The sequence below is a fragment of the Silene latifolia genome, chromosome X (assembly GCF_048544455.1).
Source record: "Silene latifolia isolate original U9 population chromosome X, ASM4854445v1, whole genome shotgun sequence".
NCBI lineage: Eukaryota > Viridiplantae > Streptophyta > Magnoliopsida > Caryophyllales > Caryophyllaceae > Silene > Silene latifolia.
The window spans coordinates 4,652,144-4,790,228 of NC_133537.1; the positions used below are offsets into that span (position 1 = coordinate 4,652,144).

The 138,085-nt window shown below is 34.5% G+C and overlaps 8 protein-coding genes and 1 long non-coding RNA gene across 12 annotated transcripts; 4 read left to right on the forward strand and 5 right to left on the reverse strand.

The window, feature by feature from the left end:
* Positions 1–20,571: 20,571 nt before the first annotated feature.
* On the reverse strand, positions 20,572–23,155 carry LOC141622371 (uncharacterized). The gene is made up of 2 exons (XM_074438410.1): positions 22,496–23,155; positions 20,572–22,272 (listed from the first exon to the last, which is right to left on the reverse strand). Exons 1-2 carry the CDS (start codon positions 22,724–22,726, stop codon positions 20,617–20,619), a joined length of 1,887 nt encoding a protein of 628 aa, XP_074294511.1. The 5' UTR covers positions 22,727–23,155; the 3' UTR covers positions 20,572–20,616.
* A 19,638-nt stretch (positions 23,156–42,793) lies between these two features.
* LOC141623262 (chaperone protein dnaJ 11, chloroplastic) lies at positions 42,794–43,285 on the reverse strand. The gene has a single exon (XM_074439350.1). The coding sequence runs from the start codon at positions 43,283–43,285 to the stop codon at positions 42,794–42,796; it is 492 nt and encodes a 163-aa protein (XP_074295451.1).
* Positions 43,286–47,075: 3,790 nt separating this feature from the next.
* LOC141622376 (calcium-dependent protein kinase 18-like) lies at positions 47,076–52,537 on the reverse strand. 2 transcript variants are annotated; one of them, XM_074438415.1, is made up of 11 exons: positions 51,780–52,537; positions 50,490–50,620; positions 50,221–50,262; positions 49,974–50,085; positions 49,805–49,883; positions 49,205–49,374; positions 48,909–49,035; positions 48,635–48,750; positions 48,366–48,536; positions 47,823–47,996; positions 47,076–47,693 (listed from the first exon to the last, which is right to left on the reverse strand). In XM_074438415.1, the coding sequence occupies exons 1-11, from the start codon at positions 52,218–52,220 to the stop codon at positions 47,529–47,531; spliced, it is 1,728 nt and encodes a 575-aa protein (XP_074294516.1). In that variant the 5' UTR covers positions 52,221–52,537; the 3' UTR covers positions 47,076–47,528. The 2 variants fall into 2 exon arrangements, with proteins under 2 accessions (XP_074294516.1, XP_074294517.1); XM_074438416.1 differs by having other exon boundaries at positions 50,490–51,145; positions 51,352–52,410.
* Positions 52,538–73,070: 20,533 nt separating this feature from the next.
* LOC141622378 (naringenin,2-oxoglutarate 3-dioxygenase) lies at positions 73,071–76,671 on the reverse strand. Its single transcript, XM_074438417.1, has 3 exons — positions 76,188–76,671; positions 74,764–75,192; positions 73,071–73,562 (listed from the first exon to the last, which is right to left on the reverse strand). Exons 1-3 carry the CDS (start codon positions 76,548–76,550, stop codon positions 73,257–73,259), a joined length of 1,098 nt encoding a protein of 365 aa, XP_074294518.1. The 5' UTR covers positions 76,551–76,671; the 3' UTR covers positions 73,071–73,256.
* An 8,065-nt stretch (positions 76,672–84,736) lies between these two features.
* On the forward strand, positions 84,737–86,288 carry LOC141621158 (WEB family protein At2g17940-like). The gene is made up of 2 exons (XM_074437847.1): positions 84,737–84,944; positions 85,373–86,288. The coding sequence occupies exons 1-2, from the start codon at positions 84,801–84,803 to the stop codon at positions 85,934–85,936; spliced, it is 708 nt and encodes a 235-aa protein (XP_074293948.1). The 5' UTR covers positions 84,737–84,800; the 3' UTR covers positions 85,937–86,288.
* Positions 86,289–87,839: 1,551 nt separating this feature from the next.
* LOC141622417 (uncharacterized) lies at positions 87,840–101,571 on the reverse strand. Of its 2 annotated transcripts, XR_012532962.1 has the most exons (6): positions 101,459–101,571; positions 101,231–101,379; positions 97,286–97,485; positions 91,182–91,281; positions 88,368–88,535; positions 87,840–88,269 (listed from the first exon to the last, which is right to left on the reverse strand). It is a non-coding gene; the product is annotated as an uncharacterized LOC141622417 (long non-coding RNA). The 2 variants fall into 2 exon arrangements; XR_012532961.1 differs by having other exon boundaries at positions 87,840–88,535.
* Positions 92,362–94,909, forward strand: LOC141622416 (protein WUSCHEL). The gene is made up of 3 exons (XM_074438449.1): positions 92,362–93,053; positions 93,154–93,251; positions 94,247–94,909. The coding sequence occupies exons 1-3, from the start codon at positions 92,663–92,665 to the stop codon at positions 94,604–94,606; spliced, it is 849 nt and encodes a 282-aa protein (XP_074294550.1). The 5' UTR covers positions 92,362–92,662; the 3' UTR covers positions 94,607–94,909.
* An 8,408-nt stretch (positions 101,572–109,979) lies between the features above and the next one.
* Positions 109,980–114,424, forward strand: LOC141622379 (uncharacterized). The gene is made up of 3 exons (XM_074438418.1): positions 109,980–110,263; positions 112,147–113,022; positions 113,906–114,424. Exons 2-3 carry the CDS (start codon positions 112,181–112,183, stop codon positions 114,078–114,080), a joined length of 1,017 nt encoding a protein of 338 aa, XP_074294519.1. The 5' UTR covers positions 109,980–110,263; positions 112,147–112,180; the 3' UTR covers positions 114,081–114,424.
* A 518-nt stretch (positions 114,425–114,942) lies between these two features.
* LOC141622418 (protein SMALL AUXIN UP-REGULATED RNA 12-like) lies at positions 114,943–119,826 on the forward strand. 2 transcript variants are annotated; one of them, XM_074438450.1, is made up of 6 exons: positions 114,943–115,014; positions 115,781–115,846; positions 115,943–116,061; positions 116,823–116,976; positions 117,691–117,802; positions 119,136–119,826. In XM_074438450.1, the coding sequence occupies exons 5-6, from the start codon at positions 117,698–117,700 to the stop codon at positions 119,484–119,486; spliced, it is 456 nt and encodes a 151-aa protein (XP_074294551.1). In that variant the 5' UTR covers positions 114,943–115,014; positions 115,781–115,846; positions 115,943–116,061; positions 116,823–116,976; positions 117,691–117,697; the 3' UTR covers positions 119,487–119,826. The 2 variants fall into 2 exon arrangements, with proteins under 2 accessions (XP_074294551.1, XP_074294552.1); XM_074438451.1 differs by lacking the exon at positions 114,943–115,014 and having other exon boundaries at positions 115,406–115,846; positions 116,904–116,976.
* Positions 119,827–138,085: the final 18,259 nt, after the last annotated feature.

Here is a 138,085-nt window from a genome sequence, read left to right on the forward strand (position 1 = left end):
ACCAAGTCGCCGGGGAGCCCAAAGTGGGCGTGGTAGACCTAAGTCCTTCCCGCACTCATGGGAGGACAAATGGTCCCCGCAACACGAACGAGGCTTACCCCGAGGAACCAGAGAGGAGTCCGACTCGGCGAGTTGGAGAAGAAGTCCGAGGCAAAAGAAGCCGCCGCAGAAGAAGCCGATCAGAAATTTTTGCATTACTTTACGCAGAATATACGCTCAGACGTACACTGAGCCCATACCACGGCATAGACTACGCTGGGGCAAATTGATGGGGCATATTCTGCACCGCCGACCAAGTCAACATATTGAGCAAGGTCAAAGATATCCACAAAGAAGTCAACGACTTAGATAGCCTAGCCGATGCAGACCCATCGGCGGTCACTGGTCTCGGCATGACAACCTCGCCAAATGGACACATACCCGCGTACTCACATCCAAGACCCCTCGGCGGTGGGTCAACAAGGCCCGCCGGCCTACCATAGGCCCCTCGGCCGAGGGGTAGATCAGTCTTTCCACCTGCTAGCCACTTGGCCACTTGGCCACTACGTGACAAAAGGTGAAAGCCTATAAATACTCCTCAACCTTCATTGAGGAAAGGATCCCAACATATACACAACTAAACCTAAATACACTATTCATCTGGTAATATCTTCCTTATCTCTCTACAATATACATTCAGCCAAGTAACGACTTATCCTTTAAGTTTACTGACTTGAGCGTCGGAGTGAGTACGCTTGGCACAAAGCCAAGCCCTCAGTTCGTTCATTGTTGCAGGAGAGGCCGTGAGGAACGATTGAGACCAAAGGAGAATCCAACTCAAGACATCATTCAACAAGCCACGGGTGGTAACTATACTTGCTCTGGAATTACACCCGGAACACTTAGTATAAAACATTACTAATATTAAGTTTTATTCTATACTAAAATTTCAAATGGAGTTAAAATAAGTTAAATATAATTAGATAATTGTTAAATTCTCTAATGTCCTTAGCTAAAAAACCGCGTGTGCGCGGGATTTATACTAGTACTTGATTAATTATATACCTTTTCACTTTTTTTTTTTCATCTTGGTCATTTATTTACCTATTTTAATTTCGGTATCTCATTCATTTCTTTACATTTTTATATTGGAAAAACCACTGACTGTCAAATATTTTGATCACCTAATTGTATTATGATCTACTTGTCGTCCAATAATAACAACTATAAACGTATTAGTAAATATTCTATATATATTTAGTTTATTATATTCCTTGTATATCTCGTAATTAGTTTATTTTGTGATATCGTTTCCTTGTATTCAGGATACTGTAACTATATAATTGAGATCAATACAATACCCTAATTAGGGATTGCATTACCTTTAAAACGATCTGTTCCCCTGTTTTTGTTAATTGTGTTAAAAATAAGTAAACAAATAACCGAGAAGATTAAAATCAAATTTCTTCAAACCATTGAGACTACCCTACTTATCAAATTTCTTGTTCTACCTATCAATAAGGACATGAGATATGCCCTATTGTCCCAAAAGAAATGGTAATACCCCAATTAAAATAAAATGTTGGTCGTAGAGGGTGCTAGGCTGATGTGTTATATGATGTGTAAAGTTAGAATAGATAAGATCTTTGTGTTCAATATACTCCCTCCATTCAACTCCACATGGCTCTTTTCTTTTATCACGTTTGCCAACGCGTGTTTTACGCGGTAAATATCGTTAGCTACGTATTTGCAAAAATTATAAAAGTTAGATATTTTTAATGTACTCGTAAAGATGAATCAAACAAGATCTCACACGAATATATGTTCACTTACGTATTGAGAGAAAATTGATAGTGAACGCTCACTTGTGAATAGTGCGTAAAATAGAAAAGGGGAGTTGAATGGAGGGAGTACTTGCTTTTTACTTTTCTAGTACTAACCACATTCTCTTGTTTTGACATTTTTATGTATTTCTTCATTACCTATATGTTCATTCTTGTCCCCTTTATTAAAGATATGCGTCATTCCCACATATTACACTAAAGTTGAAAAAGTTTGGTAGGGGAATGCAAGGTAAGAAATAAATATACTGTATATATATAATGATATTTGTTCGATTTTTACAAATTTGTATTTGATCAGTTCAGTTGATTTTAATGTCTTAATGTAGACGTTATTATATTATTTATAATAACATGAAACAACTAATTAATTAAGAAATGTACTCCCTTTGTATGTCCATTGTCCAATCATCTGTGGAAATCTGATTAAAATATCCTTAATAAATAAAATGTAAACAAATAATTGAGGTGAAAAAGTATCATTTAAATATATACCACATAGCAATGATGGATTATGAGAGTATATGAAGCAGTAACGGAGTCAAGAATTTAACTAAACTGGAGTACGTAAATAATTAAACCGTAAAGTACACTTGTAAAAATTTCAAAAATTTTAACTAAAAATATGAAGATTATTTCTATTATGCAGTCAGGGTGGACGTCCTTACCCTCTCCTAACTCCGTCGCTGATATAAACAGTAGTTTGTTTCTTAATCATCTTGATTTCGAATGCACAAAGATGATTGAATTGAATTGAATTGTTGATCAAAGTGAGGAAGAGAAAGGGAGACAAGAGAAAAACACAAGGAAAAGTAGAGGTCAAAATGACAACGAATGACATGGATGAAGTAGCTAGTGATGAGGTCAATGGCTTTAATTTGTACTCTATTTGTATGTACCTTATCAAGATTATGTATGCTATCTATTAGAGATATTATTATTAGGAAAATATATTATTAAGTATTAGAGAATATTATATTATAGGTAGAATATTATTATGTAAGACGGTATAATAAACTGAATGAGGTGATTATTATTGATAAACCGATTACATTATATAGTAGAGTAACTTAAGGAATAATCCAAGAATATTCCTAATAATATTCTACCTATAATATAATATTCTCTAATACTTAATAATATATTTTCCTAATAATAATATCTCTAATACTATCCATGTGCGTTTTGCATTTTCAATCGCTTTTTATACGACTACGTATTTTCTATGTAGGTTTAGCCAGAATATGCAATTGGTCTAAGCATGCATGCATGTGCATGGATTTTCGCATTGTGTATGTTCTACCTCTACATTTATTTAACGTCGCATTGTGAAAAATGACCGGAATATAATAAAAACATTCTAGTAAGACTATTTTGACTCGAGTTTGTATAAATATGTAACGAAAGTATTTCTTATACTATCGGATGAGGACATATATACTCCTTCCTAATCGGTAATTATTGCGTGACGTGATGTCACACTATGAAATAGTTTTATTGTATAAAAAGATAATTTATTTACTAACAATAAATGAATTTTTTTTAACAAAAATGGACCGACTTATTCTATAATTCGTGATACATTATGATCATTTTCTAATTTATCAAAAAAGCTGCCGATGTCTACATAATAGAGTAAATTAGAAGCTAATAAGATAAGATGAGACCGAAACATGATGCATAAATAAATTCTCTTTTATTACTAATAAGATAATAAAACTTCTCAATAGTTTTCCTTTAAAAAAAATCTGGCTAAATAAAGAAACAAGACTCTATTTTTATTAAATTATTATCTTTCAATTAAGATAACCTTTAAATATTATAATTTTTTTTAATTAAATTATAATCTTTTAATTAAAATAAAATAAAACTGGTATAAATCTAAAAATTCGTATATGAAAAACCGATAAATTGATATATTAGTTTCGTATAAAAAACTTACCACGTATATAATTCGTATAAAAAAATTATGAACGGATATTATTAATTTCGTGACAAAAAAAATCTTTAAAATTAATTGAGAAAATTTATAAACTGAAATCATTAATTTTGTGGTAAAAAATTTCATTAATATATATATTTCATTACTTTACTCGATTCCTTTTGATTAGTATTCCATTTCGACTTTTTATCTTCACATTAAAATATAAAAAATTAATAATATATCAATTATAAATCTATAAATAATACACCCCCCACTTCAAGCGCACCTCTGTATCGACTGAATCACTCTAAGGGTCTAGTCGTCTTTAATGTCTGCTTCTTTCTTTTATTGTTATTATTCACCATCCACAGCGAGAATCCCTGAATCTATATTCTATATGATGAAAGATGGCTTATTTCGATGAATTATGGCCAAGGAAGTACGCTTCAACAGAGCACTTACGGAATCTGTGATTCCTAAATCTCACCTCACTGGGTTGCTAGGCTAATTGCCACTATCTGCTCAGAATAATCTGAGGCTTGATCTGAGGTACTTCCTGCTTTAGCCTTTCTCGCTCGTTAGGGATAGGACGAAGAATAAGATTGACCCATGATTTATTCAATTAAATCTCATGATATTGGTCTCAATTTGACAACTTAAAAGAGGAGGGATGAAGAAAGTCCATGCTTAAGTTCACTCTGGTCAGACTAGACTCTCCACAACCTCCCATTTCTCAAGCATCAAAGAGCAACCTTAAGACCAATAGCCATAGCTTATTGATGAAATGCTCTTCCCTTAAGATCTGATTAAGGAGGTTCTTCGCTAGAGACTAAGTGGAACATTAACACTCGCAGTTGATGTTGCAGTTGAAATTGAAGCTGCCGGTGTTGATGGTGAGAAAACGGGTCCTCACAAAAGCAGTCAACCACGTAGAAGGAATTTTTCCTGGTTTGAAAAGGGAATCAGTGTTACCCCGGGAAAAGGGGAGTTTCTAAGTGAACCCAAAAAGAGTGAAACCACGTAAGGCAGAGTTTGGTTTTTTGGGGGTGATAGTGGAAAAGTTGACAGATAAGTCACCCTTACTGCCACTCTACAGAACCGTACATGAGATTTTCACCTCATACGGCTCCTCGCTCAATTCTTTCGAAGCAATTGGAGATTCCTTCCATAATTCTTTAAGTCCCATAGGTTTGATCCTGTAGAATATGACCCACTTTCTCATTGAGCGAAGGGTACGAAATAAATCTGATTTATTTTCGATCAAAAGTACTATGTAAAATCCTCGGTTTTCCTGTCAATCTCTGAGGTTTCAAGTAAATAGGAATAAGAGACTGGCATTTCAATTAATTCAATGCAGATAACCCAGACAGAAGAGATTCCTCATACATAAGAATGGGCGCGAGTGCAATGTCTTTCTTCTCTCTTATGTTTGGAACCAGGTAAACCTGTGGGACCGAAGCCCGCTCCTTAGATCTGCATCTGCTAGGGCTGTTGGCGAATAAACTTAACCTGCTTTTTTATTAGAGGACGACTTGTTGGCAAAGCGGGATCGTTAGAAGCGTCAATTGCTATGCCCCTTCTAAATAAGAAATATCTTAAGCTTATTAAATTTAAAAGCTCGTACTAACCGATCGAAACTTTAATACAACCTTTTTTGATCCGGCTGGGGGAGGAGACCCCATATTATATCAGCATCTTTTTTGGTTTTTCGGTCATCCAGAGGTCTATATTCTCATTCTGCCTGGATTCGGTATAGGACTCCTTCTTTCTTTTTAAACCCTTTTTACACCGAGAGGGTGGTAGGTGGCACGCAGGCGCATCGAGCATAGTCTTGTAAGGCGGACCTAAGAAAAATTCAAACTTACAAGACTATGTTTCCGAGTGCGCATCGGAATCATGTCGCCGGAAGACTTTGTCTTGCAAAAGCTGGAGCGAGTGGAGGAGCTTTTTGAAGCAGAAGTTGACGCATTTCCAGAGGAAGTTGAAGCTTTAGCATTAGCAAAAGAGAATAAAATTCCCGTGGGAAAGGATCTTCTTTATGGGAAAAAGGGCCAATCCCGGTACGGCTTGTCAACTGCTCCTATCGGAAATCGGATTGACAGCTCGTAACAACCTGCAGCCCTTGATCCTCTACATTATAAATTAAAAAATCTATAAATACTGCACATACATGCGCCGGATCCATACTCATAAGAGTAATAATAAAAGCATGGCCACCAGATGGTAAAAGTTTTTGACGTAGGTTGACATATATGTGGACGTAGAAATTCACTAATACTCGTAATAAAGACGTACTGCTAATCTGTCTGCTATATATCCAAAGCAACAGTTATCTGTTATTTGTTGAATAAAAAGTGATTAGTCCACTAACTAATGCAGGATAAGGTTAACATTTCCTCTTAAGGTCAATCTTACCTTTAGAAAATTACGCATTTGCATGTTCCTCCCTTCTTTATTACGTGTTGCTTTGTTGTAAAAGTGAACATTTTAATTTTAATAAAAGTATAGTTCATTTACCTTATAAATTAAAGTCACAAAATATTATTACGCATTTGCATGTTCCTCCCGATTTATAGAATACCAGCACCCTTAAATGTCCCGGTTAGTCCTTAAATTATGTGTAGCCGCTTTATCTGACCCGGGGGTCCCTCCGTGAGATTTCCGGTGAATTTGTTTCGGGACCCTAGAGTTACGAAAAGCGTGTATTCTACACTTCGATTTTCCCCATTTTTAGAGGTCGTACTGCACCATGTTTCTTTCTCTATCGCTTTTTCTACCACATATCTGAGGTCTCTTGAATAATTACCCTATTTGATTTTAACCACAAAAAAGAGGTATCAATTCATTTTTCACAATTATCCGAGTTTCGGCTAATGATGGTTTACAGAATACCAGCTGCCTCAAATGTCCCGGGTTGGTCCTCAAATTTTGTGTGTCCTCTTTATGTGACCCGAGTGACCTTCCATGAGCTTTCCGGTCAATTTTGTTCCGGAACCCTAGAATCACGAAAACCCGTGTATAGTACACTTCAATTTGAGCTATTCCAGAGGTCGTACCGGACCATGTTTTTTGTTCTCCCTACTTTTCTACCACGTATCCGAGGTCTCTTGAGAAGTTACCATATTCGATTTTAACCGCAAAAAACAAGTATCAATCCATTTTTCACAATTAACCGAGTTTCGGCTAATGCTGGTTTTTAGAATATCGGCTACTAGTAATGTCTCCGGTTGGTTCTCAAATTTTATATGTCCGCTTTATATGACCCGAGAACCTTCCATGAGATTTCCGGTGAATTTTTTTTCGGGATTCTAGAATCACGAAAACCATGTATTATACACTTCGATTTTACCCATTTTCCAATGGTCTATCGGACCATATTTGTTTATTTTCCGGTTTTTCTAACACATATACGAGATCGCTTGAGGAGTTACCCTATTTGATTTAACCCCAAAAAACAAATATCAATTCTTTTTTCACAATTATCCGAGTTTCGGGTAATGCTGGTTTATAAAATCCCAGCAGCCTCAAATGTCCCGGGTTGGTCCTCAAATTATGTGTGTCCGCTTTATCTGACCCGAGGGAACTTCCCTGTGATTTCCGGTCAATTTTGTTCCGGGACCCTGTAATCACGAAAACCCGTGTATAATACACTTCAATTTGAGCCGTTCCAGAGGTCGTACCGGACCACGTTTTTTTTTCTCCAGGCTTTTCTACCACGTATCCGAGGTCTCTTGAAGAGTTACCCTATTCGATTTTAACTCCAGAAAACAAGTATAAATCCATTTTTCACAATTATCCGAGTTTCGGCTAATGCTGGTTTATAGAATACGAGCTGCTAGAAATGTCCCAGTTGGTCCTCAAATTTTGTGTGGCCACTTTATCTGACCCGAGAACCTTCCGTGAGATTTTCGTTGAACTTTGTTCCGGGGCTCTCGAATCTCGAAAACCGTGTATTATACACTTCAATTTGAGCCGTTTAAGAGGTTGTACCAGACTATGTTTCTTTTTCTCCATGTTTTTCTACCACGAATCCAAGGTCTCTTAAGGAGTTACCCTATTCGATTTTAACCCTAAAAAACAAGCATCAATCCATTTTTCACAATTATTCGAGTTTGGGTTAATGCTGGTTTATAGAATACCAGCAGCCTCAAATGTCCTCGGTTGGTCCTCAAATTCTGTGTGGCCGCTTTATCTGACCCGAGAGTCCTTTCGTGAGATTTCCGGTGAATTTTGTTCCGGGACCCTAGAATCACGATAACCGTATATTATACACTTCGATTTTTGCCATTTTTAGAGGTCGTACCGGACCATGTTTCTTTCTCTCTCAGTTTTTCCACCACATATCCGAGGTCTCTTGAATAATTACCCTATTCGATTTTAACCCCAAAAAAGAGGTATCAATTCATTTTTCACAATTATTCGAGCTTGGGCTGATACTGGTTTATAGAATACCAGCAGGCTCAAATGTCCCCAGTTGGTTTTCAAATTTTGTGTGGCCCTTTTATCTGATCCGAGGGACCTTCAGTGAGATTTCCGGTAAATTTTGTACCGGGACCGTAGAATCCCAAAACCATGTATTACACACTTCGATTTTAGCCATTCCAGAGGTCGTATCTACCACGTATCCGAGTTCCCTTGACTAGTTATTCTATTCGATTTTAATCCCAAAAAAACAAGTATCAACCCCTTTTCACAATTATCCGAGTTTACTAGCAGCCTCAAATATCCCCGGTTCGTCCTCAAATTTTGTGTGGCCTCTTAATCTGACACGAGGGACCTTCCGTGAAATTTCCGGTGAATTTTGTTCTGGGATCCTAGTAACCCGAAAACTTTGTATTATACACTTCAATTTTAGGCATTTTAGAGGTCGTAACGGACTATGTTTCTTTGTCTCCTGGTTTTCAACCACGTATCCGAGGTCTCTTGAGTAGTTACCCTATTCGATTTTAACCCCAGAAAATAAGTATCAATCCCTTTTTTTTCATAATTATTCGAGTTTGGGCTGATGATGGTTTATAGAATATCAACATCCTCAAATGTCCCCGGTTGGTCCTCAACTTTGCGTGGCCGCTTTATCTTACCCGAGGTACTTTTCGTTAGATTTCAAGTGAATTTTGTTCCGGACCCTTCTGTCCCGAAAAAAGTGTAACTTCAATTAAAACCATTCCAGAGGTCGTACCGGATTATGTTTCTTTCTCTCCCGGTTTTTATACCACGTATCCGAGGTCTCTTGAGTAATTATCCTATTCGATTTTAACTCAAAAAATAAGTATCAAATGTTTTTCACAATTATCCGAGTTTACCAGCAGCCTCAAATGTCCCTGGTTGCTCCTCAAATTTTATGTAGCCGCTTTATCTGACCCGAGGGACCTTCCGTGAGATTTCCGGTGAATTTCGTTTCGGGACCATGGAATCTCCAAAACCGTGTATTATACACTTCAATTTTAGTCATTTCAGAGGTCGTACCGGATTATGTTTTTTTTTTCTCTCGGTTTTTATACCACGTATCCGAGGTCTCTTGTAACGCCCCGAAAAGCAAGCAGGCGTATCAAAATAACTCTTTTTATAAATAATAGACAGCAGCGGAATTACAAGGGAGTCACCGCCGTATTTTTCCCCCTTCGGAGAATACAAGGCTAACAATAATAATAAACTATTAAAGCTTAAAACTATTTACAACTTATACTTATTATCCTTTATAATGTCAAATCCTCACACTTGACCTTCCCTGATACCTGTACCTGAAAAAGAGTGAAAGTAACATAATCAGCCAACCACAGGCTGAGTATGACTCCAGTTCCCTCCACCGTCCTTATGTCATATTCTTTGTTCAAAGAATTATCTTTATTACCATATGACCCAATACAATAACTTACCAGAATACAGTATTCCCTGCCACTGACCAACACGGTATCCCACAAACATTTTATGACTACCATACCAACAGGATATATATATTCCTATCACATTAATGTCGGTCTACCATTACTGAATTTGAGAAACATTATGGAGATCCGCACTCACACCGGGTCTAAGACCCACCTCCATGTACACAGGAACAGAATAATTTCACTCGGGCCAACGCCCCCTTAGTTCTCATGGGACAATGCCCCTTTCTTTATATATATGGAGTACTCCCGGAGCCAACGCCCCCTTCTGTGTACACAGGTTACGACATAATACGACATAATGTCACCTCAAACCAATAATCGTATCTCGAATGCTACAATTGGCCAATGATGCATTATAACGACAGCAACCTTATCAGAGTCATATATTCATAAGACGGTAACTAATATAACATGTGAGCAGTATAACAATCATAAGATAAAATTAACAATAAAACTAATATAACCAATTATTTCTAATCTCTTATTTCAAGGTAAACAATTACTTATATCGACGAAGGGTTCCGAAATACCTTAATTCAGTACATGAGATCTTATTAGCTCACTAATACGTATTACCCAAATTTTTCAAGCTGAAATTTACCCTCCTATACAAGTCTTCTAAATAAAGTGCACAAATTCTCATTGAAGACATGATATATCCGTCACAAGTTGAAGACGGATACCATTTTACCTCACAAAGTACCCACTTTTTCTCTCTCTGCAACACTATTCATGTGGTCCCCTTTCTCCACTAACCCATTTTGTTACCATTTTATCTCACAAAATATCCGTCACAAATGGTAACCCGTCACAAGGGAGACCAATTGAATAAAGTGAATGAAACGTAGTATACTAGCCTTCATGAAAACATGAGTCACCACTAAGGCCTCGGTGGAGTTAGTGTAGATTTTTTTTTTTTTTTTTTATAATTATCTAATAGAGTAGTAAAAATCGTAACAAGTCCGACTCATATACTCTTAGACAAATTACTAAAATGGAGCCGTCTTCGTGTATACAGAAAAATATACTACATATCTTAAAATTAGTTTTATTCGGGGTATTACATCTCTTGACGATTTACCCTAATTGGTTTTAACTCAAAAAAAAAAATATCAATCCTTTTTTTCATAATTATTCGAGTTTGGGCCGATGCTGGTTTATAGAATACCAGCAGCCTCAAATGTCCCTATTTGGACCTCAAATTTGTGTGGCCGCTTTATCTTACCCGAGGTACTTTTCGTTAGATTTCAAGTAAATTTTGTTCCGGACCCTTTAGTCCAGAAAACCGTGTATTACACTTCAATTTGAGTCATTCCAGAGGTTGTACCGGATTATATTTCTTTCTCTCCCGGTTCTTATACCACGTATCCGAGGTCTTTTGAGCAGTTATCCTATTCGGTTTTAACCCCAAAAAAAAGTACCAATCCCTTTTTCACGATTATCTGAGATTGGGTTGATGCTGATTTATAGAATACCGGCAGCCTCAAATGTCCCGGTCGGTCCTCAAATTTTGTGTGGCCGCTTTGGACTTTTCGGGAGTTTTACGGTGAATTTTGTTCCGGGATCCTAGAATCTCGAAAACCGTGTATTATATACACTTCAATTTTAGCCATTCTAGAGGTCGTACCGACTATGTTTCTTTTTCTCCCGATTTTTCTACCACGTATCCGAGTTCCCTTTAGAAGTTACCCTATTCGGGTTTTACCCCGAAAAAAAAGTATAAATACCTCTTTCACAATTATTTGAGTTTGGGCTAATGCTGGTTTATAGAATAGCAGCAGCCTCAAATGTCTCTGGTTGGTCCTCAAATTTTGTGTGGCCGCTTTATCTGACTAGAGGGACCTTTCGTGAATTTCTGGTTAATTTTGTTCCGAGACTCTAGAATCCAGAAAACCGTGTATTATACACTTCGATTTTAGCCATTTGAGAGGTCCTAACAGACCATGCTTCTTTTTCTCCCGGTTTTTCTACCACATATCCGAGGTCTCTTGAGGAGTTACCCTAATCGATTTTAACCCCCAAAAAAAGTATAAATACCTCTCTCACAATTATCCGAGTTTTGCCTAATGCTGGTTTATAGAATACCAGCAGCCTCAAATGTTCCCGATTGGTCCTCAAATTTTGTTTGTTCGCTTTATCTGCCCTGAGGGACTTTCCGTGAGATTTCCGGTGAATTTTGTTCTGGGACCCTTCAATCCCGAAAACCGTGTATTACACTTCAATTTGAGCCATTCTAGAGGTCGTACTGGACTATGTTTCGTTTTCTTCCAGTTTTTTTACCACATACCCGAGGTAGCTTGAGGAGTTACCCTCAAATGTCTCCGGTTGGTCCTCAAATTTTGTGTGGCAACTTTATCTGACACGAGGGACCTTCCGTGAGATTTCTGGTAAATTCTGTTTCGGGACTCTAGAATCCCGAAAACCGTGTATTATACATTTCGATTTTAGCCATTCCAGAGGTCCTAACAGACCATGTTTCTTTTCCTCCCGGTTTTTCTACTACGCATCCGAGGTCTCTTGAGGAGTTACCCTAATCGGTTTTAACCCCGCCGAAAAAAAAAGTATAACTACCTCTTTGGTCACAATTATCCGAGTTTTGCCTAATGTTGGTTTATAGAATACCAGCAGCCTCTAACGTCCCCGGTTGGTCCTTAAATTTTGTGTGGATGCTTTATCTGACCCGAGAGACCTTCCGTGAGATTTCGGGTGAATTTTGTTTATTTCCATCGCCGTATCCATTCAAAATATTAGTATTTCGTACTCTGTATATATTTTATGACGTATTTGTAATAGTAATCGCATAATATGGGTGTTTGGTAAACGTCATATATATATTGGTGGTTTTTAACATATTCAAAGACTTTTGACCAATTAATATGTCAATTTTAGTACTCCGTAGTTGAAAAACAGCATATTGAACAAAATGTTTAAGGATAATATGCTACTTTACCTCAATTATATTGGTTAACATATTCTAAGATATGAAATTTTAAAGAAAACTAACAATTTATTAATATTATTCTGCTACTTACCAAACACAAATTAATTCTGCTAATTAATTGAAATATGTTCATCAAATCAACTAAAAAAGCTGTTATTTATAATCTGCATTTACATTATGTTTGTTTTAAAATTAATCAGGTAATTATCAAACATGGCATATATTGATTTGTTATATATAAATTATAATGTATTTACGGCGAGTTAAAACTTGGAATAAATCCACCTTTTTGCATATATGTGGTTACAAAGTAACCAAAAAATAGAAATAAAAATTGTGGTTCATCTTCATTACTTGTATAATTAATTAAAGATCTTCCATACCTAAATCTAAAGTAATTAATTAGGCAACTTTGATGCCTAAACCTATTGGTCGTCTAATCTTGAGTGACATCCATGCAATTCCTACGGTAGAACGCCAAACATGTTTGTGGCTGTGTAATCCTTTCAATTACTAAACTACTCATAATCTAGCAAAACACTTTATTTTTTATGAATGGATATTTTATAGCAAGATCGAACACGCCAAAAGGATATGGTGGTTAAATATTGTTGTTATTGTTATATGTCCATTCTTTATCTTATGGATCAAAAGATTTTTGTCACCTTACTGCTACCATCATTATTGTGAAGATGTCCAACCGATAACGAGATCAGTTAGTTTTACTTAAAATGAATGTATTGTCTTAATAATAAAACGTGTCAAATATTACTCTACATAGTTATATAAGACAATTATATTTGACCTGTTTAAATGAGAATTTGCCTAAAGAGATATCGCATGTGAGTGTTCTCTATGTATGATTTAAGATAAAAACAATGAGATTTTTCCAATTAGCACGAGTTTAAGATAAAATTACTTGGGTTTGTGATATGATCTTTTCTTTTAATGACGCGGTCCAACCTAAGACACCGAGCCTATTAGTGATAGACCGTCTCTTCAAAATTTTAGTGATCTAGAAAGTTGGTGTCCCGTACATGGTCACGTGGGTCTGATGCTCATTATATCTCCTCTTTGGCTAAGATATCTTCTACTACATACGGAGTTATAAACAGAGTTCATGCCGACATTCAATAAAGAGAGAGCCCACAAATTCCAAATAATACCGACTACAAGATTGGAGATTACACCTTCCGGCCTTCGTCTCAACCATTTATTTACCTTTTTCTTTCTTAGTAAGAGGTATTTTAATCAAAGTTAAACAAATGATGTACCGAAAGGAGTATTTACTTAATAGTTCATACGGAGTATGATTTTCATGAGTCTCAGGTTAATTGAAAAAATTGAATATTAATCAAAGGTTACCTTATTAGTATAATCTGGAGCAGAGCATTAGCAGGATAAAAGTCCGTACTCAAAAATTGATGTGAGAAGAGGCAGTGTAGGAGTGATTAAGGAGATTGGGGTGCAGGGTAATGAGACGGGCGGCATCCGCGGCAACCACGGAATACCATCGGTTGTGACAAGGCGTACTTTTAAGGGTAAAGCTGACAACGATTGATGAACAAATTTAGGACTCCGTAAATGGACTGATCCTAAACATCTACAGTCGACATATACATGATACACAGCTACCGGAACCGAGCTGCAGGCCCACAGCCCACCAGAATGCAACATCATTAGCAGTTGCAGATACAACTTCTTCAAGCAAACATTATGTTAAACCATTTCACTTCCATTAGCAGATCAAACTTCTCTAGCAGAGCATCACATTATAACGACACGAGAAATGGGTGTCCTAGATGCAAGGGAGTTTACTAAAGAATAGCAGACAAAGCAACGAAACACAATCAGCAGAATGTTATTCAGATGTAGTGTACATTAACCAGGCATGATCAGCAATTTGGAAGCTTAGTATCTACACCAACTAGGGTAATCCTGTACGCAGAAACATGACCTTGTGGCTCCCTTTAAACCGACTAAAATACGTCACACATCAACTAGCCAACTAGATATCCTACCGTGAAAACAAATCTCCAAATTTTGCCTTCACCAGGTATCAGTATCCTACCCAAATGACCGAACTTCCCAACAGCGCTAACCCAGCTGAACAATATCTTGCTTTCTATAAGGATAACACATCCAGGGGGGAAAGGGGAAGAAACAGGAGGGGTGAAAATATTCTCTCTACTGAAAATATCGTAAACCCTCGGAAAAAAAAAAAGTATCAGCCACTTCTTTCCAAGTTTGAATGGTTAGCAGGTTAATGTTTACCCCAACAACCTGAATTAATATTGAAAAAACACTAACAAGAGGAGATCCTAGCTTCCTAGGGAGTTGAACCAACACGAAGGAGAACACAATTCAACGCCTGGGAGCGGTCAATTCACCTCCTGTGATCTCCAATCTAGACAGCGGCTCAATGCAGCATATAAACCAAACATCAGCCTACGATTCTCAAAGATTCTGCAATCATCTACGCTTCTAAATCCTAACAGAGTACATTGTAGTAAATCACAATCACATTATCAACCTAAACTAGACCATGATATCGACAACAATGACAATAGATAATGAAGTCGTAAATTTCAAACATCCAACTAAGATATATGATTAATGCTCATATACCCTGTGAGCACAAGAAGAAATAACAAGAGGCGATAAACATTGCATACTAAACATCGCAAAATTTCAACATAACCAATCCGAAATCAGAACACAAATACCTTAATACCATTCAAACAAAACTCCGATGTATAACTGATTAACCGCCATAAAACAAGTTTAACATCATCCTAGAATCGCACTATAACCAAAAAACTCCAAGGTATAACCAATTAACCGCCATAAAACAAGTCTAACAACATACTAGAATCGCATTATAACCAAAAATCTCCAATGTATAACCAATTAGCCGCCATAAAACAAGTCTAACAACATACTAGAATCGCATTATAACCAAAAATCTCCAATGTATAACCAATTAGCCGCCATAAAACAAGTCTAACAACATACTAGAATCGCATTATAACCAAAAATCTCCAATGTATAACCAATTAACCGCCATAAAACAAGTCTAACAACATACTAGAATCGCATTATAACCAAAAATCTCCAATGTATAACCAATTAGCCGCCATAAAACCAAGCCTAACAACATACTAGAATCACATTACTAAGATAACCAAAACTTCGAAAAACAAGTTTTCAAAATAGTAAGAATTACCATTCCAAAGTGCAAACAATAGCTCTTTTTAACGAGTAACACAATCCCTAGCAAAATGCCCTACTCCTCCACAAGTATAACATTTATTATCCCCACCAGACCTTCTTCCTCCTCCACCACCACCGGCTGCGCGACCGCAATTCCTAGCCATGTGCCCAAAGCCACCACACTCATAACACGCTCCTCCACCACCACTACCACTCCTTCCTTCACCAACGCCTCTGCCTCCAGACGGACAATCTCGAGCAATGTGACCGAGTTGATTGCAATGATAACACTCCACATCATCACCTCTTCCACCACCACGGCCTTGGCCTCCGTTTCTAGGAGTAGGACAATCTCTAGCAATGTGACCGAGTTGATTGCATTGGTAACACTCCACATCATCACCTCTTCCACCACCACGGCCACCGCCTCCGTTTCGAGGAGTAGGACAATCTCTAGCAATGTGACCGAGTTGATTGCATTGGTAACACTCCACATCATCACCTCTCCCACCACCACGGCCACCGCCTCCGTTTCGAGGTGTCGGACAATCTCTAGCAATGTGACCAACCAGGTTGCACTCATAACACTTCACATCACCACCTCTTCCACCACCACCACCGCCGCCGCCGCCATTCAGACAATCACGTGCCAGATGTCCTTCTTCGCCGCATTTGTAACACTCGCCACCGCGTCCACCGCCGGAGGAAGGTGTTTCAGGACAATTTCGAGAAAAATGACCGGGTTTATTACAGTTATAACAGTTCGAACCACCACGAGTAGACCGGTTCACAGACCGAACCGGAGCACCAGCCACACAAGTAACATCGACCGCTTTGAGCTGGTTTTTGTTACCAACAGCGACAACAAATTCGACCGTTGAACCGACAGAAAGTGTGCGAAAACCATCGGAATTGATTGAAGATTGATGAACGAAGAGATCTTCGCCTGCTTGCTTCGATTTGATGAAGCCGAAACCCTTGGTATTGTTGAAAGACGTTACTACGCCTGTAATTCTGGAACCTTCTTTCGCCATTGTTGTTGAGGAATTGAAGAATTGATTTGCGGCGAAAAAAAAATCCCCAAATTGTATAAACCCTAGAAGGTGTTGGAGGCTATATATATTGGTTGTGACGGTAAGACAGGGTTTTGTTTCCTGTGGGTTTTAGGAAAACCTTTCGCCAAGTTTTATTTTTTATTTTTTTTTTCTATAACTTTTTGGTTAGTTTAGGATTTTTTTCCTATTCTTATTAAATTTAATTAAGGAAATCCAATATAGATGAGTATTTTTTAGGATAAAAATCTGTAGATTTTATTTTTTATTTTTTATAGTGAGATTTGGTTAGAATTTGGAATGTTTTGTTAGTTTATTATGGAAAGGAATTGTAGGTGATGATATGTTGATTTAGAATTTAAATTGGAAATAGCTTGAATCTGATTTAAGAGCTGGTTAGACTTGTATAAGCATGTAAGGTATCGGAAATATATTATTTCTAGTTGTTTTTAAATTCTATATTGGATCGAAAATATGGTAAAAAATATGATTGTAAATAGTTTGGTCGTCTCACACATGTGGTGGAGGCATGACGTTGATAGCAAGATAGGATAGTCATGTGTTTATTCTATATCAACGAATTTGTAATTATCAAATTGTCTATTTTAAGACGGATATATCTATTTTAAGATTAAAACGATAGTATAAAATAACATTTAGATGAGACAGTTTTTCATTAGTGCTTAGACACTATGTTTTCGTTTCATCTATCCTCTATGGCGATTTTAAACTTAAAACATATATACATATTTTACACATATTTGTGATTAATTATAATGAAGGTTGATCTAATATCTCTACTATTTGTCATTTGGGCTCTTCACTTTGATTGTGTATTTGTGTAACTCATTAGTTTGTCTTATCATAAATTATCATTTCGCATAAGTTTGTGACCTTTCACAACAAGCAAGTGGGAGAGCAAGTGGAAGGGAGTTGTGAGAAGTCACAAACCTGTGATGGTTACAGGTAACACGGACCGCTGTCTTATTTAGACATAAATATCTCATCGAAGATAGTTTAACCCAATATTGGGTTTGTTTTGGAATATTGGTTGTTTTAGACTCTACATTTATACGAGAACACGTACTAATCAATTCAAATCAAATAGTTTTTGAAAGATGTCTTAGAATAAAAAAAGTATTGAAAATTCACAAATTCTCATTATAAATGGAAGATATCCGTCTATAGTTATAGACGGGTTAAATATTCACCTACTTTAAGAATAAGACAAGCAATAAATTGTATGGTGAGACCCAAAAATATAACCATTTTAAGCATATTTGACCCATTTTTTACTTTAGACGGATATATCGTTTATAATGAGACTAATTGTTGAAAATTTAAACGACTATGAATCAAGAGGGGTGAATCACTGACTCACTGAGGACTATAATCAATGTGCCGTTGCCAATAAACTGGGCCGGCAGAGAAATCAAAGGCAGCCCAAAGAAGGAGCAACGTGCTAAAGCCCACAAATAGACCAATAATCAGTCCATAGATTTGAAACCCATGATCTACCTATGCAGGAGCCCATAGAATCAAAGTCTAACCTTTTTTTTTTTTTTTTTTTTTTGATGACGAGGGGGTTGAGTCCCCCGGGCCCATGCATTCCCGCACCACCACAAGGACCATGTAAGCCACCCCATTCGGGGGCTGCAGTGGTCAAGTGATCATCGCCCCAGCTGGTAGTCGAACCTGAGACCTCTCAACTCCTGCATTTCTGCAAAATTCAAGGTTTAACTCAGCTACCGCTGGACTAACACCACTTGGTTATCAAAGTCTAACTTGTCCCCCTTAGTCATCAATGATCATAAAATTATCGTAAATAAATGATAGGAACGGGGAAAGTTTAAGTAATTAATTGTCCATCACATCATATTTGAGATTCCGATTTCCAACTGGTCTTTAGGTGAGCAAAAATCGTTATGACAAATAACAGATGTCAACTAGTCCTAATTTAGTTGGTAAATCCATGTCAGATACGTAATACTTATGACTTGGGTTCAAATTCCATTAACATCAAAATCGCCCTTATGCCTCTCTTTACACGAAAAGTAATAGTAATGACGGGTAATATTAATCAATGCGATGGTAATACCCTAAATCTAATACATGACATCTATTTTGGTCTGAAATAATAGTTAACGTGAAAATCTTTGAATGTACAAAATAAGTTGCAAAACTCAACTAAGTATTTGCTATATAGAGCTCTAGAGAGTGGTCACTGGTGACACAGTCTCCTTACGAGTCTAGGTCCAGAATTTACATATAAAAACAACGAGTTGGTCTTGCTTTAGGCGGAGCATTTTGGTCTGAAGTAATAAGATGAGATTTTGTAACCATTTTACAGTCAAATGTAATCACTATTAAAAAACATGTTACTATAAGCTGTAATACTGGCTGTACCATTATTGTAGTTATATTTAACCATAAAATGGTCACATATAACCGTTTGAAGCACGAAAAATGGCTGTTAGTAAAAAACACCTGATGAGTGATGGATGATGACACTTAAGTCTTGTAAGATCATAAACTATTTTTGTGAAACATTTGCAAGTTTGTTATGAGCAAGTGTGAAAGTTGTTCAACCTCTTTACTTGTTTCTGCTTCCAACAACTGGTTTTATTCTGGCCTTTCTTGTTTCATTATATTTCTAGTACCCTTCATGTTTAAGACCATTTTAATTTACGGAAAATGCATGCGGTGTCCTTGAACTTTGATGTTTTGTCCGAAATACCCAATTTTTTGATCCGGAAATCTTTAAGAGGCTATAACTCGTGTTTACAAGCTCGGAAAGTAACAATTTTTTTTTTCAAATTGATTATTTTTTCGAGACCTACGACTTGAAAAAAAAATTGTCGTGTTTGGAATTCGTGACCAAGAGATATGGTCACTCAAAGTTTGTACGGTAAAAAAAACTTTGACGTACAAAAACTCCTAGCCACGGGATCCAAATACGACAATTTTTTTTTTCAAATCGTAGTTCTCGGAAAGATGATCGATTTGAAAAAAAAAATTATCACTTTCTGAATTCGTAGACACGAGCTATAGCCGCTTAAAGTTTTCCGGAACAAAAAATTGGGTATTTCGGGCAAAATTCGAAACTTCAAGGGCACCGCGTGCATTTTCCATTTAATTTAATATGGCTCTCACATTCAATTAAAATACAACGGAAAATAAAACGAAGTTATGAAAGACGCTCTTAAGCAAGACCAGTTGCCTTTGTTGAGATATGTGATAATGGCAGGCTTCAGATCGAAGAACGAAATAAATCCACAAGAACATGAATTTTCTACGTTACTTTAACACTTCACTTTGATTTCATACCGTGTTTACAATTGTTGGAATAACTAATGACATGACACGACGATTTCATTAGTTAAAAATCACGGAACTTCTTCACCAATTAATCAGTGGTGTCTAAAGACCATTTGATACATTTTGATTTTTGATACATGTTTCTCAGACCCGGTTAGATAACGTGTTCAAATATTGTACGGAGTATCAATATAGGAGTCGGAATAACATAGCTTATTAGGGGAAATTCTTCAGTGCAACTATATAATTAATATAAATGTTATGTACAATACAACACATGAAGAAAACCAAGATTATTACAGCATAAACTGCATATATATATATAGTATAATACAAAACTTGTTTAAATTTAAACATCAAAGTAACATACAAAATTTTATTATTTATCAAAATAATGGGATCGATAGTTCGATACACAAATGAATCAATTATTCGCGATCTTCATTAATTAATTTTTTCACCTCGAAACTCTGGATTGGTAAAGCTCAAGTCTACTCTTAGCATCAAGCAATAGAGCTTCCTTAGACTCATCATCCACCAAGTGCAACTGCTTTGATGCCCAAACCAACACCGTAAGCACCTCGGATTCTGCAAGCGCCTCGCTATTTGGTACGTGTAACACCATGTACGACAGCAGCTCCAATGCCGGTACTTGCACAATTTGCTCTCCAAAGTACACCAACTGAACCAAATGTTTGACCCCTCCTGCTGCTATGATAGCCTTTGAACGATCCACGTGTAGATAATTCTCGGTCCCAGCGAATTTAGTGAGCGCAATGGCCGCCTCACGTGATACTTCGGCCTCCTTGTCCTCGAGGAGATGCACCAGTGGATCGATCATCCTCGTCTCTGTCGCTTTAAATGTTCTTGCTAGGTTACCAATTGATTTTACACAGGGGATCAATAACTGGTGTGATGATGAGTCGGCCTTGTCGATAATCCTTAACATTTGATCGACCACCGCCTTACAGGCGGGTGAATTTGGCTTAAAGGTTGATCGCCTTAGCTCCGAGTCTTTTTCAGCAACCGCGGTTATCTCAAGTAATGCCATAGCCGAGTTAAGCTTTACTTCTTCGGAACTCTTCTCTAACAGTACCGCTAAACATAACAATGCACGCGACTCGCAAATGGTACGACAAATTGCCGAATTGCCTTTGGCCAGGTGGCATAATGCTCTTGCAGCCATAGCCTTCATGCTTGCCTTAACCTGTGGGTCCTCCAACTCTCTCTGACGGTGGACCCTACTAATTTCCTCATTAATACTCGAACCATTACCATTACTATTACCATTACCGTTACCATAACCATAACCATAACCATAATCATAAGCGTAACCATTGGTTTGTGCCGCCTGTACACGGGCGACAATGTCACGCAGCATGGTGTGCCCACCACCGCGGTTGTCACCATTGGCCATGGCGACAACCGCGGGCGTCTTGGCGGGACCCACATACTTAATATGGTCCTGTAGGGTCTCAAACGCAAGATGACCAACCAACAGTCTAACCACATTATGTTGAGCAAATATCTCCTGACATTTCGGGTATTGGGCCGCCAGCTCAGCAACGGCCCACGCCACCGTGGACTGAACCTTCATGGGCCCATCGTTCAGTACCTTGACGAGCACGGAACATACCCCGGCATTGACCATGTGCGCCACATTATCCGAGTTACTGCCCAACAACCCAAGCGCACGTGCAGCAATCTCTTGAGCCTCAACCGTGTTTCCTTCCTTGACGAGTTTACAAAGCGGTCCAATACCGCCTTCTTCGATGATCAGCTTCCCGTATCTAGCGTTGTCTCGGGCCAACGACGCCAGGGAGGAAGCTGCATCGGCCCTGTCTTCAATAGGGCCCACGGAAACAATCGCTATTTGTTCCCATATGAGACACAGGATTGGATCGTTTGCCGCAATAGGCGGTAAACCGAGGAAATCACCACCGTCATCACCGCTACCGCTGGAGACTCTCAGCAGCCAGGAGACATTACCGACTGAATTCTCAAGCTGAGAGAACAACTTTCGGAAGGCGGTTGTCGGTATTATGGTGAAGGCTCGCTTGAGAAGGCCGTTGGCCCGACATTTCTGTGCAAGGGACAACGCCTTCTCAAGTACCTGTCAGTTAGGATTTACAGTAACATTACTAACGTGACAACATAATTAATCTCGTGAATTTTACGAGTAATAGAACTAGTTTTAAAATTAATTACGTAATTCTGATAGAATATGATATAATATACTGTATTCGCTCACAAAAACAAATGAAATATTAAAGAATAAAATTGTCCTCGTTATTTTTAATGGCTACTAACTTCTCTAGTTCCGCCACTTTAATTACCTGTTCCGTGTCGTCGATGATTCTACGTGTCGGCCGTTCATAAAGGTCGGCGCTAGAGCGTGCAGCCTGACGGAGTAAGTCAGCTAGCACGGAAGCTTTAGAATTAAGCTCTGAGCATTCCTGCTTAAACACGGCCGCCTCGACCGTAGCCTTAATCACTTGGTCCGCCAATTGAACTGGCCTAGCTAACATCTGCTTAATAACGTCAACCATCTTTCCACCCGATTCCATATCGAAATTATGAGTCGATACGGAAAATCGGATTTATTTAAATGCCAAGAAGAATAACGCGGAAAATGAAATTGGCGTGTTAGGAAAATTATGGGACAAGTTTTAGTAGTGAGTGGTGTATGTAAATGTATAATAGTACGTACAATTGTAGCTGGCGATATAAGTTGGGGCCACTAAATCTTCGCTAAGTTTTCTGTAAGATGGTTTTACGATAATTGAATTGGTAGCTATGATATCGACAATTTAATCATTTTCTTCTGTCCGAAAATCATAATGTGTATAATAATTTTCTTCAGCAAAATGATGAGAGATTGATTTTTTTTTTTAAAAAAAAAAAATAAAAAAAAAAAAATAAAAAATCGTACGGAGTAGTATATTGTGATGTAAGAATAATAAAGGGAGAATAACGAGGTGTAGTGTGTGGTTTGGTTATAGTAGTTTGTAGTATGCTTGAATTGGGTTATATTTGATTCGTTTGTTAGTGTTTTATATATGATGTTTGTGGTGTGTATGATCATGCTCATTGGTTTGTAGTGTACTCCTCATTTGTTTGACATGCAACTTACAACTTACATGAAGGATCAAAATTTCATAATTTTTAACCAATAACACAAGTGAACAACTATCCCAATGCAATAGCATGGTTGGTGTAATGGTCAGATTCTTTTGACGGAACGTGGTGTGCACCCTTTTTCATACCGTGATAAAAATACTGCTAGCAAATAAAGGTTCTCATCTAGCAAAAGATCGCGGGCTTGCAGCCCATTAAGACACTTCATGGTCCCGGTGATCCTAGTCACTATCGTCAACGACGAACATAAGAGAGTAATAAAAGTAAGCAATACGATTATTCAAAACAAACTGCACAAATATTTTCAGCTTGAGTTTGACGCACCCTTTACTAGTAGGCGTCTCCTAAGTCCTAACCCACCCCATAAAAGAGTAAAAGACATTAAGCACATGTGCCTCTGATGTGAAAAAGTTGTTGCATGCATGGACTCTAAGCTCGTCGCCAAGTCAGAAATAACAAGTGTACGCACGTTTTAATATAATGCATGGTTTTGCCATTTGCAACTTATCTTCTGAATTATTGATTGTGACACATTTAACATTATAACTTGCTTGCATGACCAATTTATATACAATTATTATTATGACACTATCCATCACATATCCATAAAAAAAAGTAACATATAGATTTATGAAGTTTACTAACGGTGTATTAGCTACTATACATCCACGTTCTTGATGGTGAAGAGTTACAAATTTCAGAATCCAATGCAAATACAGATTTGTTAAGATATATACATATACATATTTATTAGAGTGCGATTTAGAGAATTTATATAATACTCTCTAAGACCAATACAGATTAGAATAACCTAGAAAGCACCAAACAAAAACCCTAGCACCGGTCATCGAGATCCCGTGATAGTCATTCGAAGTGGCAACTAACAGATTAAATACAACATTACACATTATCGATAATTACCTAATTAAGAGCGACGTTTAGGCCAATAAAGAAATGTTACTCGTACATTGGTTTGAAACTCGTCAGCATCATGTGCGGACCTTTTAACATCCTTTACTCCTTTAGTCGATTCATTTGCAACCTTTTAGCTATTACTCATTCAACTTGTTGGCGACTTAATAAACCAAAAACATGCAAATCAATCAGTAAGTTGTTTACTAATTAATACGAGTAAGGTGATTAATATATATGGGAATATATGCTTGATCAAATTATTTAGAATAAATTTACCATAGTACTTTTTGTTTTTGACAAACGTGTACCATAGTACTTGAGTACTTGAGTTTATGTTCTTGACTTGTTTCCCTTAAATTTGGAACTATTAATGAATTCAGGAAGCTACGTTTATGAGATCTAATGGGCCTAAGGATAGTGAAAATTATAACGAATCTGAATAATATTTGTCTGCTTATTGCTTTGTTAAGATAACCTGGAGGCTGGAGTACTGGTCCTGACTTTTTCTGTAAAATCAAATGGCTTTTGATTAAGAGTGCAATACTTGTAGTATTTTACTACTTAACCCCGTATAATAAATGCACAGTATATAAAATTTTTATTTTTTTAATATATTACCTATATAATAGTGTCTCAATAATTGTTCATATTTCTCGTCATTATGTTTTATTTTGAGGAAAAAAAAGTTGAAGAGAAAATTGATTAAGAGAATTTAGTTATATGCTGAAAGTTATCTAAATAAAAAAATTTTTATAACCTAAAACTAATGATTTCAATTTTTAAATTCTCTCTTCTTCTTTTTTGCGAAAATAAAATTAGTAATTTACAGTTTTGTTTGATACGTAGTATGGGTCAAGTCCTTCTCAAATAATAGTATCAATAAAATATTTTACAGTTTAAGTTTTGTATAAATTTTATTAATATTTAATTAAAAGATTATAGTTTAAAGTTTGGTAAAAATAATATAATTTGATGAAAAGATATATCTTCATGAAAATTTATAAATTAATGAAATAAATTATACAATATATAAGTAGATTTCTTATTTAGTGAATGGATTTAAATGTGACTAATTTCTTTATTTAAGAATATGTTTTTTCGAGGGAAAACCCATGAGTTCACCTATTCTTTTAGTAGATAGGGGATGTTTAGTTAATTAGTTTATAGCTAGTATAAATCATGCGCACTATATATGTATAGAGTTTCTATTTTTCAGGGTATTATTTACATTGCGCATTATATAGAGAGTTTTTATTTATTTTGAGAGTATTATTTATACAGTTTAAATAGTCGCCCCATTAATATTAAATATTTCACTCCATGGTATTTTGACACGAAAAAAAAATTGAAATGGAAAACTAATCAAAGAGAACGGAGTAAAGTCACGAAATGTGTATTTTTTCTGATTTTTTTTTACCATAAAACTATGAATTTTATTTTATTAATTTTCTCCAATTATTTTATTGTTTTTTTTATCACAAAGCTAATAGTAAGTATTTGTCAAGTTATTCTCTAAGGTTATAAATATTGCATTCATGAAAAATTTGTCAAACTTATAATTTAACATTAATTTTATTTTTTTAAAAGAAAATAATCATAATTTTGAATTTGATAAAATGATTAGAGTTTAATTATAAAATTATTTTTTTTTTATAAAAAAAAAGATAATAATTTAAGGAAAGAAAGTTTCACTTGTCTCCTGATTTAAATAGATGTATTTTAGAGGAAAACTAAGAGAATTTCTTATTCTCTTAGTAGTAAAAAATAAAAAGGGGAAGTAGTAAGGGGATTATAAGTATAAGATCGTTTTGTGCTAATATAACTTGATTACACATTTTTTTATACATGTACAATAGTCCCATATCACAAGACTACATGCATGGGAAATAGATGAAAATGAGTTAATAATAAAATGTTTTATACTTTTTTTTGATGTCTATTATAACTCATGTTCCAGTTTTCAAGAATAATTAACCTTTTAATACCCGTGAAATATATGGTTTAAGAAAAGGTGTAAAATTTATGCCAGCTCATAACGAAAATGTAAATTATATTTTCTTATATATGTACGAAGAAATCTACTATATTGAAATGCTTTACTATTGTCAATACAATTTCAAACATCATTTTATTTAGAAAAATGAGATGACGTTGTCAGGTGGTAATACTGAATCTCAGTGTCCTCTTACATTCAAAATATATAGACGCTTAAAATGATGAACATTACATAAATCACGTGATAGGATGGTGTCGAAACTCGTACTGAACAGTAACGGCTAAACCTTACATTAATTACAAATTTACAATATTTTCATACTAGAGCGGTGCTCAAACTCTGTATCACCAGGTGTCGTCCTATTACTTTCTAAAGTTGAAAACTATAACTTGCCATCTACCGAGCTTTATGCATGTATTTGGGAAAGCGCTCCTGTAAGTTTTTGGACCCTAAAATTGGAAGAATGCTTAAGTTTCATGATAGGCGCAACCCGCAGCCATCTTTGTGTAATTCATATACGGAGTAATTTGGAGTCTTTTGCAATAGATTTCAAACCATTCGTTCATATAGATGTTACTCTTCATTCTCAAGCTTCTTTCACGCAATTTGTCATGCCAAAAACCTTGCTCATATGACAATATTAATTAAACTGTCACCTTTCCTAGTTAGCTGTGTAATCGTGAGAGTTTAAGGTTTTTATCAACTTGATATTAAGTGCCAAATTTAACAATTGTTATCGCATTCGCATTCGGCTGAAAATTGTTTAATTTAAAATATAAATACTTTATATATTGTAAGGAAAAAATGGATTAAAAAGTCACATGATAAATTGACTAGTAAGATTATGCATACATACACACAAGATTATCATTTGTATCCCTTATGGCTTTATGTAAGATTATTCTTAATTAACTTAGCTCCTTAAAAAGTCTAATTCCTTAAAACTTTTCTAATCCAATCAAAAATAACTCTCTCTGCCTCAATCATTTATTTATCTTTAAAATACTCCTCGTGAAAAGGTAAACAAACGATTGAGACGAACTGAGTAACGACAAAATCGTAATTATCGGCAACTAAATGCAGGATTTGTTTCTTAATTAAGATTGGATACGAAGTACATACTACATTAGATGATAATGATTGTATATGGGTGCTGATTTTCGCAGTACACATTTTACTCATTACAGTACAATATTGACAATTATGCCCTTCTCATTTCCCCTCCCATTTTCTTTCTCTAACTTCTCTCTCGTCTCTATTTCATTTACCCATATTTCTCTAATTTCATCCACCCTATGGTTAATGAACAGAACATTAAGGGAGCTGGTTTTCATCCTATTGTACTGCTTTGGATAATTTTGTTTACGAAATACGAGTAATATTGTGCATTTGTACTACATTTTAATTAAAAACTAAAAACTAAAATACGAAATAATGGTGAAAGAGGATTCACAGTCGAAGATGCATATAACAGATTTATTGATGAGATCAATTCTATTGCTGCGTATAACGATGGGAAAGGTCCATAGTAGTATACTTCTAGTTCTTGCTTGTCGGTTGGTTCTCCGGCATGCCGTTCATATCAGCCAACAATCAAACCAAAACCCTAATAAACCCACAATAAAATAAATTGCCCAAAAATATGGAAGAATTTGTTCCATAAATTGCATTCAAATAGTCAAATACTTGTTTTACATTCAAATTAAGGATTAGAATGAAAGATATTTGGTTGATTTTGAGAGGTTTAATTGTTGGAATTTGAGAGAATTAATTTGGCGAGTTTTTTTACTCAAGGGTATCAAAATGAAAAATATTGTCCAAAAAGTACTATAATAAGTAAAAAATGTACTGCGAAAATAAATTACGTTGTATTTATATCGTCGACAAGTTATTTTAAAAGTTGTAGTAGCCAAGATTTATGTGCTTATCAAACAAGCTGCTTATATATGTAGCCATGTCCAAACAATTTATAAAATCATATTACAGCCACTTGAAATTGACTAGCTAGCCATCTGCCAGCAAATTTGACTCTGTTGAATAGAAATCGTATTTATATTCTTTTATTTTAGTGGTTTTATTTTATTCCGATTATTTTAATTTAATCCCTCACAGCCAATTCAATCTCACTTTTTCTTGTTTTCGGACTATATTACCTCTTTTGCTTAAATATAACTAATGTAGATCTCGCGTAAATGCGCGGTAAATATAGGTCTTTTAATTTTTAGTGTATTAGTTATAGATTTTAGATTTATATCTCGCGAATTTTTATAAAAAATAACTAATATTAAAATTAATCTAAAGAATTGAATAATTCCATAAATTGTGTTTTTATAAAATATTTTAACTACATCAATTTTTTTTTAAAAATCTCTTTTCGTCACGAAGTTAATAATAGGAGATACAGTTTTTATGTATAGATTATTTTAAATGGAAAATTAGTTTAATAAATGAAAATCTAATTTGTTTCCATATATAAATTTGAACACTTTTGAGGGAAAACTTTAGAGAAGTTGTATTCTCTTAGTATATAGGAGGATTTATCTTTTAAAATTTGTACCTCATTAATATTTATCAGATCACTCCATTGTATTTTGATATGAAACAAAAAAATTGAAATGGAAAACTAATAAAAAAAATTATTTAAGTTGTGAATTTTTTTTAGTGAATGTTTTTTTTTGTCACGAAGCTAATAGTAAGCATATGTCAAGTTATTCTCTACAGTAATAATTATTGCATTACTGAAAAATTTAGCGGCTTATACTTTATAATTTAATATCAATTTTATTTTATTTTATTTTAATGAAAAAATCATAATTATGAATTTATTTAAAAAATTAGAGTTTTTTATAAGAATATATTCGTTAAAAAGATAATACTGTAATGAAAGAAAATTTTATTTATTACCTTATTTAGCTAGATGTTTTTTTGAGGGAAAACTAAGAGAATTTTTATTCTCTTAGTAGTAGGGGGGATTTCATGAAATACGTTTAATACGAAGTAGCAAATATGAACATATTTGCATTGTATAATATTTTAATAAGTTCTTTTATTTTAAACATGTTTATGATTAAAGTTTGGAAATTTTCGGTGTTACTATTAACATACCTGAATAATAAAGTACAGTACTCCATAATATAGAGTGATATTTCAACATCAACTAATGAGCAGGTTGGAGTGAATGAAAGAAAGTACTTCGTATATAATACTCCCTCTTATTTCAGATAACCTTTCCTATTCAACATTGGCACAAAATTTAAGGATTTGATTAAAATAATGATACGAAAATAATGCTGGAAGTGATCAAAATGAACAGTTCGAGTGACTGTTCAATAGAACGTCCAGAAGAAGCACTGGTTCACGCTTTAGTTGGCGCCCAAGGAAGTGGTGTCGAGATTTCTTGCCTAAAAGAAATCATATCCTAGTAAATTAGTCTTATTATTCAGAATATTATTTCCAAGTAATTAGTTTAATATTTTATTTCTTAATTACAGAATAAGCTAGTTTATTTTACTTCCTATTTACAAAATAAAGCAATATTGTCATAGTTGGTTTTAGGTAAGTTTCAGATTGCGTTTTAGGTTAGCTAGGTCAGTTTTTAACTCCTATATAAGGAGGTCTAATGTATTGTTTATCATATATCAATTGAGAATTAACCAAATGGGTTTGGTGTGGTGGTTGCTCACCTCATCCCTTAACCATGAGGTCAGGGGTTCGATCCCTGCCCATGGGAATGGAGCAAACTCTTTGGCCAGCCGTTTACCTCTTCGTGAGAGCACCCGCGGCGAGGGGATTATACACTGTTGTCGACGGTGGACACCCCGGTTTACACCAAAAAATATATCAATTGAGAATTAATAAAGGTAGAAGTTGTTGCTTACTTGCTTTGTTTGTTGTTTACAAGTTTTGTAAACCCTAGGATCGACGCGTTTCTTTCCATCCTCGTTATTGTTTGAAGCGTTTCAGACATTAATATGATTGATAGCAATAGGTCTTGTGACTCAATCACCATTTTTCGAATTATAAGTCTAATTCGAGCAAATATCCCATTGTTTCAAGGTCTTGACAGGTTTTCAAGCAAATATCCTATTTTCATTATTGTTCGTTATCTTATTAAACCGTTTCCGCGCAATTTTCGTATCAAATAAGCATAAGGTATTGTTGTGTGGTGAGCTGATTGGAGAGAGCGAAGGTATTGTGAAATATTGTTGTGGGATAGAATGATTAAAATAAGCATAAAACTTTACCCAAAAAAAGAAATAGGGAAGGTATTGCGAATAAACTAAAAAGGAAATAATGAAAGTTATTTAAAATAAGAGGGAATAATCAATATTGTGGTTTGTATCACCATATTCAAATTATATTTATCAATCAATCAATACTATATATACAATCCGAAAACCAAGGAAATTCAATGTAATTAAAGAAATTTATACAAATTAATTATACTATATAGTTTTAAGCGATAACGTTGTGTGATAGACCTGACCAAAAGACTTCAATGTAAATATTATATAGTTTTAGTTGAAGTACAAATTTAAAAAATAACAGAATATGATGATTTTCCTTAAAATAAACATGTCACTTATGTTATTGATAAGTATAAAGATGTTAATTATTTAGCACGCACAAATATAACACAAATATGTTATATTTTGAAAACTATTAAAAGGTAGATAAATCAAACTAAATTTCCAAAAAAATATTATATTCCATAATTATTTCGATTGATTTAATGCATATATGTAATATATTTATATAAATATTTAAGTCTTTTAAAATTGCATGCCTAGATAATAATATGATAGTAATCACTCATTTGAATAGGTCAAAGTAACAATATTAACGCGAGCGAGAGTAGTGAAAGTAATATGAGTAACAACGAGAGCAGTGAAATTATTAATATTAATGCGACGCCAGTGAAAGTAACAATAATTACAGCGACGGAGTAGTAAAAGTAACAATAGTAATAACGAATATAATAAAAGTAACAATACTGACAACAAAAGAAAGTATATATGAACCATTAGCTAAACAATCGATTTAAGTAAAATAGTATTAAAGGGAGTAGTGAATTATTTGTCTCGTAATTTATTTCTTTGTTAGAGGCCATGGGTTGAATCTTTTTATTTAGCAATTTTTATCTAATATTATATCACCATACATTTTGTCCAACTAAACAAATTATTTTTTCATATAACTCGATATTTTCAAATCTTAGAATCGCCTATGCTAAACTCGATACAACAATTAGAGATGAAGCTCGATACCCGTGTACGGTATACCTGTATAAGAGTGCATGCATACGGATAACTCAATACATTTATCTAATTTGAACCTACAGAATGACAAATTAATATGCATAGAAATTAGAATCATGCTGAGTGCTGACATGCATAAACGATTAATGATGAAGGCATATAATAATTCGTTTGCTTATAATTAAATGATTAGAAAATTACAAATAATAATAATTAAATAATGAATCAGTAGGGAACATGTGGGTCGTGTCATCTCAATAATATAATAACGGGAAGATACCAAAAAATAATACGGTTAAGTTCTTGACAAAAATGACCTATTATTGCAAACAATCTCTGTTGTGAAAGTTCATATAAATGATCATCATTTAACTTTTTCTTATTCTCATTCTGATCTACAGTTTGCTAAGTGTACTTGTCGGTCAAGCCAAGTAGCTTAGCTCAATTATATGGTAGTAATCTAGTATGTAAACAAGGCTATTATTATCTCATGGATGAGTTTTATTAGAGAATGTGTGACTATTATTAAAACTTTTTATTATCGATACCTAAATATATGGGAAAAATTAACGAGCATTGTCAGATGACCGAAAATTAGTGTAGTTTAGATTCAGTAATGTTGTATTGAATTACAGATAACCAGATAGTGTAAATTTAGATCCAATAATGATCGTATTGAATTACAGATAGTCAAATACGGAGTATAATTACATACATACAATTGACACAAATAAATGATTGTCATTAATCCATATTGGGTTAGACCGACGTGTCGCATTACATAAACTATTAATGTACAAGTATCAATCTTTATTATAATTATTATTGTTGTTGTTGTTAGAACTTATTAAGTTGCTTGCTTCTTCAATTCCTGATGGTGTATTAGTGTATATACTCTAGCAGAGCCATAATTTGAAATCAGCAAGAATGAACAGGTAACGATATATAAATTTAAAAAAAAAAAAAAAAAACTAGAAAGAAATTGAAAATTTTCACTAAAATTTCAAAATAATGTCAAAATCGAGAATCATGCACCAGTACTTGGTTATTCTAGCATTTTCTTATGGGTGGGTAAGAACTATGCAAATTGAGGCCCATGCAATAATGTAACGTCTTCATCAGTACGTCTTTCATAGAAGCTCACCATCATAGGCTTCGGGTAAAATAGCATGCACCTCACAAAATTAACCTATCATATTATCACAAAATTAACCTATCATATTATGTAGGGCGGTTTTTCAAAGGGCACTCGATAAGAAACTATTTTAAAAAAAATAATTCTAAGATTTTATCACGAGAAACCGAAAGATACCATTTTTTATGAACATATCTTTTTTTTTTTTTTTGTGTAGACCATCCGATTTAATCCGGATTTGAGTCGGGTAGGATCACTAGGACGGTAAAATTCTCCCTCATTAGTTTTAACATTGTTGCATTTACAGGGCTTGAACACGAGACCTCTACTTTTTTTTTATTAGAAAAAGGGTTACAAACCCGAGACCTACAGAGAGTAGAGTCCCAAAACAAAACACGCACCTACAGAAAACAGAAAAACCCAAACAAGATAATAAAGATATTACATGGTAAAACACATTGGCCTCCCCGTCAATATCCTATTCGTCTTCCACGATCTAACTGCATCCCAATTCCTATCCAATCAAGGGTTTTGTTTTCAAAGATAACTCTGGTCCTCATCTCCCATAAAATGCTCACCTCTACTTAAACCAGAACATCCCCAGTTTGTCAGTTGATCTAAGTGCTCATAAGTTTTAATGAAAAAATCTTAATATTATTGTTTTATATAGCTTCTTAACGTGTGCTTTTAGGACACATAGGCCACGACACACGTTAGAAAATCCGTATATCAAATTTATAAGCATTTGGATAGTTTGCCCGAAAAAAGTGATCTTATAAGTTTCTATTTCGAGCTTTACAATGTCCTATCACCTCAAACAAACAAAACCAACAAAGCCATAATATCTCATATAATTATTGATGAAGGAAAATTCACACCTACTTCTCAATAGGTAAAAGACAATAATGATTATTTGGATTTTATCAGACCAAAGGGAATAATAGTAGCTGTTTTTAAAGGGTTGTATTTCATAAACTACTTGATGGCATTCTCAAAATAGTCATGAAATAGTAACATCAATTATTTCCTAATTTATATATATGCATAATGTATACTCCACGATATTCATATGCGATATTGGATTGAATGAAAATTAGATTTAACATTAATTTTATGTCTGGTAGATGGGTCAATTAAGTAAATAACATGGAAATCATCCAAGACGATAATTTTAAAGACTCGTTTGGGTTATCCCTTCTAACACACATAAATAGTAATTTATGGGATTTGCAATAATAGTGATCGTTGTTTGTTTGCTCTAAAATCACGGAGAAAATTTTATAGGAACTCTAATTCTTCCATCATGGGAATGCACTTCCACATTCCAACCAAACGCCTTTTCCCAATTTGTGTGACGTGTATAATCATGTGAATTAGTGCTTACCGTGTATTGAAAGTAAAGTTCAAATTTTGAAATGATAGCATGGGTATTCTCGTTTCCAGAAAACTATTATCACATATTTTACATTTCTGTCAAATTTAGTTACTCGTATATACTCTGTAATAACAGTTACTGTCTTACTGATGAGGTCATTCTAAATTTTAGTTACACAAAAATTGAGTTAAAACTATGTCAATATCAAAATTGTTCATATAACTGTCTTTCTGCAACAAAAAATTGAAAAATTATGCAATTAGTTTGATCTATTATTTATTTCCATTAAATTTCTTAAAAATAAGACAATTCGTCCGTTTATATGTAAAATCGCATTAAATTTTAAATAAATGTTTTTAAAACAATTTTAATTGTCTCAATTTATGGAAATGGTGAATATTTATTTGAGAAATGATTTTAGAAAATTATAGCGGGAGGTGTTTGGTTAAAACACAAAATGTATGAGGTATGAGTTTCAAACACAAGGTATGATGAATGGAGTTCCAACCCCAGGTATGATTTCTAATTTCAAACTCATACTCATGCGCGAAATAAACGCCCCAATAGACAAACGTAAACAAAATTCCATTATATGTTTCGGACGAATTAAAATTTATGGAAATGGTGAATACTTATTTCTCAAAGGAGTCCATTATATGGTTCGGCCCAATAACACAACATATTGCTTTTGACACTGAGAAACAAACCGCACATATCCCATGAGTCCAATGGCCCATGAGTTCCATGATCACTAGAAAATTTAAAAATTACAGTAATTTAGTTTCATTTTTCACCTAAAACCTTGATATAAATAAACACCTAAGTTATTTAGGGCATGTACAACTTAGATTATAAGAAGCTAAATAAAGCTTTGACTTAATAATACATGGCCAATTAGATTACCTATTTCTCAGATTTACATACATTCGGACAGATCCAGGATTTAATGTATGGGGTAGCAAAAAAAAATTATTCTATATATGCATGTAAAGGGATTTGAACTCAAGGCAATTGGTGGAAAACCAAAGTCTTTACTATTGAACCACAAGATGTTTATTGCATAATTAATGGAATAGTATTTAATTATCTACTATTCAGCAATAATTGGGGTAGTAAAAATCCATCTTCTAAACCACTTTTTTTTTTATATATATTTGGGGTAGCGGCCGTTACCCCTTGCTACTAGGTGGGTCCGCCCCTATGACCCACATCATACCCAAGAAATGTGAACTATATCGGACTCCAGCTAGTCTAGCTTGTGACGGGCTAATCCCGTCACAAGCTTATGACCTCTCACAAAAAGGGAGAGGGGACAAGGTGGGGCACCACCCATGTGCTTCTCACTCACCTCTTAATGGGTATTTTGTGTGAGGAAACGGTATCCGTCACAAGCTTGTGACGGATATCGCCCGTCTTCAATGAGATTTTGTGATCAGACTCTGATGTGAAGTGAATCAATTAACTGAAGTTTGTTTGAAGTTGTTGTTGAACCTCATATAACAATCCCCTAATCGTAATTATATAGTGAATTCATCAAAAATCAATCTGACAAGTTCCAATCTATTAGATTGAGCTTAATCTACTGTTTCAATATGTCATTTACCAAATACTCAGGCCCTGTTTGGTAATCAGCAGATTGATATTAGCAGAAGCAGGTTGGTCAAACAAATTATAAATGACAGATTGGATTAACAGGTTTGACTAATATATTTCAATTAGCAGATTTAGTAGAAGTGTTTGATAATTAGCAGATTTTGGTTAATAGATTGTTGTATTTATGTTTAAATTGTTGACGGATTCATATTTCACAATCTACTAATGTGAATATGCTAGGTAGAGCGGCATATTGGAAAACAGTAGATTGAGCTCCAATCTACTCTGTCAATATGTCATTTACCAAACAAGCTAAAAGCCTTGAATATGCTGAAAATTTATACAAGGGACTTCAATCATCAATCAATCAATTAATCAATCAATCAATACTATATATTAATTCCAGAAACCAAGGGACTTCAATGTAATTAAAGAAATTTATACAAATTAATTATACTATATAGTTTTAAATCGATAGCACCGTGTGATAGACCTGATAAAGGGACCTCAATGTAACTATTATATAATTTTGGTTAAAAGTATAATATAAAGATGCCTTGATGAATAATATTTATGGAAATTACATTAAATTAAAGTAATTAAATTTAGAAAACCCAAGTATAGTGATTTTCCTTAAAATTAACATGCCCCACTTATGGAATTAATTAGTATCGTATCATCATAGAATTATACATTAAATTAAATGTAATCAATCAATACTATATATTAAATCCAGAAACCAAGGGATTTCAGTGTAATTAAAGAAAGTTATACAAATTAATTATACTATATAGTTTTAAATCAATAGCACCGTGTGATGGACCCGATTAAGGGATCTCAATGCAAATATTATATAGTTTGGGTTAAAATTAAATTATATATAAGCTTGGTAATTTTCCTAAACATGGTCAATTTCCTTAAAATAAAATAATTAATTAAGATGGTCAGTTTCCTTAAAATAAAATAATTAATTAAGATGCTCAATTTCAAGAAGACTTAAAGAAAGAAAATGCCTGATAATTTTCCTAAATATTTATAGAAGACTAGAAGATGGTCCATTTTCTTAAAATAAAATAAGTAATTAGTATAAACATGCACACTTATGGTATTAATTATTATCACCATAAAATTATATATATTAAATTTAAAATCTATGCAATTTTATTAAACTTTATTTATAGTTTATTAGATGTATAGAGATGTTAATTATTTAACATACAAATATATAATAAGTAAGTTATAAATAATTCAAGTTAGATTTCATAATAAATAATGTTGCATAAATCTTTCGATTTGATTTAATACATATATGTAATATATTTATATAAATATATAATCCTCTTAAAATTACATTCCTAAGTAGTAAAAGTAATTTCGTCAGTAAAGAAAAGAATTGTAGTAACATTGGATATAGCCTATAGGTATATGATAGTAATCACTCATTTGAATAGTAAAAGTAACAATATTATCAACGATATTAGTGAGAGTGCTAGAAACAACGGGAGTAGTGAAATAATTAATATTAACGCGACAATAATGAAAGTAACAATAATTACGGCGAGTGTAGTGAAATTATCAATATTAATGCGGCAGTAGTGATAGTAACAATAATTAAGGTGGGAGTAGTGAAAGTAACAATGATTACGGGCAAGTAGTGTAATGTTATTACTATTGTTTCATTAATAAGAGTAAAATATTAATAGCGGGAGTATTGAATTTGTCTCATTATTTATTTCATCGTAATTTTAGGATATGTCATAGAAAAATATATTAATGATAAATTTATAGGTTATGTAACTTTAAGTAATTTTATTTAATAAAAAAAATTAATGATAAGTAGAGGTAGCCCGGGCGAAGCCGGGCACCAATACTAGTAAAAGTAATAGTAGTAGCAACGAGATTAATAAAATTAACGGTATTAATGTTGGAGTAGTGACAATTATAATAATGACAGTAGGAGTAGTGAAAGTAACAACGAATGTAGTGAAAGTAACAATGGTAACAATGAAAAAAGTATGAATAATTAAATAACCAATCGACTCAAGGAAATATTTTATTTATTTAAATATAGGTCGGATAAAATTAACGGGAATAATGAATTTAACAGAAAAAAATAGAGAAATTAGTAAAAGAAACAATAGTAACCACGGGAGTAGTGAACGTAATGATATTAACAAAGAATGTCGTGAAAGTAATAATATTAATAGCGGGTTAGTGAACGTGTCTCATAATTTGAAAATATATTACAAATAGTAAATTTTGTTCCATTTTACAAATAGTAAATTTTACATTTCATCATAATTACAAAATATGTCGTAGAAAAATATATTACAAATAGTAAACGTGTGAGTTAGACAACTCCAACATAGTTTATTTCATTGAAAATAAAATTTAACGGTAAATAAAGGTAGCCCGGACGAGGCCGGACACCAAACCTAGTCATATTGTAAAATAGAAAATTTTGTTCCATTTTACAAAAAAAAAAAAAAAAAAAAGTAACAATCTACTAATCGTAATCTGTCAATTACCAATCACTCAAATTAATTCTGCTAATTATAATATGCTAGTCAAACTTTCTGATAAAATCTATCATTTAGAATCTTCTTATGCTGAAATTAATCCACTGTTTATCAAAGAGAAAGTATCATGTCACGATCTTTTAAACGACAATTTGACCGTCATTTATGAAATATTTATTTTATAACAAATATAATATTATTTTTATAATTTATTCAAGTCAAAGTTTATAGACGAGTGACTATATACCAAGTTTTTCCGTGACATTAAGAAAGTTTCGGTTTGAGAAAACAAATTTGGTTTGTGAGGACAAGTTTGATACGAGGACTATTGTAATTTTTCCTCAACTAAATCATCTAGAAACAAATCAATTGTCACAAAATACCGTAGTATACTCTTGAAAGGTAAGCTCCACGCAATATATCTTCTAGAAACATTGCGGACACCACCACTCACATGAGCTAATTATTAAGAGGAAAGTAACCGCGCATTAGATAAGGGAAAGCACAATCTAAAATTTATTGTCAAACGGTGTTAAAAATTTATTAAAGAGTATCACTGGATAGTTAAACTTGAGCATACTTATAAAGAGGTTAATAGAGCTGCGGATTTATTAGCTAATAGGAGGTAATTCTAATTCTATTCCTACGCATTTAGATATTCCTTTAAATAAGTTGCGTCCTATCCTTCTAAAGGACATATTTGGGATTGTTATTCCACGTGTAATAATAACCAATTAATTTCAGGGCTCAACCTCTCATTCGTACTTAAAAAAAGAAAAGAAAAGGGAAAGCAGGGTAGAAAAGTAGTAACCAAAATAAATAAATGTAGAATAAACAAGCTAACGGCATTATGTCGGATCTTGGTATTGCTTTCTTCAAGCACTAGATCCTTTTATTTTTCCACAATTAAAAAACTACTCTAACTAATTTGTTTATTTTATTCATTAATCAATCAACTAACTTAATCATTATTTTCATCATTGACAAACTTGATCGATTTTATTGGCTAATTAGCAAGATATTATCTCCTAAGATCATCTCCTTTCTCTTAGGTTGATTTCCTTTCAAGTATCAACAGATTTAATCGTATATTCGTATTTCTGGTATATAAAACGATTTTAAATTTACATTTGACAAAAAAAAAAAAATATTAGAGAATACAATAAAATGACTTTAAGAGATCAGAGTACAATGAAAATGTAAGAGATTTTTCAAGAGTCGGTGATTGAATTCAACTACAATCGGTGTAAAGCACAAACTGTAAACGAGTCAATAGACTACACATTTTGGAATAGGTGAGAGTCATTCATTTCAGTTTAGTACGGAGTATCTGTTATTTTGAAATAAAAATATGTTTATAATATATTTTTTTTTTTTTGTTAATGCGTCAAAATGAATATATGAAGATGGAATGCCAAACAAAACAAAAAAAAACTTCATTTCCTACTCAAAATTTCAACCATTCATATTTCAACAAATGATATTGATACGCAACCGCCTTCTACCATTCATACTTCACCAAACGAGATTGTTGTGCAAGTAATGCAACCACATAACCAACGGAAAGTGCATGATATATTGTACGAGTATCAACCACATACACATAATGCATATGAATCTTCTCCAGTTCTGAAAAATACTGAATGGTCCAGTTATGGCAAATCAAAGGCCTAACATAGTGCTGGTGCATAAGGGCCTTGAAGAAAATCAAAGGCTGCCATTGCACATAACCAATGGAAAGTGCGTGATATATTGTACGAATATCAACCACATATAGGAAACACTTATGGATACTCTCCGGTTTTGAAAAGTACCGGATGGTTCAGTTATTGCAAATCAAAGGCCTAACCGCCTAACTAGTGCATAAGGGATTTGAGAAAATCAAAGGTTGTTATTGCACTTTCACTCGTACACTATTATGCTAAAATTTCATAAAAACATCCCCGTGTAAGCATATGCCACATAAATGTTTCATATCAGCCTTTTATTTTCCCCCAAAGCTTTTGTTGGCAATTGACTTGGGTTAGTTAGACCATCCAGCTCTAAAATCCTTTTAGAATTGGAGATGATCCATCTTTCTAGCAACAGATTAATTTCGTGATTCCCTCATTCTTTTTTCCAAGGAAAACACAAGACTAAGGTTATGTGTATCCCCGGAGCCCCAGACCCAAAATGAGTTAAATCAAATATATATTTTTTGAAACTCGGTTCAAACTCTTATATTTTTTCACTTTATCTCCAATTTTGTGTTCAGAGTTCAGACGCATAAAAATCTTTTTATTTTCCAACAATATATGAGACCCATTATTTACCCGCTCACATTTTACGATTCATTGGTTTCAACTTTCAAGTTGAGTCTTGAATTTTCAAGACTCATCTTAAGACCCAATAAAAGTTTGTATACAATAGTTGAACCCATTTTGAGGTTTGTCAAATGCCAAATTATAAAAAATACAAACTTTTTTACAACAAACCTCGCTCTTACCAACAATATGCAAGCTTCTTTAAGGTTTATACAAGGGACTCACCTTCTCTCTTACCTCTCTCCACAAACCATTTGCATATATTAGAAGTATTAGCATGAACAAATCAGTTCATCCTTTTGCAACAATAGAGGAGTTTATACACAAACATTTGTTAACAAACCTTTATTGTGAACACCTAAACATTCAAATAATGAAAGTGTGAAACTCACACCCAAGTTTATTATGGGGATAAAGTCAATATAATACTTTTTTTTTTTTGAAGAAAAATATCAGTTCATTAATAATTCGTCAAACGACACTTATAAGAGATATGTATAATCGAAAACAACAAATCTAATAGAAGCAAAAGGACAAATTTTTCTCGTAAAATTAGGGATCTCAAAACATGATATGACAATTCGGCTCATCCTTGTATCGCTCTCTTCATGTAGCTTTTAAGGGGATCCTTCGTTTGGTTCATAGATGGAGAAAATTTACTTTTTATCGGCACCATAGATCGTCGCCGAATAACACGTATCAATTGTAGAGTCGTATGACAAATCATCAAACCGCTTTTATCTATATTTCCAATAAAACAAAACCCTAAAATGATATAAAGGACAGAAAAAACTCCGAAATTGGAGACAGGCAAACGGATCTCACCAAAAGAGAGACTTTTATTAATGGATTCATAAATTTTCATACTAATAATTGATAAATAAAACTTTTATGGGGTTTACCATCGATTAATGGTCGACGAAAGTCCCGAATCTGATTATTGGAGGCTAGGGTTTTTAGAGAGAAAAAGGGGGTGCGAGAAAGTAAAGAGAGAAGTTGTTTTAGATTAACAGTTACGGAGTACTTTGTTTTAGCCTAACGACCGAGTCTACGGAGTACATTATTGCCAATCTGATTCTACGGAGTTCTTAACTATTGAATAAATATATCTCAAAATGATATCTAATCACCCGAATAAATGGAGTATAATATAAAGCACAAATACTAATTTGTAACGGCCGATATTCATCACAAATTTGTGACGGGTAAAATAAAACCCACATGAAAGGATAAAGACAAGTCATTTGTGATTTTCTATGCATTCTACTTTTTGTTTTATCGACCAATGTGAGTAATATTTGACCCGTCAAGTGAGACCAATTAAATATAATAAAGAGGCATGAATCCATGATATGTAAATCTGATATTTATGCTTCTCCGGTGTAAAAATGGGATATTTATGCTTCTTCGGTGTAAAATGGGATATTTCCTAGTCCCTCCTACTCTATAGTCTATAACCTTCCTTATTTATTTTTTTTCTATTCACAATACCTTTCATATTTTCCTTTTTAGTTGAGTTTTATGCTTATTTTAATTATCTCATCCCACGAAAAAATTCATACTTCATTCTTATTTTAATCACCTCATTCCACAACAATACCCCACAATACCACCTTCCCTCTCTCCAATCACTTCACCCAAAATAATATTTTATGTTTATTTTAATCAAACCCTTAAATTTTTTATCACTATTAAACAGAGAAGGTTATTAGAATAAGAGGGGGAGTATGTGCTTTTTTTTTTTTTTTTTTTTTTTATTAAGCAAAATTATTGACCACACATAACTCATTAACGAAATATCGACAATATCATGCATTCATGCCTTTCCCCATAACATTGGTTGGAGGATAACTCCAAATTGACCTACGACTTCAAACTAGTCGACATTCTCACTCAGACAATTCTCTTACAACACCACTATCCTCCACCATCAACATTTGAGCAAGTATAATTCCTCCATTTCAATGACTTGTATATTTTTCGAGACAGGAGGCGTTTAACCCTTTGTTCAGACATGAGCATGGAACTAAACCTTCAATTTTGAAAGATCCTTCATAAGTTCATGTAAGCTATGTAAGCTAATTCCGAATCAACAACATTAAGAGCTTTAATCCCAAAAGGCTGATTCCGAATCATTTTAGAATAAAGACACTAATAATGTTGTTTTCTTGTCCAAAAAGGCAAAAATGTACCAAAGTCCAAAGGCATATATATCTAATTTATTTACATTAATTTGCCAATTACATTAATATTCATAATTGATCACAACCATAACCTCTAATTACACACAAACTATACACAAAACTCCAATCCTACCTTTTCAACATTATAATTATTACATCCATTCCGATGAAAATGTATACGATTCATTGAAACGGAGGGAGTATCGATTAATTAGACATCTACCAGCACTGATCACTCTCCCAATTCCTCCTTGGAGACCTACAAAACGACGACGACGAAGACGAAGACGACATTCCATAAAATCTCGCAGCAGTCAACGGCTGCCGTAAAACCAAGCTCCGATCATATACAGCACGCTTCTCCGGATCCGAAAGCGTCAAATACGCATCATTAACACGAATAAAAGCAGTAGCATCCTCGCTACCTCCCGCCACATCAGGATGACACGACCGCGCTAAGCGGCGGTACGCCGCCTTAATCTCGCCGTTCGATGCGGCAGCGGAAATTCCAAGGACATCGTATAATGACGAAAACGCCGTCGTTTGAACACCGGCGAAAGTCGCGGCGGTGGCGGTTGCGGCGCAAGTGATGCGCCGGAGGTTGACGGATCTCGGCGATATGAGGAGGTTGGAGGAGTGACACGTGGAGGGAGGTGATTGGTTGAAGGGCTTCGGAGAGGTGACGGTTGACGGAAGAGAAATAGAAAGCATGGAATTAAATTTTAGGTTATAAGGTGAAGAATGGTGTAGGGAAAGTAATGGGAGAAAATGGGCCAGTTGTGAGGTGGGTATTTATAAAGGAGATTTTTTGTAATTCAAAGGCCCACTTTATGGATAACTAATAGTCGGAATCTGTATCTATATCAATATCTAATACTCCGTATTAAATTGTACGAGTATTCCTCCACATGGAGGTAGGCCATTGGCTACTTGCCCAACTAGGATTATTAGTATCTTTTTAGTATCGTAAATTCTATTGTACAACCGTTGTTTGTATAACAAGAAAAATGTGAATTTTATATGTTAAATTATAATTATTTTTGGATAAATAATGACTACTTTAATAACTAAAAAATGACCATTTTTTCAAAGCGGTCACTATTTACTAAAGGTGGTCACTTTCAAAAAAAAAACGCACGAAAAAGACTATTATAGAAGAAAATTACTTAGTGCTATAAGCATCTCCAATGGTAAGCTAGTTGCTACTAGCTTACTTTTGCCAGTAGGTCAATTTTTTAAGCTACAACAATTTCAAGTTACAATTTGCTCCAATGGTTAAACTAATTTACTAGTAGTTTGATTAGCCTACTTAACACACTTCTCTATTTATTTATTCAATTTCCAAATTTCTAACATAAAATTAAAACTTTATTATTATGACCACTATTTTTCCATTGGTTACATTCTTCTTGTGGGTCCATTTAAGCTAGTTTATCTTTTTTATTTGTAAGTAAGTCTTTTTCGGTAACCATTGGAGATGTTCTTATCTTCTTCTTCTTTGAAAAAGAAGGTTTTTATTAGAGATATTAATTTAAAACTATAAATCCTAAAAAAAATTATGGTTTTATTTTAAAGTTATGAATGCTTTTTTTTAATCTGTAAATAAAGAATACCTGTGCGGTTTTCTAATATATTGTTATTATTCACCGATTAAATCATACAACTACAAATAAATATAGGATCTTTTTTTTTTTTTTTTTGGGTGACGAGGGGTTGAATCCCCTAGATACGCAATACCCCCAAAAAACCGCGTGTCTATGTAAGACATCCTTTAGGATGACAAAATCAAAAGACTCCAGTAGGAGTCGAACCCGGGACCTCTCAATTCGTTGTCATTGCAACGCTTTGAGGCACTCCCGCACTCCACTACACTCAAGCCACTTTGGTTAATAAATATAGGATCTTAATTCCATACCTCCACGATATTACACTCCATTCAATTAATTTTGAGTGTCTGACACTCTAAATCAAAGAACCCTTATAATTAATAGAGTACAGAGTACCGTATTATTTAAGGGGGATGTAGGAGATTGGCCTAAAATCCTAAAAGGATGGAGGGCATGTTAGATGTTGAGATGCCGACAAACACTTGAAACCAATTTAGAAGTAAGGTGATAGCTCTTTACTGGTTTGGGTAAAGACGTAAAGTATGGATGAATCATGAATGTGTTTGGTTTTTTTATTTAAGTCAATCCACTTGACTTGTTGGTGACGCAGCAACGAGTACTGTTTAAGATGTGCTTCATTTCACGCTGTATTATTTCAAACTTACACATGGTCGACAACTCGACATCATAATTAAGTGATAAAATATATAGAAAAATTGCAAATTAATTGTGCTATTTAGTTATTTGTTTATTATTGATTTTGGTACAAAAATTTTAAAAAAAAAAAAGAGAAGGCCAATTATTTAATAATAAGTGAGCTAAATTGAGTGTCGATAATCAAAATGTTCTTCAAAAGCATTACCAAAATAAAAAGTAAACAATTGATTAAGACACAAAAAAATGAAATAGGTAGAAAAATGACAGAGGGAGTAATTTTTTAAAACAGACTTTTTTGATAACTACAAAGTACCGCAAGGATTAATTTTTAAAATTTCATGTTTAGATACTCCATGAAGTATACTAAATTGAGTGTTGAAAAATCAAATTTTCTATCAAAAACATTCCTAAAATAGTGAGATAAATAATAGACTGAAACACTCCAAAATAAAATAAGTAAACAATTAATCGAGACCAGAGAATAGATAAATTCACAATCCTAAATGAGGTGAGTCATCAAGCATGAACTGGTTCATAGGTGGGCATTAGGCCAATAGATAGAGATCAAATGTTAGAATACGTACATTAGAAAAGGACCTTAAATTGACAAATACTCAGTACTTAATTACTCCTTAAAAACACTATTCTTTCACGTATCTCCTAGTCGATCAGTATTCAATACCTTAGCTTAGATACATTCATCAAATTATTAGAGGCCAAATTAGATTATACTCCATATAAAATTGCAGAACTACATGAGTTGTCACCACAAATACTAAAAAAAAAAAAAACAATTCTTTTGGTCTAGACACTGCGTGATTTTTCAGTAAGGCGATCTTATAACATGTATCGAAGGAGGTTTTTAACAGAAGGCAAAATATTACCGAAAATCTTAAATTGGTCACAAATTTAGGCCATGTTTGACAAATGACAGAAGCAAATTTACTATAGCATATAACGTTATTAGAATACGGTTGACAGATTTAGTAATTAGCATATTATAAGTCATTAACCAAACACATAAAATCGGGAAAAATAATTGATTGATTGGTCGATCTACTATTTAAGCCGAAATCTACTAATTTGCAAACATTATAAAAAGGAATAATTAGGCCTGTTTGACAAATGTTAGAAGCAGATTCATGGTGACGGATAACGTTAGCATAATACGATTAGCAGATTTTAATAGTAGATTTTACTATCAAATTAAATTAGCAGATTAGAAAAAGGGTGTTTGATAATTAGCGGATTAAAAAGGGTGTTCATGTATAAATTGAATATGCTAATACGATATGCTGTTATACTCTTCAGTCTTCATGTTCAAAAATAGTAGTTCCAACCAATATGCTATCAGAATACGTCGTTTACGAAACACATGAAAATAGTAGATTGCTTGGTCAATCTACTAAGTAGACAAGAATCAATAATTCTACTCAATATGATGTTTACCAAACATTTAGCTCTGTTTGTTACTCGGCAAATTAATATTAGCAGAAATAGATTGGTCAAACAGATTATAAATAACAGATTAGACTAACGGGTTTGACTAGTGTGTAAATGCTTGACAGAATCATTATTTGCAATCTACTAAAATGAATATGTTGGGTGAAACAGCATATTGGAAAACAGTAGATTGAAGTTCAATCTACCGTTTCAATATGTCATTTACTAAACGTATAAATTAGTAAATTGGTGAGTCAAATATACTGAAAGTTTTTCAAACCGCGGTTTACCAAATACCCCAAAGCCTTAATAAAGAGTTATACTAGTAAAAAAAATTCTCTAAGGATTACAAAGACGATTTATAAGCCCAATAGCTGTGGGTTTGGGCCGCAGTAGTTGCGGATGAAGCGGGCTTTCTAGTTTCTAGTAGGCTTTTTTGACCCCGTATAGTATGGGCTTGATAAACTGTGGGTTTTTCATTGTTTCAAACCAGAATATGAGGAACAATAATTCTCCCATAGGACAGTCACTTTTCGTCTTAAACTCAAGACGGAGTTAAGACGAAATAAATGTGTTCCATTTACAATAAAATATAACCATTTTTCGATAGTGTCACCAGAACAATTTTATAAGCCATAACATTTTGTCGTTAAAATGACCATTTTGTCCCGTCTATAATGTAGACGAAAATTGCCTATCTACAATGAGAATGTGCATATGAGGAAATTGTAATTAGATGACAGGTCGGTATGGTGGTTAGAAATCAAAGTAACAGAAAATAGTACAACGGAGAAGAACAAAAACAGTGAAATCTTTCATTTACCACGCAAACTATGAACATTCACTCTTTTTTATCACCTTTTTTTCTAACACATTCACCGTTTTACAATTTACATCTCCCACAAACAATCACTATGGACAGATTTTCTCCACGGTATTCCAATCCCTTACAGAGTTACAGTCTGTACAGAAGAAGCAAACACAGACCCAGAAAACCCACCAAAAAGGCACACACCATCCCTCGGAATTCGGCCCGAAGGCCCATTCCGGGGCTGAAAGTGTAAAACAGCGATATCAACGCGATTGAGCTCGTCTCTTGCCCCAAACATATCATGTCCCCAAACCAAAGCCCTCATGAGTCATGACCATGTAATGTAATTCAGTCCAGAAACTCGTAGGCTGCAGCACACTAAGTCTCTAGTGTCCGAAGCCTGAACAATGCATACTTCTGTCGATTCTAAACTTAATCAGTGTCTCCTTGAGTTTCTTGCACAAGATGGACTGGCTACAATACGTGAACTCATGCTAGCCGATCTCAGAAGCCTTCTGAACTCGGCTAAACTTATTCTTCCATCTTTATCAATGTCGGCTTCCTCTAAAAGTGGCTCCATCGATCCCTTCAACCCTGTTTGCTGTTTTCATTTAAACGAGAATACACAATTAAATGCAAGAAACAAACAGATAATTCCATTTGCACGGAGACTCTGGCACGTCTGAGATAAGAGACGAATTCAATGGTACCTGAAAACTTATAAACTTACCATTCGGAGTTCATCGGGAGTTATATATCCATCTTTGTCGACATCAAACTTCTCAAAAGCTCTTTGTGACAGCTCCTGCCACTTCTCATTGTCAAGCTCATGTAATTGATGAACATGCAAAGTCGCCGCCACAAATTCGGTGAAATCCACAAAGCCATCAGTGTTACTGTCAATCTGCAGCAAGGCAAGCACAATAGAATAAAGATCCCGATACAAAAAATATGTTAAAGAAATATATGAAATAAGTAGTCCCTTGAGAGACGGTCTTTTATTAATATAATTGGAGAACGACCCGATTTAACTAAAACCTCTCGCCCATATCCTAAAAAATTGAAATCGTGAAACGACTACCACATAATATGGGCCACTCTTGTGATGGATTTATCATGGAATCGTCTCCCCAGGTTAATTGAATTCGCTCAACCCCTATGAATCGCGTATCAAATCACGAATGTGGCGTATTCATATCGAATTTGGTAACCTTGCCGACTCATATGAACATTAGAAAAAAAAAGAAAAAAAAAAAGAGTAATTACTAATTACCGCTTCAACAATTTCCATAACACGAGAGTCTTTTAGCTTCCACGGAAGATCTTTAGCAAGTGCTTGCCTCATTTCTTCAAGACTTATGGTCCCACTTTTATCCACGTCAATTGCATCAAATTGATCTCGTAGATTAGCAAGCTCATCATCATTAAGTGTACTAGCTAACGCCTGATCAATAAAATTCAAAGCGTTAACTACAGAGATATAGGGAAAACGCATCATATTCGTAGTCCTAGTCTAAAGCTTGATGAAGAAATTTTTCATACCCTTAAAGCAAATTGTTTCATACGGCTATACTTCACAAATTGTCGCATGTTATGCAAAACCGATATGTCAATGGGAATATCCAATGCGCTTCCACCTTCTCTGACCCATTGGTGTGCTGTGATTTCCAAACAACAGAAACGAAAGGGAAACTCAATTAGTATATTAAACTAGTAAAAAGACATCATATATTATGTAAATACAGTATATGACTATATCAGCATTTACGGAAATAAGACGTAGTTCCAAGTTATTGGGAGAAGACCGGAGACATACATAGTGCCTGAGCAGCGGTAGGACGAACAAAAGGATCCTTCACCAATAGTTTCCTAACAAAATCTTTGGCACTGTTGCTTATACTAGGCCATGGCTTACGTCGAAAATCAGGCTTGTTACGTAAGACCTGAAACCAGTAAACATTTTCTTTCTGTTGAGTGCAAGACCAAAGATTAAAGCAGAAGAAATATACTGTAAGGCTTTGGAAAGAGGTAGATAGTTTGTCAATTTAGAGTATAAAATTAAAGCAGAAGAAATATACTGTAAGGCTTTGGAAAGAGGAGCGAAACATTTACCTCTTTGAATATACCATCTTCAGTTTTGTCCCAAAATGGGCGTCTTCCACAAAGCAATATATACGTGATGACGCCAATACTCCAGACATCTGACTCTGGTCCAGATTTTCGTTTTAATACCTCAGGAGCAACGTAGTAGGCACTACCAACTATATCAGTGAATTTTCTCGCTGCAAGAATACACATTTTGCCTATCAGCATTTGAATTTTGGAATAAAGACTTGTCTAGAAATGCCAAGGACAAGCACGAAAGAATCAAGCAATCAAATTGTCACTACTACTATAATTATAAGTCGTAAAATCATACTATATGATTTAACGACAAGCAGATATCACCTAAGCTTGTTGATTAAGTCATTGAAGGGTGACAATTGTTGTACTCATGATCTCGGTTCAAACCCCATCACATCAAAATTGCCCTCTTGTCAATCACTTGATACACACAAGAAGAAAATGATTATAAGATTAATTGAACTTCAAGTTGTACGCGATATTGGTCATAGATTAAAGAAGCAGCTAATCATCATCTAAAAACTATGGCAGTATGGCACAGAAAGAAGTTTACATATTCAACGATTGAGTATTTATTAGGGTACGTACAAGGTTTTATGAAGTCTGATAGTCCAAAGTCGGTGGCCTTCAAAGGTGAGTCCTCTTTAGGTGATTTGAACAGAAAGTTCTGCAAATAAGAAATACACGGAAATAGTCAGTCATTGTAAGCTCTTTTAACTGGAATTTTGGATTTCGTAGGTCTTAATTAGTTATCTACCTCAGGCTTCATATCACGATGAACCAGCCCATGTAAATGACACTCAGCGGCAACTTTTAGCATCTGACGTACAACCACTGCTGCATCTTTCTCTGTATATCGGCTGTCCTTTCTGATTGACATGCAGGAAATTATGTTAGTCGACCAAAGATAATGGGAGCAATTCAGGGGACCAAAGAATACGTAAACCATCAAAATTCAGGGGACCAAAGATAATGGGAGCATTATAAACTGAATAATTTCTTACTTAGCTAGTATCCGATCAAGCAATTCTCCACCTTCACACAACCTGGTAGCAAGTAGTAATTATCCGATATTTAGTCAAAGGAAAAATAAGTTAATATAACACCAAAATTGTATGCTTATGCTGAACAAGAATACGTAAACCATCAAAATTCAGGGGACCAAAGATAATGGGAGCTGAAAACAGATCAACTGCACTCGCGCAGGTACCAACTAGTATGGGTTATGTGCTCTATTCGATTTGGGGAACAGTTTAAAGTTTAGAGAGCTTACTCCATAACTATGTACACATAATTGTCATCCTCAAATGCGTTATAGAACTGGACCACATTCTCATGGCCAGTAAGGGCTTTCAGTATCTTCACTTCTCGTTTAACATCCTCCACCGCAATAGGAAGAATCATCTGCAAGCAGAAGTACAGATTCATTATAAACATTACCGTTGCTAATAAGCTAATTTCGGAACTCCGATACATATAACTGAATTAGTAGCTACGTCAATAGATTACACCATGAGAAACATTAGTGCACCATATAACGGGAACATCATGGTAACGAAAGGATCATGAATGAAACATCAGAACTCCCATCTTATTCTCCTCTTACAATTTCTACATTTGTCAGTAAGCCTAACTGATTTTCTTCATTATAATCACTGAAGTTTTCTGGTCACTATAGCCAGTGGCGAAACCATGATTTAAGGCAGTGGCGGAGCCAGGATTTTCCGTTAAAGGGGGCGAAAAATTCCAGCGAGGGCGAACGGGTAATGCCATTAAGTAAACCTCCAAAAATTTCGAAAATTTTAACTAAGAAATTCGAAATTCTCAAATTCCCTAGGTTGATCCTTCAACCCTGGACAACAAAATTCAACAATCCTAAATCTCCATGTATCACTCAATAAATACTACTGCCTCATTCCAATTATTTGACTGCCTTAAAAAGTACACAAATTCTTGTTTGTGACGGCACATATCCGTCACTCTTGAGTAACGGATACCATTTTACCTCACAAAGTATTCACTTTTTCTCTCTCTGCAACACTATTCATGTAGTCCCCTTTCTCCACTAACCCATTTTGTTACCATTTTATCTCACAAAATATCCGCCACAAATGGTAACCCGTCACAAGGAAGACCAATTGTAAAAAGTAAACAAATGATCGGAATAGAACGAGTACATTATCACACTAGTTACCAAGTACTCCCTCTGTCCAATCATTTGTTTTACCTTAAAAGTAAAAAGAAAAGTAACAAATGACTGAAAAAAAAGGGGTACACTATTTACCAAGTACTCTCCCTCCGTCTCAATTATTTGTTTTACCAAAAACAATTGACATAAACATGATAACACCATCAATCACCCAATAAAATTCGATATTATGTTGTAAGCTTAAGACGGTCTTAGAACATACTAACTAACTTACCTACTAATTAGAGTAAAAATCCTACTTAATTAACAAAGAATTGACATAAAAACACAATCAATCAGCCAATAAAATCACAACACTAAACAACACAAATATCAAATCCAATTAAATAGAAGAAATTAACAAAAAAATATTACCTTACTCTTATCAATTTTCTTAACAGCAACACGATCACCATTAGATTTATTAGTAGCAACATAAGTATAACCAAATTGACCATGACCCAATAATTTCCCAATTATATATCTTGTATCGAAATCTTTATCATACCCAAAATCCGTCCTTTTACCACAAGGAATCGAAGATTGTCGTCTTGAACTTTTTTTCTCTCTAAGTTTAATAATATTTGAATTATTTTTATTATTATTACTACTAGTTTTACGATGTTTATCATTATGATAATGGGTAATTGTTGTTGTTGGTACACCAGATGTTCTTGACGGAACTCCAGATGTTGTTAATTGCGTAGTGGGTGGTTTTCGACGGTTTTTCTTGGTTTTTGCGGCGGTTGAGGTGGTCGTTGTATTGTTGTTGCTGTTTGATCCTGACACTTTGTTTGTAGAGAAACACACACCCATTATTTTTTAATTTATTTTTTGGGTTTGATTTGATTTGATTGTTGAAAGAATTATTAAATTTGATTTAGAGTGTTTGTGAAGAATGTATTTTATATGGGTTTCGACGAAGATGATGAAGAGGAAGGGGGAGGAAAGATGGAGGAAGAAGGGACGAAAATGGTGGAAATGATGATGGTGATTTGGTTATGGTGGTCAAAAGAAAAGACTTTCAAGGAGATTATATAGTTAATTAAACCGGTAGGTCTTTGAGAGACGGTCTTTTAATAAATTAAACCTAATTATAAATTGATGGAAAAATGCCCAAAAATAATAAAATTGGTATGTAAGCTATAAAATGAGTTACTTCTAAAAATGATCACAATATTAATAAAATAGATAATATTGTTGTGAAAGCAAGTACTAAATAATAGAAGAGAAATTTTAAGTCAGAATTAATAATAAAAAAAGGTACAAAAAACACATAAATGTGTTCGATAAAAGTGGTCTCTCAATGAAACGATATCATTGTGTAAAAGACAACTCATATATTAGTAGTAAATAATTTTTTTGTACTGAAAATATCGTTTCATGGTGTAAGACCATCTTACTTTATAATTTTTGCTATTAAAATAAGTATATTAACTTACTGAAAGACTATCTTTTACTCTTTTCTATGTTTTTGTGTAATATTATTTAGTATACCCCACTACTTTTACATTAAACTCCACCCTTTTCCACTCATACCCCACTTATTTACACCATACCTCATTATTTATTACAATATATTCCACCCAACCCCACCCTTCTTAATATTTGTGCAAAACACAAATAAGTAGAGTGGAGTTGAATGTAGGAAGTATTTGGTAAAATAGTTAGTCTTGCTGAAGACGGGTCGGAGCAAGTGACGGGTAATGCCACTCACAAAATGGATAGGGGGGACAAGGTGGGGCACCCCCATGTGCTTCCCTCTCTCCTCTATTTGGGTCATTTGTGAGAGGAAATGATATTCGTCACTCCACGTGCCGTCTTCAATGAGATTTTGTGTTGGTAAAATTAGTAGCTCGATCTAAAAGACATGCTTTAAAATACTTTTTTGAGATTTTTAAAAGGATGGGCTTTTAAAAGATCAATTGGTCTCCCTTGTGACGGGTTACCATTTGTGACGGATATTTTGTGAGATAAAATGGTAACAAAATGGGTTAGTGGAGAAAGGGGACCACATGAATAGTGTTGCAGAGAGAGAAAAAGTGGGTACATTGTGAGGTAAAATGGTATCCGTCTTCAGCTTGTGACGGATATGTCATGTCTTCAATGAGAATTTGTGTTAAAAGATTAGGATCATTTAGATTTCTTTTTTATGGGAACAATTTTTTAACTTTTAGATTGCGCGTGTTTCTTGGATTAGTTTTTTGGTAAAATGATCTGGTAATGACAAGGTACTGAAGGTACAACGTGAGTAATTAAGTGATGATGAGTTGTATTTTCTTAGGATGCTAAGTAAGAGCTCGTCCATTTGCAACTACTAATGGGAGAGATAACAAGGTAAATCTTTCCAATCACAAATTTACCACAAATAGGATTATACATCCAGTTGTACCATGAGTATTGTACAACCAATGTATAAGAATTCGAGCTTATATCTATTCTTTCTGAGCTAATTAAAAATTCATGTTTTTAATGTGTAAATGGATGAGTTCAATAATTTCTAATAAAACTCATATTCTTTAACACAAAGCTCGGATACTTTATCACAAAGCTTATATTTTACACCGTACAACATATACAACTGGTTTTATAGTCTATGAATTGCAAATTTACTTACCTTACCAATTACCATTCTATTTTAAAAATGACTTTAATTGACAATTTAATGCTACACACTCAGTTAAGCATACTTGTCATCCAATAATAAATTCATAGGCTATACATTCATATGTACAATATTATTATACATCCAAGGTTATTTTAGTCTTTCTCAATTACTTTTGTTAAAACCTAAAACAAAACTAACTAATTCAATTCATATCCCTTCTCTCTTTCTAACTGATTCTATATATTTCTAACTGCTCTCCATCTTCCTTCATTATGCAGTTAATTAATCACCTTCTCCTCTTAAATTATTCCATCAACTATTATACATCTCCTTCAATTAGAATCAATAAGAATTTAATCAATTTACCATCAACAGTGGACGAAGCTTCATTGGTGGATAAAACATCAAATGTATCATCATCAATGGAACATGAACATCAAATTAAAGGAGCATGAAACTTCAATGAAAAATGAAATAATTAACTCAGAATCAATGGTTTTGGAAAGACAATTAGAAATTACATCTCCTTGTATTCTTGAAAGTTTAAGCTCATATTCTTTTCATAATATCTCGTATTTTTGAAATTACATTACAATTAGGTTTAAGCTCGTATTCTTTTCATAATAGCTTGTATTCTTCATAGTGCGTACAATTTGGTTACACTGAGATTTGGAGACACATTCTGTTTTGTTTAACAAATATTGGATTGAATTTCAGTTACATATACTATAAATGAGCCGGTTGTATAATAATTGTTGGGTTCCTTATGTTGATGATAACATGCCCATTTGATTTGTGCTATCTTAGTTTACCTTTTCAGGACTAATGACGTAATCAAGCTTGGATTAAGAAGTATTGAAGTTGTTAATCATCCCTTTGTAATTAGTCAAGTGTCATCTAATGTACAAGTGAGAAAGTTAAGTATAGTAGAGTAATAGAAACAGTCCAGGATGATCGTTGTTTTTAACAAGCAAACAAACAAATGAGTGGACTTTGCCATGACTCGTAAGAACTTGAAGATCTTTTTATCTTTCAAATGCTTTCTCGTGACTCTTATTTTCAAAGATAAAAATCTGATTTTATTAAGGAGGTAGTATCCAATGAAGAGTGGTTTGAATTATTCAAAATGTTTCCTCTTTGTGCAAATTCAATCCCTTGGTTTTTAAGAAAACAAAAGTTGCTTTTTGCCATTTTGGTGATAACTTGTCTCTTGTGACTTGTTTTTCATTCTTTGTCTTCTGATTTTACATGAGCATTTAAGGGTATTCTTCTATCCTTCTTTCTCTATTCTTACCTATGCAAAAGACTCCATTTTGGTGCAAGCTTTTGAATGGCTACCATTGCTCCTCACATGCAAAACCTTTGACCCCTCAAAACCCTAGCAACCCCCTTCACTACCTCCTCTATAAATACCGTGTCCTATCTTCATAAATCCCCAAGACTTTTCTGATTTAATTTTTCCAAACCTTGCAAATTGTTTTAAGAGTTTAAAACCGTGTCTTTGCAAAACCGTTCAAAAGTCTTCAAGTGTCTTTCAGTTTCTACGATGTGGCTCTCATTGTTGCTTTTATATACTAAACTCTCGTGCTTAAAAGTGTTGATCTTGTAAAAGTTGTCCACCTCTATTCTTTGTTAAGAATGTGTTAGTGGAAACTTGATCCTTTACATTTTAAGTGTGTTAGAAGAGTTTAGGACGGAGTAGTCTTTTACTCTTGACAACCGGAGTAGGTTGTGAGTTGGCAATCGGAGTAGATTGCGAGTTAGCTTGTCATAGAACGGAGTAGTTCTTGTACTAGCTTTGCAACCGGAGTAGGTTGGCGTCTTTTATTACAAGGGTCTTTTAGTTGTCGGAGTAGATCACTAAAGGAAAGTAATAAAAAGGTAGATTGGACGTAGGCACTTTAGTATTTGCCGAACCAATTCAAAAACTCGTGTTCATTGTTTATCTCTTTAATTCCGCTGCTTTCTTACTTTGTTTGTTTGTTTTGTTTAGCTTAAACTTAGAAGTAACATTCACCATACTACTTGTCGTATTTGGTCTCAGTAATACTCCACAAATGAGACAAATAGATACAAATAACGATTGTTGCTTTCATACTTCAAAGAAACATTCATTGTAACTTTGTTTGTTTTGTTTCGCTTAAACTTAGAAGTAATAGTTCACCATACTCTTTGTCGTATTTGGTCCGCAGAATACTCCACAAACTGAGACAAATAGATACAGTCAGAACGATTGTTGCTTTCATACTTCAACAAACATTCATTGTGATACTTGTTCAATCTTTCAATATTATTCAAAGTATCCTCAAATCTCTTTTGTTCACTTAACTTACTTTAATCCAATAAAGTTGAAGTTAAAATTTTTAAAAGAGTACCTAATTCACCCCCTCCCCCTCTTAGGTACTTGAATCCATAAACTCAACAATTGGTATCAGAGCCTCGTGCTCTTGATAGAGGCTAATCCCCTTAGAGTTTGATTCGTGGGTAATGGATTCCGAGAAACACTCCAAGATCCCGGTCTTTACCGGTTCGAATTTTGGATGGTGGAAACTCAAAATGGAACATTACATCAAAAGTATCGATTATCAATGTTGGAACATCATCCAAAATGGACCTCTTGCCATTGAGGAAACCGATATTCTTAACGGTTTCACCAAGACTAAAGAGGAAAGAAATTACAATGAGAACGACTTCAAGCTTGCCGAAAAGAATTCCAAAGCAATGTCGATTCTTCAACGTTGTGTTGGTGAGGGGGAAGTTAGTCGAATCTCCGGGTGTCCTACGGCAAAATCTATTTGGGATTCCCTTGTACTTGCTTATGAAGGGACGTCCCAAGTAAGAAAACACCGTATTGATCTTCTCATGCAACAATATGAAATGTTTAGAATGTCAAAGGACGAGTCTTTAAATAATTTTTCTTCTCGTTTTTCTTGTATTATTAATGAGCTTCAAAGTCTAGGAAGGAATTTCGAGTCCGAGGACATCATTCGAAAAATCCTTCGTAGTCTAACCCCTAAATGGCAACCTAAAGTCACCGCCATAGAGGAAGCTAAAGACTTGTCAACCCTATCTCTTCATGAACTAATGGGATCACTAATGGCTCACGAGTTCAACCTCGATAAGCATTCTAGTGAGTCATCAAAGGGAAAGAGTCTCGCCCTCACATCTTCTCCAAGTGATGAAGAAGATGAGGAGGAAGACGAGTTTGCTATGTTCACAAGAAACTTAGCCGGGTTGATAAATGGACAAGGTAACAAAAAGTTCACTAATAATTACTCGAAAAAACGCTTTCCTAAGAGACGACCTACTTCCACCGTGGGATGCTTTAAATGTGGTGATAAAACTCATCAAATTAAAGAATGTCCCAAGTGGGAGGAAATCAAATCTAAGGAAAGAAGAGAAAAGGTTAAAAAAGACTATAAACATAGAGTCATGAGTGCTATATGGGGAATGTCCGACTCCGAGGAAGATGAGGAACTCATCGAGGAGGAACTTGAGGCTAAAATGTGTCTTGCAAATCATGGTAAAGAAAAAGTCTCAAAAACCTCAAAACTTGAACACTTAAGATGCCTCATGGCTAACCCCGACGATTCCGACTCCGATTCCGACAACGAGGTAAATCATCTAAAGGCCAAGGCTAGAACTTACTCCAAAGAGAAAGTATGTAAGCTTCTTGATCAACTTCTTGATAAGTGTCGGTCTCAAACTAATAAGCTTGACATAATGCAAAATGAAATTGAGGAAATTGCTCAAGAGAACTTTAATCTGAAAAATGAACTAAAAGCAACAGACTGCGTCACTGTCACTTCTGAAGCATATAATGAAGTTAAAAGAGTCAACAAGTTAAACAAACATTTGACTAAAGAACTAGAGCGTCTTAGGTTGACCCCCACGGACGTCTCTGACCTTGAGAATGTCAACACAACTTTGGTGATGCAAGTTTCCCAACTAACCAAAGAACGTGATGACGTTTTGAAGGACAAAGATGGTCTTGAAAATGAGATCTATGACCTTGTAGCTGAAGTTGTTGACTTAAGAGAAACAGTCTCCAAGACTGTTGCTTCTGACCACGAGTTGGACAAATTCAAAAGAAAAAGTGAATGGTTGGAAAATGAAAATGAGTGTCTTAAAAGTGAGGTTGTTTGTCTCAAGAATGAAATAGAAGATCTCCATGATAGGCTTACCTTCTTTCAAAAAGGTATGCCCGAATGTAGCACTTCTAGGTCTTTACCTCACCATAGATCCGACGAAATCGTTGATCTAAGCAAGAGACTTGACGAGATGACATCTAAATATGAAGAGTCCAAAGAAAGAATCATTTATCTCGTGTCTAAACTCAACAATCACACCCATGACTTCATTGTTGAGAAAAGATTGTCCATTGAAAGTGTCAACAATGATGAACTCAAAAGAGAAAAAGAAAAGAATTTGCATCTTCTTTCACGTGTCCATGACTTGACCAATGAGCTTGTTAATGCTAAGAACATCACTGAAAAATGGGAAGGAAGTCAAACCGTGTTAAACTTCCTCACGAATCAAACCGAGAAATGCGATAAAACTGCTGGTTTGGGGTTCAAATGGAACAGTCAGACTGACTGTTGCATCCAGAAGCCTAAAAACGATTTTAGAGGAAGGAAGTATGTAGGTCTTCCCGAATACATCATTTGCAATTATTGTGGTGACAATGGTCATGTTTTTAATGGTTGCACAAAACGTTTTGACGACATTGACAAGAACACCAAAGCATTAAATGAAATGAACATTAAGAAAGACACCACAAGTTATGTTGATCACAAAAGGGGACCCAAATTCATTTGGGTTCCTAAACTCAAAAACTAATCTTGTGTAGGGCTTGGTGAGAGGCGGCCGCAATTGGTACTTGGATAGTGGATGCTCTCGTCACATGACGGGTGATAGAAGCCAATTCCTCTCACTTAAAGCGTATGATGGTGGCACGGTAAGGTTTGGTGACAACAAGAAAGGTGAAGTAATTGGTATTGGAAAAGTTGGTAAGTCATCCTTACTTTGTGTCGACAATGTGCGGCTTGTCAAAGGTTTGAAACATAATCTCCTTAGTATATCTCAACTTTGTGATAAGGGTAATGTTGTTGAATTTCATGCTAATATGTGTCGAATTTTTGATGCCACTACTAATGAACTAATACTCGAAGGAAGACGTGTCAAAGACGTTTACTTAACTAATTTGAACTCTCTATCCGGTCACACCATGTCTTGCATGAGTGTAATGAACAATGATCCTTGGTTATGGCATAAAAGGTTTGGTCATGTTAGTACAAAAACTCTTAATACCCTTAAAAGACTTGATTTGGTTGAAGGCATTCCTAATATAAAATTTGAAATTGATAAAGTATGTGATGAATGTGCTAGAAGCAAACATGTTAAAAGTTCCTTCAAATCCAAAAGAATTATGAGTACATCTCAACCTTTGCAACTTTTACATATCGACTTGTGTGGACCAATGAGAACTAGAAGTAGAGGTGGTAGTCGTTATGTGTGTGTCATTGTTGATGATTACTCTAGGTTTGTTTGGGCACTCTTCCTAAGCTCTAAGGATGAGACATTTGATGAGTTTCTAATTTGGTTAAAGAAGATTCAAAATAAACTTGGTTTAAAACTTGTTTCAATGAGAACCGATCATGGAACCGAATTCGAAAACTCATCATTTGGTGCTTATTGTGATGACAATGGTGTAGACCATAACTTCTCAGCTCCTAGAACCCCACAACAAAATGGTGTGGTTGAAAGGATGAATAGAACCCTTGAAGGAATGGCTAGAACAATGTTATTAACTAGTAAGTTGCCTAAGAACTTTTGGGCCGAAGCGGTAAATACCGCTTGCTACATTTATAATCGTGTCATGATAAGGAGTACTTTAAATAAAACCCCTTATGAATCATTGCGTGGAAGAAAACCCAACATTTCATATTTTAGATGTTTTGGAAGCAAATGTTTTGTTCACAACAATGGTAAAAACAATTTGGGCAAGTTCGATCCACGTAGTGATGAAGGAGTATTTATTGGGTACTCCGATCATAGCAAGGCCTATAAAGTTTACAATAAACGAACCTTGTTAATTGAAGAAAGCATCCATGTCATTTTTGATGAATCTAGTGTGCTTGGACAGGTACAAAACATGGATAATGATGATGAGGACGATGACGATGAGTTTGAGATTGGTCTTGTTCGAAAAGACTTCGTGTTCACGGATGAAGAAGCTCCCAAAGATCAATTGCAACAGACACGAGACTGTCACCTTCAAAGGAGAGCAAAGAACTCGGGGGAACACGGAGTACTTCTGATTCCTCTCTGGACGCAATGAGACCCAACGATCGTTGCTTCTACCTCCGTAATCAAGAAAATCAAAACAAAGAGGATGAAGAACCTTCCAGGCCAATGGAAACAGTCACTGTGACTGATGCAGCTGAGGGGGAACAAGAAACCATTGTTCCAAAAAGGTGGAAACATCAAAGCTCTCATCCACTCACCAATCTCACAAGTGATCTCAACTCGGGAATTCGAACAAGATCATCCATCAACAAATCCGCTCACCTCAATGAGTATTGTGCTCATAATGCCTTCCTATCTCAAATTGAGCCTTCAAATGTAACAGTCGCCTTGACTGATGCAGACTGGGTGCTTGCCATGCAAGATGAGCTCAATCAATTCAAAAGAAATGAGGTATGGCACTTAGTCCCTAGACCGCCTAATCGTACCGTCATTGGTACTAGGTGGGTCTTTCGCAACAAGCTTGATGACTCGGGAGAAATTGTAAGGAACAAGGCTAGACTAGTGGTGCAAGGTTATAACCAACAAGAGGGTATTGATTACGATGAAACCTATGCACCGGTAGCTAGACTTGAGGCCATACGATTGCTTATAGCTTTTGCGGCTCACAAAGGCATTAAACTCTTCCAAATGGATGTTAAAACCGCTTTCTTAAATGGATATTTGGAAGAAGATGTCTTTGTAGAGCAACCACCGGGTTTTGAGAACAATGATTTGCCTAACCATGTTTTCAAATTAGACAAAGCTCTTTATGGTTTAAAACAAGCACCAAGATGTTGGTATGATAGATTGTCTAAATTTCTTATTGAAAATGGTTTTAAAAGAGGCTCCGTTGACAAAACATTGTTCTTGAAGCAACAGTCCAGTGAACTGTTGGTTGTACAAGTATATGTTGATGACATTATATTTGGTGCAACAAATGAACTCCTTTACTCATATTTTTCGGAACTAATGAAATCGGAGTTTGAAATGAGCATGATGGGTGAGCTAGGATTTTTCCTTGGGCTCCAAATTAAGCAATCAAAGGATGGAATCATGATTCATCAACAAAAGTACATCAAAGAAATGCTTAAGAAATTTGGGATGACTAATGGTAAGCCTCATGATACACCTATGGTAGCCGGGTCCAAATTGGACAAAGATGAACTCGGTAAGAATGTTAGTGATAAGGTGTATAGAGGTATGATAGGCTCACTTCTCTACTTGACCGCAAGTCGTCCCGACATTCTCTTTAGTGTATGCTTATGTGCTAGATTCCAAGCAAATCCGAAAGAATCACATTTCAAAGCCGTTAAACGAATTCTTCGGTATTTGATTGGAACACAAAATCTTTACCTATGGTACCCCTTATATTGTCCTTTTGATCTTATAGGCTTTTCGGATGCGGACTATGCGGGGTGCACGGTAGATAGAAAGAGTACCTCCGGAATTGCAACGTTCTTGGGTCCTTGCTTGATTTCTTGGGCCTCAAAGAAACAAAACACGGTAGCTCTTTCTACGGCCGAAAGTGAGTACGTTAGTGCGGCACATTGTTGTTCTCAACTCCTTTGGGTAAAACAACAACTCTTGGATTTTGGTATTATTTTTGACTCCATTCCTTTAATGTGTGATAATACGAGTGCAATAAATATTTCCAAAAATCCTATTCAACACTCTAAAACCAAGCATATTGATATTCGTCACCATTTTATTCGTGATCATGTGGAAAAAGGACATGTTAAACTTATCTTTTGCAAGACCGAAAATCAAATTGCCGATATTTTTACTAAACCACTTGCAAGAGAACATTTTGAGAAATTTAGATTAGAAATTGGGTTAATTAATAGCATGTGATTTTTGTGTGAATTTTACACAATTCCTTAATTGATTAAATTAAATTTGGATATATGTTATTAAGTGTTCTAAGTGCATTGAATTCATGATTAGACCAAAAATTGACACCGTATTTGTGAGTCGGTAATCACTCAACCTCATATCTAAATTTACGTTTATTATATGCTACCTTGCGTTTTTATTTCGAGTAATTGAATTTGTTTAAGTCGGGCCAACCACCTCTCCTACATCATTTAATGGGCCATTAAACATCATTTAACAACCCACCATCTACACCTAACCGTCCAAACTACCTAAACCCACTAACCCTCCATCTCCCAAATCCAACTCCCTCATATCTCACCTATCCTAACCCACCATGGTAAAAACATCATTTAACACACCCATTAAACCCACAAAAATTACCTCCCTACCTGTCACATCCAACCCACCGACATCACCAACTCCAACCATGCCTCCTGTCAAAACTTCTTACGCCTTTCCTCCACAAACCTCAAACCCGTCTTCAACAAACCCAGATCCACCTAGCCCTCAACCATCACCAAAACCCTCTGACCCTCCATCATCCGACGACACACCCATCTCCACAATGGTAGGACGACGCACTCGTGGTGGTCGGAAGAAAAGCTCCGCTGTTCCGAGCTCCTCCTCTGAACCGGCTACTGTTTTGGTTGAAGATGTTGAAGATGAAACCGAATTTGACTTGAATGATAATCCGTCGAAATCCGGTGAGTCTGACTCGACTCCGGCGAAGAAGAACAACAAAAGGAAAGAAAAAGCCTCCTCCTCACAATTACCCCCAATCTCAGAAAATGTTGAACAAAGTAACATTGACAATCCCATTGATGATATCCCAATTGAAAATCCGAATGAACCTACCCAGAAAAAATCGAAACCTTCTAAGAAAAAGCTTGTTTACCTCGCTCCTTCAGATCCGGTCTCCCTAACCTCGAAGTGGGATCTAGCCATGGTTTGGGCTCACCTTGAGAGTCTCGACCTCCCTACTTCCATTTACAAAAATTGTGAAAGGTTGATGAACATTAAAGCAATTCACTCTCCTCGGTGTATAATCAAAATCGGTTCGAGCCACCGGCTTTCCACTCTGTCCGTGATATGGTTTTAGCTCAAGGTTGGGAGAAATTACTGGAAATGCGTGAGCCGGTATTTGTGAGTGAAGTGATTCAATTCTTTGCAACGGTGCGGGTTGATAAATCCGTGATTTTGTTACTGACTAAGGTGAACGGTAAGCCTCTAAAACTGACTCAATCTGATTTCGCTACTGCTCTTAATATTCCAGTCGGAGGCTATGACAACCTCCCCTCCGAAACTTGGGTAGCCTTACCATATGCCTCACCTCTTAGCATTGCTCAAACCGTTTGTCCCAAAACTGTCTCCCCCGGACCCGTGAGCAACACCCAAATCCCACCTCCTCTTCGAATTATCTTCAATATGCTTTGTAGGTCAATTTACCCGTCGGGTGATAGAGGAAAACTAACTATTGCTTTACAATATTTAATCTATCACATTGCTACTCATAAGAAGGTGAACCTAGTCGGGTTAATGTTCAAACGTTTTCATCTTATTTCGACCAAGCTTCGTCGACCTTCTACTCATGTGATTTACCTACCCTATAGCATGTGGTTGTCGGTTGTGCTCAAAGCACAAGGGGTGTTGGTGAACACTAGCTTGGGTTCGTTGGATATGTGTGATACTATGAGTGATGGGCAAATGGGGAAGATGTTGATCAAAATTGAGAATGATGAGTTAATTTCTGTGAAAATTAAGAAGGACCCGGAAGTTGGGTCATCTAGTCAAGGAAATACGGGTACTATGCGGGACGTGCTCAATGCCGTGGCTGAGTTGGGTGCGTGGATTAGGGAAGATGCTCGTCAAAAGGACTTAGCAATCTCGGCCCTTGCTTCCTCTTTGGACCTCATCCGTGGTGAGGTGGATATTATTTCCACCCTTGTGTCAACTAAAGAGGTTGGTGAAGATGCTAATGTGGATGATGATCCGTTGGGTAGTGGCTCGGATGGTGAACAAGCCTCCTCTCCTTAGCCTTTCCAGTCCCTCTCGGCCCTTTAACCTTTTACCCGTATCCCTCTATTTTGTTCCACCCGTGGTTGTGCCTTTCTAAGACTATGTTTTATTACTTGTTATTTTGAACAATTGGTGGTGTACTTTAAACTCTATTTAGCTTTGTTGAACCTTGATTAGCCTATGCTTAATCTTTGTTTATGTTGACCTTGTTACCTTGTCACATCTACATGTGTCTTTTTGTGTTTTCTTGTGAAAAATCTGCACTCTAATGCTTGTGACATCCCTATCCTTTTGATGATGTCAAGAGGGGGAAAAGGTAAACTCATGCTTTGAATCTCTTTGCTTATTGATTAAACTAATGGCTTGTCTAACCTTCTTAGCTTGATTCTTGTTTGAGACAATGTAAAATTGTCTTGTTAGTTTGATTCTAGTTTTTGCCCTTGGTAAGGTAATATTGTCCCTTCTCCATCATTTGATATTACTTGTTAAAACTCTTGAATTAAGGTGTTTACATTGCTTATACATTCGTTTGGGGCTTGTCATCATCAAAGGGGGAATTTGTTGGGTTCCTTATGTTGATGATAACATGCCCATTTGATTTGTGCTATCTTAGTTTACCTTTTCAGGACTAATGACGTAATCAAGCTTGGATTAAGAAGTATTGAAGTTGTTAATCATCCCTTTGTAATTAGTCAAGTGTCATCTAATGTACAAGTGAGAAAGTTAAGTATAGTAGAGTAATAGAAAGCAGTCCGGATGATTTGCTTTAACAACAAACAAGCAGTGAGTGGACTTTGCCATGACTCGTAAGAACTTGAAGATCTTTTTATCTTTCAAATGCTTTCTCGTGACTCTTATTTTCAAAGATAAAAATCTGATTTTATTAAGGAGGTAGTATCCAATGAAGAGTGGTTTGAATTATTCAAAATGTTTCCTCTTTGTGCAAATTCAATCCCTTGGTTTTTAAGAAAACAAAAGTTGCTTTTTGCCATTTTGGTGATAACTTGTCTCTTGTGACTTGTTTTTCATTCTTTGTCTTCTGATTTTACATGAGCATTTAAGGGTATTCTTCTATCCTTCTTTCTCTATTCTTACCTATGCAAAAGACTCCATTTTGGTGCAAGCTTTTGAATGGCTACCATTGCTCCTCACATGCAAAACCTTTGACCCCTCAAAACCCTAGCAACCCCCTTCACTACCTCCTCTATAAATACCGTGTCCTATCTTCATAAATCCCCAAGACTTTTCTGATTTAATTTTTCCAAACCTTGCAAATTGTTTTAAGAGTTTAAAACCGTGTCTTTGCAAAACCGTTCAAAAGTCTTCAAGTGTCTTTCAGTTTCTACAGTCGTGGCTACTGTTGCTTTTATATACTAAACTCTCGTGCTTAAAAGTGTTGATCTTGTAAAAGTTGTCCACCTCTATTCTTTGTTAAGAATGTGTTAGTGGAAACTTGATCCTTTACATTTTAAGTGTGTTAGAAGAGTTTAGGACGGAGTAGTCTTTTACTCTTGACAACCGGAGTAGGTTGTGAGTTGGCAATCGGAGTAGATTGCGAGTTAGCTTGTCATAGAACGGAGTAGTTCTTGTACTAGCTTTGCAACCGGAGTAGGTTGGCGTCTTTTATTACAAGGGTCTTTTAGTTGTCGGAGTAGATCACTAAAGGAAAGTAATAAAAAGGTAGATTGGACGTAGGCACTTTAGTATTTGCCGAACCAATTCAAAAACTCGTGTTCATTGTTTATCTCTTTAATTCCGCTGCTTTCTTACTTTGTTTGTTTGTTTTGTTTAGCTTAAACTTAGAAGTAATTCACCATCTTGTCGTATTTGGTGCAAGAATACTCCACAAATCGAGACAAATAGATACGATCGAACGATTGTTGCTTTCATACTTCAAAGAAACATTCATTGTAACTTTGTTTGTTTTGTTTCGCTTAAACTTAGAAGAATAAATATTCACCATATCTGTCGTATTTGGTCTCAGATAATACTCCACAAATCGAGACAAATAGATACTGATCGAAACGATTATTGCTTTCATACTTCAGCAAACATTCATTGTGATACTTGTTCAATCTTTCAATATTATTCAAAGTATCCTCAAATCTCTTTTGTTCACTTAACTTACTTTAATCCAATAAAGTTGAAGTTAAAATTTTTAAAAGAGTACCTAATTCACCCCCTCCCCCTCTTAGGTACTTGAATCCATAAACTCAACAATAATGTTAATATACAACTGGATGTTGGATTTTATTTGTATCCAACAATTGACCCTTTCATTTTTTTTCTTAATTTTTGTGTCTAAACCAAAGACGAATAAATGATGAGGAGTTCAAGATGGAGGGAGTAGTACGGACTACGGAGTATTTTCCTAATAGAGTGTGAATATGAAGCATACAATTATTGGTGTCCTTCAAAAGAACTTTGGATCTTTCAAAAGAACTTTGGATCTTTTGGTAGAATGATCCTAAATAGTTATGGTTAGCTCTGTTGATGTTGTACTACAATAGTATACGAGTAGTTAACATTGAGAATAAATCCAAGCACACATATGCAAATCAAAGTGTGAACTACTTCTCCACTACTAGTCCAACATTGTACATGTCAATAAACCTAACTACGCACTATATATTTGGCATTATTATTATTATTGTATTATCAAACTAATAAGGATTTAATCTACATGATTTCAAAAGTTTTCATTACACTCACTCTATTTTAATTAGATTATTTGATCCTAGAGCTAGATTGACAAATTGTCCAACACCATGGTAGAGCAATAGAGCAACTCTTGTTCAATTCAAACTCTTTTCGAGTTTACCGTTGCACCTAACTCAACGTTATTTAATGACCGAAAATTCAAGAGAAGGAACGATTCAGCATAGATAGAAAATTTTACAAGGAACTGATAACGTTCAATAATTTAAGAAATAACCAGAAAATTTTAAGTGCAAGTTATTAAGTTCTCCATCTCAATCGTCTGATTATTTTTAAGTTTTTTTCCTGCAAGAAAAAGGAGAAAGAAGAACCACTTTTATTAGTAACAACTTTTTAATGTAAGTGAACCGATTATTTTGTATATTAGAATTCACTTTTAAGCTAAAAGGTAGATAATGATTAATACGTAGTAGTACATTATAAAATGATGAGATAGATCAACAAATAATTAATGACGATAAATGAAATATTTTTCTAGTTAAGGAACTAAAATTCCCAAGCAACTAACCCTTGCTCTACCATTGTTAACCCTTAAAGAGAATCTATAAATGAAACCTTTAATATCCATCAAATAGTACGGTATCAAACGTACATTCCAAAATAGTTGGAAAGATGTACACCGTATATAGCAAGTTTCCTTTAGATTTGGAATTTGTTGCTTCCATTGTAAAGAGAGACTTACGTTTTAAAGTCATCGACTTTTAACGAGTCAAGTTAAGACACGACTCTAATAATAAGCTAAACAAGCCGTTAAAGGAACAATAACGTTAAACGCGTGACCCCTTTTCTAGTTGTACAACTCATCCTTGTGTTCACAATACAAGCTACATACGCTATTATTAATTGCATGCATGAAATCTGTTGGGACTGCCGCCTTCATCACTCCACCATATAGTGGTGGAATTAAGGGGGTTAGCAGGGGGCCGTCTTTCCTGACGGTTGAGATATTCAAAGTTTTTAGTTAATTTTTTCGAACTTTTTTCTAGTGTACATTATATTAGTACTCATCTAGTCCCCCTAAAAATTTTCGCCCCCTCTAAGCGCAATTCCTGACTCCATCACTGCCGTCAGGCGTCATGTAATGTTGTCCGCTTTGAATCAACACGCATGGATTTGTTTTGAACTCCCCCCCCCCCCAAAAAAAAACATACAACTTGTATTGCATCTCTATCTATTGTTTTTGAACTCCTTCCGTTACGGTCATTTGTTTACCTTTGGTTTTGCCACAAATACTAAGGAAAGATAAAGAGGTCAATTATTGGATGACAGGTGAACCAAATTGAGTGTGAACTGTGAAATATCAAATTGCTCATCAAATGCATTCTCTCAAAATAGAAAGGTAAATAATTTGCTGAGACACCTCAAAATGAAATACGTAAACTAATGACCGGCATAAAGGGGATATTATTTCCTCTTTATATCTCATCACACATTATTTCGATAATATTTTCTTTTATTTCCTATCAGAGAAAAAGTTGCGTAAAATTGTTATTGGAATTAACTAGATTCCTTTTTAAAAGTATTTTCAATAAAAATTTGACACCTATTGACCTATAATTATGATGTTAAAGTGATGCATAGATCCTTAAGGGTCACTGGACTCAAGACTCACCACTCACCACTCATCACAATGTTAACTTTAGTGATCCGTTCACGTCTTCGATCACATAACCAAGTTATGTTCTAAGTATATTACTAGTACTCCGTAGTAAATACTTTAATTGATAAATAAACTATTCATGAAAATAACTAAATAAGTAGTACAGTTAAAAACTAAATAGTCCAATGTGAGTTTAATTAATTAATTAAAGTCGGCAAGCTGATTAGTCAACAGTAGTCAATTTGTACTCTATATACTAGTCCAAGGAAAGATCGGAAATTGGAAGTCTTTGATGTCATCTATTTGTGTTGCATAGGTAAATATTCTACCCTTTGCAAGACAAGACTAGTTAGTTATCCTATGTTGAACTAGTCTAGTGGATGACAATAACATATGACTTAATTATGGGAACTTTTAATTTCAATTCGTATTAGTTTAAAATTTATAAAACTTGTACCATTAAATTACTTATGAATAGAGTTTAATATTGGTATATATATTTTATACTAATATTTATTCTTATATTTTTAAAGAACTGAATACAAAAAGAAAAATTATGTGTTAAAATATGTGAATGATAGGTAAAAAAAAAGATATATAATTCGATCCCAAACAAAAAAAAATGAGATAATACAACCTAGTGATTCTGAGTTTCGGTATCACCCTCTCACAAGTAAAATATACTCCGTAAGTGTATAAAACCCTACACATTTCTCTCTCCATAATATAAAATCTTTCTTATTATATACGGAAGTATGTAAGTGAGTAATACTGAAATTGAGTATCAGTTGATACACAAAATCTCATTGAAGACGACGATATCCGTCACAAGCTTGTGACGGATACCATTTCCTCTCACAAAATACCCATGAGAGGTGAGTGAGGGAGCACATGGGGGTGCCCCACCTTATCCCCTCTCCCTTTTTATGAGAGGTCTTCAGCTTGTGACGGACAAGCAAGACGCTTTGCAGTTGATATGAGCTTATCATTGTCTTCAGTCACTCGTTAACAAAGACCAACTCGAACAAGGGCCATAAATTAAGAGTCGACATAGCCACGTAGGCCATGTATAGTAGATGTTGCACATAGTTCACGAGGTAGGGCTTAGTTGGAAGAGAATTCAATTCAATTGGAATTGCAATTATAAGCTGATGATATTTTGTACATGTGTTTTTGCCAAATCAGACAGGTGTGTGGTTATCTTAGCACTCAACGAGCCACTCCAAACTCTACAAGTCACGCGGTAGTCGGTTTGGATATTTTCTCAAATAATATGGAAAAATAATCGAAAAATAATATGCGGTATTTCCGAGGTTTGACATTTTACACACAGTACATTGAAAATTTTGAATTTTTTAATTAAAATTTTTGAGGTTTACTTTATGTTATCACCAGTTTATCCTCAATGAAATTTTCCGCCACCTAACCAAAAATCCTGACTCCACCACTACATAAAGCTAACTATTATAAACCTAATTATTATGTCACGACTTCAAGATGACTAAAATGTGCACGTTTACTTTAGATGTTGTATACATTGTTAGATACACAATTGAAGCAAACAAATCTTAAAACCTCGTATATAATATCATTCAAATCACTTTATCAAATATTCCATTTGCGTGACTTCAACTGTTTGGTTATTTGTTACGTTTGCGGCTAAAATGTTAGTTATGTAATTATGTTACGTATCACAATGCTAAAATGTTAGTTATGTAACTATGTTACGTATCACAATTCACAAAGTCGTTTTTGGGCCTGGTTTTTTCCCGATTAATTTCAGCTCAATTAAGTTTAGCTCAACTTTATTCAATTCAATTCAACTCAGTTCAGCTTATATCTATTCAAATTAACTCTTATTTCAGTTCCATTCAGTTTATCTTCATTTAATTCAATTTAATTCAACTCAGCTCTATTCTGTTCAATTCAACTCTTTTCAGGCGAAAAGACCAGGACCTTATTGTAATGACATCTAATAATTCTTATTTTATTATAATTAAGATATAATGTTAATAGTAGCTATTTTATAAAGTTTTTTTTTACTACTTATTTGGTAAAAAACTAAAATTATAAAAATAAATTTAAAAAAATTGGAAATTAATAGTGGGTAAAACAACTTTTGCGAAAAAAATTATCGAACAAAATTATGGTATACCGGGTTAATGGGTAAGTGATGCAGGACGGTTTTATATATTCACCCGTTGGGGGTGGGTAAGATCTTGAAAATTTGTATCCGCCATAGACAGTGGGGCGGGTATGGATACAAACTTTTCTTGGTGAATATAAATACGGAGAACCTATATCCACCACCGCCCCTCTTCAATGACATCTTTACACACAAATTTATGCAAACAATATGCATGTTTGAATTTCGTGGTCATTAATTCTACTGACGTAATATTTCCTTTAAATTGAAAGCTGCGTAAAAAATATTCTCATTTATTCCTTTGATTTTTGTTAACTGGTTGCGTGGAATATTTTATGTTGGAGATTACAAAATCAGCGTGTACAGCTATCTCTTACTCGTACGTTATAAGATAACGCGGGAATAAATCAGAACGATAACGGTATTATACAGTTGTCTTCATCTTATTTGTTGTTTTATGTTATATGCGCAAAATCGTGTAGAAAATTACGGTCTTTTGCTACAAAAGAAACTGAACATATATTTACGTCGATTAGTAGATCCTTTTTTTTTGAGAAAGAATAGTAGATCCTTTTGAGAGACTGTTTCCTGTTGTGTGAGGTCTGCTATTAAATACATTAAAATAAATAGATAACTACCTTAATTATTTGAGGAATGTTATATAAACATTGTTAAGAGATCGTCTTATAAAAAAAATGGTTCAAGAAAATGATTACAGAGATTACAATTTTTTTCCGGGTAGGACTATTAGGTCGATAAAGTTCTTCCTCGTGGACTTTAACACTGCTATATTTACAGAGTTCGAACATAAAACCTCTTAAGCCCTTATAAGTTAATCTAAATGTTCATATGTAGAGATTACCATTTAATTAAAAACACAAAAATCCAAAAGACACAAAGCAAAAGTGCGTTTTATTACTACTAGTGAGGTTAATACGTGTCCGGTGTTAGTTGTATAGATCTAGACTTCTCAAGCAGTGTTACAACATAGTACATAGTACTCCGCACTACTACTCGTAACATATTAATCGTACTTATTTAGTACGAGTAATAATTATTGACAGTCTTGACTCTTGAGTATCCTATGTCACACACTCACACACTCACACGACACACCTAATTAAATAGTCTTTTATTTTAATCGTTTATTTACCTTTTATTTTAGCCAAAGACTAAGAAGAGAGAAGAGGTCTATTTATAGGTACATAAAATCTCGTTATAGACGGCACATATCCGTTTATAATTAAAGACGGGTCAAATACAATACCACATTCTAATAGGACAAGCAACAAGTAGGGTGGTGGGGGCAAAAAATGTCACCACTTTAAAGCTATTTGACCCGTCTTTAGCTATAGATGGATATATCCGTCTATAACAAGACTAACTGTTATAGGTATTGTTATTAAATGACAAATGGTCATAAATAAATCCATGCTCGGTAATGCGCATTTGGAGATTAACAAGAAATAAGCAAAGGTGAATGAACGTAAAAGTAAATGAATAAACAAGACGATGTTTAAAAATTGGTTCAACCTCTACTCCGAGACCTACGTCCATCCGTTATTTTATAACTTGTTTAGAAATTTACTCAAACTTGCTAAATCACTGACAATAAAAATAACTTGCCAACTAACCAAGTGCTTGTGGCCCAGTGGTGATTCCAGGCTCCCTCAAAGCGTGGAAAATTCTGCGAATTGCGAGGTCCTGGGTTCAAATTCCACTGTGGGGAACGCATGTGGTTATTTCGGCTTTCGAGGGGAAACCCCGTTGAATAAGTGGACCCTGGGCTTGCCGGTGTCTGGGTGTCCGAGGGTTTGCTCGCTCCTTGGATCAGCCTGGTCGGCCTTCGTGGGGCAACCCCGATGAAGCTGGGGCTGGTAGCTGGGAGAGGGATTCTCCCTTTGCTTGCAAAAAAAAATAACTTGCCAACTAACTCCGGTTGCAACTCAAACTTGGGCTAGCCATAAGGCTGAAGTTAAAAACCCTAATTGGATAGCAAGTCCAAAACCCAATAATAACTCATGATATTAAATTGGGCTAGCCCATAATCTGTTAAACCAAAAGCCAGGAAAAAAGCCCATGACTTCTTTTTAATCCTATATGATCGGTTGCGGATGCACAAAATTTTCTTTTTAAGGTCTCAAGAAAAAATATTATATCTATTTCTTTACGAATAAATTTATTTTACTTTTACTCAAGAATAGCAGCAAAATATATACACAAAAAAAATCGTTTTCATGTCACGGGACTCTGGAAAATGGCTCATGCCTCCGCCACTTTTCCCTACTAATTAACAAAAAAAATGTCTTGATATTTTTCAATATGCACAAAATAACATTTTTATATTTTAGGATGTAATCAGCAGTCCGTAATTTTTATTATGAAATACACAAGGTATTATGAAAACTCATAAAATAGTCCATAATTTTGCAATTTCAATTAATTATGAGCAATTTAAATTTTGACACACACACATTAAATTAAGTCACTCAATAACCATAACTTGGTTCCCCTTGCACACACATAACAATTTTTATTTTCATACTTATATATAATATAATATAAATAATTAAACTTCAATTTGAAGCCATAATCAAGTCCTTAAGCAAGGATTTGTTCAATAGGCTTGGATTCAAACTTGGCCTTCTCTGGCTCCTTAATTAGCTCTTCTTCCTTAGCAAGCTTCTTAATCCGAGCAAGCTCGAGATCTTTGCTCATTTTCCTCCTATACATTTCCGCGAATGTGATTGGCCCTTCCATTATCGGCTTCTCCCCTTCTCGTACTGCCAACGGGTACACTGTTGCCTCTGGAGCCGGGTTTTGAAATGTTGCAATCGACAATCTGCTTGTTTCCGAGTTCACCACTGCCTGGTGGTCCGCATTCTTAAATCTCCCATTGCTTAAAAACTTCGGCCATGTTCCAAATTCACATTAAACTCGAGTCAATTAAAAGTTGCTAGTTAATTAAGGGACATAATTAAAAGCTGTAATTTTCATGGACGTAAAAAACAGGACTAACAGTAACATGCCTTAAAATCTTAGGGCACAAAATTTGGATTTTTCATCATGGACTAAATTATCCCTTGTCATTTTCGCTATATCGCTTCACGGTCCAAATCAATTAAGGAACCAATGTTAAATTGTACAACAACAATTAGTCAATTTCATGTCACATAATCATGTACGAAATTAATATCAAGAGAAAAATCATGCACGCGACCCATATTTTCAAACTCGTTTTAATGTATGTGATGGTTGAACTAGTTGATCGAACAAACAGGTCATTCGGATCAATTTATTTTTTACCGTGTTTGATCATTTTGTACCGTATTTCAATTAACGTACGTTTGATTCAAATAAGTCATTTCAGGCAATTACGTAAGTTTAATTCAAATAAGCCATTTTAGGCAATTTGAGTCATTTTCATAAAGGGTGATTTCGGATCCAACTAATAGAAAATCTAATAAATATCAAATCCCCTATTTACTAAATGAATAGGCGAACTCTATCATTTTCCCGCCAAAAAGCATATTCTTAAAAAAGGAAACTAATGATATAATTATATTCATTCACTAAATAAGGAAACTAACAATGACAATTTAATTAATCTATTATATTTTTATTAAAATTAATCTTTTCATCAAATTATAATCTTTTCATTAAACTCTAAACTATATTATTTTAATTAACATAAAAAATTTGATATAAAAGTATAAATTGCTAAATCTTTTATTATTCCTATTATTAGATGATGAGTTGACCCATATTCTGTATAAAACGATCGTTGTTATTACTTTCGTGACAAAGAAAATTGAAAAAAAAAAAAATATAAATTGAAACTCATTAGTTTTATGCTATAAAAATATTTTCATTAGAATATATTTTAACTCATGACTCAATTTTCTTAACTAATTTTCAGTTCTAACTTTTATTTATCCAAGCAAAATATAATAATGACAAATGTAAACAATTACTCCTAAAATATCAATATTATATAAATAATTTTATAAAAATATTAAAACTTTAAATACCGTGCATATAATACACGGCGTCTAAACTAGTTAGGATTAAATGCGAATTTGAAAAAATATTTGTAAGAATAACTCACATGACCATGGTCACCAAGATTAACAACAAAGGCACCGGGAACAGGCTGGACCGTGATCCAAGTCTTACCACCATCGCGCGTAGCCTGGAGCCCACCGACCTGGTCCTGAAGAAGTAAGGTTATGGTGCCCGGGTCGGTATGGCGCTTAAGCCCAAGGGTCAGGTCCGGCTGAGGACATTTCGGGTAGTAATTAACCACAATCTTTTGGTCCATTTCAACACAGGCCTCGGTCAGTGCTTCGGACTCGAGGCCCATAGCTTCGGATAAGACTCCTAAAAGCTTGCAGGCCAGGCCCATTAACTTGTTGCTATATTCTTCTGTTACTTTATTCCAACCTTCTGGTTTGTCTGGCCATCTTGAGTAGTCTCTTGACTTCATTGGGTATGAGAAATACGTCACTATTTCCCTCCAATCTTGGACTACTTCACCCTGATTGGGCAATAATAGTTTTGTCGTAAAATGATTCGGAATCAGTTAACATGGAAAAATATACAGATATAGAACATGAAAAAATATATAGATATAGAGTACTCCCTCCATTTTTTTAATATATGACGTTTTGCTTTTTCGAGGCGAGCCTTTGACTTTAATATTTACAAAAATATATTGGTAAAAAATTATAAAAATTATACCATTAAATTTATTATGAAAAACCTTTTCATATGAGTATACATATCACTATATTTAAACATATAATTTGAGAAATATTGAAGAGAGAAGTGTATGTCTCGAAATGTGAGAAAGTCATATATAGAAAAATAGAGGGAGTACATTATAATAATGCACTCTTGTAAAATTATCAAGTGTGTATTTAGCAACATTTTTACGATTAAATTAATTATATTAAGGTTTAATGCAAAGACGCGGTAATAAGTAGGGCTGATAATATTTGTTGTGAAGAGAGTTTATAATTTTATTCGATTTTTTTAGATATAACACTAACCAAAGAAAATGATTTATCGTTTAGTTTCATTAAACACTAAAGGTGGCCAACTCGGCTTTCTACGAGTAATACATAAATCGATGGACATAACACTACTACTTCCTCCATCCAGTTAATAGTTTACATTTGCTTGATTTGCTTTTCACAAAATAAAATAACTGAAAATTATTAACTGAGACAGAGGGAGTACGAATTAAAGTAATAAAAAGGCTTTTACCACATCAGAAGTAATAGTTTACATTTTCATATTATCATGCACTTAGGTTTTTTAAATAACTACCATAATATATATGGAAGGATAATAGTATTTTTAGTAATTAAATAAAACCGTTTTACGGAAAACTTCATTACTCGCACTATTTTGACTCAACAATATTATAGGTGGAATTTATTAAGATAACAAACATGATGAAAATACATAACAACAAATATATATACAATTAATTAATTAATTAAGTAGCCAAAATAAATTAAAACTAACCTGAAGATGACTTGAGACGATAAACCCACCCTTCTTCCCGCCGGACATATCAAACCGGAGCTTTTCCTCCGGCGAAAGAGCGAAAAATTCACGAGCCAAGCGAGTCATATCTTCAATAAGTTGTTCACTAATACCATGATCAATCACTTGAAATATCCCCCATTCTTCACATGCCTCAACAATTTTTCGACATATTTCACCTTTTTCTCCGTCATCTATTCCGGCTAGCGAAATCACCGGAATATCATTGCTAAAATTATTATATGCCACTTTTGGACGTTCTTCTTCGTCCCTAATGAAGTTCGGGTTCAATTTATCCGACCCCTCTAATCCCGTCAATGTTTTTGGTTTCTCAGCGACCATTTTTAATCGTAACTTATATAATTTACTATATAAATATGTTGTATAAAATATAATTTTGATTGTATGAAATTATGTTATATTTTTACGTTAACAATAAAATAAATGAGCAATGCATGTGAAATATTACACGGTACGTTGGGCGAAGTTCATATATATAAGGAGGATGACGATGGAAAGTGTCACCTGGTGATCGATTGTAGGGTCCCACCGGTACCTTTTTTCCTAAATTTTGTGCTACTTCGATATCAGTCATATGACTTTTTAATATTAAGTTAAAAGTTCTAAACATAAATTATTGTTAGAAGTCGTCTTAAGTTAACGATATTAATAAATCATACTCCGTAACTGATTTTAAAGTAAAAACATATAGGAGGAGTGATGTAAGTTGTTTAAACTAAGACGGTCTTAACTCTAATTATATAAACAAATACTTCATCCGTCCTGGTTATTTGTTTACTTTTGGTTTTGACACAATCACACAAAGACTAAGGAAAGAGGGGGATAGTTATAAGATGATAAGTGGGCAAGATTTGAGTTAGGATGATCAAATTTCTCGTCAAAAACATTCCTAAAATAGAAGGATAAAGAATTCACTGAGACACTCAAAATAGAATAGGTAAATTACCGGGCAGAGGGAATATAACATTATGATACATTTTGCTAATATTTGTACATTTTGCTAATAATCATTATGATACATTTTGCTAATATTTGTACATTTTACTATAAAATAGAAGGATAAAGAATTCACCGAGACTACTCAAGATGGCCAGGCAATCAGGGTGAAGTAGCACAAATTCTCATTATAGACGGACACTATCCGTCTATACGTATAGACGGATACCACTTTCCCTCACAAAATACCCATTTGCCATAAAATGGGAAGCACATGGGGAGTGCCCCACCTTGTCCCTCCTACCCATTTTATTAGAGGTCTTTACCCGTCTATTCGCCTCACCCGTCTATACCAAGACCTATTGGTGAAGTAGTCCAACCTTCTAATATTTGTACATTTTGCTATAAAATAATGTTTTACTAAAATATGGTTTCGATAGAAAAAAAATACACCTAATAATGTGTAAATAATCATAACATTTAATGTAGTGGAAGTAATATAATATATAAAATGTAGGTCTTATAAAATGGAGAAATACCATAAACCATATACTTCCTCTAACTCAAAATAAATTCTCCATTTATCTCCATTTATATACCCTGTACTATTTTTTTGTTTAACAAATATTTTTGTGAAAATCTTTTTTTATGATGGATTAAATATTTTATGGTCATGTTATTCTTTGGAGTGTAGTTTTTAATATTTTAACACTTGTTTAAGTCAATTTTTTTAACTTTGATCTTAAAAAGTGAAAAGGAAGATTTTCTTAAGTAGGAGAAACTAAATGTGAGAGGTGATATCAAAATTCAATATAAGCCGATGATTTTATTCCGTACTTCTTATATTTATATATTTTGTTAAATTTTTCATATATTTTGATAATAAATGTACACAACGAATGGAACTGATGAGGTAATCTAAGACACTCAAGAGCTAAAATATGGAGTAACAAATCTTATAGAAAGTTGACCTCGTTATTAGTTGACCAATTTGTCTCCTTTAAGACGGTTATATCTGTCTTAAATATAAAATCGGGTTAAATATTACTCCTAGTTAGATGGGACAAAAATTTATCATCCCATTTTTTTTATCTTATCAATCTATTTAATCCGTATTACTCCCTCCTATTCTAAATAACTGTCCCATTTACCATTTTCGTCTATTCACATAACTGTCTCATTTGCCATATTTGGGCATGGTTTTTACTTTCCTACCCTTAACTCTTTTCTTTATTTACTACCCAACCACACATAACCCATCATATTCAATACTTTTCATTATTTAACTCATATATTCTTACCCCTATACAATAATTTTCATTATTTTAACTATATTCCTTAATTTTCGTGTCATTGTCCAAATGAGACACTTATTCGGAATAAGAGGAAGTATTATTTAAGCCGGATATAACCGTCTTTACAAGAATACAAATTTTCATTTGTGACAGTTAAAATCCGTCATAAGCTTATGACGGGAGACAAAGGGGCAAGTGGAAAACAAGTAGAGAGGATTGTAAGAGGTTACAAGCAAGCCGTGTTACAAGATTTTTTTTTAATTGCATTCAAAAAATTTCTTTGACGTAGAAACTGAGAGTGGCCGCTCTAACAACCAAAACCTCGTGCAACTTTTTGTAGCAATCTACCAATTTGCCATGCATACGTGCATGGACCCACCTTTTTTTTTTTTTTTTTTTTTTGTTTTGTCGTTTGTCTCTTACTAGTCTTCACAACGTATTGCATCTTTACTGGTAGTTGAATTTGTCCTTTTTCTAAATAAAAATGGGAAAACTTGGAAAAAATGTTTGGAAAAAAAATAAAAAGACTACAAGTACAAGGATATAATTCATCTTCTAGACGATTACAACCCTAGACCAAATACATTGTGTTGGTGAGAGCTTTTAGTTATTACCCGTCGTGCCGTCACGTTAAACAAAGACCCGTTTATATTCGTTCTGAGTAATATTTTAATTAGACAGACGTAAATAAATGATTTAAATAGATAAATGGAGTATTATTGTTTTATTTCAAGTAGTGAAGATATAATTACTTCCAAGTCAAATTGATCTTATTGTTATCTATATTGTCAATTTAGGTGTATAGTACACGATTTGTTTTAGGTCTGGATTGATTTATAAGTTTATTAATTTTCAACTCGGTTCAAAATTCGATTAAATATGTATTCTATTTGACATACTTGTGTTAATGTACGAGTACTTATATAATTATTTAGTTAGACAAAAACAATGTTGTAGATAATTACGAAAAAAAATGTGTAAATTATACTTCCTCCATTTCATTCAATTCCATACATTTGCTTTATACACGTATATCAATGCTCATTTTCTTTTGTTCATATCTTTAGTTACATATTAGTAAAAATTATAAAAATTTGTTATTTACAATGTACTCGGTAAGACAATTAAAACAAGATCTCACATGACTATATTTTTTGCTATATATTAGAAGTTGTATCGAAAATTCTCCCTACTTGTGAATAGTGTTCAAAAAGGCAAATGTATGGAATTGAATGAAATGGAGGAAGTATGATTTAATAGTTAAAAGAGATTTAAAACCCGCATAAATTCTTGTTAAAGTCATTAAATCTACATACATATTATAAGAATAAGAATGTCGCAGAATAAATCCTTTATTTTAATAATTATCTTTTTGTATGTATGGGTTATTTGTATTAGAATATATTTTACATGTAAACCGTCTTATAAAAGATTCGAAAGTTAGAAATGGATGTGTAAGTAGTACTAAGTACTAAGTAGTGGTTAGGGGAGAAAGAAATGGCGTTGGTTTGATGCATGTGATGCGTATCCGGCTTATCTAACAGCCCACTGTCTTACTTACCAAAAACATGTTTAATTACCTAAGCGTCCATCACATGCTCGATTAACTTTACTAATACTTCCCATAACACCGTTGACTGAACAGTTTATTACTATATATTCTCTTCGTCTCCGTCATTTGTTTACTTTTAATTTTAGCACAAAGACTAAGGAAAAAGAAGGAGTCATTTGCCATGATTTGTACTTAGATTACGGCATTAAAACTCCCATTTCTAAAAAAATATAAGAATTCGAACTGAAATTTCTGAACCAACATTTAATGTAGATTCAAGTTGGATTATTGAATATTTTCCTTATAATTAATCCAAATCTAAATGACATACTTGATTCAATTTGGATACGTTTTCATATAAACAAAGTTTTATCCAACCACAATTTAACGGTACCATAAAATCCAATTAAGATTCAAAACATGAAATGAAATGATGCCACCAGTTAGTCCTGGTCCTGATACGACCTTTTCATATGCAATACAACAACTATCCTATAAGACCGTCCTATAACATAGAACTTGCCTAAAAGGATAATAGCCCATAAATAATATGTAATTTTATGTATATTTTGATTTTATCTTGATAACCCGATATCTTATAATGAAAACCAACATATTTAAATGCACAAATTATCAAAATAAATTATTAGGTTATCAAAATAAAATATTTTTGTACAATTATATTCACTAATTTACTTGGGCTTTGTGTTATTGGGTTGGTCTTAAGCATAAAATGGTCCTACACAACAATTTGTGTATGCCATAATATGTAAGGAATCACTAAAATAATAGGCCTACATAAGATCCAGTGAGAGAGTGATGTCGAAATTGGGTATCACTTGACGGCACTGTCGTTATACCGGGTCTTACGAATCCAAATCGAGCGCATGGTCCATAGTTGTGTTTTTTTCTAATTCGAACAACCAAATTGAATTTGGGACACATGAAATACAGCAATGATTAATATTCACACATCCACAAGCCTGGCCCATTACGTGATAGGTGATTAGAAAGCCCACATAATCTTCGACACAATCGAATGAGGGACAATGAATAGCAACGTCGGACCCCTCCACTCCTCCGGCTTAAAATTCCCAATTCGTAAATATCGACGACGTTTTAGTAAACATCGACGACGTTTTCATTCCGAAAGACAATTTTGCCCTTCACATCTCACTAACTCTCTTCTTTTCTCTCTAAGTCCAAAAATCCCCAAATATTCCCAACATCAAACACCATCACCACCTCCTACCAACACGCCTCCACCACACGCCGCCACCACACGCCACCAGTACCACGCCGCCACCACACGCCGCCACTGCCGTTTAAATTAGTTTTTTTTTTTTTTAAATTAGCTTTGTAATTGAAATTAAATCGTTTATTGTTGTTGTTAATAGATTATATGACTTTATTTGTTAGTTTTAATTGATTATATGCTTCGATTTGGCTAGTTAATTGAATTTGTTTTGATTATTTTAGATTTTATTAAACTTTATTGAATTAGTTTTGAATGAAAGATTGTTGTTTGTATTATTGTAATTGTATTTTTGTTTTTGTTGTCAATCTTTTGCTAATTAGTTGTAATTGCATAGTTGTTTGCGTAAAATAGGTCAATTATATGTCGAATAATGTTGTTGGTGTCGAATTTGAGTCGAAAAAAATGGGGAAGGGGACACCATGGATGAAACATGGGAATTGGTTGTTTCATCCATGGTGAAACGTGAATTTTGGACGTTTGGCCATGGAGGAACGATGATTTTGGCCGTTTGCCCATGGACAAACGTTGGGTTTGGTTGTTTGGCCATGGTCAAACGTTGGAATCCCATGTTTGACCATGGTGATTTTTTTTTTTTTTTTTAATAAAAAAATTAAAAAAAAAAAAAAATCTCCGTGGTCAAACGTGGGATTCCAAAGTTTTGACCACGGCCAACGTTGGTTTCCCACGTTTGGACCATGGCAAACGTTGGTTTCCAACTTTGGTCCATGGCTGAACGTTAGATCTTAAAGTTTGGTCCATGGTTCAACCTTGGGGTACAAATTTCAGATTTACGTAGAAAAATCGCAATGTTTGCTATTACTAAGTTAATACGTGACGTAAATCAATTATCGATTAGATTTAACGGTGCGCAAAAAAAATAAAAATTAACCAAATGATGAAGATTAAGTTGTTGAAGTACCGGTAATTCGGGATCCGTCATGTTGTTAATTGTTGTTGTTGTTTTTTTAATTTAGTTGATTTTTAGTTGAATTTGAGAGGAAATTTTTTAGAGAGAGAAAGTGTTGAATGAGTGGAAGGACAGTTATCGTCTTTTTTTTGAAAAACGTCGTCGATATTTACTAAAACGTCGTCGATATAAATCAGCCCCCTTAAAATTATGGCCAGAGCTGGGGGTTAGTAGGGACTAGAGCGCTTACTCGACAATAAAAATTTAAAAGTTTTTAGTTATAGTTGTCAAAAAAATTTGGGTTTACCTTATCAAAGCGTCTTGCTTGTGACGGGCTAATCCCGTCACAAGCTGAAGACCTCTCACAAAAAGGGAGAGAGGACAAGGTGGGGCACCCCCATGTGCTCCCCCACTCACCTCTCATGGGTATTTTGTGAGAGGAAATGGTATCCGTCACAAGCTTGTGACGGATATCGCCGTCTTCAATGAGATTTTGTGTTACCTTATATACTACTCCCTCCAATTTCATTTATTACTCCCCTTTCTTTTTGGCATTAGAAATAAGGGAATCAATTTGAACCACACAATACACATGACCCACATCAAATTGATTTTGGACCACACAAAGTTGTCCAAAAAAGGAATGGGGGAACAATAAGGAAAAAGGATGAAAAAGGAAAGAGGAACAATAAATGAAATTGGAGGGAGCATTAGGGCATTAGCAATAGAGGTTCATCAAGAGGTTTGTAGGATGACATGTCCATCATTTTAGAGGTTTGTCAACAAACCTTCTATTGTTGGTGATGAGTGTTGAGGTTCATGGATGAGAGGGGTTACAAATTAGTAACCAGGTTTGTGGTGAGAGAATGTGAGAGGAGAAAAAGTATAGTGGGCCATGATATAAACCTTGAAGAGGTTTATTTGTTGTTGGTAGGGAGTTTGTAGGTAAATGAGTTTGTATATTAGGTTATGTGGCATGAGAACAACCCTCTTGGAGGTTTGTCTATTACTAATGCCCTTATCTAGAGTTGGCAATGGGCCTTGCTGTACCGGTCTGGGTCTCGGCCCGTCGTGCCCAGGCGTTGTTCTTGGCCGATGCACGGTTAATTGTGCTTTCGGGCCTTGCCGTGCCTAGATACGCGCATTTTCCCCTCTAACGCGCCGTGGCCCACTACTTCGCCCGCTGTGTCATGGTCGGGCCGGCCCGTATTGTTCCCCGTGCTCGCGTCGTGGTCGTGCCCAGGCACGATTTGGCTACTCTGCCATTATTCGTTTTTTCGGCTGAAATTTTTCGCCTTCGTTAATAAGTTCAGGACATGTCCCTACCACTCCAAGATACTATACATCTATACATAGGGTTGTTCAACGGTACATGCCAACTCGGCCCAGCCCGTACCAATGGGCCAAATTTTGTTAGCCCGACCAGCCTGTGGTCTAGACACAGCCCGCTCATCCCTTCGAGCCTGGCTAGTGCCGCATTTTTCGTGGCCCAGCCCAATCCCAACACTAAAAAAAAAAAAACAAAGGTGACCCAGCTCGGCCCGTTGTAGCCCGCTACTCAGTGGGCGCTGGGATCGAGTTAGAAGAAGCTGGCACGGCTTGGTGCAGCTCAGACCGGTCTCATGTTGAGGCCGTGCCTGGGCTGCAACCTCCCAACCCGTCCCGATCCACTGAACCGCCCTACTCATGGAATTGAACAAGAGCTACAAATTAGTTGAACTATGTTTTTCGTAACCTTCCTAATTGTAATTTGTTATGGATTTAGTAATGAATTTTTTGGCAAATTGGTGTTTATTAGCAAAATAATTAGGGAAATGGGGTTGGTTTGAAAATATTTAGACTTATGGTGTCCACGTCATCAGTTTCATTTTTTTTTTCAATTTTTAGGCAAAGCCGCTAAGTTTCTTAGCGGCTTTGTCTCTGTCATTTTTTTGATAATAAATGTCATAAGCTTATGAAAAATAGATAAATAAGGAAGCCGCTAACTTTCTTAGCGGCTTTGGTGGTATTCATTTTAAAATAGTAATCATCATCGGTGTTAGAAGGTGACGGTTTTTGAAAAAAAAATGAATAGTAAAGCCGCTAAGATTCTTAGCGGCTTTACTATTCACTTTTTTTTTTTTTTTTTTTTTTTAAAAAAAAAAAAAAAAAAAAAAAAAAATAGTAAGCCGCTAAGAAACTTAGCGGCTTTGCCTAAAAATTGGAAAAAAAAAAAAGCGACGCGTGGACACCACAAGTCTAAATATTTTCAAACCAACCCCATTTCCCTAATTATTTTGCTAATAAACACCAATTTGCCAAAAAATCCGTAAGTAATTGAAAATGTGAAACATTATTTGGCTATCCTAACGATTAAGATAGTACAACTACAAGCACAAACCACCAAAACCCAATATTACAGTAAAGTGGCCGTCAAGAAATGAAGCCGAACCCACTAATTTTATCTAATTATTTCACTATTTAGAATTTGGCATTCCCTAACAACTTTATATGTATTATGTATATAAAGAACAAATTTGTCGTCACATTCATTTAATCATCTTGAAATCAAAGTATTAGTGCAATTACTCAATTTTGAGTCTTGATAATAATAGTATTACGCAAGATAGCTGTTCTCGTCGCAATGGAAGCAGGGGAAGGAGGCGTGTTGGTGAAGGGCAGGGCAATAATTGATACACGGCCGCCATTCCAGTCAGTTAAAGAAGCTGTTGCACTGTTCGGAGAAAGAGTCCTCGTCGGAGAAATTTATGCCAAACAACTCAAAGAGGTTTAATTTGCATATCTATAGCTTGATATTTGCATGCATGCATTTCAAAAACATACTATAGCCCTATAAGTAAGAGTTGCATGCTTGGTCTCAATTATCTGCTTATTTTTTATTAAAATATATCTCGTAAAGAATATTGAACATTGTAACAAGATCATTTCAACTAAAACTTTAAGGTGAAATCAACCTCAATACTCCCCCTCACTCGAATGTTCATACTTCACAGGGCTTTAAGAATAGATAATGCATATGTCCATCCACACCATGCGCTCAAATTTCTCTTGTGAGAGTTTTGGAGAGTCCTAGAATTTGAACCTATAAACTTTTAATCACGCTGACTCTGAAACCGTGTAAGAAAAACGCACAATATATACATACTAATTACTAAGATGCTAACATCATCCTTGCTTTATTTTCTAATTATATAGATGGAACCTAAGGTAGTGGGGACATTCAAGAAACAATCAAACAACAATACTTCTACAATAACATTAGGAATTGTGTCATCAGAATTAGAGGAAACAAAGAAGAAGCTTCAAAAAGAAAGAGAAGAGGGAGATTACATTGCAACATGCCTAAAGTCAGTAAAAGAAGAGCTAGATCAAACAAGGAGAGAGCTTATGCAACTCAAAACCGCGAAAAGTTATTCAACTAAGCAACCAAAGAACATCAATCCAGAGATAGAAGAGCTCAATTTTGTCGATAATCCGACTTCTAAGCTTGATTTTGAGGATGACTATGGGATTTATCAACATGAGTACCATAGGAAAAAAAGTGTAACATTTGCAAGTCCACCCTCTTTAACAAGAGAAATCATGCATGATATTGTTGACGATGGTTCTTTTGGAAGGTTAGGAAGAAGCTCCTCTTTTAGAAAGGAGCTTAAGCCTAAGGAAGGAAAGAAAAGAACAATTAATCCTATTATAGGATGGTTTTTTCAAAGGAAAAAGAAAAACTTTGAAGGTGAGTTTGAAGGTTCTCCTAGACTATAAGAAATACTCCCTCAGTCTCGGTTAATTGTTATCATTTGTTTTTTGGGCACTATTCATAAAGGAGAAGAATTAAAATAGAGGTTTTTATATACTAATATGTCAATGCCACAATGCATTTTCTTATAATATGATTTTTTTTGGGAGGTAATATAGTGTTTGTTATTAATCATAAAGGATTTAAAAACAATTAAGTCTAGGCTTTTTTTACATGTAACGTTCATTACAACGCAGGCGTGTCATAAATTATTTAGAGGCCCCTTGCAAAAACAAAACCAAAGTCCCTCGTAATATATTTTTCAAAAAAAAAAAAATATCATCAATATGTGTTTGATACTAAAGAAAAGAAAAAGAAGACGAAACAAATAGTGTAAATTTTGTGTTAAATGAAATACTCAACTAGTGATATCATATCGACCAAAAGATATTATAGGTGGGGCTCGAACTTAGGAAGCTTTGACAAACAAAATAAGTACATTTTCGCCACTACACTATTTATACCACTTTTATTGATGAAAGGTTTTCATATTTTTTGTCAACATCTTGGAGACTAAGGAATTTGGATGTCCAATTCGCCCGCTTAGCCCACACTTAGCCTTAATCGCCACCGTTATAACGTTTTCATATAAATTGCTAAACTTAGATTTCATTCTTGTAAACTAAAATTATCTTTTAAAATCTAAATTGGTTTTATAAAATTTAAACTGATCTAAAGTAAAGTAAAATTTGATCAATAGTAACATTTCCTTATGCAATTCTCTCCCCTCTATAATCTTAACAGAATGTTGATCCTCCATACCAAATATTGAACAGTTGCGGTAGAACCCCATTTTAAATTTCGCACAACTCCTCAAAATATTAGAAACGGGCCCGAAATATATCCTACTAATAATTACAAGTGACTTTTATCGACGATAACATTAATTGTTGAGATTATAAACAGAGATTCAACATAATTGAACATCATATTTGGTATGGAGAATCAACATTCAGTAGCAAAATCATAGTACGATCGACTAACAATCCTCGAATGCGATACTAATCACACTATTATCCAATTTGCGAATAACTAACTACCTATATGATTGTGCTTGTCGTTTTCAAATCCAATTTGCAACTTCCATAACAAAATGACCGATATTCCTTTGTTTTATTGTCTTGCCACCCTAACAATAAGGCAAATTGGCAATTTGTTATTGGTAAGATGCTTCCTGATTTTATTGCTGAATCTTGGTGGAGTCTTCAGTCCAGCCAAACTAACAAAACTAACGACAATTGGTGTTTATCTGTCTTATGATTAAAACGGGTCAAATAACATCCCACACATATAAGTAAAACAGGTTTTTTATTAGTATCTAGGCATTCTACCTTAATCTTATATTATACAAGTATATACTCATATTATTTGATCCATTTTAAATTTAAGATGAATACTCCAATCTTAATAAGAATTTGTAAACTACTAACAATTAAAGCCACCTCAGTCACACACATCATATGATCATAATAATGATCATATTTTGCATTAAATTATAGGTCCTATAAAGTCGTATATTCCCATATCATGTTCTCCTATATATAAAAAAATAGTTTATCAAGCCAAACCACCTTAAAACATGTGCATAATGTGTGTGTAATTAAGAAATTGTACTATAACAATTTTACATATACATTTAATATATTACTCAGTAATAAATTAGTTGGTTTGCCTATGGTCTTATCTGCCTTAAGTATAAGACGGAAGCGTCCGTCTTAAATAAGAATTTGTTTTAATAAAATACTACGTACTAGCTCGCTACACCTAGCCCCTTATAAAAATCAACTAATATTATCTACAATACTATTTAAAATTTGTTGGATATCTCAACTAGCTTACTTGGTAGAGTTATAAAAGGTGATACTCATGATCTGAGTTCAAATCCCATCAGCATAAAAAACGTCCTTATATCTCCTTTTAAACCCAAAAAAAAAAAAATATTTAAAATCCGGTTTGTCGACTGCCTAACAGGGCCTAAAAATCTGAAGTCAGTAAGTATCACCTATCAGAGAACTACTTCATCTTCCTATATATATATATGCTCCCTGGATAACTACACATATAATACACCTACATAATAACAAGAACAAAAGACTTTTCTAAAGCACAACCATGAAAACACAATACCTTTGCCTACCTCTTATGAGACCCACCACCAGGACCACCACTGCAACATCCACCAAACAATCACCTTCAGCCAATCGGCGAGTCCTCTCTCCGTCAGCGTCTTTCACGGAGAAACTACGTGAGGCTGTTTTTCGCTTAATCATGGTCACTGCCCTCTCCAAGAGCAATAGTACTAGTAAGAATAATAACAATAATTCTTCAACATCATCTAGATTATCAAAAGCTGAGTATCATGATTATCATAATCAGAGTGTACGTAGCTCATACTACCTCAATGATCCTTACTCTGGTCAAGCAGTAGCGGATTGCATAGAGTTCATGAAGAAAAATTCAGCATCTTCCTCTCCGTTCGATCTCAGATTTCATCATCATGAACATGATGATGATTGTGAAGATAGCAAACGTGAGTCCTCTGTTGTTGCGGACATTATTATTCCCCTGCCAGTTATGTAACATTGTAACGTGTACGTAAAGGTGTAGACATAATGTTCTTTCTTATATTATTACTTCTTCCGATTCATTTGATTCTTTAGTTGATCAAACTACACCTCATACAAAAAAAAAACGTAAACAACCAAATGAATCGGAGGGAATACTTGCGTTTTCCACTGCGAGAAAAACGGGTGATGTACATTATATTAGTATCTTCTGCACAAAAGGTTCATGTCTCTAGCATATGATAGGATTATGGAGACAACTGGTTTACTTAAGACAATAATATGAATGATATGATTATGGTTCTCTCTCTTGTAAATTCTTTCTTATTCAATACCTATGGCTATAAAATATCATTCTTATTCAACAGCATTAGCTAATACTCCATCACCATACAATATGAACATGACATTATTACAAGTTTTCCCAAAAATTCAACAAAATCCAATAACTTGGTTAAAAAATTTAGGAACATCAGGATTATAAATATAAATGAAATAGAAAGATGTAGAGATTTTTAGTATAGACCACACACAATAATAAAGATAAGAATCGGAACAATAACAAGAACAATATTTACGAGGTTCACCAAATTGGCTACGTCCTCATTATAGTTGCACTAAGAATTTTAGTGATCACTCACAAATCACAATGCAAGGATTCAAATTACATAGCATTATCCTCCTTTTATAGTTACATGTCAAACTAAAATCACCACGTAACGTTTCCACCTTGATCAATGTAGAAATAAGTTATTAGTAACTCATCTGTATTATTTTTCAAAAAGAAACATCTACTCCATATCGGAGGGATTTAACCCTAACAAAAGAGTGACAACCACGATGTCATTTAACAGGATAGGGTGGCCCATTTCGCGAGTCTAGGCCGAACCATTTAATTAAATGGACACTCCTAAGTGTTATCAGCCAAAACATTGCAAACTACGAGCAAGGATCCTTTTCATTTCCCAAAAAGAAATGGAGGTTCATTACTTCTCAACGGTCCGGAATATATTTGGACTCGATCGAATGATTGTAAATTTATTTGGAAATAAAAAGTTAAATAAATGAAATTGAAATATATAATATAGTAATGTTTTATGAGAGAAAATAAATGGAGAGGATTCATCCCATAGCCCAAATATGCTATGGTAGACATTGAAAAGTTGGGCCTACTACCATGTCAAATTTAGATATTGGGCCTTGTACATGGAGGAGAGACTTGTCCACTTCTTAAGTTAAAAGAGGTTCATCCTAAAACCAACTTTATGGTTGTGTTTTCTATACATCCCTCAGACTCATCAAAAGTCTCAATAATAATATATCGGAGCCATTTAATTTACTATTTACATATATAAAACACTACTCACGGATCTTAAATTGGGTCAAGAACCTACTTAAGAGTTGTGAAAAAAAACTCTTCACTTTATCCCAAGTGTGAGTTTGAGACTTGTTAGAGGCTAAGGAACCAAGGAACTAAAGCAACCGTTCCAAACCCTACTTGAAAATGTCCACACCTTTAACCTATAGACATCTAAAGTCCTCTTTTCTAGTGGCTAAATAACGAGCCTTGAGCGAAATTAAACATCAAACTAAAAGTTTAAACTAATAGTTCGAGACCTATAAATTATTTTATAGTACTCTTTAACAGATTTGATATAAAACCAACTAAGACGATAAAAATACCGACGACAAAACATAAATCACCAATGAAAATACAATGTGGTACGAGTCAGAGTTAAATGCAGAAATATTATTGTGTTTGATTTGGTTCGTGAACTTAGCAACATATACTACGTTATTTGAAATTAAGTACTCCTATGTGAGCAGAATGGACCACCCTTAAGTTAGCCGACCTTAGAATTGGACCTATAACTTGGCAGAGAGTAGAATACTGAATAGGTTGCCAATATAAGTCTATTATGTTGACTGAAGTGTGGTAGTTCTGCTCTCACAAAATGGGCTTATTTGTTCTGTAATTATTCATTCTGATTTCCTATATCTGTGTTTCTGATTTTCTGGATTTTTGTATATTAATTAATGCACCATCTACTTTTACTTATGTTATTCCTAAACTTTAAAATGGGAATAGCAAGCAAGCTCCTAGTTTCTCACTTTGAAACATATTTTTCTAAAGCTTCATCAATCCTTTGTTGCTCGGAATTGGTTAAAAGTATCCGATACGGGTGCGTGTCAAGTGTTAGCTTCGTCTATTTTATGAAAAAAAAAAATCATGTTTTATCTAAAATAAAGTGTCCCAGTGTCCTGCCCACGCCCCAATGTCAAGTGTTCGACACATGTATGTAAAATTCGTCTATTAAAGAGTCCGAGCAACATATATAGATTCTGGTAGGAACTAGAAAGGATGTTTTTAAAGGGAGTGCAAGGCATAATTGCACCCACATTATTTAGGGATATATGTAGTTTAGTACAACAAATTATGAAATAATTAATTAAATTGTTGGTCAAGGGTTTTGTAGCGGTCTTATGTTAAAGAGGTATTTTTCAGACTATAAGTTTTTTTTTGTAGACTTATGTTTTGAATTCAAAATCAACCCATAATTATTTCTCTTTTTTTGTTACAAAACGTTAAAGCATAATTATAAAGATAGCTAAAACTTTAACTAAAATAGATATTAATTAGGCTCACCTTTAAAATTTCGTGTAAAATCCAATATCCGAGGAGACGTTGAGCATCAGATCCATATCCGAGGAGAAGTTGAGCATCAGATCCTTTAAGGCTTCAAGTCCTACAATTGCAAAAAGAAATTCATCTTTGTACCATGTAGGTATGTAACATACATGCTCTCCCTTTCCTTCTCGTAAAGTATACACCAATTAAGATAAAACGAATTTTAAAAAAAGGTCACTGTACCATTTTGTGTTTCATTTGTAAGCTAATTAAGAAAGATATTGCAAGTACAAGAGCTTGCAAGACAAAACATAATCATCAACATATAATGAACCCAAGAATAAATAAACAAATTAAATCTGTGCAATAAAGAAAAATGATGTTGTACAGCGTTCAACATGCATAAGATGACTAACCATTTTCATGAAAAAACTATTCCCTTAAATTTCCCTTCACGAGATGGATTCTCACTTTACCAGCATTAAACTTCAGTACAATGATTAATCAGAGCAAAAGTACGACAATTAATACACTGGGTTTTTCTCTTATGACAATATATTTCAATAATGAAGATGGAATCTTCATAAAAAGAAGAGAACCCTAATACAAGCAACCATCAATAATCATAAACATACACCGAGTAAATTGGAGTAGTATTCATGGTCAAATTCAAAACTAGCTCGCTAATTTTATCACAAACAAATATATCCGAGTAGTATTCATGGTCAGATTCAAAACTAGCTCGCTAATTTCACATAAACTAAAAAAATGAAAGCTTAAGAATAAATTTTTCTCAAAAATTCATTTATTTTCATCTCTCAGTCTCTCACTTGCACTAATGCTTTTCAGTTTTCCCCTATATAAAACAGTATATAGCAACTACAATAATAATCATAATAGCTTTTCGAGCAGTATTCAGAGTTAGATTCAAAACTCGTTCGTAATATATATCACAAACATCTATATTCGAGTAGTATTCATAGTCAAATTCAAAACTCGCTAATGTATTTAAATCGCTTCTATAATTTCAGGTAAATCAAACAAATGAAAGCTTAAGAATAAGGTCGTTTCTCAAAAATTCACTCATTCTTTTCACCCCTCACTCTCTATCTCTCACTAGCTCTCTTTTACTAAATTTTTTTCCTTATATAAGATAGTAGCAACAACAATAATAATCATAATAATAGCTTTTCCTCCATAACTTTTGAACCAAGCAATATATTCTCTGAAGCCTCAGCCTTTCTACAACCTCTTTTGTCCCATCCCTTTTTCTTACAACCTTTCAACCTCAACAAGTCCTTCTCTTGCAGATTATCTCTGATCTTCCCCCACATTACCATAACTCCCTCTACACACTACACATTCACTCATATAACTTTATTTTATTTTATTTTTAAAAATAAAATAAAAATTTATAGCATTATATAATATCTCCTAGCTTCATTCTTTCTGTTTCATTGTTCATTCCTTCACTATTTCTTAAACTCTGAAAAACAAAAATGGAACTTCAACAAAATTCACAACTTGATAGAATAAGTGGAGGCAACTGCCTTTGTAGACAAAGTAGCACAAGGTGGACACCTACAACTGAGCAAATAAAGCTTCTTAAGGAGCTTTACTACATCAATGGTGTTAGGTCTCCTACTGCTGATCAAATCCAAGCCATTTGTTCTCGTCTTCGCCGCTATGGCAAGATTGAAGGCAAGAATGTTTTCTACTGGTTTCAAAACCACAAGGCTAGGGAAAGGCAGAAGAAAAGGCTTACTCCCTCAAACTCTACTACAAGTTCTAATAATAATGGGGGTATTAACTGTTGGAAACACGATGAGAACACTAAATTCCCTTGCATTAGCAGTAATAATAATAATTATAACGGTAACAATAATCCTGGTAAATTTTCCTACTACTTTTTATTTCATAGTATCATTTCTTTGGTTGGTTTGTTACACAGCTTTAATATGATTTTTTTTTTGTGAAATCCATTCATCAGGGGTATGTTGTAGCTCAGCTGGTGATGTGGGGCCTGGAGGTGGGCAATTAGTAGGGAGTTTTGGGTATGGAGCTTTGACCATGGAGAACAAGTTTAGGGTAAGTATTCATATAAAATTGTTTGCCCTAGCTAAATCATATTCTTTTTTTTTCTTCCTGAAAGTGAATATAAATTAGATTAAGAAACCAAATAATTTATACAACAAATTACGGAGGGGGGGTTTGGTGAGAGCACGGCACAAGTCGCGGAGTCAAGATTACACAAGTTAGTAACAAAGTTTGGTTCCACATTCCATCGAAGAAGCAGCATGTTTTCAGCAATATTTTCAAATAAATCCAGTTTTTTAAAATTACTCCCTTATAATTTTTTTTTTTCTAAAATTACTCCCTTAAGATGCACTTTCATCAAATTTATACATTGAAAGGTATAACAATGGAGAATAGGGAACTTATTCGTCAGTTCATGAACTTATTCCGTTTGTAGCTTAACCAATTTATACATTGAAAGGTATAACAATGGAGAATAGGTTCAAAAACAGACCCAGTAAATCACCTAAATTGAAGTTTTGAAGCAATTTTTGAAAAAAAAAAATACATTTTCAAGGGAGTAATTTAGGAAAAAAATTATATGGGAGTAATTTTAAAAAACTTTATTTTCGAAGGGAGTAATTTTTAATTTACTCTATCTAAAAATACCCTCTTTTAAGCATACTCCTTATTATTTATCATTTAGAGAGAACTGTTATTTCCTACTACAACTTTTAAACTATCTGGAACACTAGTATTCTTATTACAAATAGAATATGCCCCCTTCCAATTTATCTGACTTGGGTTAGTCTTTATAAAAAGTGTTAGTGAAGGAATATTCAACAGACAAGTCAATTGTCAATCAAAAATTGTACTATTATTGTGTAATAAAATTATTTCTAGGTTAAAATGAAGAGCCAAGAACAAGCATGCCTACTCACACTTCTGATACGAGTACTTTTTTTATCAAACCGACCTCAAATTATTTTAGGAACGTCTTAAGCTTATAATTACCGTTATAAATTTTATTGAACTCACCTTTGCCCCCTTTCATTGCATTACAACAGGACTGTTCAATATCAGGAGTAGTTATTAATGGTACTGGAAATGTGAACAACACTTTCCAGTGGACTTCTATGGGGAGTACTAATATCAATACTCATGCCTACTCCAACTTCAATAATGAGGCATTATCAACATTTGATGAACAAGATCACTATGTTGCAGTACCCGAGATAGAGACACTTCCTCTATTCCCAATGCACAATGAAGATCACAACAATGATCACCTTAACCGTGACCACCACTTCCCGTCTACTGGTTGCTACACCAGCGGCTACCCCTGGTTAAATGGTGCTGCCAATGGCGCGTCGCTGGAACTCAGCCTCAACTCCTATGGTTATGGCTGTTATTCACATAATTACTAGCTAAATAACTAAAATAGGTAGACGATATAATTCTATGTAATGTTATTTAGTGTAGCTAACTACATGCCTACATAATCTTGTATTCCGTATAGGGGGGTCATTTTCTTAGAGATTTTCCCTTTATTAACTTAAGAGGGAATCGAGTTGAAAGCAAAAGACTTGATCCTCCCCAAGTAGTTTCGAACTACGGCACCTTTAATGAGACTTAGGCACTTATTCTAATCAATCAATATCTTCATGTATTTATTAATGTTATGGTTTGTCTTTTATTCAAAGCACATAGTTGCAACATGCAAGTACAAATCAAAATCATTTGAGAAAAACATCACCACCATAAAAGAGAGATAGAAAGAGAAAAAAAAAAAGCAGCATGTTTTCATGGGATAGGGAATGTAAACAATGGCGTTATAGACTCGTATGATCCTAATAAGAAATTTATGAACTTTGAAATCTTTTAGTAACATCAAAGGGTAGTATTTCAGCAATATTTTCAAATATATTTGGTCACAAACTCTGGTATGAGACGATCTCACAGCAAACTTATTACAAGACCTCTTACTTAAAACATCGTCAATTTTCTTATCTCATGTTTTTTTCTTTTTCGATCTCTAGCTTCTTATTTTTAAAAAGTTATATATCACATTATATTAACGTGAAATGCTCTTGCATAAAACTTACTCAGGAATTAGGAATCATAAATAAATCCTAACAAATGGGGAGGGGTCAAAACCCGGGTCAAATAACATAGATAAGAGTATAAGACAAAGGCAAAATGAATAGAGACCAGCACAAACAAAATTCTCCAATTCTCCCTTCTATACAAGTAGAGAGTCACTTAACCCATTTAACTTTAAATGATATATCCGTCTTAAGGAACACCTCCTTCAAATAAATGGAAAAAGGGTAGAAATCACTTTAGGTAACTCTGACACACACAGAAGGAGATCCTCTCTAGTTCTTTTTGGGCCATTTTCTCTCCCGTGAATTATTATACTATATATTATTATTATTCAACTCATTAATCCTTTTCTATTCTTGTGCAATTATGACCATTAAGGAGGTAATGGATCCTTACCCCTCTGACACGGTGGATAAAATTCACCTCAATATGTAAATCAACAAAAACATATTGTTGTCAAGTACTTGTTGGCTCGTGCTATATAACGACCAGTCATGGGTCTCTCTCTCTCTCACGTAGTATCTGACTAAAACAGTGCAACAAGAAGTACACATGCCCTGGTGTTAAGTCAGTTCCAGAATCAAAGCCTAAACAATACAAGTAAAGGCCCACCAGAGACATCCAGTAGAAAAACAGCCAACGTTCCGGGATTAATAACGGGTGAATATTTGTTGTTATACGTCCTCTTCATCAAATAAATGCATACCCAAGTCACTGGCTGTAGCAGATAGGACGTCCAATTAATTGGGTAAAAATAATTTGGAGAATTACATCTTGTACTAATTTACCCTTCAACAATTATCAAGTACTCTACTCATTTTCCCTCGGCTGCAGCTTTCTAGAGCTCTATGAATGAGAAAATAAAGAATTTATTTAATTAATAAATTAAGGAAGAAAGTTGTTTTGAACCATACAACATAAAATATCTCCAACTTGTGAAGATAATCTACAATATTGATAAGTTTCATGACAAATATCCCATACCGGTCATGTAATCTATATAAAGAGTGACTTCTACGACTCTTTCGAGAAAACTTTGACTTATTGTAATTTACTCCCAAAAACGAAAGTTTTTACCAAGACTTACTATCCCAAGTATAATCACTACAGATGCATGTATGTGACAAGATCGTTGTAAAATATATAATAGAGTCAATTAATAATTACTCTCTTTTACATAACACTTTTCTAAAATAACTCCCTTTTATAAAAAAATTTATAACTTACTCCCACATTTTTTACTCAGGTCAAAAATTGCACCGGAAGCCATTTTAAATTTTACCCACTTCATCCCTTTACCCGGTTTTCCCCCCAAAATTTAACCTAAATTCTTGATGATTGAATCTACCTAAATTGAATGAGTGCTTGTACTCTCCATCAATTACAATATTGATAACCGTAAGTTTTTGATTCTATTATGTTCAATTGACATTTTGATTTCTACATTTGTAAACAAGCCCTAATTTGAATTCAAAATCAAAAATGGTAACTAAAATAGGATAAACGCTAAAAAGCTTAACAAAACACCCGAAATTTGAAGGAACGCTGAATAAATTTGCAAATTAGAAAAGAAGAAAAGATAAGTACCTTGATTCAATAAGAAGAAAATGAGATTGATAATGGATTAATAAGGAGAGAGAAGAGGTGAAAAACATAAGAATATAACAAGTCAACAACATTAAGCAAGGGTATTTTTATCATGAATTTTGGCTTTTTACCTGAAAATTTTAAAATTGACGGAAAATACACCGGAAAGTCATTTTTTGGGAGCAATTTTTAACCTGAGTAAAAAATACTCCCGTAGGAGTAATTTATCAAACAATTTATAAAAGCAAGTTATTTTAGAAAAGTGTAATGTGTGTAAGGGAGTAATTATTATTTAACTCTATATAATAATGGTTTAATAACAATTATCGCACGATACTTTTTGGTATAAACACTACGGAGTATTGTTTATTAATAGCAATAAGTGAGTGAGAATATATGGAGTTCAGGAATACCTTAACTCAGGGAATAGTCCACCTCAAAAAAAACTCAGGGAATAGTCACAGGGAAGAGGGGAAAGATCCAAAAACCTCCAAAAGCAGGCCTCGAAAAAACCTCTCCCAATGATGAAAAGTAAGAATAATATATGCCTTGTATTGTCCAGCCGTTATTCGTTAGAATAAAGTTTTCGCAACTCTCTTTGGTATTTGAGATCCTACATAGAAAATGCTGCATATTACTTCTCTTTCCCATCAAAATTACCAATGCCACTGTTAAAGAAACTACCAATTCCCAACAGTAGGCTCTAGCTACAATCATCAAAGCATGAAGCATCTCAGAATTCTTTGTGCATCATTTATAAACTTGTTAGTCATGGAGATATAGTGTGTCAAATAATTCACAAATTCTTGTTTAAGGCCGACATATCCATCTTAAACTTAAAACGGGTCAAATAGAATAGATAAGACAAACGCAAAATGTCTAAAGTTTAGCAAAAAGTTTGTCTCATCAATTCAAGTGGAGTACTAGATTAGAGACATGGTAACTAATATATGTACTAGAAGAATTCGTAAATAAACCCGATAGCATGTTATTCATACACCACACCTAATCAAAATCCCTATCATAGATAAGCAATCAAAAACAAAGAGGGAGACTCTTACTGGTTAAGGTACAATAACATGGTACCTTTACGTAGTTTTTATATACAGTATATATACTTTTACTTTTATTCTCTTATTTTTAAAAGGAGTACAAAATGCTAATTAACATTCAAGATCGATCATACACATAATAGAAAATATGGAATTTTCAAATTTATCTTACAACAATGACTAATCTACATCTTATGATCATAACATTCCTCTTTATGGTCGTTTAGTAGTCCATCCATGATCCATGTAGACTTTCTCCATTATAGCTTAAGGAAAGCTATAATTAAACAAAATGGTACTAACATTATTCCATCCTCCCAAAAAGAGGAAAACGCTATTGAAAACGGTCCGAATTCTCTCCATTTAAATGTTAATTTATCACTTCAATCCATATGATTTCTAAAGTTTACAGTCAAGGATAAACTTCTAATAATCTCTTGATAGTGTAGCAACAAATTTCAAAATACTAACTTGGCATAACATAAGTAGAACAACACATCCTTCCCTTCAAAACCAATTACTCCATTTGCTTTATAAAGGTTACAGTTTTTAAATTTTGACCAAATTTTGTTAAAGAAATACTCGCAAAATAACTTTCCATTTGCTTTATAAAGGTTAAAGCATCAAAAAAAATAAGATACAACACTTGTGTGTATTTATATTTATTAACAGAAAACTTTTCAAAAATAATATTTTCAACAAAAAATTATACGGAGCGATATTTAGAGGAGAGAAGCAAAATCAAAATAGCGTCTTGAAGACCATTCAAAAGCAAGTTGTGTAATTAGGCCTTGCTCTTTTGGACTTAAAGTCACCCCCTTTAAGTTCAGTTCCTATAAATTCAGTCCAGTTCTTATAAATTCAGTTCAGTTCAGCTCTTATAAGTTAAATTCAATTCAGCTCATATAAATTCAGTTCAGTTCTTATAAGCTAAGTTAAGTTCAGTTCCTATAAGGTCAGTTTAGGCAAGTTCATACAACTTATATTAACTACAAATTCATACCCGTTTTCTAATATTGACAAATTGAAAAAATAAAATAGTACGCTTTTCATTTAAATCAATGCAAAAAAAAATCCAATATTAAAATTATCCAATACACATTATTCTTAAATAAAAAAACAAAAAAAATGACCTATAATTTGTTTATGCTAAACCGCCTACTCATTACTTATTTACAAGTCCACCTATCACCTATACCAGTATACCTTATTAATCTCAACAGATCTGAAACAAAACGTAAGGAATCTATGTATAAGATACGAAATAACATAGTAAAAGACATTTGACGAGACAATAGATTCGATGATGTCATTGAAAATAAAGATGAAGGATGATAATATGGAAATAGATGTTTAGAAAAAAAAAAAATGTAATATGTTATATATTTTTTGTTGTAATGTATTGTAGTACTTGTATAAAAAATTAACTTATATAAACGCAAAAATTTTATAAGTTCAGTTTAGCTTGTATAAGTTCAGTTCAGTTCAACTTTTATAAGTTAAATTCAGTTCAGCTCCTATAAATTCAGTTCAGTTCAGCCTTGAAGTCCAAAAGAACAGAACCTAGTCTTAAATAAAGGGAGTCTTGCAAATACAACTCTTCGTGGATCTCACTTATTTGCGCTAACCGGTCAAACCATACCCAATATTAATATACTTTACCCTAATAATAAAAAGCTTTTGGAAGTACTTCGTGTAATATTGAAGGGAAGGTTAGTCTACAAGATTTTAGATGAAAACCTTTCCTTGATTTAGTTTGACAAAACCTCAGAATCAGCCCTAATGCCATATAGGGCACTTGCTCTTGTGACTTGTGAGTAGTGGACTAGTAGTAGTAGTTTACAAGTGTAATACTCCCTCTCTCCAATAATTTACATTTACTTTATTTTATAAAGACAAAATAAAGCAAATGTAAACTATTGACGGATACGAAGGGAGTAGAAAGGAGAGAGCAACTGAAAGATAATAATCCCATACTATAGTGGATAATATACAGTGGGATTTAGTTGAGGATCTAAAGGAAAATCTGGGAACTTTTTCAGAGCCCAAGTACGCAATGTCCTTAAACTAGCAAAGTAAAGCTTATGAAGCAACTTGTGACACACTCTCATTTTAGTGGGGAGCTTTAAATTTCACCACCATAGTACAAAACCCCACGGCCAACAGAACATCATAAGTTCATAGTGCAATGTACAATTGTACATGTACCTTTGTTTTTTCTTTTGTACCATGACACTAAGACAGTGAGGATGTAAAATTCATATATTATTGGTTTCGTCTATATTGTTATATTGTCCGTCACTTTCCTAAGACTTGGCAAACGGGTCATTCGAGTGCAGTAAGAGTGTCATATTTTATGTTTGTGTCATTTCAGTAGGTTAGCATTCAAATAAGGTCAGAATATTTTGGATATGGATAGGTTTCGATTTTGTTATTATCAAGTCATTAAGTGGTAAGAATCAATTTGGGCTCATCGAAATTCACATCGGATTGGTCAAAGGTCAATGCAGATTTTGGGACATGTTCGAGTTTGTCTATTCGAGCATGGGTATAGTCTGATCGCTTCAGTTTTTCCACTTCTATTCTTCTTAATTATACAGTTTAGTGTCCTGCTTATTTTCGGAAACTACAATAAACCGAGGACAATGCAGATTTTGGTACATTTCATCATTACCTTTCCTACCCATCCCTCCTTCCCAAAGGAAAACAGATTACCTGACAACAACTGTGACATCCCAACAACAACAAACAATTCTCCCAAAATGATTTGGGATCGGCTTGTGAATTTTCAATGCAGCAAGAAAAATGCTGAAAGAGTAAATAAATTAGGACATGGCGTCATCAAAGCACAAGGACTGAAAGAAACAATTACTCATACTGATGCACATTTACTTGTGCTGTCGTGCATACTAAAACTCTGTACATGAGTAATAAACAGTGTCAAGACACAGGGTGAAACTTTTCTTCTACTTCAACTTTTTTTGGAGGGGGATGAAGTCATGAACTAATGATGGTGGCAAGAATACATTCACCATGCTCAACCAAAAGGCCAGCAAAAATTTTCTAGCCACAGACTTGCCAGACAAAAAAGTCAGAGAGGAAATTTTCATGTACATGTTACACGAAAGTCTTCAAGTATATGGATTTAAAATAGTTTGTATGGATGAGTATATGTTGCAATTTCAAAAAATAGGAAGTAGATCATGATAATACTTTTGGCATTGTAGAGGATTAATATAATGTTGCATGCAGTAGTGTAGTTGGGGTAATTAGAAGATAAAAATATGAAGATATGGACTATAGTACCTGATTAAAAAGACCATTACTTTCTGTCGCAAAACAGACTCCAACATTCGCTCCTAAATGTCCATTGTCCAATATCTCCCCTTGTAAAGCTCCAGAAGGACCAAAACCATACAAAGACTCGGCAATTCAGTCCATTCCCCATGTATAGGCTGTTAAAGCAGATTACATGGAGTGAATATTCAAGCAAGATATCATACCTCGGGTAAGTCAGGTAGCATTTCGTGTTACCTGAAAAACTGTCAAATTCTAACGAGGTGGTTTCCTCCTCGGATAAGTCCTTATTTAAACAAGTCAGAGGCTCAAAATGATTGCTCAGAGGATCCAGTCCCAAACATGGGGGTTCTTTTTCAGTAGTTCTCGTCGTGCCACCTGCACAGAGATAATATTCAGGACTCAGCATATGCACATTATATATGCGTTTCAAAAGCAACTTCTATGCATTTTTAACACAGGGTAATCCTGAATGAGGTCAAATTACACTCCCTCCATCCCATTTATATATTGTCTTGCTTTCTAATTTTGGATGATTTAGAAAAAGTGATAAAATACCTATTGACCCCTTAACTTAAAAGAAACAGAGACAATTTACTTGTCATGGAGAGAGTAGTGGTTTCTTAAGTAGGAGTAATATTGGATTTTCATTCTTTTTCAATACTAAATTTAGAAATGGGGCAATTAATTTGGGAAAAACTATGAGGGAGAAGAGAGCAATAAAATTGGAATAAAAGAAGTATTATAAAAGCGGCAACTTTAGCACCAACGTAGGCCGGCATCACCCATTATCACCACTTCTTCAAGCTATAAGTTGAAATATATGCAACACAATGATTTCCTAAACGGCAGAGTACAGAAACTAGTTGGTCCAATGTGCGATACCTGATATGACCAACGTTCCTCTTGGACTATATCGTCTATGAGATTTCAAATGTCGAACTAGGAGAAACTAGCTTTACAGTGTATGTTGAAGGGCAAAGGGAGTAAAAATGCCGACTAAAAAGTAAATTTTGAGTTACTAATTCCTCTGAACTTTGGTTCATACAGAAACAGAAGGGAAAGAGATCTCACAAGGGTTCCACGAAAGGACTCACACATGGATAAATCCATCAATAATTGTCAAAAGCGTAAAACTAAAACCATTGCTGAATTTAACTCTATTTGCATCAGAGAAGTCTTCACCAAAGAATATGACGCAAAATGTCCATATATATGACAGCAGATGCCACTGAAATGCTATGAAGCTCATATGAAATGTACGAGAGAAAATCTTCAAAGCAAAGAGGTACTAACCTTTTCATACTTTTGAACATCAAACAGTCCTGCACGGCCTCCAAAAGCAATTGCAAAGAGAAAAATTACTCATCATAGATTCATAGGCCATAATGGGTCTTCCTGGGACAACATAACAAGCCATTGGATAATTAAAATTAAAAAGGGGGAAAAAATGCAAATTCTTGAACAGACATGGACAGCTATAGCAAAAACACTACCTGACACTTCTCAGCCTCCCAACCCCGTTACTTCCATAACAGAGCAGTGTGGTCAAAAGAACCGGAAATAAACCGCTCAGTGTGTGCAGACAAGCTAGCAGAATAGGTAAAGAAATTTCAGTCACATTAGCGAATTGCCAACGAGACAAGGATCTCGTACCTATCATGATGACCTTTTAAGTCATCGCCAAGTATTTGTTGCCGTTCAAGGAGATAAGCTGCAATGACTCTGTTGCCGTTCAAGGAAATAAGCTACAATGACTCTGCAGGCAACAAACCCCTGATTATGCTTATTAAAAAGACATGGGTGTGTAATTTAACAAGGTAATAATACCATTCCAGACATTCTGTGACAAAATGACAGTCATTAACTCTTGTATGGTATGATGCATGGTAAAGCAGATCAGATCAACACCATACTTATTGCTATTGATGGTTTTCAACATTTTGCAAAGAAATGCATATTCCTCAATTCTTTTACACAGTATAATCAATAATGAACATTCAAAATGCAAATGGAACAAAACGTAGCAGCATGTAGATAGCAAGCTTCGACAGATACTAAGATACCATAGATGAGGATATCAATCCAACAAACTACCATAACTATCCCTCAGAAAATCAAAGGCTCAACCAAAAATGGCTTCTTTTGGAATACTTACAAATTTATTTCTGTGGAACCTCAGATCTTAAATGTTACATATAATCACACCGCAAGAAGCAATCCCTTAAAAATAATAGCAATGTAGTCACAGAGCAAAAGAATATTAAGAAAATGTTGTGATTACCAAGTACAAAAAAATTTTAATGACATTTCAAAAAAAAATTAAAAAGTAAAAGCAAACAGTTAGATATACTCAACTGCCACCTGTATATGAATCAAATAATAGACAGGACTTGGAGATGCATAGACTTAGAGGTAGCAGTTTTGCCTGACTAGCATGGAATCTAGTTAAAAGACACTCTAAAAAAGAGTTGACTGTCGCGTTCAAAACGAATACATATGTCCTTCAAATGCTTTTCTTTGCCTATGAAAAAAATGGTGAAATCCGCGTAGGATGACAGTCAACATGATTCCGTCATAAGAATATTACCATGCCATTTTTTAATTCATTTAACATTTTACCATTATACAGAAAGCTTACAATCAGCAAATGATCCTTAGTATCAACAATGTTATTAACAAGCAGGAAGCGAGATAGAAACGAAACAACATTATTAACATGGGCTCATCGAAACCCCACTTTTTTCTTTTCACCATGACTACCAAGGAGAACACAAATCCCAATGCCTCGGAACCGTTCGTTAATCTCGCCAGTTGCAACAAAGTCACCTCACAAGCATACCTTCCATGAACATTTCAAATTGGAAACGTACAATATATATGGCTATGACCTACTCAAATATGTCCACATCCACCTGCCCTTCCCCAACCGCCACCACCAAAGCCACCCCACCAGTAAATCCCCAGACCGACCTGCCTACTTCACCTGGAAACGTCAAGACAAGATTGTCCTAGGAGCCAAAAGCATCTGCCCGACTGCCCTCCACACCTCCCTATCCTCCCTCGTCGTGGGCAGTCTGGGCACCACTACGTCTCAAGAAGCATGGACCATTTTAGCCAAACCTGTGCAAACCCATCCCCTGGCCACATCCTACAAGTCAAGGACTAATAGGAATATTCATGGTATCAGAGACAGTGTGACCGAAGGTCACGGGTTCGAATCCTGGCAACCTCAAAACCCCTCAAAAACTCTGGAAGTGGAATACCAGCACACGGTACGGGGGAGCCGGTGCACAACCAACCACTCTTCAAGCCCAATGGGCATTTGAGTGAGGGAGCGTAATAGGAATATTTATAATAGTTGGGCCTCAACCATCACCTTAAGGTTTAGGTTGAGATGGTTCATCTATCAAGGACCACCTACACTCACTCGCCTACATCAGTCAAGGCATATCTAACAGTATGCAAACTGTCAAAAGTTGCACCGATCAACTTGCCCTTTTTAAAAAAACCATGGACATCAAGGACATTGTGTCCAAAATCCTCAATGACCTCAACTATGACCTTTGCAGTCCCATTATGGATGTCGTGCGTGCTCGAGACGCCCTTATTACCTTTGATGCATTGCACGAAAATTTAATACAACTCGAGATTACGCTCAAACAAGCCCAAAGCACAACTCCACCTTCCTATCCTGCCTTAGCCCATGAAGCAACCTATGAGTACACCTAATACCGCTTACAAACCCGCCTCAAGCAAAAGACTGCTAGTTCACCCACCAACCCAAACACCAAAAACCAGCACCCTTTTATTGGTGAATTAGCAAAGGTGTTTTTGTTGCGACGGGTTCAGGAGCGGTACTAGGTGTACCAATAGGTTGCTACAATATGGCCGGAGGCAGGATAAGCAAGAGGAGCTGTCTTTTTTGGGCTTGTTTGAGTGTAATCTAGAGTTGGATTAAATTTTCGTGGGGTACATCAAAGGTAATGACGGTGTCCAGAGGCCATATGAAATCCAGAATAGGCTTGCAAAGGTCATAGTTGAGGCCCGTTGAGGATTTTAGGCCACAATGTCTTTGACATCCATGGCTTTCTTAAGAGGGCAAGTTGATTGGTGCAACTTTTGACTGATTGCATATAGTCGGATATGCTTCGGGTGGTGTGGGTGAGTAAGTGTAGGCGGTCCTTCATTTGTAGGACATGGCAACGGGATGGGTTTGCGTAGGTTTTGACTAAAATGGTTCATGCTTCATGCTTCATGATACGTAGTGGCGCCCACAAGGACGGAAGATAAAGAGGTGTGGCTTTTAGGACAAGTCTGTCTTCAAGTTTCCAGGTGAAATAGGCAGCATTGGGCTCGGGTTTTGCTGGTGTGGTTTCGGTGTGGCGGACTGGCGGGTGGGCATAGGTAGGTACCATCGACATATTTGAGTAGGACATAGCCTAGAGGATTTTCCAATTTAGAATTTTCATGAGAGGTATATTTGTTGGTGAGTTTGTCACAATTGGCAAGATTAACAAGAATGAGGGGTCTTGATGGTTCTGAGACATCAGGAATTGTGTTCTCGTTGGCAATCGCGGTGAAAAAAACCTGGGTTTACTGTAAGAAAAAAAAAGGATCTATAAAGCTTTAGTACCAAAAACGGAGTACATAGCATAGTTTATGTACACACTAACACACTTAGTCATCCAAGAGTATGCTAGCCAACCTAAAATACTAAGTTCGCTAAAATTAAGGAGCAACAGCTACTATAATGGAGGGAATACATGAGACTATAACTACAAGATAGCAACAACAGAAAATTAGTAGGAGATATAAATTAAGTTGTTGAGGTTGACCCTTCTATCCTATCAAGTCTCGCGAAAACACTGAACAAATACATCTTTTGACATAAACAAAACAGCAAAACAAATATGCGGATGATATCACTTATTATTAGTTTAACCTTCAGGTAACAATATTTGGAGATGAACACATATTTTACAGTAGCCACACCGTAAAAACGAAGTAATGAACAGATTCATCACCACTTGTTGCAACAAGATAGCTCACGATCCTATGGAAGTCGATTGAGCTGATTCTTCCACTACAACATCAATGTTATATATAACAATTAGAGAACGAAGTAATGAACAGATTCTCACCACTTGTTGCAACAAGATAGCTCACGATCCTATGGAAGTCGATTGAGATGATTCTTCCACTACAACATCAATGTTATATATAACAATTAGAGAACGACTCTCCCTCGACCATACAAATAGTGTCATCTATAGTATATAAAGCCAGAATCACATGCTTTTACTATTATGTTGCAATGCACCAAAGGAGAATTAAATCATTAATCTAGCATAACTCAGAGAGCGCAAGAGGTGCTCTCGGTTGCAGCGAGATGTCTCAAACAAAATACAATTGCAAATTTGCAACTCAGACTTGTACGTGAGTTGAACTAAAAGCGAGGTAACGCACACAAAACCGCTACAAACAAGATGAATCGAGCGCCGATTCACAATGTACTGAACTTTCGATTAATCAAATACTCTAAATTGCAACAAGAAAAAATCGTAAATTCACTCAAAACGCTAAATTACTCGAATATTATTGATTGAGAACATGAAAATCGAAATCATATAAAATAATTACTTGATCCGGAATCGCATTCCTGCATCAACGCAATATAGTGTTTCTTCGGCAAAATCCAGCAATAATTCATCGTATGTTCGTCAAGCAAATTGCAAAACAAAAACAAACACAAAATTGGGGGAAATGAAAGCTGATTAAAGTTCCAACAAGTATCAGTATGTAGCGAAATCGTTACCAGTCACAGTAATTGGAAGTCAAATCGTCTATAGATCAGCAATTGAAGATAATTTCCAGAAAAAGCGATGAAACCCTAGAATATGACTTCGGCTAACGGTTGAAGATTGGAATTTGAATTCTTGGAGTATCAGACAAGGATGTTTTGTTTTGGCACAACGCGCTAACTAGGCGGGAAGGCTTCGCTTGGGTTCCTAAAGTAGAGCCGGTGCGGTGAATAGTGACCTGACATGAAGTTAGCGGGCTTTGGGTCGAGACATTTGGGTTAAATAGGTCGGGTTAGGGTTGGGGTCTTGCAATACGAATAACCCATATAATCCAAATAGGTTAAAATTAAGTTGGGTTAATCAATTAACCTATTTAGGCCTTGTTCTTTTGAACTTAATCAATATAGACCTCGTTCAATATATGCACGATAACTAACTGTATAGTTTACTTTTCAATTTATTATATTTATGGAATTTAAATTGACAATTCATTAATTTTTCATTCATTATATTTTGATTTGAGAAATAAAAATTTAAATCGTTAGAACTAGTGAAATGAGTATTTTTTTGGAAAGCTTTTTTTTTACCGAAAATTTAATAATGTTATTTTAAAAATATTTACTAATAGCATATTTATAGCCGCAACTTTTTATCATAAAAACTCAATGAATTTTTTATCATATACAGTAGTTTTTTAAAAAAAGAAAAGATTTTCTTTATCACAAAAAGACCGGAGATAAATTTGTGCAGAATGTGAAATATGGAATGTTGTAAATATTTAAATCTAAAAGATCATGCTCATTTATTACCTACCATGTCCATACATATAGTATATGTTAAAAATATCAAGACCTATTCTAGGAAATATGTATTAGCCGGGAAAATTTGGAATTTCGCCTGTTCTTCTAGTAAATAGGGGATTTCTTTCATTTTAATTAGTTAAGTTCTGTTTAGTTCAATTCAAATTTTCTCTTCACAAATTAACTCTTACTTTAATTCATTTCAGTTCGACCCCATTAAGTTCATTTCTGTTCAATTCAGCTTCAACAAGTTCAGTTCATTTCAGTTCGGACAGTTTTAGTAAAAAATAACAAGACCTTAACTCATGATCATGTACCATATATGGGGGCATGGGGCTATAATAATGTTGTATCAAGCTAAAAATTTACCAAACAAAATGTATAAATCCTACATTATAACCAGACTACGAAAAATACTCCTATCAATTAGCTTATTTAATAATAAAGTGAGTTCAAGTTTCGCCGACATCAAAATCAATCTTATGGCTCCCTCTATAATAATAGTAATAATAATAATATTGCAATTTCCCATAAAAACATTATTAATTATTTCTCTTTTGGGTTTCTTATCATATGCCTAGTGGGCATAGGATAGAAAAACCCTAATAATAATAATAATAACAGGCTACCACATATCCTTTAAAAAAGCAAATGATCAGTTTTTGGTTTTTCACACTTTGATTAAATCATCTTAGATGTGAGCGGGTTAATTAATTCACAAATTTTCCTATAAGACGCTCTCCCAATACTGTTTATGAAAAACGTCTCGCATAATAAGGGTAGTTATCAATTTATTTTTGTTTTCTTTCCTTCTTTGATAGTTTTTTGGTTAGTCAATAACGTGTCTCATACATAATAATAATGAAACGATATATCATAAGACGTACTCTATACAATTTGTATGTTTGAGGTTGAAATATGGACCCTTCAACAATAATTTTATGGCGATATTCATGGCTGATTATGTGTTATAGGTGTTGAGTCCTCCATGGGAGATAGTCATATAGTCCAATAGTGGTGCCACTCCGGGGCATGATGTTGCTCTACATCGTCTTAAGCACAACATCCGATAGCTCTGATAGAACTTGTACTTGTTAATTCTTTTGCAACGAGCTTGTAAAAAAAGGCGAGATTCCATCCTAAAACTATTTTATGATAATAGGAGTAGTCCACTTGTTTATAAATAAGCTCCTCCACTAATTTTTTATCGAGGTGGAACAATACTCAATGCACACCTCAAAAGAGATCTTAACAATAAGCTTCATAAAATAGTAAGTAACCTGATATGCGTGGTTATATATATAAGGGGGATACCTAACGTGTACACACTTAGTAAAAAAGGTAATTTTTGTAGCATGCAGTATATGAAGAGTGAGAGATGAAGAAGACATTAGCTATTTAAAGATGGGAGGGAGACAATATCTCCTCGTTTGATGACATGTCGGAGAAGAGACAAAGAACATTGAGGGAAACTCAGAGGTAGAAACAACACTTTTGTATATTTAGTGTAACGCGGAAGTGGTAATTAATTTCTTCCCCAACCCACCCCCGAACCTAGCTAAGTGACTGAGGGCTGAATTTCCCCAGCCCGCTTCGCCTCTAGTTTGTAAAAGAAAATGGTCCAGTTGTCTAGGTTAGGACCATAGTTGACTTGAGCAATCCGCCTTGACTTTCCTCCTTCCACAAACCAGAATAGGAACAAATGAGTCGACTACAACCTGCCTCTGATCCGTCCCATCCAATAACCTACTCTATGGCTCTACCAAATCCTAATAATCCATTTATAAGCCTACCTAGATGTTTTTCTTTTTTCTTTTTCTGGTGTAAATCCGGGGTGTCCACTATCGACAACAGTGTATAACCCCCTACCTGCAAATCTCACGAATAGGTAAACGGCTGTCAAAGAGTTTGCTCCATTCTCATGGACATGAATCGAACCCCCGACCTCATAGTTAAAAGATAAAGTGAGCAAATGAGCCCACACTATACCAAATCCATTTTATTTCAAGCCTACCTAGATGTGAAAGTGTGCCCAAACCAACCCATAAAAGATGAAACATCGATCAACCAAGGACAACAAAATAAGATCCGAACCCATAGCTTAGATCCTACGAAACACCATATTGGGCACTTTGGTACAGGAAAACACAAAGTACAGGGAACAAAGCTAACCACAACAAGGACCCCACTCAACTTTTACCTTCTCAACCATCTCTTTCTTTGAACCCACCAAAAAATAAAAACAATCTCTTTTCTCGAGTAAATTCACCTTCTTTTTTTTTTTTCAGAAGGTGACTTTACCAAATCATAATTTTCCAATTTGTTCAATAAATTCGATCAAAAAAACTCCTCTTTTTTCTGCATTTATTCTCTTATTTTTTTATTTTTGATTTATTTAAGTCAAATATTTTAGCGATTGATATCATTTTCTGCAACAGGTTCGTCTTTTTTCATGTTAATTAGATGTCAAACAATCCTGAAAATTAATTAATTGGAATTTTTCAGGGTACCCTTTATTTAATTCTTGTTAAATTTCTTAATTTTGATGTAAATTTTGGATCTTTCTGGGTTTAATTAGCTTTTTCTAGGTATCTTTAATCAGAGTTTTATCTTTGCAATTGCATAATCCAGGGTTTAATCTTGTGTTTTTCTTAAGTATATAGGTATTGATTGATCTGGGTTTGTTTGTTTTTGTTATGTGATTAATATTTTAATCATGTAATTGTGTTGTTTTACTCTAATTATTGTAATTAGTTGGGTTTCTGTTAGAGTAGAAATGTGGAGTAGGGCAGGTTAATGTGCAGAATTTGAACGATTCCGTTCGTTCAAGTTAATTTCATACGTTTGTTCAATATATGTGAGGTGTATTTTAATCAAAACGTATGGAATTGTCTTGAACGGAGATAGTATGTGCTTATTAATTGGATTTATGTTGATTTTTTTGTCTTGGGGGAGACATTTCTCCATGGATGGTTTCATGACTTGCCCCGTGTTACCCAGACTCTCCAACATGTCTGTCGTGTCAGACACGTGTCGAGTGTCGGATACGGCAATTTTGTGAGAATTTTTCGATTTTTTGGTTGAAGTGTCAAAGTGTCGGACAGGTAGATGTCGGACACCCGACATGGCAACTAAGTGAAGTGTCGGAGTAACATAGCTTGTACCATATAATTCGTCTCGACTAATGTTGAACCATAGAAAGGGTTTGAGCCACACTCGTAAGGAGGAGAGAGAGTCCACCTCATAAGCGAAGGAGGTTGGAGGTTTCATCCTAAATGACTTCTTAGTTTATAAAGTAGTGAATTCCGTCCTCATTTTGTCAATGTGGGACAATCACATTTGGGTGGATCACATAATAAGAGCAGTAAAAAAACTATACTCGAGTGCTTTATTTAGTTGGTTTTGCTCTCTTACATCAAAATAGCTTTCAAGTTTTGCTGTTGTAGATATCGCTTGAATGCTAGCCTAGCTATGTAAGATCTCGAAATTAGACATTTCGTTGTAAATTGTTGGAAGAGATGACATTGGTGAAGTTGGATTAACTAACTCATCTCTAGTTATTGCTTTATATTACTCCCTCCGTTCCGGTCAATTGTTGTCCTTTGGTTTTGACACAAAAACCAAGGAAAGGGAATGAGGCTAATTACTAAATGACTAGTGGAACAAATTGAGTGTGAATGATCAAATTGCTCATCAAGTTCATTCTTAAAATAGAAAGGACAATAATTGACTCAGACACCCTAAAATGGAATAGGACAACAAATGACTGGGACAGAGGGAGTAGTTTTTATAATCAATGGTGCAATGACTGCAATCCACTGATTTACCAGCTTGTTTGGAGATTTATGTATTTGAAGGGAATCAATGAGCTTTCAGTTCTCGAGTTGTGATTGTATAGATGGTCTTCTGTCAAGTTCTTTTGTTGTAAATATTTTTGTAGGTTAATGTTGTCATGTCTGGAATGGCATGTTTGCCTTAGGACCTTAATTACCATAAAACTGTTAAATTATATGTTGATTTAGCTAGCTGGTAGAGTCGATGTATTTACTATTTAGAACCTCGCTCCGAAGCCTAACATCAAAACTACTCTTGCCTCTTCCTTTGCATTAAAAAATCTGATTGAAAGTATGTGTTTAGTCTGTATTTTTCTTACCTACCATGCATATAAATAAAAGGAATCACCTATTTTTTTGGTTGCTACATGCTAACTAGCTATCACTTGCTAAACTTCTAAATTTTTCCTACGAATATTATGACCAGCTAATTTTTCCCCTCCAGTCGTTCCTGTTTTAGTACTGATGATCTGTTCCTTTCATTTAAGGAGTCTGGAGGAAATTCTGTGAACTAGTAAGGACATGGCAGCAGAGGGACACGATGACCTAGCTGAATTGAGGTCTCGGCTAAGTGAAAGAGATGCATTGTGGAAGACTGAGATGGATCGATGTACATCCCAAGTAGAGGCATTGCATGAGAGATATATCGAGATTAAAGCCTCCATTGAGGGGTCGGAGGAATTGGAGGAGTTAGATATGTTATGGACGAGAGTGAAAACTGCATCTACACTAATGACTTATTTAAAAGCTAGAGCAAGAACAATGGCGGTCCCACACTTAGCGCAAGCATCATGTGGGATAAAACAATTGGAAGGGATAGGGCTAGTTGACAAGGAAGGAATTCCATTGTCTAGTTGGTCCAAAAGTATTGATCTTTCTTCTGTAGATGAAATAAATAGTGGATCAATTGACCAAAATGCCCTTGGTGATGACAAAGGAAGAACTTTCGTAGGAAATTTACTCAACTCGGTTTACATGGTCACAAATGTGATGGAAGCCCTAGTTAAAAGGGTGATCATTGCCGAGTCTGAAACAGCTATTGAGAAGGAGAAAGTGAGTTTTAGTCAAGAAGAAATAAAGAGAAAAGAAAATCAGCTTGATAGTATGTCCTTGAAGCTGGAGGAAATGGAAAGGTTTGCTTTCGGAACGAACTGTATTTTAAATGAGATGCGACAGCGAGTTGAAGACTTAGTTGAGGAGACATCCAGGCAAAGGCAACGAGCTGCAGAGAATGAGCAGGAACTAACTCGGGTGAAGCGTGATTTTGAGTCTTTGAAGTCGTATGTGAGTAGCCTTATAAGTGTCAGAGAAACACTTATATCTTCCGAGAAGCAATTCCAGACTATTGAGAAGCTGTTTGAAAGGTCAGTTCAAAACTTGTATCTTTTAAATATGATGTGCATGCTCTCTCTTGACCAAGTTAACTATAAACTTTGCTTCTGTTTTGTCACTAATATCCAAGACTTTTTCTTGAATTATATGTTGCTATATTCTCTCTTTGATTGATACGCTGTTGGCTCATTTGGTTGAGTTAGATACAGATAACGCTACAAGTTTTTCTGCAGAGCTATTTGTTTTAGGAACCGTTTTGTCTTATACGAACATAATTGCCTTCTTGATGAAGCAAATTTCAGACGGAAAAATAAAGAGTGTTGGCATCTATTTATCTTGCTCATACAAGCTTTTTTTTTTTTTTTTTTGCTTTCAACACAATTATATGCCCTTTTGGGAACAGTCTACTTACGCCGTTCTCAACATTGTATTTCATTTAGTCATTCGAAAACCACCTCGATACAAATAGACTGACACTCTTGTCTTGCCAAGTCACCATAGGATTCACCTTTGACTCTTGGAGAGTTGGAGACATTGGTTTTCATGCTGCTGTACAATCCCTCTGTCCACGAGTAAATTTTTTTGGTTTTCATTCTTAGTTGTCCATGTTTAAACTTTCCTCGTGAAATCATTCCGTTTTTGTATGTTATTTGTGGTTACTTATTTCATCAACTTGCATTTCCATTCTCATTTTACTTTGGAGTATTCTTTATTTTTGTGCAAAATAAACTGGGAGCATTAATTTACACTCATGACCTGTTTGCCTGTCGATCTTGTGTTGTAAATGCATTGACAATTGCATGGTGTGCCAGAATGTCAATTCATATATATTGCATCTTATTGACATTATTCCTCTCGGACATGGTACGTTATGCTTGCCTGTTTGTTTTTTGATTTACTAACAAAAAAAAACAGGCTAGTCGCTAAAACAACTCAATTGGAAGGGGAGAAGATGCAGAAAGAGACGGAAGTGCAGAAGCTGATGGAAGAAAATGTGAGGTTACATGCTTTACTCGACAAGAAAGAAGCGCAACTATTGGCGATGAATGAACAGTGTAAGGTTATGGCTCTAAGTTCCTCTAATATCTAGACTTGAATGGGGCCCTCATTCAACCCGTTTTTCTCATTTGTACTTTGTACTCTACACCATTGTACTGCTGCTGGGTTCCCGATTGTTGGGCTTAAGATGAGCTGGACATGGAGCCGGGCGCCCTTCAGTTTGATTGATTATCTGGTTTGATCTTGTAGCGTTTTGAAGTAGCTGCAAAACTGTACTTAGCGTCACACCCGTTGTAACAAATGAAACGTCGAAAGGGGGTGACTATTGTCCAATCAATGCAAAAGTATTTTCTTTCTTCAAATCATATTTCGCTCATCGTTTTGTGTCAGAACTTTGAATTCTATGTTGAGGTTTTGATTGCTCCGTCTGGTTCATTTTTCGTCATGTTACAATCTTTGTTTTGATGTACATGTCACTTAGCTTAGCAGGCACAGACTGAAGTATTGAGTGATGATGACATTTGCGATTGAGCTCAAAATCTGCCGATATTGAACCAGTCACGACTCACGCGTCTCCTTCACACTGAAATCTGCAAAGAGTTATGTATATATCAGACTACTGGGATTAAAAACACAAATTATTGAACCTATTTACACGGTATAACTATCTCACATTATAAATACGATTTATCATATGTCAAAAAATACTTACCAATATAATACGTACTCCGTAATAGACTACTGGTTGATCCAACATTCTAACTAGTGATTTCACCCGCTCAAACTTGAATTAAATTATACTCCCTCCTATTTCATATGATGTTCCCCTTTCTTTAATATATGTGAGGTATATTTTATTGAAAGGGGAACATCATATGAAATAGGAGGGAGTATTTTGTATTAAAAAAATCGGAACATTTAATGTCAAATTTAACGGGCGTTCAAAAACATCGGCATTTAGATTTGCAAAAACAAACACCCCGGCCCTCCGTAATAAATCCATCTCTACCATAGTAACTAGTAAGGTAGTCTTCAACTTTACCTTTTACTGTATTTTATTTAACATTTTTTTTGTAAATTTTTGACATAGAATTACTACTTTTAAATCCATGATCTTGAATTTTAGAGTTTATGGAGAGGGTAGGATTTTCTGCTTGTGTTCAAGTTATGCATATCACATGTTCGACAAAATGCCTGAACGAAGTTTTATTCTTTTCTTTTTCTGGGTTGATGTATATTAAGGTGTCAGTCACGTAAATGGACTGTTTATGTTTGTGGGATTACATTGAGGATTTAACTTTGCTGTTTAAGAAGGCGGTTTCCGAGTTCCACCCAAGTTTAGATAGATAACCCTATTATAGTTGTGGAATCTTCTCCTTTTGATCTGTCTGTATTTGGTTAGGGTGAATTCGTGTTCGTGTTCGAGATTGTGATTTCGTTTCATTTTACGCTGACGCTCGGTCCCCTTCAATTGTTAACGCATTCCTTTTTGGTCCGTTCTACTCAATAGATTATGTTTATTTATAGCCTTTTAGGCGTGTTTTGTGTGATAGGGAATGAATAAGAGGCTAAATGGCTCATTTGCACGTGTTTACGTAAAAAGACGATTAAAAGGTAGACGTAGGTCGTAGACTATTTGGGACTTGACTTTTGTAAATAGGTTTCATCAATTGAAGCTCTACTCTCCCAAGTAAGCTGGACTGGAGTCCATTAAAAGGCCGGTTTGTAGTGAAATCGTATGATGAGATTGTTTTTCCTGATTTTACAATGAGTTTCCCTGCTCGTGCGCAGAATTATCCTGCTCTTGTCAAGTTGTCATGCCTCGGTTGTCCACTGGGTTCAAGTTGCCACCCTTTGGTATGATGTTACTGTTGTATCAGTTCATGTGTACTAGGTTGTTGTGGGAATACGGTTATGGGATTAAATATTTGTGTGTCACTTTTCACCATGCAGTCCCTCGCGATGATTTAAATGATAAGAGAACCAATACCAAAGATCATCACCTGTGCCGTTGGTACCTGAATTTCTCCGAGGCAGATGGATTTCTCAAGCTCGCTGCTGGCTGTCTATAGGTAACAGTGTGACTCAATGTTCTATTATTGGTTGGCCTCTCTCGAAAGTAAAAATGGATCTCTAAACTGTATTAAGATGATTCAATTAATAGATGCAATTCTCAATACGATTTTAATTAACGGTCATTGGTAACAAACTCTATGTTTTCACCGGCTAAAGGTACATACATTCGATCCACTTACCGCATCATTAGTGATAGGCTTTGACGCATTAGGGTAATAATGTGTTTTATGAATGATTGGTTGCCAATCTAATCATTGTTTCTTATGACAGTCTTAAATACTGAGCTTGTGTGTGGTTTAAGACTAAGATTTTCATAAATATATCCCTTTTTTCTCTTCTTTTTTTTTGGGTTAAATGTGAGGGCTCATGTATAGCTTTGTCCTCAACCACTGAAGTGAGGTTAGGTTCTCTGGCATTGCCTGCTTTAGAAAAATTAACAGACATGTCAATGAGGATTATTTTGCGCATATTTTTATGTTGTTGATAAGCAGAAGCCCAACTTATAATAGCATTGTGTATCCTATATATTGAAATTCTTTTTTCCTTGGATATTTAAAGACGTACTGTTGTCGAGCACAAGAAATTTATTTTGTTATGATGCAATGTATATATCAGACTATTGGGATTTGTCATTTCAAGCTTCCCTTGGTTTTTAGTACATTTTCAGGGCTTTATTTGTGCGCATTTGTCAAAATATTCTTTCCGTGTTCCTTTTTTTAGTTCTCTATATACATAGAAGTATTTGCCTTTTTGATAGAGGTGATATAATTCAAACTCGACTTAGTGACTTTCTGTCATCACCCATTATCCCGCAAGCCGTTACAACACTGCTTTCCAGGAAGTCCTTCAGAAAGAAGCCAGTGGCTCGTGGTTTGGAGCCGTAAATGCTACCGTTGCACAGATAGCTCAAGGTATATTTTTTTTAATTGTTTTTTTTTCCACCTTTTGTACCTTAGAGTCTTTCTAGAGCATTTGAGCCATAGGGTTGTTTTTAATACTCACTCCCTCTGTTCATCTGTATTTACTCACTACATGTACATATGTAACAAGTAAAAAGAGATAGGAGCGAGTGACAACGTATATATATCTAATGAATGGAGGGACAAGTAGGTAATTATTGGAAACCGAATACTTTAGAGGGTGATTTTGTGTTCAATGTCAATTTATTCGAGAATGGAATTTAGTGAATTGATTTGAATATCCAAAAAGAAATATGTAGTGATCCAAATGAATGGAGGGTAAAAAAATCTGTTAATCATATGCAATGATCTTGCCAAACCTCCTTGTACGTTTAAAGTATACCTATTGTACGTTAGGCACGGTTTTGGCTCAACTTGTGCATGCTTCTTATTGTTCTTGAATTGAGTGGTTAACTCAAGGCCTATATATTTGCTAGGGTTGGCTTGATTAAATTCTTGAATCTGAACCACCCATGTTTAGAGAATTAGAGTGAAACTAGGAAATCCCTATGTATAGCTTAAGAGACTTTCATTGTATATGGTCTTTCTATTATAAAATTTCTGTTTTTGAAGCGGCCAAATTTGTGATTTGACACAATTATACACTTTCGGCTTGAGAGTGTCTCGTCTACATCGATAAAAGTCAGTTGTGTCTGTTGTTTGTAGGAGCTAAATGACAAAAGGAATGACCTGGTTAACGAGTTTGCTCAAAATCCCTGGTAAAGATGGGCTATGGGAACTTGGCGGTGTGTGGAATTTTTTCGTTAATAATAAAAAGGTATGGAGTATTTAACTTTGAATCTACTATGCTCACTTATGAATTTGTGGAGTGTCGGATTGATTGATTTTTGACGTTTACAAAGAATGTTTTGTTTCGATTACTTAATAAGATATTACTCCCTCCATTTTTATTTGTTGTCTCCTTGTGACTTTATTGGTTAACTGACCGGTTTTCTCTCAAAACATACAATAGTTACATCATTCTAAAGATGAATATAATATTCATAGTTGGTTGGTAAATCAAGCACGACAAATGTGACCTTGTATCGCTCCACATTTGAACAAATTAACTTGGGTGATAATCAGCATCAATGGGGACAATATATTTTGGATGGAGGTTATTATGTATTTTACCTGTTGTGCGTTTTACTAAAAAAATAAGACCAGGTGTATACGAAGGCGTCTTCTAGTTACTATATTGAATATTCTAAATGACTAAATCTCAGTTTTCACCTTGTAGCTCCTACCAGCAAACTTTTTACTGTGGGAATTGTATAAGAAGACGTCTTCTAGTTACTATATTGAATATTCTAAATCTCAGTTTTCAGCTCGTAACTCCTACCAGTAAACGTTTTACCGTGGAAATTGTAAAACGTAATTGTGTTATTGAAGTATACATCTTCATATGTGAATAATGTGATGTCACTACTTCTCTACTGTGTGTTGGAGTGTTTATGTAATGATGATATTCGATTGCCGTAATGATGTCAGTGTTCTATGCATCGACATATTCCTAAAAGACATGTAATATATTTGCCCATTAATGACAAAGGAGTTGTATGATGAACTTTAGACATGTGGTCTTGGACTCTTGGGAGATAAGAGACTTGATTAAGATATTTAGTAGTATAGTTCCCTATGATATTTTAGGATGTGATATCTGTTGGAAGACTTGTGCGTATTAGAAAGTTAGGGCTCGTAAATACTAATTATAGAAGATAAGAAGCTCTTTAAATATGTGGACGAGTACAAAGCTTCATCCTTTAGAAAGGAGAATTCTGCTGGATGCCCTCCAGAGACGCAACAGAAAGTTAGGTTTAGTTGTTTGAACATCCTTTGTAGCTAATTGTGTCTTGTGTCATTATCCAAGCTAACTATGAAGTATGAATGACAACTCATTTTTATGTTATTTGATCCCACATCTCACATGGCTTTAAAGTTTAAACTATTTTCTCTTTGTACCATCCCTAGTATGTTCCCTCGACATATGTATAAATATGTATGTATCCATATGGACGTGTTCTCGCTACCATCATCTTTTGGTTAACAACTTGGTTTTTTTTTTCTTATACTAGAGTTGTCATAATATGTTGAGAACAATGCTCATGCAGGAAGAAAAACTTTCTTCAAAGCGATCCCGGAGATTACTGGCAACACCCGTTGGTCCAGTGACAGAGATATTCCGAAAGTGTTCAAGCTTTCAAAAAGACGATGAGAAAACAGCTTCAGAAGATGTGCATGTAACCAAAGGCCACTTTGTTGTATATGTTGGAGAAAACAGGACGAGATATGTAATTCCTATTTCATGGTTGTCTCACCCGAAATTTCAGTATCTACTTCAGTTGGCTGCAGAGGAGTATGGCTTTCGACATGCTAGTGGTATCACCATTCCTTGTGATGAAGTTATTTTCCTGTCTCTTGCGGCTTCCATTGGGGAAGGAAAGAAAGATAATTGCTTGTAAATGGGACAGCAAAAACTTGTATGAGACGGTTGTATGCACACAACGAAGCTATTTGTGATGCAATACTTAATTTAATAACAAGGGTTAAAAGATTTCTTGTATGCTTATATCTCCGTCTCATTCTAAACTAACAGAATTATGTTGAAGAGACCCGGAAATAGGATACGGATATCATTGTTGAACTAGAAATCTAGTATGACTCTGCTTTTACGCTTAGAGTGTACGTATCTATAGAAGTCGGGCTCGCATAATATGTAATAAGTTAATTTGAAGCACTTGTTATAGTGGCTAATTGGCTATTGTGGTATGATACATGGTTACTAAGTTGGATTTGGTTTTATGCATTGTGAGACTCCTGTAAACCTGCAGTTACATGTTGAGTTACGATCTTGAATGAGTCGAGACTCGACGCATGTGTGAACGATAAGTTCAATGGTTAAATTCCCTCTTATATTGAAGACTAGTTTGAATGCCCGTGCGTTGCAACGGGGTAATTAGCTTATTTATAATGCAAAAAAAAAAAATATACGCGTTTAATGTTTACATTATATGTCTAATGATTTGTTTACATATTATTAAAATATCTCTTTCAAAAAAAATAAAAGATTAATATATATATGTGGGTTAACTCTTATTTATAATCATATAATCACCCCACCTTATACTAATCTTTCGATGTGGGACAATTCTACTATTTATAAGTAATATATTCACAAAAATTGGAACTTTTTTTTTTTTATGTGGGACAATTCTAATATTTATACGTAATATATATTTATCAAACCTGCATTATTTTCAATGTGGGACAAATAACATAATCAGAATTACACCATCTTTTTTGCACTTAGTTCGACATCCAACCAGATCTCAAATACCGAATACTGACAATTGTTACTCATTATATCTAATAGTTATATTTAAATTTAATAATATGATCAAATACTCTCCATTAATATTTGTACGTTGTTTTTCTTCAAAAAAAATTAACATAATTGAGATACGGAAATTTCCCGTGATACCCCTTAATTTTGTTAAATTTTCCATGTTACCCCTACTTTTAAAAATCTATGGTACCCTTGAGGTTCCATTTTTTGCCCATGGTACCCCCTAATATAAAGGTCGTTAAATGGACGTGAAGTTTGATGGTGTGGCAATAAAATAACAATTAAAAAATAATACCCTCTTTATTGTTTTATTGGTACAGATATCTCTCTTTTAAATGCAAATTTAATTAACTATATCATTATAATATTGAAAATTTCTCATGGTAACCTTGAACTTTGATAGATTACACATGCTACCATGGACGTTTGTTTTCTATTTTTTTATCATAATTAAAATATGTGCAAATGATAAGAACCTATACTATAATGATAGAATATTTTTTAACACAATTCTAATTATATTATTTAAACATAGTATATTTACCAGACCTACATTATTTTTCAATATTTGACATATAAAATCTATAGGTAGAAAATATAATGATATAAACTTTTAAGAGCTCTCCAAAACAATACTTAAGCGACTCAAAAGATTTTCGGTTGATGCCTAAGTACCAAGGATTTTCCAAACATTAACTTAGGTTAGAAATCATTATTGTAGAGACAGTAATACAAACTCTTTTAAGAGTTATCTCTGACAATACTTAAGAGAATTAAAAGATTTTGGGTTATGATTTCTATTTATAATCATAAGATCACCATGCCTTATGGTAATCTTCTGGTGTGAGACAATTCTAATATTTATACATATTATATTCACCACACTTACGTTACTTTTCAATGTCGGACAAATAACATACTAAGTACACCATTTTTTTGCACCTACTTTGACATCAACCCGCACTACTACAAAAAACCTCAAAGGAACCATTAATAAGAGACCTGTTAAATTTCCGAACTGGTTTCTTAACATACGAAACCATTGATTTGTAAGAACCGGTTTCTTAAAATAGATAAGGAACCGGGTGGAGTGTAAAACCGATTTCTAAACTTTGTAAGGCAATTTGTTATTTTCTTTTTATTTCTTTCTTAAAATATGATATCCACCACTCCAGGCACCAGTTACACAAATCAAACCTACTGCGAATCATCTTCTCTCACTCCCAAGTGCCAACCGTCCTCATTGGCTACCGATCAGCTTAATTGCCGGCATCCATCACTACCGATCGTCGTCGCTAACCCCACACCATTGCCTTACCAGGCCCTATCACTACACGGTCACGAAACCATTCTTCATTCAGACTACGCACCCTTCTTCAATTGGATCACTACCAGTCTCGGTCCTTCGCCGGTTTTGCGTCCGCCGGAAAATTGATGATAACATGCCTTCCCCACCCATTGTGACCCCTCCTTAATATCATCAGGCACTTTTTGAAATTTCATTTATTTCAATTAATTTTCAGTTTCGCAGGAACTGAGAGACTCGGACTCTAGGGTTTGACAATACGCACAAATTCGTCAAGCTCTCCGGCCCTGACTCGTCATGGACGTCATGCTAGTATGAAATAAGTGGAATCGACACAGGTATCGTCATCAACGGTGCGTCTTTTAAATACTTCTTATTGATTTGCTCTAAATCATTCGTGGTTATGTTTTGAAAATTCCCCTAAAATTGGTCTGGTTCAATCGGGTAATCCTTTCATTATGATAATCTGGATGAATTAGGAAGTCATACTATTGATGAGGCTTTTGGTAATTTGGGTTTGGAAGTCATCCATTAGATGATTCTTTGGTCCATTCAATTCACCCTAACCATGATACAATCAATTAGGTAATCTTGTAAGTGATACTACTGATATACGGAATACTACTAGTAAGTGTCATGAGAACTAACAAGTCTCCTAATCATACTGTAACCATAATTTGGAAGGAGCTCATTGTGTCCTGATGACCATGGTTTATGTTTATGTACAATTGAACCTAAATTTAGTTATAAAGCTAGTTGCTTATATTGCTTTGCTTGTGATTATTGAGGCTGAGACGGTTACTGAGTTACACTGCAAGTACTATTCTTGTCATTTTTATATACCCGGTCATTGTTATAGCATCTTTTTATTACAGTTCAATTCTTCTGATAGCAGGCCTTCATTCTTTCATCACTGCACACTGTTTCCGAGGTGCATTTCTCTCCCAAACTTGTATTTTTCTCTCCATACTTCACTTCATTTTACATATACTGATAATAAGGAAGAGTTTAATGATGAATTTACATAGTCTTCTTTATTTGCTTTCATGTGATTGTGATTAAATAGTGAAATGTTGAATTCTTGTCCAGAAATAGCATTCATTTCACACTTTAAAAGGATTCATTTTGCAGAAAGTGAGGATTCAAAGAACTTAAAGAATACAGAGTAATAGTAAAGCTGAAGGTTTGTCATTCTATACTCTTGTGCATCAATAATGTAGTATAAATCTAGTACTTGGTGTTTGATTTAGCTGCTCTCATCATTTATACCTTGTCCTCTTTAGGAAATTCATATAGAATAGTTGGAAAGTGCTGTGAAACTTATGAAATTACTATAGAGCAAGCGACCTATAACTATAATAACTAATATGTTTTGTCAGGTCTAGTTAATTTTAGTTGATTGGTGGCCTCAAAGCTATAAACAATTTGAGATAAACATGCGATCAGTGTAGTGTTACTTAGATAACTATTAGATTGGTTAGGTGATCCTCTTTTTAGTTGCTTAGTCAAGGTAGAATCCTATTACTTGTGAGGTTGACGCTGCAACCATGACTGAGAGCATTAAATATTTGGCTAATTTTAATTCTACTGTTAATAACCTCGTGGACAATTGTCACCGGAATATGATATTCAGTTTAGAAATGGGCAGATAGATAGAGATGATAATGAAGCTTAATTGAAGCATTAAGAAAACGAAATAAAATTGGCTTACTCTTAGTATTTATGTATCGAATGATGATATTCCTTCTACGATTATGTTACGTCGACAACAATTTCTGACATTGAAGTTATAAATGGCATTCAGGACTCCGGAGCACCAGTGTACAGGTGCAGGTGCAGGGACCAGTCAATGATGAAGCCCAAAAAAATAAGAAAGCTATTTTCGAAGGCTTTTGTGTCCATGGGAGGTAACTTAGGTCAGCTAGCTTTTCCTTTCATCAAAGAAGACATATTTTCACTTGATAGAATCCAGGTTTCTGCTGTAGATTCAAAAGATGCGAATACAGCTGTTGTTTGTTTCACCATGGTAATTTCTAAGGCTGAAGACGTGGGTGAGGCCAGCAATGTAGCAGGTATACTGTGGTTTTAATTATGTTTTATTCATATTTTTTCTTGCTTTTGTACCATATAATACTAATCCCAGTTGCTAAAACCTTGTGTCTGTCTGACTTGGTGTTGAAAATTAGCTCTACATGTTGAATATCATGTTGCAATAGGTATCTACAAGAATTCAGTTTTTACTGCTTGTTTTTTCCCCTCGTGCAGGAGCGAGGCTAGTGTGATGATTTCGAGTTTGGATACAGATTAGCGGATATCAACGACAAAGTTAACTTGAGGAGTTATTATTTTGATAGATTTATTCCTTTTATAATTAGAGACTAGTTTATACAAATCAAAGTTTTATTGTAAGATTGGTTGCTTTTGAAAGTTGATGGTGATTATGTAATTTAATAATTGTAATATTTTAATTTTTAATGATAATAATTTTTTTATTAATATAATTTAGGTCTCGATTTTTTTGAATTCTATTTTTTTTTTTTGTTTTTAAATAAAAAATATAAGAGACCGGTTTTAGTGCAAAACTGGTTTCAAAGATAATATCAAAGAGACTGGTTTTAGTCCAAAACTGGTTTCAAAGATAATATCAAAGAAACCGGTTTTGACCAATAACCGGTGTCCCACCCACTAATCAAAGAAACCAGTTTTTAGTGATAACAGGTTTCTTTGATATAACCAAAGAAACCAGTTAAAATAACCGGTCTCTTAGGCTAAGACACCTATGAGCTAGAGACCGGTTATAAACCGGTTTCTTATAGCTTTTTTAACCGGTTTCTTTGACATTTTTTGTAGTAGTGCCGATTTAATAATGAGAAAATACAATACAATACAATATACACTCAAATGATAGCATTTTTTTGTCACAATATAATTATATAATTTTCATACGATACTTTTTTTTTCAAATGAAATATAAAGTTATTATATCAAAATTATAAACATCACTTTAATATAATATAGAAAATGTATATATATGGGACATTTCTATTATTTATACATAATATATTCACAACACCTACATTATTTTTTAATGTGAGACATATAACATACTAAAAAGTCTATATCTTTTATATCAAAAAATTTTGTATTAATACCTAAGTTTCAAGGATGCCTCCTATTTATATTTATAGAATCACCTTACCGTATACTATTATTTCAATGTGAGATACATAATTTAATTATTTAGACGTAGTATGTTCATAATGTCTACATTATTTTTCAATGTAAAAGATATAACATACCAAGAAATACATGTCTCTTCTTAAAAAACCACTATTGTATACATATTATTTTTCTTTGAAGGTAAAACCACTTACTGCATTTAGAAGACAACCATTAGTAAAATCTTTAGTTTTGTATTGTGTCAGGAGACTATTATTTTTTATATCATATCGTAGATAATGATAGAAAATCTTAAGAGCTCTTTAAAACAATATTTATGAGACTCAAAAAATTTTGGGTAGATACATAAGTTCCAAATATGCATCCTATTTATAATCATAGGATCACATCATCTTATACTAATCTTTCGATGTGGGACAATTCTACTATTTATATGTAGTATATTCACCACAACTACTTATTTTCCAATGTGGGACAAAACGTACTAAAAAGTACACAATTTTACGTATTAAAAAGTACACCATATTTAATATGTGCAAATAATATGAAATTTATACTCTAATGATAGCATTTTTCAACACAAAGCTAATTATATTATTTTCATAATTTTTTTAACGATATTTTTTTGCTAAATGAAATGTAAAAGTTTGATATAAAAATTGGAAATATCACTTGAATATAATTTAGGAAATATACATATACATATTATAATAATTAAAAGATTTTCCACTTTATTTTTTACATCAAAAATTATACTTTCCTAAATTGATTTTTGATGATGTGGACGCTCTCAAATCGCTCGAAAAAACTCTCTTTTATATATATATATATATAGATTCTGATGAAGGATCGACTTTCTCACGATAAGAACAATTTGGTAACAAAAATGCTACTCCCATCTTATTGTTCATACATAATTCGGAGACACTACTTATTCAAGATCTAATTCAACATGTAACTCATATGAGACACAAATCACAAGCTAAGGAGAAATGACACTTTAGACTGATCCAATGAGACCAAATAAACACAAAGGTAGATTATTCATTTGGTAACAAAAACACTATTACAACTTTGGAACCCAAAACACACCTCCCCCTTCTCTTTAAACAAAAAACCCTAACCCTATACCTTGATCCGCCGCCTCCTCTTTCCACACACTACCTCCATTTTCCTCCCCTAACCTTTCGCCGGAGACGAGTTCTTTCCTGGGCTTATCTCCGGCGAAATCAGCACTTCCCATTCCTCCTCCTATGTGGCTCTCTTTCCATCGCGTTTTATGATGTCCGGCCTTGTTGATTGACCGATTGGTTGTGATGTTCGGCCTAGTTGATCCACATGACTACCCATTCTTCCGATTCCCCGCCTTGTCTGCGCCGGTCTTGCATACATCCTTGGTCATGGACTGTTCCCCTTCCCCTCGCCCCTTTCCCCGCCCCCTGGTAAGGCCCTTTGTCCTTGGTTTTAATCTGTCTTTGTGATCGGTTTTGGTGTTGTTGGTGTCAGGCCGTTTATTGTTGTGTTTTGTCGATGAGCTTTGCTTTTCGGGTCTGTTTTGGGACCGATTGGTGATCCCCCCATTTCCCCCACCAATCGGTCCGTTGTCTGGTGAGTCCCTTGTGTCAGTTGTAGTTTGGGACCGATTGGTGATCCCCCCCCCCCCCCATTTCCCCCACCTATCGGTTCTTTGCCTTGTCTGTCACTTATCCGGTATTATGTAGATGTTTTTCGTGTGTCTGGTCAGACTCTTCGTTGGACTTTGTTGGTCTTATTGCATGTCAAGCTGTGGTCTCGGGAGGCTGCTTTTGAGAATCGTGGTTTGGTTTGGGTTTTCTTGTGGTCACTTTGTCTGACCGGCCAGTTTCGGTGGTCTTGATGTGGTCGTTGGGTCCGTCTTTTCGTTTGGAATGAGTTTACAGTTGAAGGGTTTTTTTGGGTATGTGAAGTGTCACGGTTGGGTTGAGTAGGGGTCTGGTAGCTGTGTTGGTTTGGTCGGATGCGGTGGTCTCTGCAAACTTATGGTGTTTAAATTTTCTTTAAATCATTTTATGTTATTCCAAATAATTTTAGCCGTTCATTCAAGGATGTTTTGGGTGACCTGTCCCTATATCCTTGGAGTTTTGGCTATCGCTGGCTCTTCACGGATGTCTCGGGTGTCCTTGTCCCATTATCCATGGGGTTTTGGTCATAATTAAGGAAGATTGATGTCTGGTTCGGGTTGGATCTGTCGGTAGACGGTGCTTAAAAGCAAATATGGACTGGATTAGGAGCGTTCCTTGATGTGGTTTGTGTGCATGCCGGGTTTGTTGATCCGCTGTTCGTGTGACTGTCGAGTTCGTTTGTCTTGGTGTAGGAGTCCATGCTCCATCAGAAGCAGCCTGTTTTCTGTTATCCACCATTCATTTCTATGCTCTTGTGGCGTAAGTATACCACGCCATCGTCACTCCGCAACTCACTCACATCGGGGGCTTTCAGGAGATGTTAGATGCTTGCAAGACGTGGATAAGGAGACTCGCCCCCACTTTTTCGTACTCCACCAACCTTTTTTTACTTTCCGACATTGTCTTTTGCTAGTTTTTAATAGTTGTACCGCAGTGATGTTTACTTACAAGTGTAATAAGGGCATAGTATGCCCGAACATTATGTAGGTACATCTTTTTTTACCGCTGTCTAAAAAAAAAAAAAAAAAAAAAAAAAAAAAAAAAAAAAAAAAACGTTGTTTAGACATGCCTTGAGTCTCGACTTATTCGATATCTGACTCAAGATATAACAACATAAAAGGAGTCTCATAAATCACAAGCAAAGGAGAAAGGACACTTTAGAATGGCTAGGTTTGGTGCCCGGGCTACCTTTATTTACCATTTAAATTTTATTTTTTATGAAATCTGTTTCGCTAAATTTGATTAACACATACATTTACAATTTATATCTTGAAATTATGATGAGATATAAAATTAATCATTAAATTATGTGACACGTTCACCACTCCCGTTGTCAATATTATTATTTTCACTACATCCCCTGTTAATACTATTATCTTCACTACTTCTTTGGTTACTGTTGTTTGTTTAACTACTCCTGTTATTTTTACGGTTAACCCGTTAGTTTTGTCAAACTCATATATTTAAATAAATTAATATTTTCTTAAAATCGAATTGTTAGTTAATTCTCTCTGTTGTTCCTACTGTTACTTTCATTACATGTTTTGTGACTACTATAGTACTATTATTACTTTCATTACTCCCGCCGTCATAATTTTTCTTTCACTACTCCCACATTTATTATTGTTAATTTCACTACTTCTATTACTGTTAATATGACGTTCATTACCCCGGTTGCTATTATGGTTGCTTTTACTACTCACATGGGGTTGTTACTATCATATCATAGTAGTATCTAGTTGTATTAAAGTTATATATTTAAATAAATCTAAAATATTAGATTAGAATATTATTTAAGAGAAATCATTATTATTTACTAATTAAATTACAAATCTAATGAATTATGAAATATTATATTTTTTGGAAATCCAGATTGATTTATTTACCTTTTAATAGTTTTCAGAATATAAAATACTTATATTATATTATATTATATTATATTACTTCCTCCTATTCACTATATTCTTCCCTATTTCCTTATTCGGATTATTCGGGTTTTCTTCCCTATTTCCTTTTTTGGGTTGATTTGTGTGGTCCAAATTAAATTGCATGTGGGGTAGTGTGTGTTTGTCTGGTCCAAATTCACTTTCTTATTTCTTGTGCAAAAAGAAAAGGGGAAGAATATAGTGAATAGGAGAGATTATATTATATTATATTATATTATATTATATTATATTATATTATATTATATTATATTATATTATATTATATTATATTATATTATATTATATTATATTATATTATATTATATTATATTATATTATATTATATTATATTATATTATATTATATTAAACATCTTTATACTAATTAATATCATAAGTGGGACATCTTATTTTAAGGAAAATCATCATATTATATTGTGCTCTAAATTTATACTTCAATCAAAATTATACACTGAAGCCCTTTGTCGGCTCCATCACACAGTGCCATGATTAAAAACTATATAGTATAATTAATTTGTATAGATTTATTTAATTGCATTTAAGTCCCTTCGTTTCTGAAATTAATATATAGTATTGATATTACTCATATGAGTTTTAGTATAATGTTTTTGAGGTTGTTCACTTAAACATTAAACTAAAAAAATACAATATTGCTCAAAAAGTATATACATATAAATTCAAATATTTTGAGTTTTGACATCAAAAATTTAAATACAACTATAAACTTTAAAAGCTCGGAAAAAATGCATGTATGCTCAATAACTAAAAGAGGGGTCAAAGGTAATACATCATATGTGTAATCCTTTTTCACAGTTTTAAGAGTCGTACCTACATGTAAATTACTTCCGGTTATGGAAAAAAAAAACATTACATACAAACTTTATAGATCTATACACTGGTGGGAAGTATAATTAAGATATCACAAATGAGAAAGTCTGGAGCGGATATCCCTACAATAGGCATGAAAAAGGGCTTGGGGAAATAAATGACATCAAAGTAAGCAGTTCATGCTAAGACGCTCATGATCTAATGCGTTACCCTGAATATATGATACGAAAATTGCGCGGAAGCGGTTTAAAGAATAACGAACAATAAAGAAGTAAAGATATTTGCTTCGAAATCTGTCTAGAAATCGAAACAATGGGATATTTGCGCGATCTAGACCTATAGATCGAACAATATTGATTGAATCGCAAGACCTATTGCTATCAATCGTGTTAATGTCTGAAACGCGTCAAACAATAACGAGGATGGAACGAAACGCGTCGATCCTAGGGTTTACAGAACTTGTAAACACCAAACAAAGCAACAGCTTTTACTATTATTAATTCTCAATTGATATTAAAAATAACATACAACGACCTCTTATTTATACTAGAAAATAAACGACCTAGTGATGCCTTACCTCACAAGTTAATGTTCTTCTAAAATTAACTTTCCTAAACTGAATATGACTGAACAATTGACATATTATTCTTATTCTGAAATTAGGAAATAAAATAAACTAGTAATTAATTACCTAGGAAATAAACTAGTCCTAATGGTTTATGGAAACCCTTTATTTTGTATCATACTCCCTTTCTTCAAAAGAATCGTCCCGATTCTTAGAACCATGGAATCCACCGGGATCGAATACAATCCTAGCAAATTCAGATGCAAAATTGACGATGAAGAACAAAAAGTTATGTGTGCAAATCATTAATTTCGTCTTCAGCTCATCATCTTCAATCTCCGTTGATTTGAAACCATAATGATCATCTATAATCCTCTTGTGCCGTCTCAACTCGTGCTTTCCACCCCTCCACCCTCCTTGCACGAGAATAACTTCAGCATTAACCTCAACAGCTTCCTCATCATTATAATCATCAAAAATAGGAGGTAATGTCGGATCAAATTTAACACTCTCTTCATAGTTGCTTTCAAATAAGAACACTCCTAACATTTTTTTTTTTGCGGATGAACAGTACCGCGCACGTGAACAGTAACTTTTTTTTTTTTTTTTTTTTTGCAACTGTCACGCCTTGAGTAGCAAGTTACTAGAACCGTGCTCCTTGAATCAAAACCGATTAACCCTCGAACTACCTGTACGAGTTTAACCCTTGAACTCCAATCGCAATCAGAAATTCAACTAATGACTTGGTTTTAACACGCCTAGGACCGTCTAGATTTGAGGAAATCAAGAGCCGAAGCTCTGATACCACTTATGATACGAAAATTGATAGTTTTCGTTGATTCGCGGAAGCAACACAATAATGAAACAAACGAAACTATAACAAGGCACAAAAACAATAAAGAAACAACGAACCAGGAATTAGGTAACCGGATATTTGCTTGGATTAGACCTATAATCCAACCAATGGTGATCGATTTTGCAAGACGGCACAAGAGGATTATAGATGATCATTATGGTTGCAAATCAATGGAGATTGAAGATGATGAGCTGAAGACGAAATTAATGATTTGCACACATAACTTTTTGTTCTTCATCGTCAATTTTGCATCTGAATTTGCTAGGATTGTATTCGATCCCGGTGGATTCCATGGTTCTAAGAATCGGGACGATTCTTTTGACTGTTCACGTGCGCGGTACTGTTCATCCGCAAAAAAAAAAAATGTTAGGAGTGTTCTTATTTGAAAGCAACTATGAAGAGAGTGTTAAATTTGATCCGACATTACCTCCTATTTTTGATGATTATAATGATGAGGAAGCTGTTGAGGTTAATGCTGAAGTTATTCTCGTGCAAGGAGGGTGGAGGGGTGGAAAGCACGAGTTGAGACGGCACAAGAGGATTATAGATGATCATTATGGTTTCAAATCAACGGAGATTGAAGATGATGAGCTGAAGACGAAATTAATGATTTGCACACATAACTTTTTGTTCTTCATCGTCAATTTTGCATCTGAATTTGCTAGGATTGTATTCGATCCCGGTGGATTCCATGGTTCTAAGAATCGGGACGATTCTTTTGAAGAAAGGGAGTATGATACAAAATAAAGGGTTTCCATAAACCATTAGGACTAGTTTATTTCCTAGGTAATTAATTACTAGTTTATTTTATTTCCTAATTTCAGAATAAGAATAATATGTCAATTGTTCAGTCATATTCAGTTTAGGAAAGTTAATTTTAGAAGAACATTAACTTGTGAGGTAAGGCATCACTAGGTCGTTTATTTTCTAGTATAAATAAGAGGTCGTTGTATGTTATTTTTAATATCAATTGAGAATTAATAATAGTAAAAGCTGTTGCTTTGTTTGGTGTTTACAAGTTTTGTAAACCCTAGGATCGACGCGTTTCGTTCCATCCTCGTTATTGTTTGACGCATTTCAGACATTAACACGATTGATAGCAATAGGTCTTGCGATTCAATCAATATTGTTCGATCTATAGGTCTAGATCGCGCAAATATCCCATTGTTTCGATTTCTAGACAGATTTCGAAGCAAATATCTTTACTTCTTTATTGTTTGTTATTCTTTAAACCGCTTCCGCGCAATTTTCGTATCAATATAAATAAATTAAAAACAACTCAAGCTTTTCATCTCCTTCCACGCTTTGTTATTCTTTGGATCCTTCACTACCCGCAGTCTCTAGGTCCTCCATTACTCTAGCACCTTCATCCATAATATCAACTTCTTAACTTCTTCTCTATCTGAAACATGAGAGCTTAGACATCAATTAAAAGAGTGGAAAAATTAGTAAGCAATCATATCATCATATATTTCTATAATGCAATAGTCAAGTTGCTGACGTGGCATCATAAATTTTCATCAAAAGTTGACATGTCACTTATTGAGAAAACAGTTATATTAGGAAAATAAATAAATCTAGAGAGTAATTAAAAGTTACCTATTATAAAAAATAGAATTTCCATGTTATTCCCTATTTTATTTCGAAAATTCAAATTTAAATATTCACACTACTAAAACAACTAAAATAAGGATTTTATTAGCGACTCGCTGAATTCAAAAATATATATTGGCTATTTTTTAAGGAAATAAATTAAAATATTTTTCACATAAAATGGGTAAATTTTTTTCCCAAAATGTCAGAAAAATTTATGCATAATTGGTATATGATTTATTTGCACCAAATTTCTCCTTTTCTTTTACGCATTCCGACTCATATCGAGTCGGTTTTATATGCATTTCCTTGTATTTTGTGCCCAACCCCCGTACCTGTGATTTGGTGTACCCTCTTGCAGGAATCGAGTCGAGTATGGAGGAATTGGGGCAAGGAAGGCATTCCAATGCCTTTACATGAAGAAGAGGTGAAAATTGCTGAGAGTTGTGTTCTGCCAAGACCGTGACACTGGTCCGCCACCGCGAACACCTCCCCCACTTTGCCAAGTAAAAGGAAGAAGGGTGCTGAAGGTTGTGTTCTGCCGGCAGGCCGGCCCACCGGTAGAACACAGCAGCTAGATTGAATTGGAATTAGAGGAGAAAAAGAAGTTTGGCCTCGCTACCGGTAGGAGCACCGGCAGCCGGCCAACCGGCAGAGCACATCACAAGGAAAAATTTGAAGACCTGAAGACAGTGTTCTGCCGGCAGGCCGGCAACCGGTCCACCGGTAGAACACACTTGCCAGCTAATTTCCAAACTTCAAGTTCATTTGACCGTTCTGCCGGTAGGCAAACCGGCAGCCGGTCCACCGGCAGAACGCAACAGCTGACGGATTTTGGGCTTTTCTCCTCTTTTCTTCTTAATCTTATGGAAGACTATAAATACTCCCTCTCTTAACCATTTGTACACATAACCCTAGATCTGAAAACTTTCCCTAATTATTGTAATCTTTCCTTAATCAAGCTTTAATCTTTCCATAATAATTATTAATTACTTAGTAAAATTAGTTAGTATTAGTGAGAATCAATTGTTTACACTTGGTTTTTGAGGATTGTATTGGGAGATTTTTGGAGGATTTCCTTCATTCATTCAATCAAAGCAATCATCTTTACTTTTGTTGGTATATCTCTTCTCTTATTTACTTTGTTAATCAGTAGTTTACATTTTGTTTTGTCTTTTATAATTGCTAGAATCAATATCATGTCTTCTCTTTTTGTTGTTTGTTCTTCTCCATTTATTTGTTTCAACAATCTAAACATGAGTGAGTAGTTACCCTTCTAGGGTTTAGGGGGAGTCTAAATCGGATTATTGGGCATGATAGGTTGATTGTTTTGAGTCTATGGTGTAGAATTTGTCTTTCTTAGTATTGCATACAAGGTGTTTGATAAATTGTGTAAGTGAGAACTTGTGCCTTTTGTCTTAATTGCTTAATTCCTCCATTAAATGAGAGTTTGTGTAATATTACGGATTTATGAGTCTTTGGGTACTCTATCGAGTAGGCCTTACTCTGTCGAGTAAGGGTGAGTTGCAGTTTAAAATAGTTTCTGACCTGTTGGGTACTCGATCGAGTAACGTGGATACTCGATCGAGTAAGGGGGCACTCGATCGAGTACCTTAGCTACTCGATCGAGTAGCCGGTTTACGGGGGGTGATTTCTCGGGTTTTGTTAATAATGCGATTAAGTATATAATAAATTCCGTCATTGTTCTTTAAACACTTTTAAAACCTAATCACTTTCATAAAGAGAAATCAAAGTACGTTCTTCGCATCAATCGCATTGTTGGCAAATCCCGGAGCTTGGAAGGTCGGATTTTACCTTTCTTTATACCGTTGTGATCCTTGCGTCGAGGGTAAGACCTATATACCGTTTTTATAGTATTTCATTAAAGTTGGTTAAACCCTAATATTGGGATTTGGGGGTTTTGTTGTATTTTGTGATTGGTAGTGATTATATGTTTGTATGTTAAGAGGAGGATTCGTAGAGGAAGCGTTTTGATATCAGCTGTGAGATCGCCTGATTGTGTTGTGCTTTTCAGGTAGGGTTTCCCTACTCAGTATTAGTCCCATAATGTGTTGGTGCTGATTTGTGATTGTTGATTGTTATCGTACGAGTATTGTGACGATTGCTGAATTTGGTTGCTGATAGTAGTTGTGGTTGATTGTATCTGTCTTTGTTCTTCGGGGTGCGTCCCTGACTGAGTGGAGTCACTTGCGGGAGTGGCTTCACGCCCATTATTCGCCTTCTGTGGAACCCGCCACAGAAGAGATGTGCGCATTAATGGATTTGGGTTTATCGCTCGATGGAGATGAGCGGGGCTTAGGTGGGAACGGCTGCGGTCCCCCACTGACGGTGAGGAGTGACCTGTTGCGATGGGCACTCTGGCAGGTCTACACACGTTAGTGTGTAGTCAGGATTGTGGAGTTGGGTTTGGAGTTCGGAGAATATCTGTGATGATTGAGCTGTTTGTTTTACTGTATTGTTGGTTTATATAAATTGTGTGATTAGTACTGACCCCGTTTAATGTTTTAAAACTCGGGTGATCCATTCGGGGATGGTGAGCAGTTATTGAGCAGGTATGAGTCGAGTTACTGGGATAGCTGGGATGTGCCACGGTCTGATGATAGAAGTCTTCCGCTGTAGCTAGTAGTTTAATAAACATTTCAGTTAGCTGATTAGACAGTTGGTTTGAGAACATGTATTCGTAATTTGGTTTTGGTTTTTGGATTGTAACCTTTCACTAAAGTTATTACTATTTAAATGTTGTTTCGTTATTGTCTATTTGATTATCATTGCCTCGGGTAACCGAGATGATAGCATCCTTATACCTGAGTGGTCCTGGTAAGGCACTTGGAGTATGGGGGTGTTACAGTTTGTGGTGGTCTTGTTGCATGCTTTAAAATGGGTAGTTGCTCAATGAGAGTTGGTAATCACCTTTAGGATAATCAAGAGATTGATTCCCATCCTAGGACAAACCTTCATCATAAACTATTTAAATCGACTTGTTTGCCCATAGTTCATTTAGATAACCCCGAAAACCCTAGACTTTAATCAATTGAACACATATTTTTTCATTAGTTTGTTTAGTTGCATCAAGTAGTTTAAATCAAACCCTTTTTCTTCATTTTTGACTAGACTAGACTCTTATTTAGACTAAGTAGAAACCCCTTCCATCCTTGTGGTTCGACCCCGATTTAGGCTTAAATTGGGTTAATTTTTGTTGGTGGTAAGCGACTTGACTCTACCGTTAAAACTTATATACCAACAATACAGTAACGATATTTGTCAATATTATTGAAAAGATAAATGCGTGAAAAAAATTGGTAAATTTGAATATGATATAATTTTATTAAATATTAGCTTTATTTAAAAATGAGCAATTTAAATGGAATTAAGTTCCTAATTTCCAGACTATAGTCACTCCCAATTTAAAATTAGCAATTTTGAGTCAATGTACTGATTAGTGTGATTACTTATACACCCAACCTCAAAATAATTTTTCAAGGCATGTAGAGATTTAGTTAATGATTATAGGTTTATTTGTTGTACAATCTTATGAATATGGTTTTCCAATAATAAAAAAAAATATAATTATTATTTTAATATGCTTAACAATAACAAAATAATAAAATCTAATTTTTTCTTTCATTTTCGAACATATATAACTATTTTTATCGCCATTACGTATTGAGGTTATCATGACTATTAACAAAGTGTTATAATTATATAAAATGAGTTATTAAGTATGTAGTAAGTTTTCCATGTAGTTATCTATCTATAAATAATATAAAAAGGCAATCTAAAACTACCACACTACACAAATCCCCTTTTGAGACAATTCTAGCAAGCCACCTCATCACTATTGTTTAGAAAAGAAAAATAAAAAATTAATTAATTTGCAAACATTAAATGCGTACTAAGTTTTTTAAACAGTATAATAATTACTAACTTTTTAATTTGTTAAAAATTAAACAACAATTAACAAATGAAAATACATACTAAATTAAAATTACGACGTTTATTGTTAGAATATGTTGAACGACAAATAAAAATCACATCACTCTAATTTTCCATCGTTCATAAATGCAACTCTTTTTTTTTGTTATAAACTTCCTCAATTTCATTATATATTATATACATCTATATATACAATATAATTTAAAGGCTATAACTTGAGTAATTTTTTTTGGCGTCACATGTCAAGATTAGTTATTCAAAAAGTGTGTATCTAACAACACCAAAAAAAGTGTGTATCTAAAAAAATAAAAATATAGTATTATATCTCACAAGTTATTTAAAAAAATATTAAAGGGGAAGATTAATAGGTGAAATTGATAGCTTCTAATACACTTGTGACTTTAATAGGCTCAATTGCAAAATACTACCTATTAGTTTCAATATTTTTCGAAATACTACATATTATATTTATTTTTTCAAATTACTACCTACAAAGCTACAACTTTTCCTAAGTTGCTACCTAGTAGCTAGATTTAAGACTTAATTAATCATAATCTATATATAATATAAAAAGAAAGCCTAAACATTAGCTTTTAACATCTATAAATACTATTAAAAGGCTAGCCTAAAAATGCCACATAGACAATGCCACATTGGATGAAAAAAAGCCACGTATACAATAACATGTGACTTGGCAAACTAATATGACGTGGATTATCCAATTTATTATTATATTGCATTAATTTAATTCACTTATTTACTTTAAAAATCCATCCATATTCCATTAGATTTAAATTTAATTAACTTAAAAAAAAACTACAATAAAAAAATACACATTAACTATAAGTTAATAATTTCAAGATATTTCATATGGAGTACTATTATATGTATTCGAAATAAAAAAAATTGAATACATAAGAAATTAAGAACGAAGAAGAATAAATGAAGTTGAAAACAAAAAAAAAAATTGTATTGTCACTAATTCACTACCTTTTTTTTAAAGGCATTAACTCACTATTATTGTTACTATAACTTTGTTGTATATAGAAGATGTTTACAGAACTAATTAATTGACAAATAAGTATTAACGATCATATAAAATATTTTCTTAGGAAAATGTAAAATATATGAAAAGGAAAATATTTATTTAATTTAAGTAATTTACAAACAAATTCTGTAAATATTTGTGAAATTAAACACTAATAATAGAATTTTAAAAGGGTAGAAATACCGTATTTAGTTCATGAAATTATTTCACGTAAAGGATAAGGTTTTGGAAAATATAAAATATATGGAAAAGAAAATATTTATTTAATTTAAGTAATTTACAAACAAATTCTGTAAATACTTAAGTAAATCTATACAATATAGTTAAAAGGCTAGATTAAAGCATTTAATTTAATTTCACATGGCATTAGCATTTAATATTTTATACCCCATTAATTTCCATTAATTTTTATTGACTGTTTAATTATTAATTATTAATTATTATTAGATTATTGGTTATTTGATATGATTCTTAAAAACAAAATTGAATGATTACTAAAAGTCCTTACAAAAAAGTCATTATATATTGTGTAAAATACAAATAAAGAAAATCAAAAGACATCATTAATATTCTTAAACTAAATGTATATATTAAAGATTTGATGAGCTAAAAAAAAACAAAAAAAGATGTAATTTACCAAAATTCACATAAAAGTTTCATAATTTACAATTATATTTCACATTTTAATTGAAATTTTTGGAAGAGAACATAGATGTTAGTGAATCGGTTAAATTTTTTCATATTAACACAACTCATAAAATTAAAGTATATATTTATTT

Excerpts from the sequence above, each read along its gene's own strand:
- LOC141622371 (XM_074438410.1), bottom strand. The coding sequence starts at position 22,726 with ATGGAATCGGGTGGAAAGATGGTTGACGTTATTAAGCAGATGTTAGCT. Across the intron at positions 22,273-22,495 it reads TCATCGACGACACGGAACAG|GTACTTGAGAAGGCGTTGTC; the intron begins GTAATTAAAGTG and ends CCTAACTGACAG.
- LOC141623262 (XM_074439350.1), bottom strand. The coding sequence starts at position 43,285 with ATGCTTTCTATTTCTCTTCCGTCAACCGTCACCTCTCCGAAGCCCTTC.
- LOC141622376 (XM_074438415.1), bottom strand. The coding sequence starts at position 52,220 with ATGGGTGTGTGTTTCTCTACAAACAAAGTGTCAGGATCAAACAGCAAC. Across the intron at positions 49,375-49,804 it reads ATCAGACTTCATAAAACCTT|CGAGAAAATTCACTGATATA; the intron begins GTACGTACCCTA and ends GTATTCTTGCAG. Across the intron at positions 47,997-48,365 it reads TTATGGAAATTGTTGAAGCG|ATTGACAGTAACACTGATGG; the intron begins GTAATTAGTAAT and ends GCCTTGCTGCAG.
- LOC141622378 (XM_074438417.1), bottom strand. The coding sequence starts at position 76,550 with ATGGTCGCTGAGAAACCAAAAACATTGACGGGATTAGAGGGGTCGGAT. Across the intron at positions 75,193-76,187 it reads TCGTCTCAAGTCATCTTCAG|GGTGAAGTAGTCCAAGATTG; the intron begins GTTAGTTTTAAT and ends TTGCCCAATCAG. Across the intron at positions 73,563-74,763 it reads ATCTTGGTGACCATGGTCAT|TTTTTAAGCAATGGGAGATT; the intron begins GTGAGTTATTCT and ends ACATGGCCGAAG.
- LOC141621158 (XM_074437847.1), top strand. The coding sequence starts at position 84,801 with ATGGAAGCAGGGGAAGGAGGCGTGTTGGTGAAGGGCAGGGCAATAATT. Across the intron at positions 84,945-85,372 it reads ATGCCAAACAACTCAAAGAG|ATGGAACCTAAGGTAGTGGG; the intron begins GTTTAATTTGCA and ends CTAATTATATAG.
- LOC141622416 (XM_074438449.1), top strand. The coding sequence starts at position 92,663 with ATGGAACTTCAACAAAATTCACAACTTGATAGAATAAGTGGAGGCAAC. Across the intron at positions 93,054-93,153 it reads TAACGGTAACAATAATCCTG|GGGTATGTTGTAGCTCAGCT; the intron begins GTAAATTTTCCT and ends TCCATTCATCAG. Across the intron at positions 93,252-94,246 it reads CCATGGAGAACAAGTTTAGG|GACTGTTCAATATCAGGAGT; the intron begins GTAAGTATTCAT and ends GCATTACAACAG.
- LOC141622379 (XM_074438418.1), top strand. The coding sequence starts at position 112,181 with ATGGCAGCAGAGGGACACGATGACCTAGCTGAATTGAGGTCTCGGCTA. Across the intron at positions 113,023-113,905 it reads ATTGAGAAGCTGTTTGAAAG|GCTAGTCGCTAAAACAACTC; the intron begins GTCAGTTCAAAA and ends AAAAAAAAACAG.
- LOC141622418 (XM_074438450.1), top strand. The coding sequence starts at position 117,698 with ATGACAAAAGGAATGACCTGGTTAACGAGTTTGCTCAAAATCCCTGGT. Across the intron at positions 117,803-119,135 it reads TTTTCGTTAATAATAAAAAG|GAAGAAAAACTTTCTTCAAA; the intron begins GTATGGAGTATT and ends ATGCTCATGCAG.